The sequence below is a fragment of the Magnolia sinica genome, chromosome 3, assembly GCF_029962835.1.
Source record: "Magnolia sinica isolate HGM2019 chromosome 3, MsV1, whole genome shotgun sequence".
Lineage (NCBI taxonomy): Eukaryota > Viridiplantae > Streptophyta > Magnoliopsida > Magnoliales > Magnoliaceae > Magnolia > Magnolia sinica.
This window is the reverse complement of record NC_080575.1, coordinates 62,338,885-62,483,063: the sequence shown is the minus strand read 5'-3', so window position 1 is coordinate 62,483,063 and position 144,179 is coordinate 62,338,885. Positions and strand designations below refer to the sequence as shown.

The window sequence follows — 144,179 nt, the reverse complement described above, 5'->3', positions numbered from 1 at the left end:
CTTTCATATTTTGTACTTTTATTGTGATGTCCTAGAAGTGTTTGGAGAAAATAAAAGACCTTACATTTATTTAATTTCGTGCTTGTGTATGTTGGAGTCCCTAACTGGGTGTGCTCCATTTATTGGTTTTGTTGTATGTTCATTATATCTTGTATAATCCCCATTTGGGTGATCATCACTATTAGAATTATATTTTGACTCTTAGCCTTATATTTATGGATTTTTATTATCTCTACCTTGCTTTGGTTCCACTAAGTTGAATTGCGCAACTTTGATTATTCGTGTATGCAATAAATGTGAGTTTGAATGAAGACACATATACATTTTATTGAGTTAACACTTAGGAACTCGAGATTAGAGTTTATGTACTTGGGTGCCAATTTTCAAGGCGTTACAAGTTGGTATCAGAGTTGAGTATTGAGATAACTAGGACCTTGGGAATGCAGATTGTACAAACCACAATAGCTAGGGTTGAGACACTTAGGATTAGAGGTTTGGTCCTATAGGGGATCTTCCTGATTTTAGGAGTACCCATTAGTGTAGAAAATTTAATAAATTAGATACATCGAACCTTGGGACCAAAATCCTAAAGTAATCCCAGAAGAGTTTGAAATTTAAGAAGGGCTTGGTAGAGGGGACTCTGTACAAGTGTCTCAGGGCTGAGAGACTTCAGCCCAGGATGAGCCAATCCGATGAAACATAAGTCAGATTGTCGTGCAGGCCCTTAAGTAAGTCACCAACACCACTTGTGGCATAGAAACGAGTTCGACCGCAATTAAATGCATGCTGCAATCAACTGTAGATGTCCAAGGAGGATGTGACAGGGCTGTGTCGCGAGTCATGCCGAAGTTTACTCTCATCGGAACGTAATCAAGGTAAAATAGTGGATATGAGAGGGGTGTTGGGCTGATGTGGGAGGCTGAATGTGGGATAGAAGACCTAACAAACAAGGAAAATGGATGGGCGTGATGAGGTCGATCATCGTCTTCCTCAAGGGGATAACTACTCCGAATCTACGGAGCTTCTCTGGACTCATCACAGAGATAGCTTGAATCCACGGGAGAAAATAAGAAAATAGAAATAAATTATACATATATATATATTCAAAGTTTCATAGGTAGATAATAAAAATGAATTTACAATCCTTTAAATAGTAATACCAAACCTTATAAGAAGTTTCAGAATTAGACTCCAACTTAAGCTCCTTAAAATTCATAACTTAATATAAATAGTAAATTTGTTATTTATAGTTAGTGTCCTATTTGTCTTAACCATGTTATTCTCTTAATTTTTCTAAGCACATTTCATGTTGGACATAACTCCTAAAGCTCAAAGGATGAAGAGTTATAATTAAACTAAAACTTACTATAAATAGTAATAACAGAAATAAAATGGACTTTTGACAGTCAACTTGATGAAATCTTGCAAAATAAGTAAGTTGATTGGCTAAAGTAGCTTCTCCTACCCCAAAACCCTAAATGGCACATCGAGTAACTCATTATGGATTGCGAGATACACCGATTTCCAACAATGAGTGGTGGGGCCACAGCCAAAATGACTCGCCTCCACTGATTTCCACCAGCGGGTGGTGGGGCCACTGCCAAAATGGTGCACCCCTGCCGATTTCCACTGCCAAAATTTTTCTGCAATTTTTTTTTTTTTTTACTTCAAAAACTCACATCTCATTCAATATAACTCCAATTAGGGTGATTTAAAAGCCAGCTTGAAGCTTAATAAGTCTAGTTTTATATAAAAATTAAAATTAAATTAAATTAAATTATAGTTAATTTTAGAATGTTTTGACAACTGTCCAAAAATCATTAGTTTCAGATAGCAATTACTTCAAGAATTTTAATAATTTTTCTACAACTCCAAATAAAATGAAAATTTATGGTATAATTTTAAAAATTAATGATAAAATATCATAAAAAGTTTAAAAATAATTCATCTACTAGAAGTTTAAAAAAATTTACAAGCAATATATCCATTTGGGGATAAAAAAGAAAATAGTTGGTTTCAAATAACTTGTACTTCTGGAATTTTTATAATTTTTATGTAACTTGAAATAGAATGAAAGTTTGTGGGAGAAAGACTAACTTATTGATGAAATAACAGAATTTTTTGGTAAATGATCCAGTAATTAAACATGGTAAATACGTTATGAATAAAGGATGCATTAAAATCGAAAGTTTCTGCAACCACGAGTTGCTGATGGACCGGACATATCTTTTTCATCATAGAGTTTTAGGATTTGGAGTATGCTTAGGAATTGCTTCAAAACATCCAAGGAATCATCCTACATGATTAAATTAAATTTATATTTTTAGTATATTTTATTGTTTTGGATAATTTCTATTTTAGGCGAATAGGCGAATTAGGCTTCTTAATTAGGGTTGAATTTCATTGCTTAGGACTCTGTGAGTTCAAATTCAAAGCGGGCTTCACTAAAATATTTTAGGTTCTTATTCTTTTATAGATTCAAGGTTTATATCACGTTAAGGAGATGATGTTCTTCCTCTGTCCCTTTTCGCAGCATTCCTTGCATCACTAGCACTTCAAACCTCCTAAATATTTTAAAATTTCTGATTTTTCCTTAACTCTTGAAATCAACAAAACTGAAGTGTGATTTGCTCATAATTCACTAGCCTTAGGATAAAAATGGTGACATCAAGAGAAAAACTTAAGCCCTTGGAAACATTTCTAAGATAGTCGTTTGATCATAAGCACCGTGGGAGACTTATCACCTACTAGGTTGAACATAAATTAAACAAAAAACCTCATTAAAAAAAAAACCCGATGGACAATCTTATGAATGTAAAACTTGAACTTCCTAATAAATTTTGACATTCACTAAATGTCTAGAATAATCAGACTACGGAATTACGGAACCATACACCTGCAAAGCATTCATGGCTTAACCTATTTCTCAATCCTGGGCGACTACCAATGGATTTACTGCTTTGACCAAGCAGAAGACCAGGATCCACCAAGACTAGGAATGGATACAACAAGCCTTCTACCCTGGTCATGTAGATGATCGATGTATCGGGTTCAAGCCTAGTACAACTGTCTCTCCCTATTAGTTGAACACTAAAAATAAAAATTTTCACTCTAGATAGAGGGGAACTATCACCTTGAATCCAAATATTTTGAAAAATTATAGTAAACTATTAGGGTGAAAAAGTTTTAAGGGGGGTAGACTATCATGAGCCACAATAGTGTAGTTAGTATGCACCCTAACACACATATGAACGTTAAATCAACGAAACTCAGGCGTATGAAATTAGAATACATTTACCTATTTACATTAGACAATTTCGGGGATGAAATTATTTTTAAGGGGGGTAGATTGTAATGTCCCAGATTTTTTCCATTTTAGATTTTCAAAAAAAAAATCCATAAAGATTTTTAATATGACTAGCCTACATTGTCACTTACTAACCCTTGACATTCGAAGTGAGCCTATACGTGGGTGGTACCAATAAAAAACCACACAAATTTGATTAATCAATCATGGAAAGCCAATGAATCCACCCGATCACTTAAACATCAAGTCTAGCCTCATGATTTGTTCATCTAGGGCTTAAATCTAGTTGACCTATCACTGATTAATCAAGACGACCACAACTAAATTAAAGATCTAACCAAAGCCGAGAAAACTAGGGGTCAGATCTTAATTAACAAACCGAAGTGATCTAATTATCCATTTAGCTTACGAATTAACAGTTTAGAGTGATTATGACCGAATCGCCATTTTCGTTAATTACGAATAGGGCTCACTATAAACATAGTTAATCCAAACTCTAATCATTACATATAAGAAATCTTGATACCTAATTCATTCTAAAAATGCCTTGGTTATCAAAACGAGCTCTAGACCACTCGTTAATGGGCCACTAGTTTCGAAACTATGGAATAATGTTCATCTCACTAGGCTTGACGCCCATCACGGGTGGAGAACCAAGAAAGTACCTTTAACTACTTAGCATGGCTAGAAGCCAAATGCTTGCAACAGGCGAATCCCCTATGCCGAAATCTAAAACTTAAGTAAAATAGACCCCCCACTCTTTTGCGAAGTTATGACTTTCTAACCATTAGATCGCAACCAAACTTGAGGTACGAGTTAAAGATATTTCCCTGCTCATATCTATATAGTCGCGGCCCCAATCGAGTACCGATGATGATCAATCATAAGTGGGGTCCACACGGTTGATTAAAGTGTCCGATTGCCACCCAATTTTAACAAATCATAGATCCTATAGTGGGACACCTTTTCCCTAACATGGATGAGCCAGTGGGCCCACAAAAAGATCCTGTAAATCAAAATCAACCTTCCCCAGGGCAACTTTAATAGGAAAAGGAGAACCATTGCTATTATGCACACTTTTGACACTATAAATAGCCCCATTTATCATCCCCCTCATTCCCACAAAAATTTCATTGCAAGAAAGGGGGAGAGAGAGTGGAGATGAGAGGGGAAAGTGAGGGAGAGGTGCCAGTGTGGAAGATCCACCCCGCCACCACTAGCCGACAACGCATCTGCATCACGCTGAATTACTGGAATATCCCTGACAATGATTTAAGGGCACTGGTGAGCCAACCTGTGGGATCCTAGCACTAAGAGCAAGCCCAAACCCGATATATCGACCTAAGGTGCGGACCATTACCCCTAAGTTGTTGTTTACCGAACCTCATGTCACGATTAATGAGCTAGGCATGGTGGTATGGGACACCTTGTTCATGTCGTCGGCTTATGATGGGGTGACGAGGCTCCCCGTAGTGACCAATGAGCAACCAATAAGGCTATGAGCCTAGCACATCAAACTCTAATGATGCCGCGATCGTTCCACAATTGCGTTTGGGTGACAACCCTTACATCATTTGTGGGCGCCCTCCACCCATCAATGGGCGGCCTAACCCTGTGTGTCTGAGCTGTGTTATCTAAGTCCTAAGTGATTAGTTGGGCCAGTTGGTCGAGCAAGTGTTAGCCTCACATTAATTGGAGAGTTGTCGTCTAGGTGGTAAACCGTAATATGGATTAAGGATCGCAGGCACAGAGCCACTACGATCACCCTGGGCCTATCAATCTGGATATGGCCATTGATTATATGGAGATGTTCCAGCCTCCCCAATCTGGCTAGATGATAATTCACTTGACTAACACGAACATTCATCACATTGCATTAGTTAGGTGTGGCGACTTGGCAGTTGAGGTCGCATGATGAGGGAGTGTTTGTCATTTGTGAATGTGAAGTTAGAGTCACTATGAGGGAGTGTTGGATGGTGAAGGTATGCATCATATCATAATAGAATGTACGTGCATTAACAAAAGTATTTAGGCACTGTATGTTTAAGGTACTTTTATTAATTGTGCATGTGGATTTAATAACATAAGTAACTTAAAGTTAATAGAACCACTGAGTTGATCACTCACTCCCACACTGGGATGGTGTTTTAAAACACCAACCAAACCTTATCATAGATGTACGCACCCAAGAGTCCGACGCATAGGATAAGGCATCCATAAACTCAGCGGAGGAGCTTTCATATTTTGGACTTTCATCGTGATGTCCTAGAGTGTCAAGAGAAAATAAAAGACCTTGCATTTATTTAATTTCGTGTGTGTATATGTTGGAATCCCTGACTGGGTGTGCTCCATTTATTAATTTTGTTGTATGTTTATTGGTGCTTATATAATCCTCATTCAGGTGATCATCACTATTGGAATTGTATTTTGACTCTTAACCCTATATTTGTGGATTTTTGTGATCTTTACCTTGCTTTGGTTCCGCTAAGTTGAATTGCACAATTCTAATTATTCATATATGCAATAAATGTGAGTTTGAATGAAGACACATATATATTTTATTGAGTTGACATCTGGGAACACAGCATTAGAGTTTATGTACTCAGGTGCCGATTTTCGGGGTGTTACCGTTATGCCCAAGCTTACCGAAAGGTGGAAGCGTACCCAACAAGCGGATGCAGGTTGACGATCTCCAACCCAAGCAGATGGACGATCATCCCATCTGATGCATTCATACATCATTGCATCCATATCATTATGCATACTCTATTTCTAGTATATGTTAATTTTAATAAGCATGAACCATGATGGGTTTTCTCACTAAGCCTAGCTAGCTTACATTTTTATTGTTGGAAAAACCGTGCAGATGAGCAATTAGCTGATGAGTTGGCGCAGGAATAAGAAGTGGTGGTTGAATTGGTGCACGACACATGTGAGACATAGCCATACCTATCAGGAGAGGAACTGACTGCATTTGGACCATTCTTAATTATTTAATTAGAATTTTATTTGTTAGGATGATCTGATTAGTTGTAGAATTTTAAGCATTTGATTGATTTAATTTAATTAAATTGTTCTAGGTCTGTAGCAAGTATTCATTGGTAATCTATATTGACTGATGAATGATGCTTAATTTATGTTGATTAAATGTTTATGGATATTGAGAATAGACAAATGTTTATGCTTAAATCATTTTATGTGAATGATAATGGATGGACCTAGTTGGAATGTAAAAATGAATATTACTTTTGCCTTTGAATAATCGTATAATTGAAGGAAGTTAGTACACTTTGTATACAAGTTATAACTCGAAACTCGAATCTGAGGGTGCACACTCTGTTCTCGAATTTCAAGGCATGACAAAAGGGATCGTGTCCCTTTTGAAGTCAAGTTGGCTCAAAAAAATCAACCATGGAGAGGAGGGCGGTCATACCACCTACCAAGTGGGCGAGCTCTTCCATAACTATGGAAGGATGGTAGGAATCAGGTGTTTGTTAGCCCATGGTAGAGCAGTCAAGCTCGAACGGTGCTGAAGGGGAGGGGGGAGTTCAAGACGCCCTTACCCTCATAAATCCTTTGGTGGCTCTGGAGATGGTGGATTTAAAACCCTCTCCGGTTCGAGGGGTTGCCCCTGCCACTGAGTCCCAGCCCCCCCGTGGCTCAGGCTCAGGAGGGTAGCTCGTCTGGTTAGTAGGCGAGTGTAGCTCGGGAGTCAGCCCCTCTTCCACAAGGGTACTACGTGCAAGGCCTTGCCGCTTAGAAGGCTCAACACGTTCCTAAGGCTGACATCATGACCTTAATCAAGACTCATCCGAATGTATTTTGTTACCGACCGTCGTACGGCGGTCGGTTACCTTCATAGGCAACGTGGCTGCAACTTTTTATAAAGTAGAGTTCTTTCCTTGTATTATGTTTGTTCTTCTAGTTTGTTGTCATCTAATGCATTTCGTCATATTTTTCCTCAGTTCGTCCCTATCATTTTCTCCACCCGATGAGTAATGATACTTATGGGGGAGTAATGTAAGGAGACAAAGGTGTAACTCCAAACCAAGACTACCAAAGCCGATGGGCTTCGACTTGCCTTGGAGATATTTGGGGAGGAGCAGGCAGCTCTAAAGATCCAGCTGGAGGAAGCCTAGAAGGGGGAGGTCCAAGTGAGGGCCGAGCTTGAAGGGATGCGGTCACACCTTCACGAGGCAAAGGCTAAGGCTGCAAAGTTAGAGGGTGAACTGGCTAAGTTGAAGATTCAACTCGGCAGCGAAGTTAGCTGAGGTCGAGGCATCCATCCCGACGGCTCAAACAGCGGCTATGGAGAAGTTCAAAACCTCCAAGGAGTGAGCAGATGAAATCGAGGTGTACTATAGCTGTTGCTATGACAAATGCCTTAAAGACGTTAAGGGGAAATACCCTGAGCTTGACCTGCGTAGCCTGGAAGACAGCGTTGCTGAGGACTCAACCTCAAAAGAAGCAGAGCAGCCCCCTAAGGGAAATTAGCCTTACTAACCCCCTTCACACATGTATTCCTCATGATGTAACAAATTTTCTTTATCAATGGAAGAGGAATTTTTACGATGCATATTTTGTTATGTTGTGCTTTTTTCTAAGTCGGATCAGATGTTGATGAGAAAGTCATTCATAATTATACAAGTAGGTTGGTCACACCATCCTAGCAATCGATGGTTAAGGAGAACACCTATTTCGGAGGAGTTCGATTCTTGTAGAATCCATAATTAAAAAAATAACTATGTAGACTACTTAGTGGTGCGCCAGGTGTTTCGACCAAAAACGAATTGCATTTAATTTGGGAGAATTTCTTATTTAACATCGATGAAGATGGAACAAAGAGAATATTCATCAATTTCATTTATTTTGAGTTCATTAACATTTTCTTGATCCTTTGATTCTAGGATAGAATCTCTTAATAAAAAGAAAAATACACAAGTCAAATATAATCAAAATGTAAATTTTGGCAGCATTCTGGCGCGTTTTCATCAAATCTTCAGGGGAGACGAGTTGTGCGGGTTTCCCATGCTAGGATCCCTTGGAAATATCTGAAATAGCCTGATCGTCTGACAGATATTTCAGCATAATGACTACTCTCAAAGATTGCTTGCGCAACTCATATAGGAGTTGCGCGGCCGACAAGTTGCGCGGGCCCATGCAACTTGCTATGAGTAGCGCGGCCCTCCTTCCTTCTCTCTGTCTTCAATACCCGTCAAAGGGACTGACCCCCTGAACATCTCCTCCTTTAAATGAGGGGTTGCGGGGGTATTTATAGACATCTGCACGTGTGAGCCCTCGACTCTTGTGCCATGGGCCCCAATTCGTATCACTAAATCCTCCTTCTCTGATGAGACTTGTGTGCCTCAGTGCAACCTGGGTGAGTTGTGTGGACCCGCGCAACTTGGGTCCCACACAACTTAGGTCCTGTGCAACTTAACTGCTTTCCCTCTCCTTTTCATGCCTTTCTCCAACTCTCTCTCTCCAATCAATTTTGGTACCCCAACAAATACCCCCTTGATCCAAAATTTGATTTTTCTAAATCAATTTGAAGGATCAAACTTGCCATGGAGAACCCGAGTTGCGCGGATCCGCGCAACTCGTTAACCCGTGTAACTCTCTAGCGGCCTCTTGAGCCTATACATATCAACCCCTCACAATCATTTCTTTCTTCCAGTCTCTCTATCTTCCAGTGATTCCCTTTTTCGTGCTACACTCCCGCACAACTTGCTCGCGCAAGTCTTCCGTGCAACTCATCCGCACTTAGTGCGATAAAATCTTGCCCTGAAACTCTACCGAAATTTCTAACTTTTCTAGACTTAACCATTTTTTGAATTTCCCAACTATGGCTCGCACTAAGAGAACTTTTCATGTAATAGAACCACCCACAGATCGTCCCTCTCATGCTAGCCTTCCAAACTCTCCTCCAACTTCTAATCCTTCACCAACTCCTACAACTCAAGTGGCCCCTTCTTCTCTTTAACCCAAACATTTACCCCTTCTTCCCTAGCTCAAGTAGCTGCTCCTTTTTCCCCAGCTCATGAAAGTCCACCATGTAAGCAAGTTAAGGTGACCAAGAAACAACTAGCATACATAAAGGAGCCAATCCTACCTGTCCTTGACTTCTCCGACAAAGTCAAGTTACTATCTTGGCCAATATGTCAGGCAATCATCTCTAGAGACATAGCATCACCTCCAAAACGAGGTCGAGAAGTCGACTGGGAGACTTGGCTAGAATCAACAACCAATCTAAGCACAGACATCGTTCGATCGCCAATAAGAGAAGACACACCACCACCCACTCTTTCTCAGAAGAAGCAGAAGAAGTCAAAGCAACAGATACTCCAAGAAAAGATCCAGGAACACAAAAAGAGGAAACTTCCAAATTCCTGGGACATGGTAAAGGTTTATGATTGCTTCATAAAATTCAACAGCCCCCTCAGGAACGAACGAGTGACAATTCTCTTGAACATTCGACGACATCAGTCCATTCTTAAAAGCGAGCCAACAGATCGAACCTTGCAAAGCCGCATGATGTATCCCCCAAACTAGTTAAGTCAAGAGCCCTGAATGCTAGAGGGCATTCTTTCAGAGAGAGGATTAAAACAACAAATTGGCGAAGTATACCCGATGCGATTCCTAGTTCCATGTTACAACTCCCATGCATGCTTTTCTACAGTTTTTTATGAGACAATACACCAGCATTTCAGAGAGAGAAGATCGTTGTGGGGATCTGAAGAATTTCGCATGCGAAGCTTCCTGACGTCTTATAAATATTACACCGACTGGGCCAAGGCTATCCTTACCAAACATTCCACAACACTGATGCATGTTGGGCTCTATGGCACTATTGAAATAACTTCTGAATACTTTTACAAGGATCACATGATTTATAAGGGTTTTCTGAGCTATTGGTGTCCCATCACAAACTCTTTTCATCTTCCTTTAGGTGAAGTCAACATCACTTTGTGGGATCTTCACAAGATGGCAGGTTTACCTATGACAAGTCATTTCTGTGATGAATACGTTCCTACCAATAAAGAATTCTTGCATTTTTCTTCTTTCAAAAGTCAAGTGCTAGTATCAGATGTTGTTGTTGAACTTTTCACGGAGATGTCCAAATTTCCCTACACCAGCAAAATTTCTCATTTCCTTTGGCTAGCTCATTTCTCCCAAGAGCTACAGTATATTCTTCTTCTTTTCATTATGATCTTCATACGTTCGTTAATCATCATTTTTACTCATGATCTCTCTTCCTTAGCAGGTTTAAGAATAGTAATTCGGATAAACTGGAAAATGCGCGTCACAAAATACGAAACCCGTTAGAATTTTCATCCAAAAGTGAATTAGCAGCTTTCTTAGCATATTGGTTGAGTACGGTAATGCTTCCAAGTTCCAAATGGGCAGACGCTATCAGACCATCTGTATTTGTCGTTGCATGCGGATTGGTAGAAGGATGAAAATATTCATTAGCGCCCCCTGTACTTTGCTCATTGTATTGAGCCTTCAGAGGCGTTGCTACACACTGCCAAACTCGTCTATCGAGGCCAGTTCAGCATTCACCCTGTGGCACTACTTTTCTGGATGACTGGGTACCCATGGACATATGATGAGCTAGAAAAAGCTTATGTCCATCCCTCCCGACTCCCCTTATGCCATTATCAGAGGAGGATTCAAACGAATGTATGAATGGGTCATTAAAGTCATTGAGTCAACGAATGATATTGATTTATACCAGTTCTTATTTGCCAATATATTGTGGATCACGAAGCCGTCGATGATGACAAGCTCCCTTCGATCGAGTGAGCATTTTTCATATCAATACGGTCTAACAGCCTGCCTTTACGAGAAAGCAGTGAGTTTTGGAGAGAACCATATTACCCCAACCGATTTACGCGACAATTTGGATATGATCAAACCATTCTTGACCATTCAGAGGAAGTAACTCGCAACATGAGCTATTATGGTACAGGGCCGTTCAACTGGGGCTTAATCTGGAGACAACTTCTCGTAGCCCGCATCAACTCAAAGTTCATTATACCAGGTTTTGGTTGTTTTGTTCGCACAATTTATCCGTGGATGAGGTGGTGGGCACATCAAACATTCCTCATTTGCCGATGCTTACCAGTAAATTCACTGATATGGATCCCCGCCCCTCGACTCAGGAAACACGATAGAAGAGATAGGATAGGCTATACTATCGAACATGATCATGCCCTTGCTCCTGGCAATATTTGTATAAAGATTTCCATAGGAGAACACATTCGTGAAGCTAAACCAGCTAACACTCTTAAAGGCTAGATTGCTCATGGGTTTCCGTTGATGCATTTCAAATCTCAGAAAAAGCCTACGACTAAGGAAAATGCCCCCACAGACGTCGACGAAGAAAGTAACCTTGCCAACGTCACCGAAGCACCTCATATTTTGGCTTCTACAAATCCTATTCCCGCCCCACAAGCTGTCGGGCCTTCAGAGCCCCAAGAAGTATCCACCTGTCCTATCGCCACCTCCTTATAGAGAATCCTTATCGCCTGTGACCCGGTCAAAAACGCAAGCAAGATCTTCTATCTCCCCCATGTCTATTGTTAGAAAAAACTCAGCCTCTGCCGAAAGGAGGGAATCTCTATGGAATGAAAACAAGAGGTTACCAAAGAATCTCCTCTGAGATCGTCATCGTCTTCATCATCTTCTGAGGAAGAAGACGAAGAGTTTGTCTCTTGTAGCTCTACTTCTACTAGTCAGGCATCCTCTTCCAGTGGTTCAGGAGATGAAGGTGAATCGGATGCTGACGCAGAAGAAGTCCAAGTCATAGAAGAAGTAGAAGAAGGGGAAGTGGATATTGGCGAGGATTAGAGAGTCGGAGCAACTACTGGATTTGATGAAGAACTTCCCCAAGCAGACAACCCTCAGGTCATCACTAGAGATGCTAGTGAGGGAGAAGAACTCCTGGACTACAGGGACTATAAGGATACAGCTGGAGCTGACTTAACTATATCTTTCAGTAGCAATTATTCTCCCCTCCCACATGTAGCGCCTTCAAATCCTCTAATTGATATTATGACATCTCCAGAGATTCTCCCGGCTCCCGTGGATACAGCTCAAGTTACTCTTCCCACCTCTAGCTCCAATAAGCGTTCTACTAAAAAGAAGAGAGAACCTCCCAAACTTCCCATCAAGACTAGCAAAGCGGTTCGTGGCATAACTTTCGAAATAGAACCTACTATGTTATGACCCCAACTACTGTGGCATCCAGTACTGAACTCAGAGCTCCATCTTTTGCCAACATGGCTTCAGATTTACCCAAACCTCCCTTAGAGGAAAGGCAATTTGTAGAAACGATGACTCAGCTCCATCTCCTATGGCAGTCACTGGTATACTTTACTTTATTTCCCTACTTCATATTAACTTTCTTGTAATATATCCCTTAACTTATGCATTTTACTTGTATTTCGTAGTTTGCACTCTCTAGTGGCTCTACAAGCTCAAATTCTATCACCACTGTATCAAATATCATATCTTTAGAAAAGATTTCTCCCCCAGCATTATCTCTATTGTGAAGCTCCATATCAGCAGCCATTTACATCTTTAAGGATCCATCTTAATGGTCCGATTTAAAGATTATAATATCTTCTCTGGAAAATGCCGCGCGAATTGCTAAGCTCGATATTTCTCCTTTGCTAAGCTAAATCGGTGGATGTCCGCAATATGACTATCGCACCTGAAATTCTTGCTCAACAATAGGAATTATTGCAGCTGAATGAGAAAATTTTAAAGGCAGCAGCAACAGTTTCTATTCACGATAAGGAGTTTCATTCTTTGAAGGAGCAAGTAAAGGCTGCCAAGCATTCCTCGGTGACAATAACAAAGAAAATTGCAAACCTCAAGTAGCAAATCGTAGATTTAGAGGCTCAGCAATGCAAAATAAATTCAAAGGCGAGCCAGCTCGAGGCTGATATTGAAGTCAATAGGCGAATAGCCAATCTGGAGCGGCTGGAAGTTTCAAAAGGAGAGGAGGCGATAAATTCCTTGGAGTGGGAGCTGATCAATGTTCCAAACCAAGACAAGCTTATCATTGAGGCTGAAGTTGAAAGTACAACCACTAAAGTTCAACTAAGAGATGACCTGCGTCATTACATGTTTGCTCTAGGAATTTCAGATGACATATGAACTTTCTTTTTTGTCTATCTTTTTTTTTTAAATATTTATCATAGCTTGTTTTCGCATTTGTTATCTCTTCTTTTGACATTATAGACAAACTTTGATGAGTCATGCATGCTTATCATAAACAAATATCATGCTTGAACATAATGGCTAAATATCAGGCTTGATCAGTCAATTTTTCCCTCTCTTTTTTCATAAGTTACTTTTATGTTGCGTTTTTATTATTAATCATATAGTGTTGTGGTGTTATTTCGTGTGGGGCGGTGCTAAGTTCTGGTTTCAATTAGTAGCATACACAGTTTAAGCTCATAAGTAGTTGGAGCAACCACAGTTTAGACTCGTAAGTAGTTGGAGTTGGTCTTATGCAAATGGCCGCTGTAACTCTTTAGAGTTCATAGGGCTTATCATAGTCGGGGAGTTTACAAACCGCGATCCATCAGAGGGGCCCAATGAAGCTATCGGGGTCATAAACTCAATAAGATTTACGCACAGGGTTGGCCACAGTAACTCTCTAGAGTTCACGGGGCGTGCAAGGCTACCATAGGGTACCAAATCCAAGGTTTCCTATCTATCAATGAGGGGTCTCCTGCTTCAAAGACTTTCTCCCATGAGTTACTACTGGGATCAAACCAGGGATCTGGGGAGTTATCCTACTTCAAAAACTCACTTTTCCTTTGCCTGCAAGGTCAGACTCATTCACAAGGGGCGTTGTCTGACTGTCCTCGTGACACTGCCTGAAGCTATACAGACAGCAAGGGTCTTACGTGACTGCTTTGTCAATTGCCCGCATGGGTGTACATGAAGCTCTCTATGGGCTTTTTAGGGTCACAGACTCCACTATCGCCCGAATAATATATATGTTACTACTGATAGCAGGTCTTATGCATAGTTGGTCGTATACGGCTTAGCTAAGCTACCTTAAATGATAAGCTGTCATCACTGTCGTCAACTTTATATGTGGTTGGCTATGTAGTTTTATTCCATTGCCAAAAATAGTGAATCAATAATTGATATTTCACCTTTCCTGATAATGTTCTAGTCAATATTCATGTTATATTTAAGATAATATATCAGCTTGGCGATGATAGAAATTTTAATAAGATAAGCTTGTACGAGCGATTAATGATGACAGTGATAGTCATCGGCATAATAATCATCGACGATAATCATCAGCGTAATAATCATTGGCAATAATCATCAGCATAATAATCATTGGCATAATCATTGACGACCTGCATTCCATTCATCTACATTCTATTTATTATTTTTACAACCTATCCTGCCCCCTTTTGGGTTTGAAAGGCATGTCATCAATACCTTTTGTAACCAAAATCATTGTCACTCTACAGGTTGGCTTGTTATAGACAAATCATGCATAGGCGTTTTTGCAGAAAACACTCCACACCTTTCTCCTTGCTTTTTTTTTATTGGGGTATTCAGGCTACAACACTCTGACCTTCCATTATCAGGCATTCCGAGTATAGATGCCCCTAGGATTTTCTTCTAATCAATAAACTACCTCATTGGTTCATTGCTTTGGTCATTGATAGAAAACAGATTTCCTAAATCAGTCTCTTTAGCTGGTAACACTAACGATCTTTTTACAGTTGTTAGATTTTCTGTCGCTTTTCATTGTCCTTTCTCAGGATGATCTCTCCTCGTCTTATCATTCTTTGCAGTGTATTTTCTAGTGTGAAGCAGTCTTCTATTTGATGTCTCAAACAGTGATGATAACAACACTAATTCCACTCCTTTGTCATCGCAACTTCCTCCGGGTATCTTGGTCAGGGCAGTCTGATAGTTCCAGCGGCCAATAATTGTTCTATCATTAGCAATACATCACCTTTTTCAAATACATCTGTAGCAGAGTCGCCATTTTCTTTCGACTAGAAATGAAATGTATTTGATTTAGGAGAATTTCTTATTTAACATCGATAAAGATGGAACAAAGAGAATATTCATCAATTTCATTTATTCTAAGTTCATTAACATCCTCTTTTTCAAATGCATACTCTTCATGTGAATCGTACGACCGTGGTCATTTATCGTTCTTATAATCTCTTCGCTGATCCGATCCTTCTCTTCCTTTCATTTTCTTCTTATCGCGGAATGTATTTTTCCTTTTCTCCTGATCAATAGTATTTACCACTGCCCTATTCGGCCCTCTTCTTTCAGTTCTAGTTTGGAATGCTGGTATCTTTCTAGTCATCAGCTCTAATGCATGTGCTTTGGTGGCCAAATCTCGAAAAGTCTTTATATTGGCATTGGTAAGTCCAAATGCGATCCCTGTATCTATGGAGCTTAAGCACATTTTTACATGTTCCTTCTCTTCAGGCAACTAATGGCATGCTGCTCTTAAATTTTTCCATCTGCTAATGAATTTCTCCACTGATTCATTTTCCCTTTGCCTTATGGATGCTAACTATGATATTCTAACATCGCGATCTGATGAAAAGAAATTTGACATAAATGCATCCTGCATTTGTTCCCAAGTTTGTATGACTTCGGGGCATACTTGAATACTAGTAGAATGCTTTACCTGTCAAGGAAGACCCGAATAGGCGTAGGCAATTTTGGGGAACAACGGAGAAATTTCCCATAGATGTGATGAGATGCATCAGGTGTTCATCAGGCGATCCGTCCCTATTAAATTTTTGAAACTCGGGGTGTTTAAAATTAATAGGAAAGGGCATATCCTCTACTTCTTTTAGATATGATGTTCAATACCAGAACCTTCTCGTACTATCATGCTCTCTTACAGCTTCCGCAACCACTTGTTGCACTTCTTCCTGTGTTATAATTCTTGTCATAGGAATGGATCCATGAGACCCTACTCGAGGCAGCAGGGAGCCTTCAAGTTGTTGTTCCCGTTCATTCGTAGTAGCCATCATCGGAGGTGATAATACTTGGGCTAAATTATGTGCGATAGTAGCCAGAGCTTCCCGAAGATTCTTACATTCATCCATCAATGCCTTTTGCACTTGAGCCATTCCAACTAACCTATCCTCAGTGGTGGGCGGAGGATCTTTACTTGTCCCAGCCATACATACTGCGGCTTCTCCGTTTCCTGGTGAAATTGTTACCGGGATAGAGCAAGAATAGGACGACATGAAAGGACTTATCGAAGAGGGAGTTCTGCTCTACCCTTCGGTGCTTTCGTAATGTTCAATTGATTATGCAAAAGACTTCGAGGTGATGCTTAGATTGGCGAATCCTCCATACATGATTTACCCTTTTGTTTTTTAGTCCATCGAACTCTCGCTGCGGGTAGGGTCAGAAGCACTTGGAGCGATGATGAAAATGAAGCTTTTTTGGGATATATTGCTGGGGGCGTGAGTTCAGGGTTTTTCTTTATTGTGATCCATGTAATGGTTCCTCCAGTTCTTGGTATTGACGGGCTTATCCCAACTGTGACCTTCCGTCTCCGGCGCGTCACTACAATCTAATCATTCTCATTTGCTTGTACTATTGGGGAGACTGTTACGATCCCAACAGTGACTTTAAGTTTTTTTTTACTATTCTGCGTAGGCTGCTTTTGCTGAGTGTGATGTTGATCAGATACATACTCAACTACGAATCCTATCGGTATGAAGTAGAAGGTTGTCTTTCTTGCTAAGAGCGTCATATCTCCTAATATCCTAGAATTTGAATATGCATGTTCCTGTCAAATGTCATGTACAATATTAGCTAGTGTCTATCTATAGATAAATTCTATCTTTGAGATCAAAGGGAGAATGTTTCCATTGAGAGTCACAATTTTGGCATCTTATAAGATGCCAAACAATGATAAAATCCTCTAAGTCATTCTTAAATCAATACTAAATAGGATTCCTTAGCAGAGTCGCTATTTTGTTTTAACTAGAAACGAAATGCATTTGATTTGGGAGAATTTCTTATTCGACATTAATGAAAATGGAACAAAGAGAATATTCATTAATTTCATTTATTCTGAGTTCATTAACATCCTCTTGATCCTTTGATTCCTGGATAGAATCTCTTAATAAAGAGAAAAATACACAAGTCAAATATAATCAAAATGTAAATTTTAACAGCATTCCGGCGCGTTTTCATCAAATCTCCAGGGGAGACGAGTTGTGTGGGTTTCCCATGCTAGGATCCCTTGAAAATATCTGAAACAGCCTGATCATCTGACAGATATTTCAGCATAATGACTGCTCTCAAAGATCGCCCGAGCAACTCATATAGGAGTTACGCAGTCGACGAGTTGCGCGGGCCCACACAACTTGCTATGAGTAGCGAGGCCTTCCTTCCTTCTCTGTCTTCAATACCTATCAGAGGTACTGACCTCCTGAACATCTCCTCCTTCAAATGAGGGGGTGAGGGTATTTATAGGCATCCGCACGTGTGAGCCGTCGAATCCTGTGCCATGAGCTCCACTTTGTACCACTAAATCCTCCTTCTCTGATGAGACTTGCGCACCCCAGCACAACTTGGGTGCGTTATGCGGACCCGCGCAACTTAGGTCCCACACAACTTGGGTCCCGCGTGACTTATACTACTTTCCCTCTCCTTTTCATGCCTTTCTCCAACTCTCTCTCTCTCTAATCAATTTTGGTGCCCCAACACCAGGTAGTTTGATAAGAGGACTATCCTCCCTTACACTAAAGGAAATCCTCATAGTCGGCCATATAGCTTAGGTAGTTAAAATATTAAAAAGAATTTCAATTTCCCAACCTCGGGAAGTTCTTTTTTATTGTAGATTTTGTTAAGTAGATAGATCAATTGTTCTGACTAAGTAAATCGGTTACTTTCATGAGTAGTAGATTTTTAAGTGCTCGGCGTTCCACAGATGTGGCAGAAGTTTTCCATTCATATCATCAAGTGAAACGTCCCAAGCCGTGTTGTACCTGTTATCATGTAAGGCCCTTCTCAGTTCGGCCCCAAGGTTCTTAAACCGGGCTCCTTGGTGTTCTAAGAGGTTTCGTGAAGGACTAAGTCTCCTAGCCGAAATCTTCTCAGTTTGACTTGGGAGTTGTAGTATCGGGTGACCTGTTGTTGTTGGGTTGCAGTCTTCAATTGGGCTCTCTGTCTTTCCTCTTCTAGTAAATCTAAGCTCAATGTCATTTGCTCGGCATTTTGGTCCTCGTTGTATGAGTAAATCTGGGCGATATGAGTCATATCTCCACCGGCACGATGACTTCTGCTCCGAAGGCAAGGGAAAAAGGGGGCTCCCCAGTTGATGTCCAAGCTGTAGTTCGGTAGGCCCAAAATACATGCAGGAGCTCCTCAGCCCATGCTCCTTTGGATTTGTCGATCTTAATTCTGAGATGCTTCTTGATGATCTTGTTACCGCCTCAACTTGGCCATTAGCTTGAGGATGTCGAGGTGATGAATGGGCATTTCGAATTCCAAGCCTCTCACACATGCCTCGAAATCGCTAGTTATCGAACTGATTTTCATTGCCCGAGACTATATTATGTGGGATCTCGTACCTACAGTTGATATTTTTCTAGATGAAATCGATGATCTTCTGTTCAGTGATTTTTGCCAACAGTTCGGCCTCGACCCATCTGGTAAAGTAGTCGATAGTGATGACAATGAACTTGATCTAACCTTTTCCCATTGGCAATGGGCTGATGATATCAATTCTCCACTAAGTGAATGGCCATGGTCCAATCATGGGGGTCAGCTGTTCAGGTGGTTGGCGAGGTATTACCGTGAACTTCTGACACTTGTCGCATTTTCATGTATACTACTTGGCATCTTCTTGAATGGTCGGATAAAAGTATCCTTATCAGATGACCTTGTGGACCAGGATGCGGCCACCGGAGTGGTTGCCGCAAATTCCTTCAAGGACTTCTTTCAAAACGTACTCAGCCTCCTCAGGTCGGAGGCATCTTAAATAAGGTAAGAAAAACCCTTTCTTGTAAAGGATATCTCCTACCATAGTGTACTGGACTGACCTAGCCTGAATCCTACGTGCTTTGAGTTTTTCTTCAAGTAACTTACCCTCCCGAAGATACTCGGTGATCAGGTCCATCCAACTCGGGATTGAGATGACAAGAAGAATTGTTTCCAAGTTAGGTTCACCGATGCTGGGATTCACTAGAAACTCGATTGGGATTGACTTCGAAATGTCGTCTTCGGTTGTCTTGACTAATTTTTCCAACGCATCAGCTTTAAGGTTTTCTGACCTAAGACCAAGGTAATCCAACATTTATGGAACTTGCAGATGAGTTCTCAGGCTTTTCATAGATAGGCGATCATTTTCTCTTCTTTGGCTTGATATTCATTAGTGACCTGATTAACGACGAGTTGCGAGTTGTTGTATACCTTGAGAGTCTAAGCTCCCATTGTCGCTACCAACTTGAGTCCAGTGAGTAGTGCTTTGTGTTCTACTACATTGTTTGATGTTTGGAATCCAAACCTTAAGGCATGTTGGGGGAAGGTTTGGATGGGTGCCTGGCCCCACTGCCTATGGAGTTGGATGAGCCATCGACATACAATGTCTAGACCTTTTAGTTGGCTTCACCTTTCAGGTCCACTGGAACTTCCGGGTTCTGTTCGTCAGTGAATTCAGCAATGAAGTCGGCCACCTCTTAACCTTTGATAGCAGCCTGAAGCTGATATTTGATGTCGAATTCATTGAGTTCAATTTCCCATTTCGTGAGCCTTCTCGACACCTCAGGTTTTTGAAGTACTTGGCGAAGAGGTTGGTTAGTCAGGACTATGATCATGTGGGCCTGCAAGTAAGGGCGGCGACAAGATGACACTACTAAAGCTAGAGCAAGCTTTTTAATGTCGGGATATCTGGTCTCGGCTGGGACCGGTGCTTTGCTGACATAATACACTAGTAGCTCATTGCCCCTTTGCTCTCGTATGAGTGCCGAGCTAATCATTATAATGAAGACTGCCAGATAGAGTAGCAATGGTTCCCCTTGCTTGGGTTTGGAAAGCAGTGGAGGTGAACCCAAGTACTGCTTGAGCTGTTGAAACTCTCGCTCGCAGTCCTCGGTCCATTCTGTTTTTGTCTTACCTTTCAGTTGTTGGAAGAAAAGGAGGCACTTATCAATGGCTCTTGAAACGAACCAATTGAGGGTAGGGACCTTGCTCTTCAAGCATTGAATTTCCTTCATATTCCTAAGCGAGCTCATATTTAATAGGGCATGTATCTTGTCAGGATTTGCCTCAATTCCCCTCTAATTGACTAAAAAGCCGAGGAATTTTCCTAAGTTGACACCGAAGACACATTTTTTTTGGGTTCGACTTTATTTAGTATTTTCTCAGGATTGCGAACACCTCCTCGAGGTCAGTTGCATGGTCTGCATCTTTGATGCTCTTGATGAGCATATCATCGACGTAAACTTCCATGGAACAGCTGATCTATTCGGCAAACATTTTGTTGACGAGTCGCTAGTATGTGGCTCCAGCATTCTTCAGCCCGAAGGGCATAACTTTGTAACAGTAGAGCAGTTTATCAGTGATGAAGGTCTTCTTCTATTTGTCATAGGAGTACATGGAAACCCAAATATACGAACATGAAACTCAAGAGCTCATGTCATGTCATGTTATCTACCAGTTAGTCTATTCTCAAGAGGGGGAAGCTATCATTGGCTCATGCTTTGTTCAGGTCTGTGTAGTCAACATAGACTCACTACTTTTTGTCGGATTTCTTCACCAGAACAACGTTGGCGATCCAATCAGGATAGTAGATTTCCTCGATGAACCCGACTTCAAGGAGCTTATTGACCTCTTCCCCTATGACGACGTATCCTTCTAGTTCAAACGCTCATCGCTTTTGTCTCACTGGTCAGTGATCGAGGTCTACATTTAATTTGTGGACCATTTCTTCTGAACTGATGTCAGGCATGTCTTGATGGGACCACGCGAAGACATTAGCGTGGCATCGCAGTAGGTCGACGATCTCATCTCGTAGATTTAGGGCTAATAACGAGCCAACCAATACAATATTGAGTGGGGTCAAACTCGCTTAGGGGGATGACTACAAGGTCCTCCACATGAGATCCTCTCCCAAGTGACTCCTCCCAGGGGATCAAGGGAAGTGATGTCCATTGCACGGTGCTGCGCTCCTTCTATCAAGGTTATGGAAAGCATTGGCGGGCCTCGCGCTAGTCTCCCCTAACTTGCTTGACACTGTGCTCGATTGGAAACTTCATCATGAGATGGTAGGTCAAAACCACTGCCCGCATGGCATTAAGGGATGGTCGTCCAAGGATCACATTATAAACAGAGGGACAATCAACCACTAAAGAGTCTATCATTGTTGTGGTCTAATTTTGTCCTTCTCTCGCAATCACCGGGAGTTATATAGATCCTTCGAAACTGACATTTTCTCCTACGAACCCCACTAGGGGAGTTTTGACAGGTCGAAGTCAACACCTTCCTATCCCCATTTTCTCGAAGGTGTCAGCAAAGAGAAGTTAGTCGAGCTGCCAGTGTCCACGAGGATGCGGTATACTTTACGATTAGCCACAATTATGACCACCACCAGAGCGTCGTCGTGGGGATGATGAACTTCATGGGCGCCTTCTTTGGCGAAGGTCAGGTCGTAGGCAACCAACTTTTGCTCTTTTAGAGGTATGTATGTGAGGTTGATATAGTATTTCGAGTTGCTTAAGCTTCTAGAATGGGCTTTGCAAGCTCGGTTCGAGTCTCCCCCTTGCAAGACCACCAAATATGATGCAGATTTCTCCTGTGGCTTCGTTACCATCCCTGTTGTCATTCTACTCATTCCTCTTATCTGGACACTCCTCCCTCTTGTTGACGTACTCCCACAAACATCCATTATGGATAAGGGTTTCAATTTCCTCCTTAACGTCGAAACAATTGCTGGTATCGTGGTCCTGGTTGCGGTGGAACTGGTAGTACTTTCGCTTGTTAGCATCAATTTTCATCCTGTTCGGCCACCTTAAGATTCTTTTATCGTGTACCTCCATAAGAACCTTCTTGGGGTCTGGTGGCCAGTTTAGGCGATGACTCTTGGTCGGGTCATCATCTCTTCTTCGCTTTTTTACTTACAGTAGATAGTTGCTCATCTCTATGTCGCTTGTTTTTAGCTGAGTTCCCAGTGCTTTGAGTGGCTTTCTGCGAGCTAAAAAGTTCCTCGGCATCGGGATATTTCTGAGCTCGATTGAGAAGGTTAACCAATGTTGTCGAAGGATTCTTGCCGATCGAGAAGAGAAATCTTCCCTCCTTTAGACCGAACATCATGGAAGCTAAGGCTATCTGATCTGAATAGACTTCCACCTACATGGCTTCTTGGTTGAAGCATGTGATATAATCCTTCAGCAACTCATCTTTCTTCTAAGTAATAGTGAGGAGGTGGGTTGCTAGCTCAACCTCTCTTCCTGCTTAGTTTTCTACCTAGAGATGGACTGGTGGGGCCATGGTTAAATTGTGCCCGCTCAGATTTTGCTTCCACTTATTCCCCTGCACGGATAGACTAAGAGAAGTTGGTGTATGGATACAAGATTAGATATTCAGATATGTTTGAATTAGCCGAATGGACGATCATGGAAATTTGTTCTTCCTCATCAATGGGCTTTTTCATTTATGCAACTACGACTCTCTATCGTCCAACATAAATCGATAGAATCTCATCACTTTTTTATTTTAAGGCAGCCAAATTTGTCATTTGTGCTGCAGCGTTTAGGTTGTACACAAAGCGATCGATGAAAACTTGAAAAGATCTTCACAAGTCATGATTTTGTTATTAGATTATGGTCATATCTTGTAACTGATTATCATTATTGCTCATTCAAATTGTGATTGATGGGGAGGTTACGCCCACCAAGGAGGAGGAACAAAAAGATGTCATTAAATCTGTCATAAAGTATACAAATGAAAAGGCACCGCAGAAGGAGGAGAAGACAAAGGATTTAGTGAAAAAAGTTGCGAAGAAATACATCGCTAGGAAGAAGTTGGAGAGGGAGGAAGTGATAAAGGAAGTGAGAGAGGAGCTGAAGAAGCAACCAAGAGGAATTTGGAGAGGAAATAAGTGAGAGACGAAGTGAGGGATGAAGTGGGAAGGGAAAGAAGTAAAACTGCGAAACTAGAGGCGGATTTAAGTGCCTCGCTTGAGGAGTTGGTGACAAAAGTATTTAGTCATTACGGGAAGATTAATTTCGCTCTAAAAAGGTTTGACAATAGGATTGAGAACATAATACATGATATGAATGATATGCGAAAGGAAATGAAGCGTATAAAGGAAGAGAACATGTCATTACATGAAGAGATAAAACTCCTAAGGGAGGAGTTTCATACTAGTATGGTATGTGAATTTACTTTTACAATGATATCTAACAATACATTATGAATTTTTATGTCTAACGTGTGAATCCAATACAGGCTTCGAGCATAGTGGAGGTGGGTGGACAACTCATAGGCATGAATGAGGTGGTTGGGCAGCCCATAGTCACGAATGAGGTGGTTGGGCAGCCCGCAGACATTTATGGGGTGGGTTATCAACATGCGGATGTCATAGATGCAGGTGTGCAACCCATAGACACGGATGAAGTGGGTAGGCAACATGCATATATGGATAAGGTGGGTGGGTTGCCAGCAGATATAAATGAGGGTAGTCATCCTATGGATGTCGATGAGGCTGGTGGACAGTCTGCGAATGTCGATACAATCAAGTTATGTACTACTCTGATTGACCGTGATGGGAGGCCCAAATGCAATACACCTCCATCCAAATGGATTGTATCCCCTACATAGCTCCTCATACTAATTATATTGACATCAATGATATGGGATATATGGATCCATAGAGATTCCTATATCTTAAGGAGAATGAGTATGTGAAGATGGCACGCGATTATAATTCCCATATTAATTCTGAAGTAACTGGAGTCCATTTGCCCTTCTTTTGTTTAATTGAGTCATGCTTTCTTGTACATGCTTATTAACATTTTTTTTCTAAATATATAGGGAGTAGACAACTACTTGGATTACCTAACCAACCGTCAGTTGAAATTTTCTCGTGCCTATCTCCAAGATTGCTCATTCATATCAACCTTTTATTTGGTAATATGCAATTCTAGATTGTAAGCTAACTTTTTTGATAATTATTACTTATTGTTGTCTCTTATTAGTGTTAATTTTGCTTTTATAGTTAGTCATAGAGAATGAAATTGACAAGATCTGTAAATATTGCGTCGGGGACCACAATAATAGACATGAAATGGCTATGGTGGAACTTGATAGAAACCTTGTACCTATTATTGAAGCATTTGGTATGCGCAAGGCTTTATCGAATTATGATTGCATAAGCCCTAACTCACATATGTACTTACAGTAAATATTATTACAATTTCATAGAATGCATGTGAAGCTAATTGTTATGTTCATTATATGTGCTTTGTAGCTATATGTCCCTCTTAATGCAAGAAGGCAACATTGGTTTTTGGGTGTGGTTTACCCAAAACAAAGAGAGGTGAATATAGTGGACAACCTACACAATAATTGAAAATGTAAGAATGATGTATATGTTGCAGCATTGACGGAAGATTTGAGATGGTTGTTTCATATACTTGACATGGGAATTGGTATTGGGAGCAATAATGGAATGTCAAGATGATGAACGATATCCTGAAGCAAACAAACGGGGACAACTGTGGCATATTCATGTTAAAGTATATATACTATTTATGTAGTAATTAAACAATTGACTTTACTCCAATAGGTATAAATGTATGTAACCCTCTCAGTGAATATAATATTTTGTGACTGATTTTAATCGTGTTTAATTGTATTTTTTTAATTGTAGGAGGATATCTCTAAATTCTAGAAGACCATCTCATACGACTGTTGGCGATATTTTAGGCGGTTTGACAAGCCCGTAGAGGAGAAAGGAGTGCAAAAGAGGAGGAAGACAATGGCAAGAAAACCTCTCACTTTAAGACATGGGTTGACAAAGAAACAAAAAATAATTGTAGTGGACGAATGAATTTATATGTATTTAAGGGTGAATTTGTATGGACGTGGTTGGATATTCTCAATGAATCTATATGTCTATAAATGTGAATGGTTGAATTTGTAAGAATGTGGTTGAAGAGTTTGATAACATCAACCCTTGTAGATGATAACTTCAACCCTTAGTGGATGATAACCTCGACCCTTAGTAGATGATAAGCTCGATCCTTACTGAACATTTTGATAACATAGACCCGTAGTGGATGATAACATTGACCCTCAGTAGATGATAATCTGGATCATCAGTGAACAGTTTAATAACCTCGACCCTTAATAAACATTTTGATAACTTCGACCCTTAGTGAACATTTTGATAGCCTCGACCCTTAGTGGATGGTAATGTCAATCCTTAGTTAATAGTTTGATAACCTCAATCCTTAGTTAACAGTTTGATAATCTCAATCCTTAGTGAACAATTTAATAACCTCGACCCTTAGTGAATGATAACCTCCACCATTAATGGATGATAACCTCAACCCTTAATGAACATTTTGATAACATCGATCCTTAGTGGATGATAACTTCGACCCTTTGTGAATAGTTTGTCAACCCCGATCCTCAATGGACGATAATTTCGATCATTAGTGGATGATAACCTTGACCCCTACTAAATAATTTGTTAACATCGATCCTTAATGGATAATAATCTTAACCCTTAATGGATGATAACCTCGACTCTTTTAATTATACAATAATAATATATCTATTAAACGATGACACATCATAAGACAATATTTAATGTCATTATCAATCAATAAATAGAATTAAGAGGCCCAAAATTCTCATTACGTGTAATTACATCAAGGTAAAAAAATTTGAAAACAAATTGAAAGTGTTAAGAATTTCAATAGTCTCAGCCTATAGGGATGAAGATGCATCGACGCCAATTGTGACCTGTTCGCTTGCATATCAAGCATTTAAGTATTGGCCTATCTTCTCCTTGAGATGTAATTTTAATTATTTTTGGTCTTCCAGTAAATTTTCTCATTTGTGGGGGTTTCGTATTCTCACAAAATATTTTTACTTCGTTTAGGATGTTCTATTGAGTTTTGTCAAGTATTGGGTAAACCAACTCTTGGAATGTTCTGCGGAAAAATTATTTCGTGTAGAATAAAGAGCAGTATTTGTAAATATTAAGTTGATACTTATCGCAAGCCATTATCACATAAATATAAGGTACCAACATACAACTAAGCTAAGCTCATGTACACTTTATCTCCCTTAACTTCACTACGTCGGTAATGCCCATCGATGTCACTTGGAACTTATCCACAGAAATCACAATACATCATGTCTTTCAAACTTTTGAGCAATAAAGTTCGCTCAATTTTTTTTCTACCCAATGAGTCAAAGTTCCCTTGCATGCCAACACCTCATCTCTTCTATGGAGGAAGAACTAATGGAATTTAGTCCTTACTACTTTAAAAAGTTTGGTCACGGGGTACTCTCGTGCATCTACGAATAGTATATTCATGCTCTCGACGATGTTAGTAGTTACGATATTATATCTTTTACTGAAAAATAATACAGATGCCCATTTTTCCTTATCTATGCCATTAAGAAACTGATATGTAGTGGGATTTACTATTTGAATGCATCGCATCATATCCCAAAAAGTGGATGTCTTGCATGTCTTAACAACACCCCAAAAGCAATTCTTCACTGAATCATCCAAACACACTTTCTTCATGTTTTTCAAAATATTATGCGCACAATATTCGTGGATTGTATAAAGGAAGATGATAGTGACTTCACTGAACAACCATTTGTGATGATCTGATATAATAACAAGTCCTAGAAGAATCCAGATTGCTTTATATAAATTGTGAAGGAATCGCCTCCAACTATTATTATTCTCCGATTTTCTAATCTCATATGCTTTCTTATAGTTGATTTCAACCTCATATGTCTCATATGTTCGATGTCGAATTTCTCTTAGCATGCAAGTTAGTCCCGAACTTCTACAACTAATACCGAATTCACTATTCAAATTGGTGTCTTGGCGTGATCTCTTTGAAGTTACTGTATCATGTCCTCTCTCCTCGATAGTTGCTTCGCAGTAGCATATCGCCTTAAACAACATGCTACATGTATACTTGGAGTTGTAAGTCTTTATTTTGAACATCCCTACGCTGTCCGCTTTCGATGCGTACATCCTCCAACTACAACTTTCTATAATACACCTAATTGTATATCTCAACTTATTTGAATTCGAGACCTTATATTAGAATTTGTGGCGCATCACATATTTACTCAAAAAAATTATAATTAGCCTTTATCCTTAAACATTTGTCCAATAGATATTTCATGGGTTTCATCTACCATTTTCGAATATCCTTAATGATCTGCATTAACAAAGCTGCATCGACTATACGTATATCAAGTTGAATGATATCGAACGGAGCAAAGCAAGTATTCAATGATCTAAGAATATCTCGATATTCTTCATTACTCGGTAAGCGTAAATTTAAGTTTATAGGTTGTGGATTGAATTAAACCGAGAGATTAAGACACGTAGCATTGGCAGAAGGGATGCGGATATTGCAATCGTCAAATCTTTCTTGACATTAATCATTACTTAAATGGTCAAGTATATCGCAATTGTCGAGTCCTCAATCATTACATATATCATTACTTGAAGGGCCACGTATATTGAAATCGTCGAGTCATTGATCATGACACGAATCATTTCTTGAAGGGTCAGGTATATCGCAATCATCGAGTCATTGATCATTACTTGAAAGTTGCAAATCAAGGAACTATATATTCAAATGTAATATAGCGTATATGCTATTATCTTATACGAGTGGTGTACACCTTACTTTCTATATATACAGTGGTATCTGAGTAGGTGGACTCTGTCCGCAGAAGAGCATATATGCCTCGAGATTTTCATTGTCTTTGAGCCTATATGGAGGGAGTAATCAACATACTGTCTCATCATACATAACCTTCATCATTAAATCAAATTCATCCGGTGTTGTCTTCGTAATCTGATGTATTTTATGTAAAAGCTCCTGATACGTAATATCATCCCTCATCCCTCACAACAGCCCCTTTCGAGTCTCCACGTACAAATGAAAAAATCTTGTTTTCATATACACTATTTCCATCATAATACCATAGGATGGGTCGACGAGACATAATCTTCTAATATGGGTTAACCTGTAATAAAAATGAACGAGTACAAGTTGTCAAATGTGAAAGGTCAAGATTGTCAAAATGTTAAGGGTCAAGGGTCATGGTTGCCAAATGTGAAGGACCAAGGTCGTAGTTGTCAAATGTGAAGGGTCTAAGTTGTCATCAAGTAGGGGTCGAGGTTCGACAACATGACGGGTCGTGGTTGTCAATTGTCAAGGGTCGAGGTTTAACAACATAACGTGTCATGGTTGTCAATTGTCAAGGGTCGAGGTTTGACAATGTGAAGGGTCGTGGTTGTCAAAATGTTAAGGGTTGAGGTTGTCAAGTTTTCCAGTTGTCAACATCAACCCTTCACATTTTGACCGTCAAGCCTTACCGGATGATAACCACGACCCTTAATGGATGAAAACCATTTTCTACTTTGACCCTCCTTAACACAATGCAACAATGCAAAGATTTAATGTTTTATTTACCTTTAAAAATGACTAATATATTAGAGACACCAGAGAACTATTAGATAGATGCATGAGGACGTTGGAGAATGCTAAAATCGTAGTAGAAGAAGCTTCTGGATGAGAGAAATAATGAAGTGAAAGTGGTAGTGGGTCACATGATCTTCACTTTTTCAAAAAAGAAGAAAGAATGACATCTGTAAAAGTGAATAAAGGCAACGTTTGGCCCTTTTCTAAGGGCGTTTATACACAGTCTGTGAGGTCCATCATCGCATATGTGCGGAATCTACTCCATCTATTAACTTCAATATTTCATAAAAGGCCATAGTTAGAACAATGATTAACATCCGTTAGTCACATTGACCATATCATAAGAAAATAGTTCGTATCGAGCAGACACCGTTATACGTTATCATGTTTTTTGGGCCACAAAGAAATGGTGTTAGCAAGACGCTAGCATCTTCCCATATAAATAAAGAGCTATAAAGAAAAATGAACGAATTAGATCTAGATTCCAATGAGCCAAATAACTTCCTTCCATATCTCTTTGTTGGGATTCAATACTACCTAATTTCTTCTTTACTAAAAAATTCATTAACTTCTTTTTGACTAAAAACCATACAACTATTAATCTAAGGACAATAGCAATTTGGCCTGAAAAACTTTTCAAAACTGGTCCGATGAATACTAACAAAATATTTGAAACTTTCCCTCAAAATCTAATCATGGCACAATGATAGTACGGTCAAAATCCCTAGTCCAAAGGCACAACACCTGCGAGGTGATTGGATCCAAATTCACCAACAGCTTCCAAGATCAGCCATCAATTAATTATCAGAGGATTTTGGGTGCTATCGGTTACTGGGTCTGTTTATATGATACAGTTTTGAAAAAAAAAAAAAAAAAAGAAAAGAAAAGGTTTGCCTTTCGCTGCTGAGGTGGACGGAGGATTTTATGTTGATGAGATTCAAGTTCTTCATCAGGTGGTCCTCGTCATAGGAAACAGTTTAAAATCTGCCTACAACATCTAAATTCACATAACTGAGTGGTGCACCTGGGCTTCAAATTAGCTTGATTTTTGAAATTTTACCTTGACCTTTGTCATGTGAATGGATTGGATGGCCTACATAAACAACGGTGGGACCTACACACAACTAACAGTTAGCGCCTCATTCCAACTCTTCTTTTTTGCTATGGCTTACCTGAGTTTTATATCCACGCCACGCCACGCCACGCTGTCCATCCGTTCTTCCAGCTCATTTTAGAACATGAACCCAATGAAGTTCAAGTGGACCACACCATAGGAAAGAGTGGGGATAATGACACCCACCGTAGCAACCTTTTTAGGCCCCACCCTAATGTTTATTTGTCATCTGACCTGTTGATAAGGTCATTCAGACCTGGATTAGGGGAAAACATACATATCAGCCTTATTCAAAACTTTTGTGGCCCCAAGATGTTTTTAATGGTCGGCATTCAATCATCACTGTTTCCTGTGATGTGGTCCACTAGTGCCTCAGATCTGCTTCATTTTTGAATTCTTGCCCTAAAATGAGGGGGCAAAACAGATGGACGATATGGATATAAAACATATACATCACTTGGAGCCTGCAATGCCCGACACATCAACACACCATTGCTGGGGGTGTTGGCAACACCACCTGATCTACGTCCGCTCTTTGGGGGTCACTATGTTGTCCATGTGAAATCCATTCGGTCGAGGAGCGAACCTGATGGACGGAGTGGATTTCACATATACAACATGGTGGGCCCAAAGAGCTTGGATGTTTTACGCCCAGGTGTTGTAAAGGATTCCGGTGCATATCATGATCCTAGTCGGTACCTGGTCGCGGTGATGGTAGGAGTTTTTCCATTCTTAAAAAGAGAATAGTTGAGGTTGAGATCAATTGAATTTCTCTTCAGCATTAACTTGATTAGAATATCCCAACCATATATGCTATGGCCGAAAAAACAGACAGGCCCTAATGACGGTAGCCATGTTCAATTGGACAGTCGTAAGCACATCTATGGTTGAGAAGACTTGAAGGTACAAACTAACTGGAGTGGAGAAGATCCAATGTCAATCTGGACCATTGATCATGTGTATTCCACCTTTGCTTGCTTTTGTCGACTTCATGGATCAAAATTTTAGCAGCTTGGACAAGAAAATAGAAGTGCTTAATTCAGTTACGTGGTCCAGTCATAGAGCTAGATCATCCATCCACCTTGTGGCCCTCACTTTTTTCTTGCCTGTATCTTAATGGAATCCCAATCAGGTGTCCGGTGGCTACTAACATGAACTGTCCAGATCATTATGACTAACAAGTTACCATCATCCATATGGACCACCTGCATTCCGGGTTCCTGCTTTAAATGCTCATATCACTCAAGATACAATTTGATAGGAGAATACAAAACATCATATCATGGAAAGTGGACTAAATGGCCCTAATGCAGAACATGAAAATTAAATATGATATGCAAGATTTTAGGCTTTAGATCATACTAATTTACAAATAATCACAAAAAAAATTCATATCCCACATAAGGTCAAGCATTCAACAAGGGGAATCTATGAGGGTCTAAGCCTACACATGTTAGGGCTGGATCAATTAAAAATTATAGACCAAACAATGCCCAAAAGAGAGTAAATTCATCCACACATGCAAAGGATTATTCCCCAATCCAAGGGATTCACCATGTTTCAATTCAGGAAAGCTTAGGGTTTGCACAAGTAGAATAGAACTTGGAATTTAAGATTATCTAGGGTTAAAGTTAGGGATTTAAGGCGATAGAGGAGAGAGAACTTAAAAATAGTCCACACATGTGGACAACAATCTAGCCCTGACGCATGTGTGTGGGATCCTACCCGCACGTGTAAGGGGCCCACGAACCCAAAAAAGGATAGCTTGAGGTTGGTCGAGCAGGGATGGGCCACCCACACACCAAGTTTCAGCCCGATCGGATGTACGGTCCGTGCACGGTGCTCTGCCGAAGTTCAGTCCTTTTGGAGGGCCTAATTATGTAAATATGATGTACAGGAAGGATCGCCTGCAAAAGAGGGTGGATTTGATGATTAGATGGCTGTGGGAGATGATGAGCATTGAGTGTAGGAGGTTGGGGCGATTTGGGATGGGTGTTGCTTCGCACCACAGTAGTTAGCCCTTCGAAGAAGGTAGGGTTTTGCAGAGAATTAGATAAACAAGAAAACGCAGTATAATAAAACTCTATACCCCAAAAGCCGTGTCATGTGTGCACACTATTACTTAGAAACGAAGTAACAAAAATAACAACTAATTAATGCAATCTAAACCGTTCATGATGTTCCTAATAATGATAATAACCAAAATTCAAAGTCCTAGATTATCTAGGGTAGCGGGCCACGATCATGAGATCCAATAGTGGGATCCACATGATGATCGGGTCCACTCTAAAGAACCATAGCACAGCCCTCTAACTAGGAGGCCCTCTATGGATGTCGTCATCGATTCAAATCGATGGTGGAGCCTTCCTCCTCCTTATATATGTGCGTAAGGAGAGTGTGTGCGCACGCGTGATGTCTCCATCATGCCCAAATCCAAAACAACATCTAAGGTCCAACATGGATAATGGAACATGTGCCATTAAAAAACAAAAAAAACAAAAAACAAAAAACTATTGCCCATTCCACCTTTGAATGCTCATTTCGCTAAGACAAACTTTGATCAGATAAATCAAAGCATCCGATCATGGTCAGTGTAAGTAAATGTTCCAACATCAACCATCCAACATGAGTTGTCCATCTTTGTTTGCAACATCTCTCGCAAGAGTCATTACGGACGTACCATCCCAACGCCTGATCAATCTTGCAATTAGTTGGGAGAAGGCTTAGATGATGATCCTCCAAGAGTCACCATGGCCGAATCATCCTATTGCCTGCTCGATCAGTAAATAAAATGGATGGTCCAATCTGATTAACAATAAGAAAATGTACGAAAGCCAGATTGGACCATCCATCACCAGGGCCAGACCATGAATTAACCAAGTTCTCAACAATCAAACTATGGTACATGGAACATTCAAAGTGGAGCCCACAATGTTATTGGTTTTGGTCATGGAACAGTGGGTGTAGGCCCACTTGTACAAACCGAGAAAACCTGAATACCGTACTCTTGCTCTTGCACAGTTGCACTAATAAGATATCTTCTGTTGGGGCCTATGTCTATGCGTGTGAAGGAGCAGATGATGAAAAGTAATCATAATTTCTTGTGCTAAAATGAAATTATAAACAAATCTCGTTTAGCAGTAAGCAGCGGACCGTGGTATCGTCTGATTGCAAAAATCGCTCTTCCATGATTAAAAAGGAAAAAAAATAGTGAGGGCCTATTTAATTAGAGGTAACTTTAGGTAATCCATGGTAAAAGCATAATGATAGTTTTTGCTCCGTGTTTGGAAGAAGTGGAGAACTTCTTTCCAAGCTAAAACTTTGTGGGGCCCACCATGATGTATGTGTTTCATCCACGCCATCAATTCACACACAGCCCCACTCGAACCCTTGATCGGGTGTTGAAACTCCTGAGATCTACCACCGGAGCAAGAGTAAGGATCCCTTCACAGCGTAGTTCTAAAACTCAGTGGGTTGACAAAGATTCGAGTTTATTCTCCTGAAAACTCAGTGACTCGTGAATCAGGCGAGTCTTGACAAGACTCCTAAGTCGGCTTGAAAACTTGGCCAACTCAATACAACTCGGCATGACTCAACCGAGCCACTGGCACATTCAGGTGGCTTCTGTTTTCAAAGTAAAAACTAAAAAATTAATTATTTTAAAAAAAATAAAATAAAATAAAAAAATGCATAGATGAGATTTCAAGAACCGACGTCATCCATCCATCACTACATCAAACACTCAGTTATGCGTTATTTTGGGTATTTTGACTAATCTTATTTTTCAACAACTTTAAATACATTAAAATTATAATTTTAATTATTAAAATATCAAGTGAAACTGATTAAAAACTTAGTTGAGTCTTCAAGTTTATCCAACCCAGCTAGATGTTGAGTCAAGCTTTCAAGTTTTTGAACTATGTTTCAAACTGCTTATGTTTGATGTGCCAACCAATCTTGTTGTGAACACTAACATATTAATGCAAGCACCTATTGGAGCAATGATTTGATGAGTCACTGTTGTTGTCGTCCACCTTGCTCACTCTATGTAATGCCCAAGAACATCAAATTTCGGTTGACGAGGAATTACAAGACCATGTCCTTTAGTAATGGATTGAATCAGTGCACTTGGCTTGCTACAATGTCAACAGAGTCGCGTTGGTTGAAATCAACTAATTTACTTGGAAATTCTGGTAATATGCAGATTGATTGGACAGAGTGCAATTAAACTAAAGTAGGATGCATTGTCAAGCATTATTAGTATAACAAAATGTAGGCAACAACTAATGGGCTGTCAAGGGCACACAAGCCAATACAAGCATCAAGTTGGACCAACATATCCAATCAATTAATCCAATCAAGCATAAAGTTGGGACAAAATGAAATCATACATCATTTTGGCTCTTTATCAAGGAATGACCCCCACCTGAAAGACATGCTTATTGCAACAATTACTAAATAAATAAAATGTTTAATTAAACTCGTACTAAGCTAAATGCTAAAAGACCATTCAGCTTAGTCCCTGCTTCACTAAGTCACTGCTCGGCGTATACATGGAGCTGCTGCTACAAGACATTTCCTTCAAACAAACCAACCCCCCTAAAAAAAAAAAAAGAAAGAAAGAAAGAAAGAAAAAACTTCGCTAATAACAGCATCAAATCCATTGGTTAACATCTATAATACAACTCTCAAGGGGGATCGTTTCCCTTACATGGGAACATCCAGATGACACTGAAAAATGCATCAGAACAATGTCCGACGGTAGGGAAGAGACCGTTGCCAGTGTACAGTGGGAGTTACAAATGAAAACCGCTGCAAAGAGAAATCAATTACGAACTCAGTACATCCCTTTGAAGACAGGATTTGTACGGCAGATGCTCGCACCATATTCCTCATACTCTGCTTTTGTATGGCAAGCCTGCATACAACATAAAACATTCAGTTTCACCTTTGGAGCCCCCAGTCATATTATCTTCGTGATTAAACGACCCACATGCACAATGCCATTACCATTTTACGCAGTTGAGATAGTGCAGTATAAACACTCAAAGAGTTGTTTATTTAGTTATTTTTTCTAGTCATACCAACCCAAGTTGTAAGAAAAGACCCAATGACCTATAGTCTAACTGAAGTTATGGTGACCCTTGATAGAGTGGAATGGTGGAACAGGTTTTATGTAGTCGACCCAATTAGTTGTGATAAGGCTTATATGCTGATGATAATCACAGAAGCATGGTTTTAAGACTTGGATGGGTCTGGTACAACTTGTCTGTGAAATTTCGGATTCAGCAGTGCGCGATCCTGTTCGATACCACTGAGTCAGCCACCACCAGCCACCTAGGTCATTTGTCGCACACTTGGGGCTGTATGAGTCGATCCAAGTTGCCAAGTCTTTTAACCATGAATGGAAGTACACAAACAATAACAATAACGATAAAGAATAGCAATAATCTATAGGCAACGGAAGCAAAGAAAACAAGAAAAACAATAGCAATTAACAATGGCAATAATGAAACTATGTTCCTTTTGGGTTTTGCTTCTACTTTCAATTGCTAGTTTGTTCTGGTAGATTAAGATAAGAATTCACTAAATTTCTGTTGCAAAATGAAATGCAGGTTTAACTATGGGATTCTGAATTGTACAAAATGAAATGCAGGTTTAACTATGGGATTCTGAATTGTACAAAATGAAATGCAGGTTTAACTACAGTTCGGTTTCTGAAGGTTGGGGATCCCAAATTTGGATTTGGACCCATAACATGGAAATAGTGAGGTTGTAAGCTAGAGAGTGCGAGAACTGCACACCCATGAGTTTACTGGAACAAGCCCAATGTAATGGTAACCTGAGTACCTGACAGGGAGAAGCCAAATAAGTATTAAGAGGGTTGGATATATGCAAATTGCATTTTTAACGGACAATCTGGATAGAAGATGACTAAGACATGCTTGTTAAACTTGTACCAAAGAAAGCTTCCTACCTATCAAAATCAATAAATGTCACTCTAAAGAATATATGGTACAATTTTAACAATAAATCTCACACCTCAAAGAAAGAACAGAGGCATCAGTTACTATCAAACATAGCATCTCTAATCAAACCCATCATCTGTTGGATTTTTAGTGATTCCAAAAAGAAAAATAAAAGACAGAAAACAACAAAAGCAACCTATGAATCCAAAGAATGAAAAACGATAGTTGTGAAGCATCGATATCCCTGCCTCCCATGGTGTGGCCCACCGTACATTTTGGATGGGTTGTATGTCATACATGCTCCCTTCCTCTGTGTGCACATGTATGACAGTATGTTATATGTGTGTGACATTATGTGATAAAAAATATATATTGCAAATTGAAATGTGATTATTGACATCAAAAGATACTTTTCTTTTTCTAGAAAGTTAGATTTTCTTAGCTTTGTAAACATTTGATTAATCTTAAGACCTTATAATAAAGGTTATGTGAATGAGAGAATCGTGGTTCCAGTGGGAATCTGAACTGAAAGAGAAAATCAGTAGTTTTGAGGTTGGAGCATTAGGTAAATGGAAGAATCCTGTAATGTTAGAAAAGGGATGAACAGAACCCCTACAGAACTGTAGATTGCCCACTCATATGGTGCCCACTCTCGGTTGCCAATCCTTCTCAATCCCTTGATAAGATGACCTAACCATTCAATTGTGGTTTGGTGAATGGGTAGTCTAAGCATTGTTGTGGACTGTCCATCATGTGGGCCCCAGCTTTGATCGTTCATTGCTCTTTAAATCATTTTGATCCAACCATCCGATAAGGGTATGGGAAATGGACGGTCCATCTCGAGCATAGTAAGGTCTAAGCATTGTTGTGGAGCTTCCATCATGTGGGCCCACCTTTGATTGCCTAACACTCACAAATTGGATGATCCTGACCATCTGATTGATGGTTTTTTGAAATGGACAGTGCATATTGGGTATACTAGACAGCTGTAAGTATTGATGTGGACCGTCCATCGCATGGGTCCAGCTTTGATTGCCCATCCCTTCCAAAATCACTTTCATAGAATGATCCTAACAATCCAATTAGTGGTTTGGAAAATGGATCGTCCAAATTGACTATACTAGAAAGTTCTAGGCATGGGTGTGGATGACCCAACATGTGAGGCCCACTTTTGATTGCCCATCCTTCTAAAATCACTTTGATTGGATCAGTCACAAGCACTAGAATCATGTGCATCTAAATGAAGGGCTTAGGGGGTCATTTGCATAGGAAAATATTTCCTCGGGGGGTGTGAAAATAAAATGGGCACTTGCTTGGGAAAATTGGCCCATGTGGAGAAAATTCATAAGAAAATCGATGGAAGAAACTTAGGAAAACCAATTACATATGCAAATAGAGATTTAAATATGTAAATGGTGCAAAAAAGCATACCCTTAAGAACTCTAGTACGAGACTCGTTTTAGAGTCTGTCAACAAAAACGAGCTCATCAACATCCCACCAGCTAGTGCTTCTTTCACGTGGTTGAACGAACAAAAGAGTCCCACCATGTGCAGTAGATCAGACAAATTCCGCATCACCAAGGATTGGGAAGAATATTTTGTTGGGGCTTTCAAAGGCCCCTTCCTAACTTGGCCTTAATCACACCCAAACATGTATTCAAGAAGGGTGAATACCCATGATGTTGAGGCCGGGATGACACAAACTAATAATTCCCATGGGACCAAGCCATGGACTTGTCCAAATTATGCTTCATCCTATACACCGGTGGTTTTTGTACATAGTATCTAGAGACTTCTTAGAGTAGGCTAGGGTGTATAGAGAATTGTTGAGAATTCTAGAGTCAAGTAAGTTATGTAGAAGAATGTAGAGATCTCTAGAATGTTCTAGAGTTCTCTAGTGGAGTCTTGTAGAGAGAGTAGTGTAGTGTCTACAGAATTTCTAGAGTATTTTTGGCCCTTGGATGATCACCACTGGGCATCATATTAGCCATCCATTTAAAGATTCTAGGGGGTTCTTAGGTCCATACAAGGAGGAGTGGTCCTCATGTTTAACCATCCAAGAAGAGTTGTAAGCTTTGGAGCTCTTAAGTAATAGAGGCACACTTGTCTCTCTTGCATTCCAATAGGTTTGGTGCATGGCACTTTGTGTGCAATTGTTGGATAGGCTGACTTGTTCATGATAGACCATGAATCAAGTGCCGCGCGGCCTATGCTTGGAGGAAGGACTTGGGCCGTCTCATTAAGCTAAAATGGCTTGAATATCTAGTTCTTACAGAAATGGGGGAATGGAAAATGCTTCATATGAAGGTTGGGCTGGCTTTCAACAGGCAAAGAAACTTCAAGCCGTGTAAAGTTACTTGAGAGATTGGGATAAGTTCAGGAGAATGGAAGAGAGGAAAAACAATATCCTTAGAGAAGAAAAATAAAAAACCATCAAATAGGAAAAAAAGAGTATTACAATGTCATGTACATGGAATGCGATCAAACTGATCGTTTCCTTACAACTGTACAAACATGTAATTCTCAATTAAATCAAAACCATCAAGTATATACAAAACTATGAATTAACACCATTCATCATGCCACATTATTCATAAAGAAGAATAAACATTAAGACAGGCCACATGTGTCCGAATTAATCATGTACTCAATATACACCTGACAATACGATGAATTGAAATCAGTTGGATCTCCCTAACTGTATTGTCCATTTGCACTAAAATTTGGAACAAACGTTCTCAAGTCCCGAGTCATTTAATCTGGTCGGTTTGAGTGCCAAAGGGTCATACCCATTGGACAATTAAAAATAAAACTTGATAAATATCTATGAAGGGACCACTCTTAATACCACTTAGTGAATTTTCGAAATGCAGCGGGAACATAAAAGTTTGCAAAACTTCCAGATTTTAAAATCCCTAGTTAGAATCCCAATCTAGATATTATCAAGTCTCAAAAAGCATAAATTCAATAGACGAGATACTACCTTTGATTTATGTCATGAGATCTTAGTAATCCGATGTAGCTTGTCCAAAGTAGGAAGTCCCACCTCGATCCATGCTAGAAAAGAGGAGAGTGAGGAGTGTTGAGGGAGGATGATAGAGAGTTGATACCCGTCTCCTTAAATGTCCAAGGGGTTAGGACATCTAGGCACTCTCTTGCTCCATCCCCCTTAAGACAAGATTTATTTATAAGGAGGAATCAGGGTTTCAGAGGGTGCACCTATTATGATACTCACCCTTACAAACTTCAATAATGTCCTACACCATCAAAAGTTTGTAAACCCACCTTAGCCATGCACCCAAATTGACATAATCCTTCCATTGACTAGTAGTATCCACTCCTATCAAAATCACATGCCGGTGTAAGAGGTGAACCACAAGTTCTCAGCCATCAGTTAATCATCAAGCACAACAAAACACTTTTAACGGCTAAAAATAAATAAATCAACATGTGAAAACCTTTTAAGGTTCGAGCCCCACTAGAAGATCACTTGATGGATAATCTAATCACTTAGATCTAAGCCACAAGTAAGTTTCCTAAGGCAACCAGTAGATCCCATGTTGGAGCATGTGGGTTTCTTATTCTGCATCCCAATAAATGCACCCAATCACACATGTATGCAAGTCACTAATATAACCTAACGGACTGAGCTAAGGCACACGACATAAGGACCATGAAGTCCCAACACGACCTCAAGACCAAGGACTAGTCAAAACTGGTGCACTATTAGGTCATTTTTATTCGGGCATGATGGTCTCTTGGACTAGAGACTCAATGTGATCCTCCAATGCATGTGCTCAACCAAGCCTATGACACAAGAACATGCATTTTGTGAACACTCACACTCATATGTAGGGTAGGGCCTTCCATCCCAACCTGTCATTGGTTCCCTCACACAGGATGACTAATTTACATTTCTCGAATTGCCCAATCCTGCTAAGGACAATGCCCAAGGGTGAAATGATTTCTCAAATATTGTGGGATAAAATCACTGCAAATGCAGTCTGCATGTCTTTTAAAGGAAGCGTTGCCTAATATGAACTCGCCGTTCCAAGGTGCTTTCATAGGACCAAGATAAATCTTATGGTGTTCTTGTTATGAATGAGTGCCTTCATTCTGCAAAAGTGGGTGTTGACTTGAGCATCCTATGCAAGATTGACATGTAAAACCACATTGATTTGGATTTATCTCCTTTAATTGTCAAGGAGGATGGGGTTAAAAGAAGGTTGGAGTTTATAACGAGTGCAACTCAATTGCTTCTTTCTCAGTGTTGACTAATGCTTTTATAGCTAGATATTTTAAAAGCTCTAGAGGTATACTCCGAGGTGATCTGCTCTCACCTCTACTATTCACTTTTGTTGATTTACTCACCTCTCTTTCACCAAAGAAAAGGCTTTACTTTTCTAGAGACCCAGAAAGGAGATCTCTTTTTCTATTTATTAGATGAACGATATAGTTAGAGGGATATGGAATCATCACCATCATCATCAAAGCCCTATCCCAACTAACTCAAGTTGGCTACATGAATCCCTTTTAGCCATTCCACTCTATCAAGGGTCATAGCTTCAATTGGACCATAGGTCATCATTTCTTTTCTTACAACCGCCACTAAAGTCCTTTAGGGTTTTTGCCTTGCCCTTTTGGAGCCTTCAATTTGTAGGAACATGCTCATTGGATAACGGTTAACACCATTACCATTACGTAACAGCTGTCACACAACCGTTTTGGAATATTTTGGTCTAGGCACATGTTAGTTAAAAGCCCATCTAAACTATAGACTATATGAAGATAATCATTGGGTCTACAATACACACGTTCCAAAAAAAGGTGCCAAGGTATTGGCCTGAACTAATGCCTCCTTAAACCTAGCCACAATATAAGCAATAACACTCTGCTAAGAGTATCACGGTGTGCCGTAAAGACCGTTACAGGACTGTAAAGGCCATTATGGGATCGTAAATGCCATTATGTAAATGTAACAATGGTAATTGTTACACGTTATGGGGTCATAATGGCCGTTATGGAAAAAATGACATGTAACGGCTGTTACAGCCCCTGTAACAGTCCATTACGCCCCCTGTAAAGGCCGTAAAACCACCATTACCGTTAGGGAATACCTTGAAGAGTATGGAATACATACGTGGTCTCTCTCTCTCTCTCTCTCTCTCTCTCTCTCTCTCTCTCTCTCTCTCTCTCTCTCTCTTATATATATATATATATATATATATTCACGGGTCAATTTTTCCATAGCAGTCATTACGGCCATTATGACCCTGTAACGTGTAACGGTTACCACCGTTACCGTTACATAACAGCCGTTACCTTGGTTAAGAAATATCTCAACTAAAAATGCATCATTCGACCACATGAAAACTGTGTGATCTTAGCCCAAATCACTTAGGTAACCAGAGGTGGAAGCACCTCATGTGCATACTTCATCTTCTGTGAGATAGATCATAGAATGCGACTAAACCTCGTGCTATATCATCCTAAATACACCTCCATGTATGTCAGGAATGGTCCAACTGTGAGAGTGTGGGACCTTCCCGCTGATAAAATTGTTGTATTAGCACAAGGCTCATCCACAATGAAGAGGTCACATTAGCATAAAACCCCTCTACAAGCTTGACGTCACAGCAAAAGAACCGTCTACCACCAACATTGATGATATGAACGGCTAAAATAATTTGTGCAAACAGTTTAACGAGTAAACTTTTTCTTTCTTTTTTTCAAGTGCAGAGTTGGTAAATTATAAACAAAATGCATGCAACATGTAACTCAAATTTCAAACAAGCATCTCAAGTGCATAATGTAATCGTGGAAATAACCAAGAAATGATAAAGAAGCTCTCTCGTGAAAGAGTTTAAGGGTTTTGTAAACCTATATCCCTGAGATCAGCTACAACTTCCTAACTCACAATAGGCTTTGTTAAGAGAACCTTCAGCATCTCTACAGTAGGTACAAGACTCAAAACAATATGCTCATGACTCACCTGATTGCAGAAATTGGTACTCTCTCAATGTGTTTCAATTCAACATTGAATTTAAGAATCTAACCTGAGGTAAGAAGGAACACTAGTGTTTCACAATAACCACTCGATCTCAACCTCTATAGTGAGAGATTTAAAGTTTGCAAGGTTTTTTTTAGTTAAGACTTCAGCAAGAGGGGCCACCTGTGACCGAGTTTCCAAAGCTTTAAAATGTGACAATTAGGAAGGAAACTTGCATTAAGAGTTAGTTTCAAAAGTTTGGAGGAAAACTTTTGTGGCATGCCTTTCTTCAAAGAAATGCCAAGGATGAGGAATTTAAAACTTTACAGACCTTATGAGGATATTGAATCAGGTTATTCAATTTTTTTGAGGAGAAATATGGAGTGTGGAAGTCAAAGTCTAGCAGATATTTCTCCTCTAAGCCATTTTTTGAGAAGTAATGATATTTGGGACATCCTAATTGTGCTTATGTTTGGAATGAAAACTGAAACAATGCCTGGAACCTTAATTGTGATGATTCATTAATTGTAAGTTGGGGCCATGTAGCATTTGTAGCAGGATTACAGATTATAAAGATAAAGTTCATGTGATGTTTTTCAGTCCCAAGTTTGGGAAGGCGATTCCTTGAAAGTGGAAGAATTGGCTCTCAAACAAGACTAGAGACTCTTGCTTAAAGATTCTGGGAGGTGTTGATTGTTGAAGTAGACTACAAGATTTTCAACTTCTGAGTCCCCAAATGTGAACTGACAGTGGGTGTACTAACAAGCTAACAAATTTACTTTTTAAAATAATAATCATAATAATAAAATGGAGTTATGAATCTTGAAAGCTTTCTTTTTATCCACATTATAGAGAACCTGAAATCTAAACAATCTCATTTCTATTGGAAGAGAGGTCGATGAAATAGGGAATAGGGATGCTATCCAAGGAGTGTCCTTCTGCCTACTCTTTGTATTCAGAACTCCTTCCCTATTTCCTGATGTATCTCTTCGTTTGTTGTTATTTCTCAAAGAAATAAACAAAGATGCAAATCACTAAACAAAAAACGATTCTTTTATATGGGCAATCTCTTGCCGGACACGAGGAATAGGATATTCATCCAAAAGTGAAATTGGCACATGTCGACACAGCAGCTTTCAAAGAAGTGGAATCCTTGTTACATAGGATTCTATCTACTATAACTTCAATAATATTTATCAAAATCTTCAAGTATAGGCCACAAACTTGGAAAGTAATAGAACGATCAATGGCAGAAAATTTTGGTTCCCAGTAGCCATTCAGTGCAATGAACGGCTGCAAAGTGATTCAATGCTTTGAGCAATGTGTGGATGAGGCAGTGTTCCAAACACTGCCAATATTATCGGTAATATGGGTGATATTACCAATATCACAGGGTGGCAGATAGAGATAATGAGGTTTAAAAATTTTATAAAAAAAAATACTTTTATAAGAGACAATATCGCCCATATTGCCAAAATATCACCAATCTGCCACTACAAATATTTACCTGCATCAGCAATATCATTGCTATTATCACCGATACAGGTTATATTGTTGAATGACATAAAAATTAAGAAATATATATATATATATATATATATATATATATATTAAGAACCTATTTATTCACAACAATAATTATTTTTTTTTCATAATTATGTATGAACGTTTGTGTGGATGGATATGTGATGCATGGATAGATGTGTCATATGTGCATATGTATGTATGTCCATATGTATGTATGGATCTATCTACCTACATATGAATCAATGGATGGATGTATCATGTATTTATGTATGGATGCATTGATGTATCAGGTATGCATGTAGTCGCGACAAAGATGATGCTTCGAGCTGCCTCATAACTCTGTGGGTTTGAGGCAAAAATATGTTTTTTTTTTTCCTTTCACTCTCTTCAACTTGTGAATGTTTTCCTTGTGTTTTATTATTTGCATTGCATGCAAGGTGTTCCGTATCGGTAATGATAGTTGTAAAGGTCACCACTGTTACCTTACAGAGTATCGGCCGATAAGCCCCCGTATCGTTGATTCTTCTTCTTCCTCTTCTTTTGCTCGAAAAAATTGTAGAAAAATATCCAAAAAAAAAATCTAGAAAAATGTAAATATTCCAAATGTGCATTCAATTTTTGTTTTGAACATGTTTATGGTAGTGTAATGGCCCGGTCATTGGTAAGAATGTAGTATCGGGTTGTTTGATGAACTTATGAACCTGACAACCTGGGATTGACTGCAAACCTTCTATATTTAATTTTCTAACTATATGATATCAATAATAAATTTATTAGAATGAATGTAATACCAAAACATATCACATTTTCAAATTTTGGAGTATTACATACCTCGCGACACGTGTACATTTCATTTTAACATATAGACTCCAAAGACTCTTATGTCATATCTATCATGTAATTTTTATATCTAACAATTTGATATCATTTCACCTAACAAATTTTAAGAAACAATTGAAATTAATTTGCATATATAGTGTCGCCAATTTGAGGCCGATTTGGAGGACCACTCGACTCACTAAATTAGCCCAAAATTCATCAAATCTATTGGCACTTATCCCACTAATGGATCGGTGGACATTTATTGAACAGCGAAGAATGAAAATATCCAATGGTCCTGTTTCAAAAAATAATTGTCTGCAAATTAATGGATGAAATTGTTCAAACAATTTAATTTTTGGATTGTGACTTAGCAACAATGGTCCCATAATTAAATTCGTTAATTTAGAGTTAATACATGCTGCGTGTACAATTTTTAGGCCTCGAATTAAGTGGGACTCGGATTGCATAGTGTAGCACACACCATTGACCTTAATGGTGTGTTGATGTGGCAAAGTTTTGTGGGCCCTACCGTGATGTATTTGTTATATTCACACTGTCCATCAATTTTGCCAAATAATTTTAAGGCATGAGCCCAAAAATGAGACAGATCCAAAGCTCAAGTGGACTACACATCAAGCACTCGAGACTTATACACACTCTTGTAACCTTCCTAGGGCCCACCATGATGTTTATTTGCCATCCAACCTGTTCATAAGGTCACACGGACCTAGATGAAGGCAAACACAAATATCAGCTTGATCCAAACTTATGTGGGCCCCAAGAAGTTTTCAATGGTAGGTGTTTAATCCCCATTGTTTTCTGTGGTGTGGTCCACTTGAGCTTTGGATTTACCTCATTTTTGGAATCATGCCTGAAAATAATCTAGAAAAATGGATGGACGATGTGGATACCCATATGACTTTGCACATCAACACACCATTGAGGTCAGTGGTGTGTGCTACAATACACGGTCTTAATGGGTGAGGCCCTAAACGTGGAGCTCACCTCAATGTATGTGTTGTATATCCATGACATCCATTTGTTTTGCCAACTCATGGTGGGGCGTGGTACCAAAAATGAGGCAAATCCAAATCTCAGATGGACAACATAGTAGTGATTGAATTCCTACCATTAAATACTTATTGGGACCACAAATGTTTTGGATCAAGCTGTTATTTGTGATTTCCCTTCATCTAGGTTTGTGTGACCTTATCAACAGGTTGGATGGCAAATCAACATTACAATGGGCCCTACGGAGTTTCGAATGGTGGGCATTCAATCCCTACTTTGTGGTTCACTTGAGATTTGGATAAGCTTCATTTTAGGGACCATGCCTTAAAATGAACTGGAAAAACTTATGGACGGCGTGGATATGCAAAAAATATCAAAGTTGTGCTAAGGTATTCTGTAATGGTAACGGTGGCCATAATGGCTACCATTGTAACCTTTATGCTATGGCTAAATCCAAAAAAAAAAAAATGTGTACGGCCCCATAATGGACCGCTATGAGGCCGTTATGACCTTTACGAAGGCTGTAACCAGTGTTTTAAATATCGACGACATCAGCCGATCTATCCCACGATATATCTTGTATCCCACATGTGCGATATGAAACGCATAGGTAGTGTCGATATATCTCACATATATGATTCAGTGAGCATTTTCAATTTTTGATCCATGTTTTTGCTGTAAATCAGGTTAAACCAGTGTCAAATAGTTACAAATCTATGATTATTCATGTTTTCCATGAAAAATCATTGGAACTTCGATTTTGAGATTTGGGGGAGATGGGTTAAGTTGCGGAAAATTGAGAAAAATCTAAATTTCTCAATTTCTCGCAAATCAGTTGCAATCTTTGTATCCAAACACAAAATTAAACATGTATGTAACCTCATCTAGTGATTCTTCTTTTACTTTTGAATGTATTGCTTGGGTTTCCATACATGGCTTCTTACATTTATAAATTATATTAATAGACTTTGAATATACTTGCATAAGTTCAGTTGGAAAGCACATATATTAGGAACCCATAAAAAGAAAACCCCTATTATGTGCACTTTTTTTTTGTAATGTTTTAATTTTTAAGTGTGTATTGATGTCTTTTTCAATTATCCCTGAAGTTTCATTGAAAAATTCGACCAATTTCCCAATGTTACCATGTTTCCCAACATCAACAATAAATTATGCAATACAACCGATATATCCCATGTGATAATCAATATGTGTCCATATCCCAAGGGTGCGATACATTACACAATAATGATATTTAAAACAATGGCTGTAACAACTATTATGGGTCATTTTTCCATAACAGCTGCTACGACCCCGTAATGTGTAATGGTTGAAACCTTTACCTCTATGTAACAGCCTTTACGGCAAAGCGAAATTATTACGTAGTTGTTTGTTTGCAATATTTTGATTCCTAAATTTGAAAACAAGTGTCTTCCATCATCTCCAAAAGTTTCACTGAAAATTTCCACATTTTACCCAATTTTTCCCTTACTTGTCCCTTAGTTAATGATATTTTTCCAAATGTTGGCAGTAATATCAGCAATATTGATACATGTTTCCGTCATGCCAATCATCGATACATGTATGATAATGATAGTTTGAACACTGTGATAGGGTGATTTCATGCCCTGCATTCTGTCGGGATTGTAGGGAGGTTAAAATCCCAGAAATGGATCACCTGTTGGAGCTTTTGTAGTCTGTTTATATTCCACTGTCCAGGTTGGACAATAGGGTATGCTCACTGACCGCCAATGGGAAGCCTATGCTAAATCCTTGGTTGATTCATTGTCCAGGCTGGCTGGTCTGTCGCAGTCCAAATTTAGTAAGGTATGGTCCACTCCTGTTATCTCGAAGATCATAACTTTTGCATGGACTGCGAGCCTTGGTAAAATTCTTACTCTTGATTGCCTGGAGGCCAGGGTTGATCCTTGGCAAGCAGATGGCCCCTATGCTATAGCAGTGAAGAATCAGTTGATCATATCCTCCATTGCCATATTTGAAGGAGGTTTGATCTCGCTTGCTATTGAAGTTCAATATATCCTAGCTGTTCCCATTGTTGGCTTTAGACGTGATTGCTAGTTGGTTAGCTTTGGCCTGGGGTCTGTTGGGTAGATACCTATGGTCGAGGGTTCACATAAGCATGTGGTCATTGTGGACCAAAAGAAACAACCAAACAGCTATGGGTTAAGTCTTTGGAAGCGGAGGTGGCGAAAAAAGTGCTCTATCGCCTCGATGATCCCTAATTGGGCAAATGTCTTTGCTGCAGCACCAAGCAAAGGAACACTGTGATCGGTTACCCCTGCTGGCTGGTACAAGGTGAACTTCAATGGGTGTTTATTTGGCAAGTCTGGCCCTGCCGTCATTGGCAGCATGGTTAGGGATGCAAATGGAGCTGTGTTTAAATTTGTCTAACTTGACTACGAGATTTAAATTTTGTGGAAGCTGCAGCTTTGCATTAGGCTGTCAAGGTGGCTCCTGAACTTAACCTCTGCACCACGATCATTGAAGGTGACCCAAAAAATGTGATCTCCTGAGCGTTGGATGCTCAATACCCTTGGAGACTTGCAGACTTCATTGAGATGGTGTTAGGACTTGAAAGAGAGTCATCAGCTGTGCTTCTCATGTCCCCAGAGACAGATCAGGAGGTGGATGTACTGGCAAAAGAAGTGGCCATTAGCATTGTTTTGATGCAGGAAGATATGGGGGGATTCTGGCTATTTGTGGCCCTCTGTGGGGCTGTTTTGCTGTTGGTTTTTTTTGCTTTCTTCAGTATCTGGGGTATGTTGTGTTTTCCTCTTGGGCATGTGGGTTCCTTGTCTTGTAAGCCCAATTGTGTTGTAGTTTGTTTTGTTTTCTTGTTTCCTTATAAAATACATTTATCCATAGAAAAATAGAGAGATCAAAAAAGGAAGAACAAAAGACTACAAAAAAGAAGAACCAAGTATAAAAGTGGCCCTAGAATTGGAGTAGAAGAGAATACCGCATAGAATTCAGGTGTTGATGCAAGTACAGAGCCTCCAAACCAAACGGCAAAACTCTGAATAGGATGGCTTACTACATTGACTTCCACAGGCTGTGACTGGAGCCAAAAAAAAAAACTATTGGTCAGCCCGTTGTCTATAAATTAAAACAAAATATTTCAAGAAAGAAATGCCTACTTTTACTTCTCCACCATGCCGGGCATCAGATGCAACTATCCGTACATCTACTATCTTCTTTAGATCCCGCTGCAACCTTCTATGGAAGTCCTTGAACATCGTCGACCCTCCAGATAATACTATATTCTGAGACGGTAATTTCAGATCACAGGTTATGGAAACAAAACTAATATAGAAACTTCAGTTCTTAATGTCATCCTAATCCTTCATTTTAACCTTATAAAGAGCCCTCCTTGTGTCTATTGGTGCTGACTGAATACACTTGTCAATTACAGCAGGTAAAGGGGTGGTAAAATCGCTGCTGTAGATCTCAGGATTAAAGAAAACCTGCACGAGAATGAAAAATTATCATTATGACAAACTCATCAGCAGATGATGCCATAAGCAAATCAGGAGAAAATGGGAATAACTGAAAATGATACTCATTTATTAACCGAACAAAAAAAGTCATATGCAAAAATGCACTGATAGCTTGGAGTAACTAACAGCCTTAGTTTTGCAAGCATGAGTTAATCCCTAAAGTTTGAATCAAGCCTCATGGCCTTCCAGTTACTGACATCAAGTGTCAAGACCTTCAACCTAAGATGGCATTCCCAGTCCTGCTTCCTATACCTTTACACTTGCAAGCATTTTGAAACAGCCGTGCTTCTGCATAACCATAACCAAGTCTGCATCATTGTTCCTCACAATTGATGCAATCAAGGTTTGGATCAAACAGTCACCAACTCACTGATTTGATAGCAACTCATGCATTCAATGTAAATACCCTCTAAGGTCTCATTTCCAGCCCAATGTGACAAAGACGTGATATTGAACATACTGACATTTTCATTATATTTTCTTCTCTTTTTCTTCTCTTTTTCTTTTCTTTTTTTTTTTTTTTTTTTGACAAAAGGAAGACAAGACAAATGAGGAAGAAAGGTGATGTGTGATCATCAAAATTGAATAACCCAGCCTATAGTTTCAGGAAGTGTGACATGAGGTAGGAACAAATTCAGGTGCGGGAGGAGGGAAGCATGTGTTTCAAAATGTTGGCAAATCTAAACAGCTAGGAAAGCGGGAGGAGTCTAAAGCACGATTCAAAGCAGGAGCAGCACCTAGGTAGAAGTTTCATGCAACTAGGCCCAGCGCAAGAGCCCAAGTGATCTTTTTTACATCCCACGAAAAGATTGAGCCCCATTGCAAAAAACATGGTCCTCCCCTTAGCTGACACACAACATTGATAGAGTCAGATCTATTGTTCATGGCTTGATTGTAGTGCTTTTCCCTACGTGACCACACCCCGGCCGCCCCACAAATTCATATCAAGCAGGGCCAAAAGCTTCTGATGCAGGACAATTAACCACTTGCTCTAAAAGCTGGAACTGTTAGAGTATGGCGAATTAATCCCTTTATCTCATAACCCAGGCCCCACATCTCATGGGTTAGGACCTCAGCCGAACCCCTTTCGTGGGCCCCAAATCACATGGACCGCCCACCCCGAGTGTGTCCCCGCATCCCACGGACTACCCAACTCGAGCCCAGTGTGAAATGTGCATTAATCACCCCCAATGAGGAGTCTCAAACACAAGACCTCCCCTTTGGGCCCCAAGTCACATGGGTCACCCACCCCGAGTGTGCCCCTGCATCCCACGGGCAACCCCACTCGAGCCCGGTGTGAAAATGCCCTTGCATTAGCTTCCTCCAAATCATTGTAGAAGCCTTATACATCAGACAATTGGTCATAAGCATCACAAGTCCTGATGCACAAATGGTGGATTGTTAGGACTTTATTTGTAGCCACAAGCCGCCCAATCATAGTGACTTCTTGGGGGACCTAGGTAATGCCAAACAGTAGACGAAGGTGCAAGGACCCCAACCCCCACCTCCAAGCACACTTCTGGTAGTAGTTCTTCTTCTAAAGTAGAATCAGATGAATCAGAAGATTCAGAGCACAAGCAAGAAAAGTGACTGAGACAGGTAGGAAGAGCTACAGTGTGTCAGTGCCCCCAGCTTGCAACCATGCAACTTTGCAGTATTCTTTGGAGTTGGGGTGTATTACCAATAGGGAGGGGGTGAGAGATCCCCAGATCCATTTTAAAAACGATTCAGGCAAAAATTGAGTTCTTTCTGCGGTAAGATTATCAAATCTAACAGTACCAGACATTTAGCAATTGAGAATAAGGTTTAAAAAAAAAAAAAAAAAAAAAAACCAAAACAAAACCAAAACAAAACAAAAAACAAACTCAGCAGAAAATTACGAATTATTGTTGTTGTTCCTCTTCTTCTTCTTCTTCTTCTTATTATCATCATCATCATCATCATCATTATTATTCAATATAGACCAACTGTTAATTCTTCCTGAAAATTTCCAAATCAGCTACTAAAGAGATGTTACAACATCATGAAGCTGGTATGGACTGGTGTCCATGGGAAAAGATGAGGCAACATAAGCTTTCAGCTTTAGAATTCCTGTGGAATACCAATGTTTGTTATTTTAAATTATTAGCATGTTCCATATGAAATGCATGGAAAACTTGGCATCAGTAGAAACAGTAAAGACTTCAGCTGCTTCTGATCCAAGTAGAATTGCACTATCTGGCAAGAATGTTGAGATTCCAACCACAATCAATGAGATTTAGACGGCCATGTGCCTATGTAACTATGCTTTGTTATCATTCTATCTATACGCAGATGTTATTTCTAGTTTGGGATATCTCACTACACGAATCTAGTAATGGCAATGGGGCAGGTCAAGCTGAGCTTGAGCCCAGCCCATTTACTAGAACTGCCCAATATTCAGGCTCAAGCCCGACCAGCAACCCAAGATGAGATGACCACGCCCAACCAGTGAGCACATTTGAAGCCCAAGCCTACTCTGACCCGATCCATTTTTATTTTTATTTTAAAAAAAAGTGAATAAAAGATCAATACCTAGACCTTTTACCAGTTCCCACACGTCTCATGCATGATTCTTGTAAGTTACTGATTTATGTATAAATTTCCATGTCTGGGAAGGTCAGATCGGCCAAGGCCAATGCAAGCTGGACCTATTCAGTTAGAAACTGAGCCCAACCTGGAACCTGACAAACTCAATACGAGCCCAGCTATTAAGTAGGCCAGGTTAGTTGGCCCATGGTCTATCCAACCCATTGCCATCCCTTCTCAAATCTAGTCAGAATTTAGGGACATTAATAGTTTTTTGGGTCGGAGGCTGACAAATACCCCAAAATCATCCCACGCAAACTATCTTTGTGGGTGGGAAATCGGCATAAAAGCTTATCAACAAACAAGTGCAGACAATCAAAAGGGTTACCTCAATACCTTGAAAGTATCCTTGCATCCACAACATGTCTTGTTACCTTTTCATGTCCAAATATCTAAAAGGAAGCATGTCGCTGTGTATGATTCTAGAAACTTCCATGTCACGCTTGCCACAAATTGGTGTCTATAATTGTATCCACAACCATACTGTGAGCTATAGTTGCGATTCTCAAAATATGTATACTTAAAATAATTCTAGCTGAACTCCTTTTATTAGCTCTAATCAAGTCAAAATAAGAGCTAATTATACATTTTTTTTAAAAAAAAATCACATCATTACTAGTCCAATTTTTTAGGTGTGTAATAAATATCTCAATCTGGCTTGTCTTCAGAGACTAAGTAATCAATAATGTAGTTTCAAAGGACACCAGAATCCTCTAGATTACACAAAAACTTGTGCAAATCACCCATCCTTGTACACAATCAAGATTAGTTCATGTATGTTAAGCCTGTTAGCCTATGCAATGAACAATATTTGATCATCTAAATTTAATTTTCTTTCAAAAAAATAAAAATAAAAAGAAAAGACAAAAAAAAGAAGAAGAAGAAGATATAATAGAATCAAACCAAACCTCAGGGCCAAGAAATCGTTCATAGCCGATATCACAAGAGTATGGTGCTCCAGTCTTCGGTTTAACCCCACTCCATTGCTTGATGTACTTAGATGGTTCTCGGTCGTGCTTTCCATACTCCTGAGATAATGGAGAAAAGGATGCTCAGTAAATTTTAGCAATATTGCCAATCCATGTTAACGTATAGCTGAAAATCTTATTTTGCCTAAAAATAATAATAGACTATTTAATATGCATGCCAACATTTATGGTACATTTTCTAGAACTTATACTATAAAGAAAATATTGACCTACCTAAGAGTTTCCATGGAAGAAAATTTATGTAAGATGCTTTGAACTCAATGAAAGGCCCTCTTTGGGGATGTAGCTCCATTAGAGCGTATGGAAGAATTTTTTTCTTCTTCTTTTTTTCCCCCACTACTCTTTCAAGAGAAAACCCTATACCTAGCATGTCTTGTTAGATCACTTCTCCATTATCTTTCTTCTTTTCCTTTGTAGTGAGTCACTGAAAGTTTTGCAATAAATCCTTTTTTTTATAGTTTCGATTCGAGAATGGTCTTAGGCCTCAAGATAGAAGGATTAGGGAAACCTAGGTTTTGGCATGGCTGCACCAATTAGGTAGCGAAGCAAGTTTGCTCTTTGAAAATGAGAGTTCCTCTTCCTCTTTTCCCTTATAATTCTTCAAACATCTCCTCTCTTCCTCTCTTTTTTTTTTTGTTTTGTTCGTTCTCCACTTTCCTCCATCCCAGAACACCAGCTACCTACTTTTTCCAACCAATAGGACCTGGCAACCTCTTTTTATCTCCAACCTAAACCCTATCCGCCACCTTTCAATCCAAAATACTAGCTAACACTAACATCTTCCCAAAAACCACATATCCCTTAAAAATCTTAAACGTCCACAAAAACCTACCCATAAAAAATCCAGCCCGTTGTACTCTTTCTTGACCCTAGATCTAGAGACAAACCAAAACCAATCCCCTCAAATATCCACCTCATATTCTTTCAAACCCTAGATCTACCTTCCAGGTTCGATCCTAGCCATTGAACTTTTAGACCTAGCATAGATCGTAACCAGACAAAAACAAAATCTCTGATCTTGAATCCTAAATAGAAAATCCAGCCCCCTCAGCCACCCTCAACCATACATCGACAACACACAAGACCAAAACCATGTATGGACCTTAGATACATGCACCCCTCCCTCCCTCTGCCATGTGTTGTCATTAGGAAGGGGAGTTATATGATACCACGTTAGTGTATGATGCTTGATACAGCGGCACTCACAAAGTGTACACGTGGCACATATTTTAGCTCAAACTAAACCAATTAAGTTGTAGAACCCACTGTCACTAAGTCTGTCCCCAATCAGATTTTTTGAACAACCTAACGTTTCCTTTGTGGACACTTGTTTGTTGATACAGAACCATTGGATATTTTCATTCTTAACCATCCAATAAATGTCCACCAATTTGATTGTCAAAAGATGAAATAAGCCTATTATTTTAGGTTATGATGTATCTAAGCTACAAAAGATAATCTGGACAGTTTGATTTCATCTACTTGTATGCCACATTTGCAAATTTGAAATAGTTTCTAAATGGATGTATATCATCCATCCCACCTGTTAGAGAAACAAAGTTTTTCTTACGAGTTAGATGGTACCCAGGCTGCCTATGGCACTTGATACACAGGCTCTTAGAAATTGTACACATGGCATGTATTAACACAAATGAAACTAGATAGTGCAGCACATTGTCGCCAAAATACAGTCCAAAGATCAGATTGGTTGAACAATCCTGAACTCTTGCTTTGGGGACACTTGTTTGTGGAAAAAGGACCATTGGATTTGTTTTTCATTGTTAACCGTCCAAAAGATGTCACTAATCCAATATTCGGATAATCAAATAAGCATAATTTTGGGTTGATGAAACGTCTAAACTGGTTACTGTAATTTGGACAGTTTAATTTGACTACTTGCATGCAATGTGTGCAATCTCTAAGTTATTGCAAAAAACCCATCACGCTCTACCAGAGTACCAAAGTTTCTCTTTTCTCATTTAAAATAAACTACCATGTTAATTTAGCACCATATAAAAAATGGTGGTGACTCTTCCATCATACGCATGGCATGGTTGCATGACAATGTAGACTGTCCATATTGTTAGTCCACCATTTGATAATCAGATAAATAAATAAATCTAACTCTTAGTTCATCATACATCCAAATTGAGACCCATTATTTGGATGGATTAATCTGAATTAGTTGTATGATATTTGAATTAGATGAAGTCATTTTAGATGTACCCAGTGTTTTAAATAGTGAATAGCGTGTAACATAGCGTTCACCCCTCTAAAGCGTGAGGTGTAAGCTACATAGTGTGTAGTGTAAGCTACATGATAGTTCCAGATTTTTAATCAAGGTTGCACTTAGTTGCACCAATTTGATGATATTTTGAACCAAAATAGACTGATTAATAATAAATTTTAACAATATTTCATGATATTTGGTGCAACTAAACACAACCTAAAATAATATAGGGTAATGATTAAGTATAAATGTAAAGAAAGCAGCGAAACTGATTTAATATTGTTACTTATATTATTTTTACTAAAAGCATTGAAAAACTAATTAATTTTATTGAAAACAAAAAATGTAATGAATCATTGAAATCATTACTTGATTTTAATGTTGTAGTGAAAAAAAATAAATTGTAACGTGAGCTACATAGCGTGTAGGTGTATCGTAGTCTATGTAATGTGCAATGTATGCAAATTATCATGTAGCGTAGGCTACCTGTGACTTAAGCTATTTTCATGAGTTATGTAGCGTTAAGGCTAAGCTATGCTAGATAGCATAAGCAACAAGCTACATAGCGTGGCTATTTAAAACATTAGATGTACCTGCATCAGTTATGTCAGATAGTGTATCGTGTATAGTTTAGAATGCTATATAAAGGAATTTTATGCATACAGCTTTTCTTTTCTTTTCTTTTCTTTTCTTTTTTTGGTGTTTTGAGTGCTAGGTGTGTGCTCATGACTCAATATCACCTAAAGTTTCATTGAAAAATTCTATCATTTTCCCAATGTTTCCCTCAAACAATGATACATTCCCTAATACATGCGATATTTCCCTTGTGATACCGATATGCTTCCATATCCCAAGGGTGTGATACATGTATTGATACCAATACTGCGAACATTAGTTGTGAGTTCGAACCCGTTCACCTACACGCCCTCCATTTCGGATGTATTAATGTGCTCAGATCAGCTTGAAAATCACCCCATGCTCTAGAACAAAATTCATACGCAATCTACACGTCAGATTAGTGAACCAGAAAGAGATGACTGATCAAATCGGTTATCGATACAAATCGATGTTCATACATGCTCTACAAATCAGATTAGTGAACCAGTTTCTTACCCTTCACGGGGAATTGATGAAAATCAAAGAGAATGCAAAAGAATCAAAGAAGGATGGGGTTTTGAAGTTTTGAGAAGGAAAGTAAGGTGGCCAAGAGAAAGGGCTGCACTAAGGTATTCCGTAACGGTAATGGTGGCCATAATGGCAACCACCGTTACCTTTACAATAGGGGTCATAATGGCTATTACGGCCCCCGTAACAGCCATTACGATCTCTTGTTTTATTGAAAGAAAAACAAAATTCCAAAAAACCTGTATTTGTCCCATAACAGACCATTATGGAGCTGTTACAACCTTTATAGGGGGTGTAATGGGCCATTAACAGTGGTTACAGATCATTTTTTCCATAACAGTTGTTGCAACCATTACTATCTTGTAACGTGTAGCAGTTGCAACCATTACCTTTACATAACGACCTTTATGGCACACCATGGGCTGCACGCTTTTATAGCTAAACGAATGTTTGTCGCAATCCCAAATGAATTGGGAAGTTAAGAACACAGAGTCCTGGTAGGAAGAGAAGTCTGAAAAGTATGGAGTTCCAAGAAGACACACAAACATCTCTCTTTTTCTTCTTCTTCTTTTTTTTTTTTTTTTTTTTTTTTTTCTTTTTTGAAAGAGAGAGATACTCAACAAGAATCTGCGACAAGCATCCCACGATGCTTCTCTTGTTCCCCCACATCCCTGTCATGAAAACCGAGATTTTTAGGGTTTCCACCCGACCACCCCCAACAGTAACCAGGGGACTTCCCAGGGTCTCAAAATCATTGAAAAGAATGGATTCATGATCCTCACCACCCAAATATCACATGTTCAAGGAATGACAGCTTCAAACCAGTCCCAGCCATCCTTCCTTTTAAGGGGCATTTGCTGACATGTAAAACTATACTAATCCTTGATCCGGACCCTTTACAAAATCCAGATCATCCCAAGTCACATGCAGGTACATCCACAGCAGCAGATCAAGCCTCAATGACCATAATTGACAAGTTCCAAACTCTGAGCCGCTCAGATGGTCAATCCATCGATTCTATACCAGGGCCTGCAGCATCCCAATTTCCCAAGCACAAGCTTGATGAAGATTTGAAGCACCAAAAGTGTCCCTCATAGCCAAATTTCCATATGGGTACCAAAATAATTTGCACAATCAAGGATCAGCTCTCTAGTTCATCTTCCACATCACTAGATGTCAATCCAAATGTTCAGAAGTACACCAAGCCTGCCTGCAAAATAGGAGTCAAAGGTCCTGATAAGGCACGTTGCTGGCAATAGCCAGCCCATGACACACCCTCCACAACAAAAGCTCCATGATAGTGACACAACCTCAACGACTAGTTACTATCATTGCCTAAAAATGGGAAATGTGAAACATGATTCTTATCACTTCCAACAGCCTCTGGATCCTGTAAAAGGGGGGAAGACCACCAACTTCCACAACATTCATGTCATCCGATGACATCTAGTATATCTTCCGTGACATTACTTGCAACAACTCCCAAAGTTATTGTTTTAAACACTTTACGAGTCTAGAAGAGTTCAAGATGCACGCCCACTTTCTTTTTTTCTTTTTCTTTTTTCTTTTTGTTTTGAATGATGACTAAATTCGTGAAAACTAAAAAAGCAGAAACAACAATAACAAAAGTAAGATGCGACAGTCTTGTCACCTCCCCTAGAATATATATATAGCCACCATGGTGTTTGTATGACATCCCATCCATCCAACAAGATTGTCCCACCATAAAAATAGCATGCCCCAAAAATCAGGGATATCCAACCATGAAAATGGGATGCTCCATGTGAATGTGCAGTTTTTAAGCATTGTTTCATGGTTTTCTATGGTGTACCCCATTTAGTAGTTCGATCAACCTGATCTTTGGGGCATCCTATTTTCATGATGGGATAATCTTAATGGACAGGCAAGATGTCTTGCAAACACCATGGTGGGCCCCGCACACAAACCAGTTGGATGTACAACTAGTTGTGTGTGTGTGTGTAGCAAAGAGACGAGATCCTATCAAGCTTGATTGCGAAAATCCCCACTCCAGCCTCCAGAAAACTAAAAACCAGAGGATTTTGAATTCCGATCCGCAAGCGCCCAACTGGTGATCATAGACATGATTTTATTTCTTAAAGCTACACCAAGCATTAGACATGATCTTACTTCTTAAAGACACACCAAGCACCAGTTTGTCATTGAAAATCCTGTCATTCCCCTTCCAAATCCCTCATTGAACCCTGGAATGCAAGGGTCCAGATAGAGTTCTTCCAACCTTTGAAAGGCACTTTGAACCATTCAATGACTGTTCTAATAGACTCATTGAGTCCCTGATGCATGCCAAATTTCACAAAAAGAGAACCCGAATCTCCTTAGTCACATCACAATTAATAAAAGAAAGTGATCAATTGTTTCCTCTTCTGACATGCACACCACCCATATATTTGACAACAAAAATCTTCACTTTTAAGGAAACCCAACATTAGAATTTAGATAGCCACTGCAATGGAGAAGCTGGAGTCTTCCACACTTTTGCACACTGAGGAAAAAATATTTTCCGTATCAACCATTCTTGAGAACATCAACCTCGCCAAGAAAGACAAATTTGGAACCACTTCTAAACCTTTCTATCATCAGTGGAGCTATCCAACTGCACATCCGCCGATCTTTTAAGAAAATCAGCAAACAGAACTGATTCCTCAGCATCTAGATTGCTCCATAACCAGATAGTCCACACCACTGCACTTCCCAATAACTTGAAGCAATCATGAACCATTTCACCCTTATCCATAGCAAGAGAAAACAAACACTGACAAGAGAGCGCCAAAGGGATATCATTTTTTCATGCATCCAACCAGAAACAGAATTCATCATCCTTGCCAAGTAGTGAGTGCCATTTCCCACTTCATCCTTCTTTTAACAGGATGTCCCTATCATTTGCCCTTGCATGGTGACCCATCTTGCTAATATCTTTCCAAATCATTGACCCATTCGATCTAGATCCCTTACCCGGGAACAACCACCTTCAATTTCACCGTATTTACCTCCAATGACTTTCCTCAACATCTCCTTGCCAAATCTGCATAACCATTTACTTAGACGTGACAAATTTCTATCCCTGACATTTCCGATACCTAGCCCTCCACTAATGGACTTCTGCACATCCTTCCACCTAACAGGATGAAACTTATGATCTGTCTCATATCCCTGCCAAAGGAGTTCCCTTTGAATATGCCCAATTTTTTAAGCCACAAAAGCAGGGATCTTAAAAAGAGATAGGAAATACACCAGAAGGAATGATAGAGCTGCCATAATGAGAGCCATTCTCCCTCCTAGAGAGAAATACTTACCTTTCAAACGAGCAAGATCTTAGCAATTCTCTCCACAAAAAGGTCCCAAAACACAACCAATCTTGGGCTTTCCACCAATAGGGAGACAAGATGCATATACAGGGGGCTAACATCTTCACAATCAATACTACTAGTCAACTCCCGATCCAAAGGTTGGTCCAAGTTAATTTTGCTTGCATTCAAGAAAAAAGAAACACACCTTACAAAGGGCTGTAACAATTGTAACTCTCTATTTCAAGTTAATAAAATCTCAAAGCCCATCATTTTTGCAACTTGAAGCATGTCATCACAGGATATACCTGCATTAAGGGCTTTTAGGGTTGACATCTTAGTCAACCTTTAGGAGACTCGTTGAGTTAGTTCTGGAAGCAACTTAAGGCCTAACATGGGATTATTTAGGGGAAGATCTAGTGGATGGTTTTGACTTGTTTTGGGTTTTATGTACCCTGTTAAAGAGGGTGTTCTCCGTGTTGTTGATCGTTTTCTTGGTGGGATTTTCTGAGAACAATCTTCTCTTAAATTGTCAATTCCTAGAGGCAAACTGTTCCTCTTGTTTAAACCAGCATTTCAAATAGCGCCCGTAGCGTAGCGGTAGCGTACACTACATAGCGTAGCATGGCCGTAGCGCTACGTAGTGTCCTAAAAAGCGTAAATCCCTCGTAGCGTACGCTAACAGGGTCGTAGCGTACGCTACAGCTACGTAGCGCGTAGCGTCTGTAGCGTGAGCTACAATGTATTTTTTTTTACTATTTTAGTTTTTTTTTTTTTAAGGTTATCTTTGTTTCTAATGTTGAGAAATGTGACACTTGTATTGTACTTGATACTTTTAACCTATGGGATTTTTATTTCTTTTCATAATTGTGACTTGTGGTTTCAATTAGTCATTATTAATTAAAGTGGTTTTGCTTATAAAGTTGTTGATGTGATAATTATTTGATTTGACTTATATATGCAGATTGGCTTTTGATAAATGATAACTAATAACTTTTTTGAACATGCTTATAATTGATAAAATGAATCATCTTTTAGGCATTTTTATATTTTTTTCCTTTTTTTTCACTATTTATTATATTTGTCCTATTTTAAAATTAAAAAATAGAAGTATCGTGTAGCTTACGCTACACGCTATAGAGGGTTGAGTGCTACGTATCATGCTACCGCTATTTAAAACACTGGTTTAAACAATGGGAATTATATTAAACAAATGAAGGTTTGAAGTATGTGAGGATAACCCAAAAGAGATGACGAGTGGAGAAGAAGTGTGAGTGGAGAGAAAAGGAGGATAGGGAAAAAGCAAAAATCAAGGGAGACAGTAATGGGGGTTCGAAGGACGTTTCTTCCAGAAATGCTAGGGGACGAGATGTAGATGCAGGATATCGAACAAAGAGGAAGAACAGGTCTACTCCGGGTGTGAGGCAAGGAATAGAGAAAAGGGGAGACGAGCGACTGGAAGCAGGTTCGCCAAAAAAAGCCTATTTCATCTAGGAAAGAAGCGCTAGCTACATAACTCTTGGAGCTTCCAACACTTTTCGTGGTCGGATTTCCAGAAGGGTGGCTTCTGATCAATTTTGTCAGTGCTCAGTAGGGTCGGAAACGTCATCGAAGTTTGCATCCCTCGTGATCGAGATTCCTCTCGCTATAGTGGGTTTGCATTCATTTGCATGAACTTGGATGAAGAGGTGGAAAAGGCAATTGATATGCTCCACGGTAAGAGTTTCAGGAGGATTAAACTCAAGGTTCAAAGGGCTCATTAGAAATTAGAAGAAGAAGATCAAAGGGAGAGAAGAAGCACCATTAGAGAGAAGAGAGGAAGGAGGCAACCAAAGGGTTTGCTTTTCATTCATTAATAGTTGAAATTCGTGTTTAGGGCTTTACCCCACTTAAATAAGCAAATAAAGACATAAAATTACTAAAATACCCCTAGAATAAGCAAATAAAGATATAAGATTACTAAAAGACCCTTAATTAAGTCAAAAAATGCACAAATAACATAAGTATGGGAAATTTTGTGCGCTCGGTCTTCTTTCTCCAATCTTCCTTCACATGTGTCTTCCCTAAGTGGGGTCTTCTATATGTCCAATCACATGTGAAAGGTCTTCAGTATCCTCAATATTCGCCTATCCACAAGGACGGCACTTGTGGTTGGCGCTTTCTTCGTTGGTACACCTTGAATGCACTTGTGTCCGCATGACAGTAATGGGGGTTCGAAGGACGTTTCTTCCAGAAATGCTAGGGGACGAGATGTAGATGCAGGAAATCGAACAAAGAGGAAGAACAGGTCTACTCCGGGTGTGAGGCAAGGAATAGAGAAAAGGGGAGACAAGCGACTGGAAGCAGGTTCGCCAAAAAAAGCCTATTTCATCTAGGAAAGAAGCGCTGGCTACATAACTCTTGGAGCTTCCAACACTTTTCGTGGTCGGATTTCCAGAAGGGTGGCTTCTGATCAATTTTGTCAGTGCTCAGTAGGGTCGGAAACGTCATCGAAGTTTGCATCCCTCGTGATCGAGATTCCTCTCGCTATAGTGGGTTTGCATTCATTTGCATGAACTTGGATGAAGAGGTGGAAAAGGCAATTGATATGCTCCACGGTAAGAGTTTCAGGAGGATTAAACTCAAGGTTCAAAGGGCTCATTTCGACCCTAATGTTAAGAACTGAGAAGGGGAAACAAGAAGAAGATAAAGGGGGTAGTTGGTTCAAAGTTTGTTCTAGGTTACAGGTAAAATGCGCAGCCACTTAAACAATATGGTTCTCTTTGCCGAGGAAGGAAACTTAGTGTCCTTTCGAGATGTTGTAGTGAGGACATAGCAAACCCAGCTTTCGCAGGAAGGAAGTGAAGTCGGGCCAAAAATACAAAGGAGAAACATATTCCTGAGTCTCCTCAGGAGAAAAAAGAAAGAAACAATTTAAAATGGATTTGAACAAAGAAGTCCTTTGTTGGGTTGACAGTTCACATTAGACTGGAAGTTACTGACAAAGCTTGAGTCTATCCAGCTACACGTATTGCTTTTATTATTTCCTGCAATGGTCTCTGATCACAAAAGCCACTCCTGGCACCTCCTTATCTCAAATCCAACACTGGGTTGAAGATCGTTGCAACATATCAGAACCAAACTTTATAGTGAAGCCTATCGAATCTAATGAGTTTGGATTCATTTCAAATCTAAGGTGGATTTAAACAGAGCTTTGTTGGGAAGCTTATTGTTCAGTCAAGGACCTATCAAAGATTTTACGAGCTGGTCGAAGAAAACTCATTTCGGTAGGGAGGAAGTTTGGTGCTGAGTTTGGGGATTTCCCATGGAGTTGTGATTTGCAACTTCTTCCTTGTGACTTGTTCCTATTTGAGTGAATTGGTGGCCATCGACCTAGCGACGAAAGACAAAGAATTGTTTGGCATAGCTCGTCTACGTGTGAAGAAGCGAAGCTCCACCAACATTGCTTTTATCAAGGATATCGTTGGAGAACACGATTGGCATTGAACGTCCAAAGGGAAGCTTCTTGGGGGAGTCCTCTGCGGTGGGGGGAAGTATGGAGCAACCGAGAGACCGGTGATGTGTCGATGAAGCCCAATAGTAGTTGAGTGATGGGTGGAGTACCTTCCCAGTGCTCTGGACCCCTACCAAAAGTTTCTCCGATCTCGTGCATGTTTCTGATTGGTGGTTCAATAGTAAGCTAGCCTTCCTCTCGCTGAAGCAGCAACAAGTCAATTTAAGGAATCAAATTATGGGGATGACCATCGAGACAAACAAACAATTTCAGATAGAGAATCAATTTTCAACGATATACTAGAGAAGCTTAACAACGAGGCTCTAGCAATGGAAGTTGTGATTCCTAAGGACAATCTCTTAGAGGATGCCTTGCTAGTTACTCTGTTGTGTGCTTCGAAAGGTTTGAATAATATCAACATTGTTTCTCAGGCAAAGGCAATAAAACACCCCATTGATCAGTCCAATTCAAAGGCTCAAGTCCTTGGTCTAAGGATGTGCTCAAAAAGGTAGGAGGTATGTTTAGGCTGTCCTTTGGAGCTAACGAGGATGTTCATGATTTTATCCAATTTGTCTAAAGCAAAGGAGATCAAAGGCCTCACAAAGATCAGCTGTCTAAGGCCACGAAGCCTCCTAGGAGTTGGCGAGAACTTTTGAGCTTTAAGTGTTCAATTAGTTACGATTCTTCAAGCAAGTCTAATGGCGGCAAAAGGATTAGAGTTGGCAGAGCTGGGATCAATGTTAGTTCTTTCTTGGAATATCATAGGAGTGGGTTGCAAGCTTAAGCGGGCCCAAGTGAGGAAAATATGCAAGAAGTCAAAGCTAGACATTATAGCCTTGCAGAAGACGAAGCTTCAAAATTTTGATAAAGGTATGTTGAATTTCATTTGAGGAAATCAGAATGTTGATTGGGTTGCTTTAGATGCTTCCAGTTCTGTGGGGGGTACTTTAGTTGCTTGGAACACTGATTTGGATCTGCCTCATTTTTGGGCTCATGCCTTAAATAAGCTAGCAAAATGGTAGGACAACATGGATTTCACATAGTCATCAAGGTGGGCCATCTCTCTTTTTTTTCTTTTTTTTTTTGGATGGGGGAGGGGATGGCACACGCAGTTAGGTTTACATGTGAGTTATATGATGCTCCACCTGTTTTAAGTCATATCTCGAGTTTTGTTCGTACAGGTGGGCCCATTGGTTTCATGATAAACACTACTGTCAACATTGGCCCACTTCGGACGAACCATGCAAAATAATAATAATTATTATTATTAATAAATAAATAAATATTAGATGATCCTAACCCTCAAATCAGCATTTATCAGTTAAATATATGAGATGTTGTCGTGCTTCTTTTATTAGTTATCGAATTCAAGAACACAAATCGAAGTGTTCGGATTATTCTATTAAGAAGAATATAGTACACGGTCCACCAATTGAGAGATCATGTTTGAGAGATGTATATGACTTGGGCATAGGTGTGTGTGCCAAATTTGGTGGCATGAGAATAACAGGTTTTGTCTCGTACTCTACAAAAGATAGAAATTGAGACAATAGGGGTAAATATGATAAATTGCCAATTTTCAGACATTTATGGTTTGTGTTTACCAAATAGGTTTTTACGGGAAAAAAAAAAAAAAAAGTGCTTAATTTCAAATATCAAGACTTTTTTCTAACAAACTACCAAACAGATTTTTCAATACTTAAATAAGTAATAAAATTCGGCACTCGAATTAATTTTCAGACCTTATTTTTCAGTTTACCAAACAGCACCTAACTCTCATCAAAGCAGCCTTTTCAAACATGCCAATTTATTTTGTCTCTCTTCGAATGCCCAAAATCAGTGCTTGATAGACTCGATAAATTGAAAAGAGACTTCTTGTGGAAACGGGCCAAGGAAAAGAAGAGTTTAATTTACTCAAATGGGATGAAGTTTGCAGGCCACTTAATGAGGGAGGGGCCCGTTTGAAACAGATGGGTCTTATGAATGTAGCCCTTCTTGGAAAGTGTCATTGGAGGTTTGGTTCGGAGGCGGGCAAATTATTGAGGGAACTCTTAGTTTTCAAGTACGATACTCAATTGGATGATTGGAGCATAAGATCTTCCTCTCTCTACTGTGCTTCTCATGTTTGGAAGGTGATTGTCTCCACCGAGCAATTGTTTCGGGGAAGAATCTCCTTTTCTTTTGGAAAGGGAAATCGCATTCATTTTTTGGTGGACATTTGGTGCAGGGACAACCATTACAAGATCTATTCCCGAGTCTCGCTAATCTTGCGTTGGACCATTATATTCTTGTCAATCAATGTTATTCCATAGGTGAAGGGTTTGTTGTTTCTCCTCCTTTTTGGAGAAATTAGTTGGATGAGAATTTAAGGAGTTTCTTCGCCTTCTCAATCATCTAAAGCTTGCCATGCTTCGTGTCCTGAAGAAGACTCAATAGTTTGGAAAGCCCACAGCTCCAGTGGTTTCTCATTGCAATCATTTTATAGATTGATCTCAAAGTCGTCTTCTTCGCTGTCCTTTCCTTTCCGCCATTCGTCTTATGAAGCCCCTCCAAGGATTACGGCTTTTGTGTAGCTTGTGGGGAGGAGGAGATACTAACCATTGATCTCCAAAGGAGGTCCCTCATCATTCCCAACATATGCTTGTAGCGTATGGGCTATGTTTAAATTATCGGGAATAATATTGAATTATCGCCGATAATATCGGTTTCGTTGCACCTGTGATACTGAATACACAAGTATTCATTTCCCTTCCAGATGCCTGCAACATCTCACCAATTTTATCGTTGGAGCCAACAAAAATGAAAATATCATAGATAAAGTCGCCCTTACCACCTTCAATGACTATAGCCAACTACACGCACCTGCGTAAATCAACGGAAAATTGAAAAGAAAAAGGAGGTGAAATGAGCCATCCTCTTCTTCCTCCTCTGTGATATGTGTAACTCCACAAAAAAATATAGAAAAGAAAAACTTCTTGCATGCAACGTCTCTCTCTCTCTCTCTCTCTCTCTCTCTCTCAAATTAAACGAGCCTTCATTTCTAATATAAATTTATGTCATTTTCAATAAACGAATATTGCTATGTAATTAAAAAAAGAGTTATATGATACTCAGGTGGTGTATGATGCTTGATACACCAACACTCAAAAATTGTCCAAGTGGCATGTATGTGTGCATTAAATCATGGTCGTATGGTTGGATGGTTTGATGGACGGATGGATGTATGGATGTTTGGATGGATAGATGAGATGAATGGATGGATGTTTAAATAAATAGATGGGATGGATGGATGTTTGGATGATGGAATGGGATGGATGGTTGTATGGGTGGATGGATGTTTGGATGGATAGATGGGATGGATGGATGGAGGTTTGGATAATTGGATGCGATGGATGGATGGATGGATGTTTGGATGAATAGATGGGATGAATGGATGTTTGGATGGATAGATGGGATTGATGGATAGATGTATGGATGATTGGACGGGATAGTTAGATGGTTGGGCATATTGATGGATGGACGTGTAGATGGATGAATAGTATGGATGGTACAGTTGGATGGATGTGATGGTGGGATGGATGGATGTTTGAATGTATAGATGGGTTGGATGGATGGATGTTTGGATGATTGGATGGATTGATAGATGGGATGGATGGATGTAAGGATGATTGGATGGAATGGTTGGTTGGATAGATGGGATGGATGGATGTTTGGTGATTGGATGGGATGGTTGGATGGATGAATGGATGGATGGATGGATGGATGGATGTTTTGATGGATAGGTGGGATGGATGGATGTTTAGATGATTGGATGGGATGGATAGATGCATGGGATTGATGGATGGTTGGATGGAGAGATGGGACAAATGGATATATGTTTGGAGGGGATTGTTGGATGGATGATTGGATGGTTAAATGGATGAGATGGTTGGATGAATGAGATGGTTGGGTGGTTGGATGAATGGATGGATGGTTGGATGGATGGATGGTTAGATCATTATGTATGCGTATTTTGTTTATAAATTATATGCTTATTTATGTATGGATAGACAAAGTATGAATGCATTTTGCATGCTTGTTTGCTTGTTAATTAGTTTAATGAAATTTAAATGATTGTTGTGTTACCATTGGAGTGATTTCCTACGACAATACATACTTTTAGGCCCCCATTAAATGGAAACTTACTATGTATGCATTGTTTTTGTAATTTTTTATTCATAAATATGCAAATATGTGTGTTTTAGCATGTCCTAAAGTTTCAATGAATAATTCCACAATCTTCCCATGTTTCCCCTGCATTTCCAATTATCGGCGATATTACCGGTGATAACGATATTGTTTTTGTATCCCTGGCCAGTGAAACTTGTGGCGATACTGACAACTTGAACACTGTGTATGGGAGATGCGGAGTCAATTGACCATCTTTTCATCCAGTGCCCCATTGCTAGAAACTTTTGGGAGCACTTCATTCTTCTCTTCCATATTTCATGGGTGATGCCAAATTCAGTTTATCATCTTTTGTGGGCTCGACACGTAGGTGTGGTAGGTAAATCTCAGTAAGCTATTTGGAGGCTTGTAGCATTGGGAATCTTTTGCTTTATCTGGACAGATTGGAACAGACATTTTCAAAACAAGGGATCTTCAGTTGAAGAGGTTATTTGTCTAGTGAAAATAGTTGTTTCGGAATGGGCTTCCCATGTAAAAGTAGCAAAGTCTGCTAAGCTTTCCTCTTGGTTTTTATCCTAGCGTGGTGTTGTATTCTTTCCCCATCTTTTGACGGGTCTTTTAATAAATTTTCGGTTTTTTTTTTTTTTCAAGAAATAACAATAAATTTATTAAAGAAATGCCGAAGCGAAGGCTCAAAAAGGCAAGGAAGCCGAAACTTCCATAAAATACACCGCCCAATCCGACACGATCCTTTTAATCCTATAAATCACTACATCCTCCCTTTCTATGATATTCCGGAAACAACGGTCATTGCTGGACCCACAAAATTGCCTACAAGCAACCGCCACACTGCTTTCCTCTCCTTCCCTCCACCCTCACCATGCTAAGCCTAGAGAAGCTCCTCTACTGATTTAGGCATTACCCAAGAAATGCCTAAAGACGAAAGAAAGAACTCGCAGATTGTAACATTGAAAGGACAATGAATAAATAGGTGATCAATCGATTCTTTGTTTCCCAGTCACATACGACAGATGTTAGGCAACACGAGCACTTGTATAACAAATAAATTTATTTATTTATTAAGAAAATCCTAATAATAAATTTTCAGTTCTCTCACTCAAAAATTAAAAATTAAAAATTAAAAGAGAGAGAGAGAGAGAGAGAGAGAGAGAGAGAGAGAGAGAGAGAGTGAGTGAAAAATGTTCCTCTTGTAATAGCATTACTTCCCAATTGATTTCTTTCAACATAAATTAAGGTCTTTAGATCCTGATAATATGGATAAGAGGACTGATTTGAAAAATCAGCCCCCAATTTTGCAGCATGGTTATGCAGTTTCTAGTTGTGTATTTTGGTTGCTCTATGGAGGTTTATCTTCTCTGGGTTTCGTTTCCAAGCTGTGAGGTGGCTGCATAGGCTAAACCAAGTACCTGCACAGGTCAATCAAAACATCTGATAATGCATTTCTCAGGGAAAGAAGTCGAACAATATTCTCCCAAGTCATTCCCACAATGTTTGCTAAGATTATGAGTAGTTCATGCAATGAGTCTCAACGACTACTAAACCGCTTATATAGAACTTTGCAAACAATATCATAAGGCATGATGTCTAAATCTAAACCCATGTTAGTTATGTTCAATTTGCTTGCAAAAATAATATAAGAGTTGATGCATACATCGTCAGACCATCAATGAAGAATGCATTCCTTTGGAAAACCATCAAACAGAAACCAACTCTGAATGCTATAATCATGCCAAATATGCCACAAACAGCATGCTGAATGCCACTACTATCTGATGCTCTAAGAAGACAACAGCCATTCGGCATCGTTTGTCTGACAACAGAACCAAGAAGATTGAATAGTTAAACCCCTGATGTGCATATAATCAACAATTGAAGACCAGCCAATGTCAAAGTGCTAGAAACAAACATAGACCATATACTGGTGAGTTAAACAATTCAAATTGTAAATTATATCATATATTTCTTATCTTCACCAAACAAAGAATGCAAAGGAAATATGAAGAATGACAAACCTCAAATGGATGGCATAGCAGACAATAAACATAAAAACAACAAAACGATCCAGTGCTTCTACAAACAGGGAAGATAACTTCTGTTCAACAGTGACCAAGTGAGAGAAAATATTACCTTGACAATGTCTGAACAAGTGTAGCAATACATTTCTTTCACCTTTCGAGCAACATCAAAAGAGTCTTCTGGTGGTATATGCTCTCCTCTTTCCTATATGAAACAACATCAAAATGCAAGAAAAACCATGAAAAGCAACAAGACAGCTTACGTTGTGCAAAAGAAAAAGAAGAAAGAGATAAAAGATACTGTAGCTACCAAACTTCTACCATGCAAGGATATTTGGCACATTATTGATAAATTAATTTCACCGTACTGAAAATAAAACCTGAGCATTGAAAAATAGTTGAAAGGATAAAGGCAATGACTTGAATCACCAAGGCTTTTTTTCAAAGATAATCATCATCATCATCTAAGCCATATCCCAAGTAATTGGGGTGCACCACATGAATCATGTTCTGCCATACAACTCTATCAAAGGCCATAACTTACAGTTAGACCATAGGTCATCAAGTCTTTTCTTACTGCTTCCACCCACCTTTTGGGCCTTCCCCTTGCCCTTATAGAGCCTTCAATTTGTACCATCTCACTCCTAACTGGTGCAGTTCTTGGCATGATATTCAAAAATGGCTACCTAACACTGTAACATAATAGTAATAGTGGGACCCATAACACAATACGGGGCTGTAGCAGCCGTTCTGAAAATTAAAAAATAAAAAATGGCCTGGAATGGCCATTGCAGGTCAATACAGGGCCGTAACAGACAGATACAGGCCCATAATGGTCTGATACAAGGCCAATATAGTTTCTTCCTTCAAAACAAGATCGACTGCTACAGGGTGCTAAGTATGCATTCCCTCATCTTATTACCTATTTGTGCCACAGCCACTCCTAAGTTCTCGAACGCACTTATTTCTAATTCTATCCTTCCATGCCTTGCCACTCATCCATCTCAACATCCTCAATTCAGCCACACTCAACCTATGAACACGTTCCTTAACCGCCCAATATTCTGTCCCATAAAGCATGACCGGTCTTTATATCTATCCTATAAAATTTCTCTTTCAATTTGAGCAGTACACGACAATCACATAAAATCAAGAGTCATATCTCCATTTCTTCCACTCACCTTGAATTCCATGGGCAACATCCTTGTCACTCTCTCTGCTTCATGAATTATTGACCCAAGATATCGAAAGTGGTCATTTTGCGCAAATTCTTGCTCAGCAATCTTAACCAAGGTTTCCTGGATTGTGGGTCACTTTGGTACATAGTAAGGTAACAAGTACACAGTATGCTCCTTCCTCCAATATGTGGTACGCAAAGGGCAGGATCATGTGCATCACTCCGATACATATTATGCATATGCGACATAGTTTATAGATGAACTCACATTGCAATTTATATATGAGATGAAGAAAGTTATTATTATAGACCCTGCATGGTTAGTGCTATATTATAAGTAAATAAGGGCACAAATCTCTTACACGTCAATATAAATTTGCAATAACTTAATCAATAGCAAAAAACAAAGAGCCAATTTGGGTCGCTAAAAATAATGATTTGGATAAAAAATGACCCATAACCCGGGATGCTCATTCTGGAACGTAAAATGTGGGGGATTCACATTTTAGGTAACATCGATCTTAACTAATTCCTCATTTCCAGTCTGCTTGTTACGAAAATTGCACTCCGTATACTCTCTGTCGTAGCCCAACGATTAAAATCCTTTATAGATTCTAAACTACCCCTCCATAAATCTAGCTTTGTGTTTAAGCCATTGTCATCGTCATCAGAGACATGTCCTGGCTACTTAGAGAAGATGATATTATTAGAAGGGAGCAAAAAGCCCAAAAAACAACAGAAAGAAAAGAAGAAAAACTGATACAAGACAATTAACCACTTGCTCTAAAAGCTCAAACTGTTAGAGTATGGCGAATTAATCCCTTTATCTCATAGCCTAGGCCCCACATCTCATGGGTTAGGACCTTGGCCGAACCCCCTTCATGGGCCCCAAATCACATGGGCCGCCCACCCCGAGTGTGTTCCCGCATCTCACGGGCTACCCCACTCGAGCTCGGTGTGAAATGCGCATTGGCGAATTAATCCCTTTATCTCATAGCCCAGGCCCCACATCTCATGGGTTAGGACCTTGGCCGAGCCCCCTTCGTGGGCCCCAAATCACATGGGCCACCCACCCCGAGTGTGTTCCCGCATCTCACAGGCTACCCCACTCGATGAAATGCGCATTAGTCACCCCTGGTAAGGAGTCTCGAACACGTGACCTCTCTCATGGGCCCCAAATCGCATGGGTCACCCACCCCGAGTGTGCCCCTGCATCCAACAGGCGACCCCACTCGAGCCCAGTGTGAAAATGCCCCTGCATTAATCACCCCTGGTGAGGAGTCTTGAACACGAGACCTCCCGCTCTGATACCAATTTGATGCAGGACAATTAACCACTTGCTCTAAAAGCTCGAACTATTAGAGTAATTTCGCCATACTCTAACAGTTCGAGCATTTAGAGCAAGTGCTTAATTGTCACGCATCAAATTGGTATCAGAGTGGGAGGTCTCGTGTTTAAGACTCCTCACCGAGGGTGATTAATGTAGGAATGTGATTTGGGGCCCACGGGGGAGGTTTCATGTTCGAGACTCCTCACCAAGGGTGAGTAATGCACATTTCACACCGAGCTCGAGTGGGGTAGCCCGTGGGATGCGGGGAGACACTCGGGGTGGACGACCCATGTGATTTGGGGCCCACGAAGGAGGTTCGGCCACTCGGGGTGGACGACCCATGTGATTTGGGGCCCACGAAGGAGGTTCGGCCAAGGTCCTAACCCATGCGATATGGGGCCTAGGCTATGAGATACATAAAAGCTAGAAACAATCAGCCCAACTCTCAGGAAACTGGGGCCGAGCTAAGAATTCATTTGCTCAACTCTTGACCTGATCGACAACTAACTTAGAAACCTCAAATGGGATGCAATGCATGTTTCTGAAGCACCTACGATTCCTTTCCGACCAAATTGCACAAATACCAGCTAGCAAACATAAGTGCCAAACCTTGTTCCCTGTCTTTCCTTCACCACCACCATGCCATGAAAGTAGCATAGAAACAATAGAGGCAGGAATGACCCACTGAATATCACACTTGATGAGGAAGCACTCCCAGTTCTTTGTAGTGAAAAAATAGTAGCCAAAGAGATGATTCATTGTTTCCTCGTTTTGAAAACATAGAAGACATACATTTGGGAGAATGATTTCTCTTACGCAGATAATCAATTGTGAATACTCTGTTATTACCCACTAGCCAGGCTAAAGCTGCCACCTTAAGAGGGGCACCATATTTCCACACAAAAGCAATATGGCCCCATCTCGTTGGTATTTGCTCCTCCACTGACCTTGATGCGAAAGGATTTAACTGAAAACTTAACAGACTTGTCTGCTAGCCATCTCAGGGAGTCCCTCTTTGATAGTATTGGATGAGCTTCGTAAGTGAGCACAACAGTCTCAGGAAATCATCTATCTCGGAGTCCTCCAAATTCCTCCTACACGGAGGAGCCTGAACCACTTCTCTAATTATGGAGAAATCTCGCCACCTTTAAATTATCTTCTGCCAAAATCCCCGCTAGGCTAGGATATACCTTGCACAATCTCTAATTCCCTAACCAATTGTCATCCCACAATCCGATGTCCTCGCCATTACCTAAAGAGAAATCCACTTCTTCCCAGACCTTGTTCTTGAGACCGGCCACACCGCTTTCCAAATAGTTGATGCCCTATATAGTGAAAGAGTCTTTTCTCTACCACGAGCCTTCTTGAACCCCATTTTTCCTTTCCACTACAACCCTCCACGGACTACCCTTTTCCACTCCGAACCTCCAAACCCACTTGCCCAAAAGTTCTAGGTTTATGTCACCCAATAGATGGCGACTAGCTACCCCTAAACTTTTTGGCTTGCAAACTTCCTTCCACTTCATGAAGTGAAACTTGCGTTTACCATTCGCCCCTTCCCACAAGAAATCCCACCTTATTTTTTCTAGCTTGTCTAACATTGATTTAGGACACTTGAATAGTGACATAAAATAGACTGGAAGATCGTCTGCAAATTGAAGATGGGATATTTGAAATAGAGAGTTATCCATTCTAAAACCACTCACTAGGCCCAATTCCACATGTCTATCATCCTACGAAGCGCCTCCATAATCATGACATGAACATAAGGCAATAAAGGATCACCCAGCCGCAAACCTCTTGAAGCTTGAAAGAAGCCATTCGGAGAGCCATTCATTAGAATCGAGAATTTCACCGATTCTACACAAGCCCGAATCCAAGCTTTGCCCACAACCCAAACGCTTAAGAATTTAGTCGAGGAAGTCCCAATCAACGTGATCAAAAGCCTTTTCAATATCCAAATTTCATATCACCCCTTTCGAACCTCTTCTACTACAGTAGTCAACGCCAGTGCTTAAGTTATCGGCGAAAAGTCGATAATATCGATGTCGCCAGCGCTGCAACACCGAAAACCCCTTTTTTCGTTTCTCTACCAGTTGTCGGCGAAATATCAGCAAAATATCGGCGATTTTTTTGATATGGGCGATATTATCGGAATATTTCATTTCTTTCTAGATTATCGACGAAATATCGGGAGATATTATCGAAATACGGGCGATATTATCGGAATATCATCTATAGCCACCAACCACACAACCTATCACGAGAAAACTGTAGCTAACTAACTCTTTTCTCTGATAAATATCGGGGCTGAAATTGCGTGAATAAATCAGAAGAAATATCGAAATATCGGGGCTGAAATTGCATGAATACGTAAAAATTGGGGGAAAAAAATTCAGAGTGATTTTCGTACCTGGTTAATCAGAAGTCAGAACAAGAGCTTCTCGATCGACAGAGCCGATACGCGTATGCCAAAGGTAAGAGAAATTTCACCATCTCCCTCTTTGATTTCAATTGAAAGCTCCATGTCGCAATTTCGGTGAAAAATCAGAGATTTGAGCGAGATTTACTCTCGATTTGGGATGATTTAGGGATTTCAAATCCCCCACAAAACCCCTCTTTAGGGTTTTTTTATTTTTTTCCCTCGAGTGAGAATCCCGCACTGGCCCTTTCTCGAGTTTTTAGTGGGAAATCGGATTTCACACTAAGTTATTCAATACGCTATTATCGTATTGAGTAAACTCAGTTGGGCATGGGCCCACCTTGAATGTATGTGGTCTATCTACGCCGTCCATCTGTTTTTCCAACTAATTTAAGGGGTTGAGCCCAAAATTGAAGCATATCCAAAGATCAAGTGGATCATACCATACGAAATGGTGGGTATAATGATTTCAACCGTTGAAACCTTTCTAGGCCCCACAGTGATGTTTATTTGTCATCTAACCTGTTCATAAGATCATACAGACATGGATGAAGGGAAAATACAAATATAAGCTTGATCCAAAACTTATGTGGCCCCCAAGAATTTTTCAATAGTAGACGTTCAATTCAATTGTCTACTACGGTGTGGTCCATCTGAACATTCTATATATTTCATTTTCAAGGTCAGGCCCTAAAATTATCTAGTAAAATTGATGGAAGGAATGGATCAGATACATAAAGCAAAGTGGACCTCACAGAGTTTACTCATTACGCAATCCACTGGAGTGTAGCAGATGGGCACAGATTAGGTACGACCCGCCCTATTCGGAGCTCAGGACAAGGGGAAGATCCAAGGGCCACTGAGGGACCACTGTGATGTATGAAGTTTATCCACATCGTCCATCCATCTTTTCATATCATTCTAGAATACTGGACCAAAAATAAAGCATATCAAAGGCTCAAGTGGACCACACCATAGGAAGCAACGATGCTAAGGACGCCCACCGTTGAAACCTTCCTAGGGCCCACTGTATCGTTTATTTTACATGCAACCCCTTTATATGGTCATATACACCTGGATGGAGTGAAAAAAACAAACATAATCTTGATCTAAAACTTTGTGGTCCCTAAGAATTTTTCAACTGTAGTAATTTAATTACCACCGTGTGGCCCATTCGGGATTTAGATCTTATATATTTTTTGGATAATGTTCTAAAATAATATGAAGAAATGAACGGACGGTGTGGATAAATTTCATACATCACGGTGGCCTCTCAGTGGCCATCAGATCCTCCACCTTAATCCGCGTTGTAGGGGATAGGGTGAGATGCCAGACTCACTGAAAGCGGATTGGCTAGTGTACCACACACCAGTGTGTTGAGGTCACCAAGTTCTGTGGGTCCCATCATGAGGTATGAGTTATATCCAAACCATCCTTCCACTTGGTGAGCTCGTCATAAGTCTTGATCCGAAAAATAAGACATCCAAAAATCAAGTGGACCACACTATAAAAAGCATTGGAGGATTGAACGCCCTGCCATTGAAACCCTTTTGGGGTTCACAGAAATTTTGGATCAGTATTATATTTTTTTTCTCTTAATCAAGGTCTGTGTGACCTTATGAACAGATTGGATAGAAATTAAACGTTAAGGTGGGCCCTACGAACGTTTTAACGGTATGGATGTATGTGGTTTATCAGTAGGAATGACATTATGAACAGTATGCATGTATGTGGTTTATCCACGCCAGTATGCTACCGAGTAAACTCTGTTGGGCCCACCACCGTGAATGTATGTGGTTTATCCACGACATCAATCCATTTTAACAACTCATTTAAGGGGTTGAGACCAAAATTGAAGCGTATCCAATGCTCAAGTGGACCATATAACAGGAAACAGTGGTAATAATGATTTCCACTGTTGAAACTTTTCTAGGCCCCACGGTGATGTTTATTTGTCATCAGACCTATTCATAAGACCATACAAACATGGATGAAGATAAAACACAAAAAATTAGCTTAACCCGCGTCCCTACGGAAGCGGGTATGTACGTGTCATGTGAGGACGCGAATTGCGTGCTGAGTAAATTATGTGGGGTCCACCGTGATTTACATATTTTATCCACTTTGTCCATCCATTTTAATAGATAATTTGAGGGCTTTAGCCCAAAAACTAAGTATATCCAAATCTCAAGTGGACCTCACCATGGGAAATAGTGTGAATTGAAATTATACTGTCTAAAATTCCATGGGGGCCACGGAAGTTCTGGATCAATCTGTTATTTGTGTTTTTCTTTAATCCATGTCTTTGTGATCTTATGAATGGGTTGGATGACAAATAAACATCACTGTGGGCCCTACCAAGGTTTCAACAGTGGAAATCATTATTACCATTGTTTCCTGTGGTGTGGGCCACTTGAGCTTTGGACATGCTTCAAATTTCGGTTTAGCCATTAAAATGAGTTGAAAAACGGATGGACGGCGTGGATAACCCACACACATTCACGATAGGCCCAACTGAGTTTACTCATTACGATAGACTTAGTATGCAATCCGATTTCGTCGTCTTGCACGCTGACGCTCCTCGAGGTCCGAGTTGGGCGAACGATTCAAGGGAGATCAAAGTTACATGGCCCCCCATGATATATGTGACATATCCAAGCCATCCATCCATGTCACCAAAACATTTCGGGGAATGAGCCAAAAAATGAGGAAGTAGATTGGCCCACCCATGCGATTTTAAGGTTCCCCTTGTGCTAGATCATACTTTCCTTGAAGTGGTCTACACCAAATGAGGTAGGTACACAGTTTCCTATGGTGTGGTCCACTTGAGCTTTGGATCTGCCTCATTTTTGGGCTCGTGCCCTAAAATCAATTCGCATAGTGGATGTACGGTATGGATAGGGAACAGACATCGCACTAGCCCCACATTTATTTGACAGATGTTCTCATTTTAGTGTTATTACTTATTTACAGTGCAATTACTAGGTGATTGGAAAATCAAGCAGGCCCTTAAAAGTTTGGATATGCTTCGTTAGACCAAGCGCGAGACGGTTCGCTACGAACTTCATTGCACTCTACAACTTATACAGGCACCGTGTGGGTCTCAGAAATTTGTTCAAATCTCATAAATACTTCGAGTGGAATCAGAGGAAGACTGAGGGTGCAAAGAATGTTTCAAATATGGTGCTTTCTAATTCCTTCTAGGATGGAGTTCACAACGTCGTTTCTATCCTGCATCCGATATACAAGGTCCTACGAGTTGTAGATAATGAGATGTGGCCTTCGATGGACTCAATGTATGAGCTTATGAGAATTATGAGAGAGGGGATAATGACTGCAACCCCCAGTTCGTATCAGTGGGTGATCAATATCATCGATCATCGATGGACCGGGACTCTCGAGCATCCACTCCACCAAGCTGGTAAGTTTGTTACGTTTCCTATCTTTTTTATCACTTGCACTTGTACTTTAAACATCACTTCTGTTTGCATGTTAATACAACTGAGTAACTAATATTTAGGTTTCAACATACTACCTAAATCTCAAATTTCATTATAAACGTCCGCTCCATGAGAATAACGATTTGACGATGGTCGTCCACGAGGTGTTCGAACGATTGTTCCCAAAATCGACAGCGCAAGCAGATTTCGGTAACCAGGTAATGCAATAAATTTTCTTCCTTATAGACTCTAGAAATATGGGTGATTAAAAATAATGACCTGTGAATCCGTGTTTACAGTTGTTTCGATTTAGATATGCTAGCGGTACGTTCTCATCCGCACTAGCAAAAGCATCGACTGAAACGATAATGCCGTGTGAGTATAGTAACATAATTAGGTAATTGTATTTTTCGTTTAAACTTCAACCTAAAACAAGCTCCTCATGGATATGTAGGTGAGTGGTGGGCGATGTACGGAGTCAACACGCCCGCACTGCAGTTATTGGCAGTCCGTGTTCTCGCACAGACTATATCCTCTTCGTGTGAGAGGAATTGGAGCACATGGTCACTCATACACACCAGCAAGAGGAACAGGCTGGCATATGAGAAGTTGCAGAAGCTCGTTTACTGCCACTACAATATGAAGTTAAGAGAGAGGTAGTTACGGATAGACCGAGACATGGAGGGAAATCTGGACCCGCTGGACCTTTTATTTATAGGTACCATGGCACAAATAGGTGATGATGATGACGACCCACTTTATGAGTGGGTCAAATTAGCTAATTTAGATGATGCAGAGGGAAGCCCTGCTCCACAGGTAGCCGAGGGAGCAGCGTCTCTGGGTATCGATGTCGATTAGGTAGTAAGCCAACAGAAGGCGGATACAAACTCCTTTGATCCTTTGGTGAGGAGTTCAACACGTTCCAATGAGGGTGAGGAAGCATCTTCACGGCCCCCTCCCCATCATCAAATTGTAGTGAGTGATGATGATGATAAGACTCAACCCCTACTCGACACTGGTCCTAGGGACGACGACGACGATAACGTCGGTGATGAGGGGACGAAGGCATCGACACTGGTATAGGTGGTACTAGTGAGGGTGGGGGTGGCAGTGGTAGAGGGTACACGACGGCTCAGAGCCAATGATCCGTTGGCCAATTCACTGATGAGCAGAGCTTTAACCATGCCACTCAAGATGAGGACCATGGATCTCGTCCACTATCCAGGGTGAGAGTATCAAAGCACACATATATGTTCGAGCGCCGTTCGAAGAAGAAAGTCAGACGTGCCACGGCTGATGCTCTTACATGAAGCTTGCCATCTATGGACATAAGTTCAGATCAAGGGAGCTCCACCTCTATCCCACCTTATGCTCATGGGGGATATCACGGGTATGGCTATAACAGCTCTGACATTCAGTCACGCTCATCTACCCGTGGGTACAGGCAGCCGGAAGATAGTTCTTCGATTCATGACCCTTTGACAAGAGGATATTCAGGGTACCCGTATGACTGGCAGCAATACTATCAAGGAGTCGGGGTTGGACTTGATCTGTTACCTCAGCACCCTGCTCAGCAGATGCCGTCGATGTATGCCACACAATACCCACGTCTAGGTGTACTCAACAGTTTGGGGAGGATGACTATCAAAGGTACATAAGAGAGTTCCTCAATTGGTACGAGCAGAGGATGACCTGGGAATAGTACTACCAATATGTTGGGCAACAGTACTACTCTCAATTGCCACGGGATCCAGACAATGACTACGAGCCACCTCGTCACTCTATGTGGGGATGAAATATGGCCAAAAATGTGTATTTTTTTGAATTCATTTAATTTTGCATGTCTTAATTGTTGTAAGCTTGCATTTGATTTATATAAACTCATTTTGGTTACTATTTGAGTGATTTCTTACGACAACGCATGCCTTTTGACCCCCATTAAATGGAAACTTATTATTTAATGCATTCTTTTTGCAATTTTTTCATTCCTGAATATGTAAATATGTGTATTTAGGCATGTCCTGAAGTTGCACTGAAAAACTCCATTTTCTCCATGTTTCCCCATTTTTCCCTGCATTTCCGGTTATTGGCGATAACGATATTATATCTTTATCTCCGGCCAGCGAAACTTGTAGCAATACCGACAACTCGAACACTAGTAAATGCGTTCATTTGCTATCAAGGCACTATCCACTCTTTGCCGACCGTCAACAAAAGCACCTTGCAATTTGGACATGACTTTGTTGATAGCTTCTCGAAATCTTGATGATAATATTTTAGCGACGATCTTGTAGGGGTTGCTAAACAGGTTTATGGACCGGAAATCCCTCAAACTTTCCACCCTCTCCTTTTCGGAATTAGAGCAATAAATGTGGCCCCCATCTCAACCGAATGGGATCCCATTTCATGGAACTCATGGATGAAATTGATCACATCCGACTTTATTAGAGCCCCAAACTTTTGATAATATGCAATCGGGAAGCCATCCGGGCCTACGGCTTTGTCACTTCCTAATTCTGAGATAACTTTCTCTGTTTCTTCTTCAGTGAACCTGGATTCAAGAGATTCAACCGCCTCCCAGGAGAAAGCATCGAAATGAATATTATCAAGAGTTGCCCGAGCCCATATTTCTTCAAACAAGAGTTCCTTGCAGAATTTTACGATTGATGAGCACTCTTTATTTACCTTCCATCCTCTCGCCATCCACCATCACTCCCTTGATCTTATTAATTCGAGCTCGAGCATTATCCATTACGTGGAAAAATTTTGTATTCTTATCCCCCACCTTTAACCATTTAATTTTGTCTTCCCTCAACCTCGCATTGTATTTAGCCCGATGAATTTCCCACCACAAGATCATCGTGCTCTTCTTTGATGTCAAGTGCCTGAATGTCTTGCAATATTTTAGATTACTACTCTTTCCTAGATCGTAGCACTTCTTTCTTCCATACATTGATATTGCGTTTTAGCATTCTTAATTTTTGAAAGAGAATGAAACGACCATTCTTTCACTAACTTAGAGAAGCCCTCAACTTCTAACCATGAAAGCTTGAATATAAATGGCCTGGGTCCCCATTTTTTCTCTTCCGTTTCTAAGATAATTGGACAGTGGTCGAACATTGGTTTTGGCAAACCCCTTTAGAGACTTGTCCTACCTACTTCACATAGGCTTTATGAATCCAACTCCATAATCACTCGTATCGAAGGCAGTGTATCAGTAACATACAAATCCCAACTCTGTTCCAAGAACAATTCCCATAAGAGTGGTCAAAGGTTAACTTTTTCAGAATTTTTGGAAGGTTTTCCATAGTTGTAGAGGTTATGATCCCTCGACTTAGGCGATTGGTCGTCATTCGAGGATCTGCCTTTGTGTCATACGATTCCTCAAATGAGGCGGAGGAAGCCATTTCTGTGTTGGTCAAGAGGTGGCTTCCTAGTAGAAGAACGGTAGTCCATAAGGTGGAATACAAACCAGAGTTTTTGAAGGGGAAGGAGATGGGGGTTTTCTCACACTTCTTTGGCTACTCACAAAAACCTAAGGGGTGATCCTAGTTCCTCATCTATTAACATTGATATTGCGACCTCTAGTAGTGTTACTTAGGAGGTGGGCATAAAGTCATTCCATGAAACCCTTCAATCAATAGTAGTGTGCAATTGGTAAGAGGCCTAGAAGATCCAAGAAAAGGGAACAAATGAGGCATTTGAAGGGAGAAGATTTGCGTGGGTGAAGAAGTGTAGTTGAGAATTGTTGTAGGCTAACTAAATGAAAGAAAGGACTAAATAATGACTAGATGAGTGTGTCAGGTCTACCATCCCAGTGCAAACAATGCCTTCGGATTCCGACCTAGCGACTAGAGTTGTACACGAACCAAGTTAGCTCAGTTAGCTTGCTCGACTCAACTCGAAAAAGCTCGATTCAAAACCGAGTTCGAGACGAGTTGAGCTGATTTTTTTAGCTTGAAATTCAAGCTTGCCCGAGCTCGACTCGACTCAGATCAAACCGCAACTCGAATCGAACTCGGATCGAACTAGTTCTGTGACTCGGATATTTTGATATTGTTGTTGCTTAGCAAGTGTTTGATGAAATGACTCAACAAAGTGTCGACTATTGGCGAGGAAGGTATGGATATAAAACAAATACCCTTGTATCTTGATTTTTATGTTGCCCACTGAGTGTTTGATGAAATACCTGTAAATTGATGTTGCTGCTTTACAGTCCCTGAGAAATTGAAGGTGTACTCCATGTGTTTGAGAAAATGCCACAGCGGCTCGATCTTGGCTCGAACTCGACTCGAACTGGCCCAAGCTGCTGACCGAACCAAGCCGAGCTGGCCAATCAGGCTCGAGGACCAAGCCAAGTTGAGTCGAGTTCGAGCTGGGGCTAACTAGTGGTCGAGCCAAGTCAAGCTGGGCCAAGCTCGACTCGTTTCGACTTGTGTACACCTCTAGCAGTGACTGAAAACTAGGTACCTTATCGATCCGAAGTTGCAAGGGTGGGTGTGGCCTTATCCATAGCCTCGATCTTTATCCTGAGGCAGAGCCTCATGGCTGGCTTGAAGAACCGCCGAACATAGTCCACCTAGCCTCTTTTGTGCTTCTACGCACGATTACACGTTTTCCTAAGGACGGGTCCTGATCTCTGAGGTCCCTTGAGATTTTGCTAAAATCTTACCATACACTTTATCCAAGTGTGGTGGCATCTATGATAGTAGGTTCTACAGTTAAAAGGGTGGTGGATTGGTTGTCCTTAAGATGCAAGATGCTTGAAGGGGACATCAAGATCAAAGTGCTAGGTAGTTTTGAGCTTGGGATTGTGTTGCGATCACATGCTAACATCGACGGTCTGTTCTACATAGGTCATTACTTCTGTGACGATTTGAGTACATCCACAAGGGGTCTAACTGGTCATTGCTTGGAATGGAGAAAGCTTGGTTCTAGCTTTAAGAGTTCCACTTTTGATTTGGGCGGTACAGGTTCTTCAAACAATTGGCTCATGAGTTGGTGAGGTCTAAACCATAGATCCCAAATCTTTGAGTCAAACTATGGCTTCATTTGCCCACTAGAACATCAAAAGAGACATGTTGTCAATGCTGGAAAGCATTGTGGGGAGGGTTGATGACATCGAGATATCAGCCAAATTCATCGGAAGGAAGGCGAGTTGAAAAGATTTGTCGAGGGATCAAGTCAAAGTTGATTCGAGCCCTTCATCAGGTGGTGAAAACATCCTTGGATAAATATGAAATAAAAGAGGATGGAGCATTGGCTTCAATAGACTATCATCAACCAATTGATAATTGCTTGCACTATCGCATACCTATTAGTCGACAGGTAGATGATAGTGACTTGTTAATGACTTCCACTTTTTGTGGATCTTTAAGATGAGGTGGAAAATAATCCCCAGTGTGTGGATCATGTGGAGATACTTAATGAGTTGGAAAGTGAGGGCCAGCAACTAACACCTATTGCACATATACCATCTTGCCATTCTATGCTACTAACAAGAATCCCTTGTCATCTGTTGGAAAAGAAGATAGTGTTGGATTTTTATGAAATGCATTATTTTTTATTTTTTTTAAAGACATAGGGTGTCCCACCTCTTTTTTGAAGTGAGACTAATCCCTGCGGATACAAGCAATCACCCACAACCACGTGTATCAAGTAAAGCCCAAGGAGGGGAATCGAACCCTCACTTATAGGGAGCAAACCTATGGTGAAGACCATTCGCCCAAACCTCATTGGGTTAATTGGAATTAAATGTTTTAAAAACTCTAGATTTGTTTATTAACCCTAAAGATCCCCATCTTTGATAACATCAAATTTCTAAAACCCAAAATCTAAAGATGTAAGGTTTAGATTTTAATTGAGCAGAATGCGCACACTACAGGACTCAAACAATGTCAATGTAGATCTTCTAAACTTGGAAGGCTCTCCTCGATCTATCCCAGTTAGGAGAGTTTAGAGATCCCACGTCAGCCACGATGTAGTACCAAGGAGATGCACGTCCACATGCATGCACATGTTCTCTCTCTCTCTCTCTCTCTCTCTCTCTCTCTCTCTAAAGATGTTCCATAGTGGTAACGGTGGGCGTAATGGTCCCGCTATTAAGGATACTTTGAATTGGTGTAACGGGCTCTCTATCAAGTTCCAACAATTGAATGATCTGATCATTGGTGTCTTCTTAAACTGACGCCGTCCATAGTTGGTTAGAACCTTGCTAGGGACCTCCCCCTACGTGTCCGCGTGCTCAAACTTTGGTCTCTGGATTCCATCCATGCTGGAGCTCCCCCACATGATTCGTAAGGTTGCCTAACGCATGCATCAGTTGATCTACTCACTCTGTGAGTGTGCGGATCAACTGGGTTACTTGTAGAAACTCTTCCTGTGTCACCCCCTTCAAAGCCATTAAAGGATGATGTAGGGTTGAAAAATCCCCAAAGACGAACTGCTCTGATACCAAAATGGTGGCAACCCAGTTACTGAGTCAATGAGATCTTGATACCCAAATTGCAACGAAATTTTAAAAAACTATTCGCTCCCAAGAACAATGGATTAGAGAGGAAGAGAAACTTATATTGATATCAACATTTCCTCTTACAAAAGTTAAAGAAAAACCACACTTAAAAACTATTTGAATCTACCAACTCCTACACCACTATCCACCTTTTATAAATCCTACAAGAATCCTTGATTGAAATCTCTACAACTAAGAGAATCACACAATTTATTATAAACTAAGCTAATGTTTCTTCATATGGCAAAAGTTCAATAAAAACAAACTTGAAAAGTAATCAAATCTCTAAATCTAGCCCATATCTTTAATCATATCAATTACTCCCTGATCGCATCTTTATATCAGCCCCTTATATCTCCCAAAAATAGTAAATTATAATCTCAAAATCTGTATAAAAAAATTTATTCAGCACATGTTGGACCTACATGGGCTATGGGCCTACGTTATTGGTGGGCCCTACAGTGGCCTAAATGGGCCATGGGCCTGCATCACTCATCCCTTAAACAGGATGAAATTGCAACATCAACACAGTGTACTTATGCAGCTCCGGACACATGGTACTGAGCCACAACCAACTTACGTGCATGCCCTATAGTATATTTACAACAATGCCATGCTAGCAGAATTATCCCTTAACAGGATGTAGTTATAACATCAACACAAAGTACTTTTACAAACCTGGACACACAGTAATGAGCAGCAACCAACTCAAGATTGTAAACCACTATGCAAACTGCAGCAACAATCGAAAAATCAAGATGATCCATGGCCTTTGAGTTTTGACATGTAGCAACAAGTTGCAGCTTGTTGCGGTTGTGTAGAACCATGGTGGACTATGTAAACTGCGTTCATGTTTCATCGAGGGGAACCAAAGTCTTTCCCACTGTACGACACTGACTAACTAGAATATAAAAACACTGCAAGAAAGGAGAAAAGAACAGAAAGGAAATTCCATCATCATCATGATCTAAGCCTTATCCCAATTAATTGGGATGAGCTACATGAATCCTGCTGCACCATTCCACTCTAGCAAGGGCCATACCGTCGGTTAGACCATAGCTTATCAAGTCCTTTCTTACTACCTCCATCCACGACCTTTTGGACCTTCCCCTTGCCCTTTTAGAGCCACCAACTTGTACCAATTCACACTTTCTAACCAGTGTGGTTCTTGATCTCCATTGCACATGACCAAACCATCTAAATCTGCTTTCCTTCATCTTATTACCTATTGGTGCTACTCCTAAGTTCCACAAATGCATTCATATCTAATTCTTTCCTTCCTCATCTTGCCATTGATCCATCTCAACATCCTCATTTCAGCTACACTCATCCTATGAACATGTTGTTCCTTAACTGCCCAACATTCTGCTCCACTAAGCATGGCTGGTCAACTATCCTATAAAATTCCATTCAGTTTGAGTGGTACATGACGATCATATAAAACTCCGGAGGCACATTCCCATTTCTTCCACCCAGCTTGAATTCTATGGGCAACATTGATGCAGGACATGAAATTCAAATATGATGCGTGAGATTTCAGGCTTAAGATCACGTTAGTTCAAAAACAATTACACAAATTCCATATCCCACATGAAAGTCCAAACCATTCAATTAATGGGAATCTATGCGGATCCAATTCTACACATGTTAGGGCTAGATCTGTTAAAATTATAAACCAAACGATGCTCAAAGATAAGCAGTAATCATCCACACATGCACAACAATCGGTCCCTAATCCAAGGGATTCACCAATTTCAATTCAAGAAACCCTAGGGTGAGAAAATGGGCAAATAAATTAAAGATAATGCAATCTAAGATTATGGTTTATAAAAAACTGGTATGAGAGGGTAAAATAAGAAGAAAACATGAATCGGAAGACAGTTCCCACGCACGGATAGCAATAATGGCCCAAACGCACATGCGTGTGATCACGGCCGCACGTACGGCCGCACGTGTGTGGGGACACTATTCAGAAAAAGGTCACATTGGCCCTGGTCAACTAGGATGGATTCCAAAACCCCCAAATCTCAGCTTGATCCAATGCACAGTTTGTGTGTGGTGCTCCGCCAAAGTTTCAGCCCTCCTGTAGGGCCAGATTCTGGAAATCTGCTATAGATAGAAAAACGATTGTAACTATTGATGGAATGCTTGTAGGAGAAGAGAAATATGGATGGAAGAAAGTTGGGGCGAATCAGGATAGATGTGGCTTCGCACCACTGTAGTTAGCCCTTCGAAGAAGAGAGGGTTTCGCACCCAATTAGGTTTTCGTAACTCGGAAAGGAGCAGGAAAACACAGCAATTTTTATTAATCTCCATTGAATTAAAAGAACTAAAAGGGGTGCCTATTTATAAGAAAACCATATACCCCAAAACATGCGCCATGTGTGCAACCTATTACTTGGCGATGAAGTAAACTAAAATTAAAACCAATCAAAGAAATCTAAAGCGTTCGTGATGTTCTAAATAATATATATAAGCAAAACCTAAAGTATAGACTTAATCCGACTAGTGGGCCCTGATCATGAGATCCCATGATGGGCTTTACTTGATTATCGGGCCCACTCTAATGAACCAAAACTCCATCTTCTAACTAGAAGGCCCTCCCTGGACGTCATCATTAAGCCGATCGACGGTGGGGCCCTCCCTATCCTTCCGTACGTGTGTAGGGGGCGGTGTGCGTGCACGTGTGCGCGTGATGTCCCCATTATAGTCCAGGCCCTTATCAGAAGGCTCCCGACCTAAATGGTTGATGATTTAGGCAGTGAGAAGACTCCCGACCTAGATGGATTTCTAATTGCCTTGTTTCAGAAGTTTTAGGACGCCATCCGACGTTAAAACTATCTGATGGTCCATGATATCCCCTATTTCCTCTCTGGGTGTAAGAAGGTTAGGTATGGGAGGTAGAGGTTAGGAAGAAAGGTCAGGAAGAGTAGGTATGAGAGGTAGAGGCTGGGAAAATGGGTCAGGAGAGGTTGGTATGGGACGTAGAGGCTAGGAAAATGGGTCGGGAAAGGTAGGTATGGGAGGTAGAGGCCGGGAAAATGGGTCGGGAGGGGGCCATGGATCAAGGAAAAGTTATGGAAAATCAGGATAGTTAGGTGAAAGGCTGGACAAGACATTAATGGCCCCTTGAAATACAACTAGATCCTCCACATTGAATGTGGAAGTAATTCGTATGGAAGGTGGAAGATTTGCCACATACGCATTGAGACCGTTACGTTTTATAATTTTGAAGGGTCCAGCGCTACGCGCGTGTAACTTACGAACGGCCCCTGGAGGATACCGCTCGAGCCTGATGCAGACCATCACAGAGTCCCTTACATTGAATTCCTTAAAACATTTATGCTAGTCTGCAGAAAATTTGTAATGTTCATTACTAGTGGTGATGTTTTGCCTGATTTCTTAATACTATGAATGAATGTGATGCACAAAAGACTCTGCAGGCTCTAACGGCCTATGGGACAATGACATAGGGACAAGATCAATAGGTTTCTCTCAGGTTTATAACAAGTAACGACTTTATAAGGACTGAGACCTGTGGACCTATAGACAGAACTATTAAACGCAAACTCGGCTGTAGATATTATGGTGTCCCATGTTCTTGTGTGCTCTATATCCCTCCTAGGAGGAGACTCATCCGATAGATCATCAAGACAAACATTAACATCACGAAACTCATCCACCACCGGAATGGCCTCAGTGGGTGACTCTACACTAGCCTCTGGTGCAATCTCTCTAGCCACAAGGCCACATATGCTGTACCCCTCAAAATAGTGGTCTTGATGTCTCTCATGGGGTGGGTGCACGCCCATAATTGATTCCTTGACCAACTCCATTCATTGGTCTATCCTCCAGGCCACCTGCCTGAGATTGGACATCTACTCGTGGGGTTTGTCCTAGCGATGGTCTTTAGTCGAGTAATGCGCACATCAAGCTGTTCAAAGCATTAGTCCATTTCCAAGCGCTTATCCAAAGACTCAGATCTGCTGGGACAGCTTGTTTAGTGACTCTAGCAGTTGTTCCATGTTTAGTGTAGGGTGCAAACCAAAATTCAGCAATATAGTTGTTAAAATATAAGATTTTTTTTTTTTTTTTAAGAAACAACCTAGTTTCTTAAAACAAAAAAGGGAAGTTTTTGAAAACAAATTAGGAAAGATTCTAAAAAAGCAACATATTTTCTAAAAACGAAAAAAGGAAAGTTTCTAAAAACAAATTAGGGAAGTTTCTAAAAAAGCAACCTAGTTTCTAAAAACGAAAAAAAGGAAAGTTTCTAAAAAAAAACAAATTAGGAAAGTTTCTATATAAAATAAAATAAAATAAATAAAAAATAAAAAACAAATTAGGAAAGTTTCTAAAAAAAGCAACCTAGTTTCTAAAAAAAGAAAACGGAAAGTTACTAAGAATAGAAGTAAGTTTCTAAAAAGAAAGAGTAAAGTAGTTTCTAAAAAAAGAAAAATGAAAGGAAATTAGTTTCTAAAAACAAATTAAGAAAGTTTCTAAAACAGAAAAGGAAAGTTTCTAAACTTGGAAATAGAAAGCTAAGTTAATTTCTAAAATAATTCAAATAAGGGGATAACAGAAAATTTCAGCAACTTATGTCAGGGTTTATGGACCTCTAAACAGCCATATATGATGAGAATTGATGTGTAATGGACATAAACAACTAAACCCTAAACATGTAATGCATTCCCCTATAAGAACCCCAGGCTCTGATACCAAATTTGATGCAGGACATGCAATTCAAATATGATGTGCGAGATTTCAGGCTTAAGATCACGTTAGTTCAGAAACAATTACACAAATTTAATATCCCACATGAAAGTCCAAACCATTCAATTAAGGGGAATCTATGCAGGTCCAGGCCTACACATGTTAGGGCTAGATCTGTTAAAATTATAAACCAAACGATGCTCAAAGATAAGCAGTAATCATCCACACATGCACAACAATCAGTCCCTAATCCAAGGGATTTAGCAATTTCAATTCAAGGAACCCTAGGGTGAGAAAAGGGGTAAATAAATTAAGGATCTTGCAATCTAGGGTTAAGGTTTATGAAAAACTGGTATGAGAGGGTAAAATAATAAGAAAACCTGAACCGGAAGATAGTTCCCGCGCGCGGACAACAACAATGGCCCAGACGCACGTGCATGTGATCACGGCAGCACGTGTGTGGAGCCCACTATTCAGAAAAAGGCCACCTTGGCCCTGGTCGGCCAGGGATAGACTCCAAAACCCCCAAATATCAACTCGATCCGATGCACGGTTTGTGCATGGTGCTCTGCCGAAGTTTTAGCCCTCCGGCAGGGCCAGATTCTGAAAATCTACTATAGAGAGAAAAACGACTGCAACTATTGATGGAATGCTTGTAGGAGAAGATAAATATAGATGGAAGAAAGTGGGGGCTAATCAAGATAGATGTGGCTTCGCAGCACTGTAGTTAGCCCTCCGAAGAAGGGAGGGCTTCGCACCCAATTAGGTTTTCGTAACTCGAAAAGGAGCAGGAAAACGCAGCAATTTTTATAAATCTTCATTAAATTAAAAGAACTAAAAGGGGTGCCTATTTATAAGAAAACCCTATACCCCAAAACTCACGCCATGTGCACAACCTATTACTTGGCGATGAAGTAGACTAAAATAAAAATCAATCAAAGAAATCTAACGCGTTCATGAGGTTCTAAATAATATAAATAAGCAAAACCTAAAGTATGAACTTAATCCAACTAGTGGGCCCCGATCATGAAATCCCATGATGGGCTTTACTTGATTATCGGGCCGACTCTAATGAACCAAAACTCCGTCTTCTAACTAAGAGGCCCTCCCTGAATGTCGTCATTGAGCCAGATCGACGGTGGGGGCCTCCCTCTCTTTCCATACGTGCGTAGGGGGCGGCGTGCATGTGCGTGTGATGTCCCCATCAAACATCCTTCTCAATCTCTTTACGTCATTAACTGAAGGTTTCGTAAGTGGTCATTTTGGGAAACTTCTTGGTCAGCAATTTCAACTAATTCATCGTAAGTGGTCGTTTTGGGAAACTTCTTGGTCAGCAATTTTAACTAATTCATTATTTTCACTTCTACTGTCACTAAAATTGCACTCCCTATACACTATGTTAGTCCAAATAACTTAAGATTGTAAAGCACCCCTCCATAAATCTAGCTTTGTGTCATGCCCTCGCTCATCTTGTCAATAAAAACCATGTCATCTGCAGATAACAAGCACCATGGGATCTCTTCCTACAAATGCCTAGTTCACTTGTCCATAACAAATGCAAAGAGGTACCGGCTCAAGCCTAAAGTGAGGAAATTTAACTAAGAATGTGTTCCGGCAAAATACAACTATCTAAACAGTTCCTGCTTACAGATGGAAAGCATAACTCAACTTAAATTTTGCAAACAAATCATTGACTAAGAAAATCAGCACAAGAAGAGATTTAAGACTGAGCTTAATATGGATACCATATCATTTGTATGTTCATGAGTAGAGGGACAATCTTGATGACATTAGAAAATGTACAAAGATAAAAGTATAGGGCCTTGTACCCGCAAGAGTTGTTGAATAAAGAGAGTAACATCCTTCCCAGCAATAGGAATGGACTTGATGCTGCTCCCAATAACATAACCATCTGCAACAGGTACAACATGAGTAGCCCCGTCTCCAACATCAACTACAACCCCTGTCATTTCACACTGAGAAAAAGTATTGATCAATCTAAGATGCAAGAACCCATGAACAATTAACAATCAACATAACACATCCAACAAAGCAAACTAAGAATGATTTGTAAGTTAAGATACACTTATATATCAATCTGAAAATACACTCATAGACTGATTTGTAAGTTAAGATACACTTATATATCGATCTGAAAATAAACTCATGTGGGAAGACTTCTTGTGGTTACTTGGTTATGTTCATAATCAATCAAGCAGTTTTCAATCATTCTAAAATTTTATAAAATACAAAAGATCACCAATAAATTATAGATACAAAAGAGTAAGATTCTTTTACTCTCACCATCTATCACATCTCCACCTACCTCAGTGTAAGTGCTAATGTTTTAAGCACACTAGTATGTTGGCAAATTTCGTAGACAAAATGTATAGTGTATGGAACTTCGGCACCCTACAACTCTCTTTAACATTTCAACATAAGAGCGCGACTCAACATTAGAAGGCTCGGAAGGATTTCCTAAAGAAGACCTTAGGAAAGATCGTAAGTTAAAGTACATATTAATGGTTTTCTAAGATTTATCTTATGGCATTTTTACATGAAAATTCAAGGGTGTTCGGCCAGCCGAACCATCTCGGGTCAGTCCGAGATCAACCTAGGTCAAGTTTCCAGCAACAAATAATTTTGATTCTTATGAAACTTCGGCCAGCCCGACTCGTCTTCGATCAGCCACACCAGCTCGGGTCAGCCCGAGAGTGACCCAGGTCAAGTTTACAACAATGCATATTTTTTATTTCCCAGAATCTTAGGCCAGTTGAACCTCGTCTCTAGCCAGCCGAAGTTTGGCTCGAGCCAGCCTAAGTTTGGATTAAATCAAATCCCACGAAATCTGATAGCCATTGGAACAGAATTGAGGAACTCTGGCCAACCGAAGGGATTCTGAGGCTGACCGAAGATCCATATCTTTGGCTACAAATAGAGATTGTTTCTCATTGTTTCAAAGTACGAAAAAAGAGAGAACTTCTAGAAACAAAAGAGAGAAATCATATTCTTTTTCAAGTTATTTACATTGTCATTCTTATATTATTTTTGTAGCTTATTCAATTCTCCACTAGTAGTGATTAATTCAATTAGAGAGTACCCAAAACTCAACTTGAGACTAGATAATTGAATCTGCAGCTTTTAGGGTTTTATTCTTTGAAAAATCATATATCCGTAGATCCTTCTTGGTTGTGCATACATTGGTTCATCTTCATCTAAGAAAAATGATCATTACATCTACTGAAGCTTCAACTTCAATGGCTCCATCGATATCTTCGCTTCAACTCACGTCTTCAAGAAGACAAGTTTTTAATTTCAGTAAACTACTTTCGGTTTGGGTTTATTGAGATTGCTCGGAAATCTCATCAGGTTTAGTGATAAGCTCATGAAAATCACTTGAGGTTTTGTTGTGATAAGCCTGTGAAAATCACAAAAACTGTAAGTGGTTATTGAGGTTACCCTGTGAAAACCTTGAAAATAATGGAAAGTCAAAATTACGTGGAGTAGAAATTTTGTGAGTGGAGTAGGTGTTTGTTGAACACCGAACCACTATAACTCTGTGTGTATTGTGGTGATTGATAATCTTATTTTTGTTTTTATCATATTGAAATATTGATATCAAGGACATCGTGAAATAAGGTTGTCCTACCTAAGATTTTAGGTGAAGGTTGTCCTATGACTCAATTGAAATCAACTTTTCAATATTAATTACTTTTGTGAATTTGCTTTCTACAATTGATTATCATAAATTTGGTTAAGTCATATTCCCCACCCCCACCCCCCACCCCCCCCCCCCCCCCAAAAAAAAAGGGACATCTATAGCTCAACTTACGCTCAGAAATTGATGTAATAATTCCATAAAACTTTCATTACTTCATTCTTTACAAGACTAGCAACACGAAGCATAAATTAGAATTTCATTTGAGCAATCCATTCTCTTTAATCTTTAATCTACAGTTAAGCAGGCTTCAACCCAATTGTCACATTGTTTCAAGAATGATTTAAATCATCTAGGATTAAAACGTACTTTCAGTAACAGTTTAGAATAAAGACCCTCAAGGTTTTCATTTGAGATGTGGAGTTGTCTGATGCTCCTCTTTTTTCCTTTTTACCCGTGCCACCACAACAGGACCCTGATGTGCCTTCGGCCAGAGTGATAAATCTTGATTTCAACAATTTCCCGGTAGATTTTCAAATTTTGAAGATTTTCTCACGATATTATGACAAAATCTCAGCGAAAACAAAATATTTTAAAACATTCATTACAATTAGTAAATAATTTTCAAATTTGAAATATATATATATAACTTGTTTTAACTTCTAATCAATTTTCTGTTAAAATCACGATCGACACTTCTGAGAGTTATATCTGACCACAGGCCCATTTTATTGGAAGTGGCTAATAATAACTGGGGCCCAAAACCGTTCAGGTTCGAGCTGGCATGGTTGGAGATTGAAGGCTTTAAGGAGCTGATTACAGAATAGTGGTCTTTCTTTCAGGTGGAGGGCTATGCTGGTTTTGTATTAGGCTACAAGCTCAAACTGTTAAAAGAAAATATCAAAATCTGGAAAAAGGAAATTCTGGTTGCTAGAGAAGCAAAATTTGAGTCCATTTTAAGCAAGATTAATGAGATTGATGTCAAGGAAGAAGCAAGAGTGTTATTGGAGGGAGATAGGGTGGAAAGGGCGGATTTAAATGCTAAATACACATCTTTCTCCAAAGATGAGGAAATCAAATGGCACCAACAATCCAGAGCCCTTTGGTTAAAGGAAGAGGATGAGAACACATGTTTCTTCCACAATATGGCTAGAGCTCAGGCTAGGTTCAACAAATATTCGAAATACCGGTATCGCGTTACGTATCACCCCCTTAGAATACGGATACATATCGGTGATTGCATGGGATAAATCAATTGTATCTCGTAATGTATCACTGTTGTTGGATACATGGGGGAACATTGGGAAATTGGTCAAAGTTTCAACGAAACTTCAGTGATTGTTAAAAAAGACATCAATACACTTATAAATCAAAATATTACAAAAAACAAGTGCACATAATAGGTTTTCTTTGTAAGGGGTCCTAATTTATGCATTGTCTAACTGAATTGATGCGAGTATATTCAAAGTCTATTAACATAATTTACAAATGTAAGAAGACGTGTGGAAACACAAGCAATACATTCAAAAGCAAAAGAAGAATCACTAAATCAGGTTACATACACGTTTGATTTTATTTTTAGACAGATTGCAACCAATTTGTGAGAAATTCAGAATTTTGATTTTTTTTAATTTTCGGCAACACAGCCCGTCTCCTCCAAATCTCAAAATCGAAGCTCACAATCCATGAATTTTCATGCAAAACATGAAAAATCATGGATTTGTAACAATTTGACACTGATTTAACATGATTTACCAGGGGGGGAGGATCGAAAATAAAAAATGCTCACTGAATCAAACATGTGGGATATATCCCACTACTTGTGCATTTGGTATCGCGCAGGTGGGATACAAGATATATCGTAGGCTATATTGGCCGATATCATCGATACTTAAAACATCAGGTTCAACGAGATTAGTTCCTTGGTGATTGATGGTGTTAAAACCTCATAAAGAAAGAAAATAAGCAATGTTATGGTCCAATTTTACAAAATGTTGTTTACTTCTAACCAATGGAATAGACCTAAGCTAGACAATTTGGAGTTTTCCTGTGTCGCTATTGAAGATGCATATGCCCTTGAGAAGACTATCTTGGGTCAAGAAGTTAACTCTGCGATTGATTCCATGTGGGGCGACAAAGCCCCCGGTCCGGACGGGTTCCTAATGATTTTTTTCCAACATTTTTGGTCAATGGTTGGTGGAGATGTGATGAAATTTATTTTAGAATTCTTCAATAAAGGCCGCCTCTTAGACAACCTTGGAGTGACGTTTATAGCTCTTATTCCCAAAATAGAAGGTGCGGAACTATTAAAAGGTTTTCATCCTATCAGCATTATAGGAAGCCCATATAGAATTTTAGCTAAAGTGTTGGCTCTCAAGTTTAAAAGCATCCTCTCCAGCGTCATCTCAAAAAATCAAGGAGCCTTTGTCTTGGGAAGACAGATACTTGCTACCACCCTCATCGCAAATGAATGCATCGCCTTCGGACAAAAAGAAGGGAAGCAAGGTTTAGTTTACAAGCTCAATATAGAAGAAGCCTACAACCATGTTGATTGGAAATTCTTAGATTATATGCCTGAGAGAATTGGTTGCAGAGAGGTTGGTTCCAAGCATGTACTCAATCTCAATCTTTTTCCATTCGGATCAACGGGTCCCCCTTCGATTATTTCAAGGCTTCTCATGGTATTAGACAAGGTGATCCCCTCTCCCCCTGTATGTTTGTAGTGGTTGAGGAAGCATTTAGCAAGATGCTCCACAAAGCCGAGGTTAATGATGCAATCCAGTGATCAAGTCTATGAGATCTCAACACCCAAATTGCAAAGAAATTATATATATAGACACACACACACACTCATAAGAACAATGGAGTAGGGAGGGAGAGAGCTTTTATCGATATCAAAAAATTTTCTTATAAAACTTAAAGGACCACACCTAGAAAATTATTTGAATGACTAACTCCAACACAACCACCCCCCTTTTCTAGATCCTAAAAGAATCCTTACTTGAAACCTTTACGACTTAGAGAATCAATCACAATTTATTACAAACTAATCTAATCTTTCTTCGTATGGCAAAAGCATAATGAAAAGCAGACATGGAAAGCAATTAAATCTTTAAATCCAGCCCATATCTTCAACCATGTCAATTACAACCTTATCAATTCCTTAAATCAGTCCCCCCATATCTCCGAAAAATAGTAAATTATTATTCTCAAATCTGTAACTTTGATTTGATGGCTTTGATCCTATGTCTTGTCGGGCCCTATAGTAGGTAGGCCTAGATAGGCTTAAGTAGGTTAGGCCCTATGGTGGGCCTAGATGATCCTATGTAGGCCGTGAGCCTGCATCTTTCCCCCCAAGTTGGAAAGAACTCGACTCCGACAAGTTAGAAGCTTCATACAAGTAGTACAAGTCCGGATCCAATCTTTTTAATTCATCGCTCGTGATCCATACGCATTCAAAATAGGGCTTGTTCTTCCATTTCAACAAGAATTGCCTGTATTAGCCCCATCGAGTGTTAGCAGTCTTCATTTGCAATACTTGTTCAACTTCTTCCTTCTTTTTCTTTAGGAGTTGTTTATTAATATTGATACTGGCTTCATTTTGCACATCAAATGGCTCGCCATGGTACTCGAATAGGTCCCCACATTGAAAGTCGGTTAGATATCTAAGTCATCTGGCAACTCGATTTCATAAGCATTATTATCCAACTTCCTCTTGGCTCGGCATGAACCGATCTTCTTAGACTAAAGCTTAAGGTAAGCTCCCCTCGGAAACCTTTTCTTTGCGGAGATAGACCATAACTAAGTCATATTCGTTTTATATCTTCTCACACCGATGTTCATTCACAGCTTGTTGGTACCTGGTACAGTTGTCTTTAATCCTATTCTTTATTTGAACTTGCGCATCTTGGACATGCATGGCAAAAGCATCAACATCTTCGCTCACTTGATCTTCTACCGATAATGGTACTAAGTCAAGTACATGATGTGGGCTTCTCCCATTTACCATCTCAAATGAAGATTTTCAGTAGTATGATTCACTTAGTTGTTATAAGCAAACCCGACTTGGGATAAAACCTAGTCCCAATGGGATATGTTGTCGGCTACGATGCTGGAGAGGTTACCAAGACTCCTATTGACCATCTCAGTTTGGTTGTCTGTTTGAGAATGATATGCGCTAGAGAATTGAAGCTTAGTCCCCAATCGCTTCTATAAAGTTCACCAGAAGTTACCCACAAACTTCAAATCACAGTCAGAAGTTAGTCTCTAGTACCCCGTGAAGTCGCACAATTTCTTTGAAAAATATGTCAGCGATATGCATAGCATCCATGGTCGTTTTGCATGGAATGAAGTGGGCCATCTTAAAAAACGGTCCACACAATGAAAATTGAACATATTCCCCCCTTTGAGTCTTGAGAAGACCAAGAATGAAGTCAATAGAAATATCCACCCGAGGCGTGACTAGAATGGGAAGTGGCGTATAAAGACCGGTATTTTACACATGACCTTCAAAAACTTGGCGTTGGCAACATCATGCTACAAACTGTTCAATGTCATGCCACATACGAGGCCAATAGTATTTTTTTCTCCTCCATGACCAATGTTTATCCCTTCGAGAGTGTCCACCCAATCCTCCTCCGTATAGCTCAAATGGGATCTTTTCTCGAATTGATCCCCCGGGAATGCATAAGCGAGAACCCTTGAATAGATATCCATAGTGTGAGATGAATTCACACTTTAGATCTCGGCCATCCAATCACCTGTCAAGTACATAGCCAAAAATCGGGTCCCCTTTGTATTGTTCTTTTAATGCCTGAAGGTGAAAGCCAGAAATCGGGTCCCCTTTGTATTGTTCTTTTAATGCCTCGAATTCGATGACCTTCACGACAAGAATTCATAGTAGAACCACTCTCCTATTCAAAGCATCTGCTGCTTTGTTGTGGCTTTCACCTTTATGACGTAAAAGGAAGGTATTTTCTTGTAGGAAAGTTGTCCACTTCGTATGATTAGCACTCGACTTCTTTTGGGAGTTGAGATATCTCAACCCTCATAGTCCAAATATAAAATGAGCTCCAAATGAATCAAGTAATGTCTCCAATGTCAAGGTGCCTAGACCATTGTATAGAACTTGAGATCATACGTGTAGTAGTTCTTCCGTGCATCATTAATCTTCTCACTAAAGAAAAGTAATGGCTTTCTTTCCCAACTCAACACCACACCAATGCCAACATTTGAAGTGCCGCTTTCCACTTCAAGGACTTTATTAAAGTCCAAAAGTGCAAGAACTAGAGCTTCTATCATCTTTTTTTATGGTGTTGAAGCTTCAATCCGTTGCTTTAGTCCATTCGAACTTGCCTCCCTACATGCAATTAGTGACAAGTGCGACGATGGTGCTGCAATTCCGGATAAAGCTTCGATAAAATGTCGCCAAGCAATGGAAAGAACGAACCTCTGAAAGGGTTCGTGGGGTGAGTCACTACGCAATGGCCTTGATTTTCTCTTGATCAACATTGATCCCTTCTGCAGACACAAAATACCCCAAAAACACAACACTATCGACAAGGAATGAGTGCTTTTTCAAGTTAAAAAATAGTGACTCCCTCCGTAATACATCAAATATTTGTCGGAAATGATCAAAAGATAAACAAATGCATTAGGGCTAAAAACAAGAATATCATCAAAATATACAACTAAGAACTTCCCATAAAAGGGCAAGAGTACCTCTGTCATCATCCTCATGAAAGTCTTAGCGCATTTGAAAGGCCGAAAGGCATGATGAGCCATTCGTACAATCCATCTCGAGTCTTAAATGCAATCTCCCACTCGTCCCCAGGCCGAATATGTATCTAATAATATCCAATCCGCATGTCAATCTTTGAAAAGACCTTTGCTCCATACAACATGTCTAGCGTATCGTCCAAGCAAAGAATAGGAAATTGGCACTTGATAGTAATCTGGTTGATCGCACAACTATCCACGCACTTCCTCCAAGATCCATCTTTCTTAGGGGTTAATAATGCAGAAACAGTACACAATAGCATGCTTTCCCGAATTAAACCATTCTGTAGTAACTTGGTAACCTGTCAGTGGAGCTAAGCATATTTAGCTAGACTCATTCGGTAGTGCGTAAGATTCGGTAGACTTGAACCCGGCTGGGGCTTGGCTTATTATTGGATGTTGGCCCATTTAGCTACATCAATGTGATGCTCCCCCAGGTTGGGGCTTGGCTTATTATTGGACATTGGCCCATTGTCCCTCGACCTATGGGAAGCCCTGTAGTTGCCTTACGTGGGAAGTTAACATGTTGCCCCATCAATGACGGCCCTCATAGGGCACCAAATCGTCTCACAAGTCCTCAATTAATTATCTCATCGGCCTTCAACGCAAGTGTATGTGCATCGGACATTTCAAGAACATCTTTGAAAGCCAATTCATTTCTAATATCTGGGCTAAGACCATTAAGATATCTAAAAATCTTTGGTCTTCATACTGACAAAACCATGCCCCTAATGTCAAGATATGGAACTCCTCGGTGTATTCATTTACTGACTTGTTATCTTGATGTAAATTGTGACATCTTTGATAGAGGTCACAGGCTCAAGTTGCAAGTAAGAACTTCCCTTTTAACTTCTTTTTCATCATTTCTCAAGAATTTATTTTCTCCTTACCTTGATGGATTTGTTCAGTTTGGAGATCATCCCACCATGCTAACGCGCAACCGGAAGACTTCACAACTACTAACTTCACCTTCCGATCATTTACGACTTCCTTGTGCTCGAACACTTTTTTCACCTTGCTTAGCCAATCAATCAAGTCGTCAGCATGCAACCGGCCATGGAATTCTAGACTTTCTACCTTAACTTCAGGCTCTCTATCACATTCCAACAATCGAAAGATTCGATCATTGGCGTCTTCATAAACCAAGACCACCCATAGTTGGTTAGGACTTTAGTAGGGACCTCCTCCTACGTGTTCAAATGCTCCAACTTCGATCTATGGATTTCCTCCATGCTGGAGGTCCCCCACTTGATTAATGAGGATTTCTACCACATGCGTGAGTTGATCTACTCGCTCCATGAGTGTGCAAATCAATTGGGTTGCACAAACTCTTCCTGTGTCAACCCCTTCAAAGCCATTAGAAGATAGTGTAAAGTCAAAAAATCCCAAAGACAACCCTGCTCTAATACTAAAATGGTGCAAACTGGTTATCGAGTTAATGAAATCTCAATACCCAAATTGCAAAGAAATTAATATATATATATATATGGAGTAAAGAAGGAGAGATCTTTCATTGATATCAACCTTTTTCTCTTACAAAAATAACAACCATACTTAGAAAATTATTCGAGTGCTCCTACACCACCACCACCCTTTTATAGATCCTAAAGGAATCCAATGCAGGGGCATTTTCACACTAGGCTCGAGTGGGGTGGCCTGTGGGATGCAGGGGCACACTCGGGGTGGGCGTCCCGTGTGAGGCAAGTGGCTCGTGTGAAGCGAAATCCATTTGAAGTGGGGCCCACGAGGGGGGTTCAGCTGAGGTCTCAACCCATGGGATGTGGGGCTTGGGCTATGAGATTAGGGGATTGATTCATCATGCTCTATCAATTCGAGCTTTTAAAGCAAGTGGTTAATTGTCCTGTATCAAAGTGGTATCAGAGCGGGAGGTCTATGGGATGCAGGGGCAGACTGGGGGTGGGCGACCCGTGTAAGGCAGGTGGCTCATGTGAAGTGGAACCCATGTGAAGTTGGGCCCACGAGGGGAGTGCAGCCAAGGTCCTAACCCATGGGATGTGGGGCCTGGGCTATGAGATAAAGGGATTGATTTGCCCTGCTCTATCAGTTCAAGCTTTTAGAGCAAGTGGTAAATTGTCCTGCATCAAGATCCTTAATTGCAATATCTACAACTAAGAGAATCAATCACAACTTATTGTAAACTAAGCTAATCTTTCTTCATAGGGCAAAAGCCTAATGAAAAGCGAACATGGAAAGCAATTAAATCTCTAAATCCAACTCATATCTTCAATCATATCAATTACACACTCATCACATCTTTAAATCAACCCCTCGTATTTTCCAAAAACAGAAAATTATAATCCCCAAATCTATAAATAATCAACCCAAAAATCAGCACATGTTGGGCTATACAGTGGGCTATGATCCCATATCTTGTCGGGCCCTACAATGGACCTAGATGGGCTTAAGTGGGTTGGGCCTACAATGGGCCTAAGTAGGTCTTGTGCCTACACTGTTAATGGTCTAATTGGTGAATTCAAGGTGGTGGGGGGGAGAGGGGTGTAAGTTAGCGATCTCCAATATGTGGATGACACGATCCTCTTTTACAATGTAGATTTTATGGCAGTTGATAACCTTCGGAAGATTGTTATTTGCTTTGAAGTGGTATCGGGTTTAAATGTTAATGCGGCCAAGTATGAAGTGTTGGGGATCCATCTTGAGAGAGAGGAGTCATCTCCTTTTACGGATTATTTTGGGTGTAGATGCGGAGTTTTCCCCTCTACCTATCTTGGGTTGCCTCTGTGCATAGAGAAGTCAACAGAGTACCTTTGGGACAAGGTCATAGAAAGAATTGAAAGGAGTTTCTCTTCTTGGAACCATCTCTCATTGGACGGGCATTTGACTCCTATTAAAACAACCTTCTCTAACATGTCTATCTATTTCATGTCCCTTTTTAAGTGCCCTAAATCAGTGTTAGATAGGCTAGACAATGAGAGATTTCTTTTAAAAGGTGCCCGACGAAAAAAGAAAGTTTAATTTGCTCAAATGGGTAAAAGTCTGCAAAACTTTAAGTGAGGGAGCGGCTAGCTTGAAAGATCTAGGTCTTATAAATGATGCCCTTCTTGGAAAGTGGCATTGGAGGTCCGTTTAGTTTGGAGACCGGAAAACTTTGGAGAGAGATTCTTGTATCCAAATACAGAACTCAAATGGGTGGTTGGAGCATAAAGTCTTCCTAACTTTACCACCTTTCCCATCTTTGCAAGACTATTGTTGCCACCGAGCATAAGTTTTGCCAAGGCATTTCCTTTGCCCTTGAAAAAGGGAATGCACACTTCTGGTTAGACATGTGGTGTGGTGAAAGGCCGTTGCAAGATCTTTTGCCAAGCATTGCTAGTATTGTCGCAGACCGTTCCAACGTAGTTGATCGTTGCTACTCCATAGAGGAAGCGTCCATTGTTTGGTCTCCACCTCACTGGAGAAATTTCACGGATGATGAGTTCGAGGAGCTCATTAGTACCTTGATCACCTGAAGTTAGTTGCGCCTTCACCTCAGGAAGAAGATTTGATGATTTGGGAAGAGCATAATTCCAGCGTATTCTTGGTGCGATCCTTTTATAATTGATTTCTAAGCTGGCTTCTCCGTCTTTCTTTGCGTCACACTTTTAGTCGTATGGCACCCCTCCGAGGATTGAGGCTTTTGTTTGGCTTATGGGAAGGAAAAGAGTGTCAACCATCGATAACCTTCAAAGGCAATCCCTGATCCTCCCCAACATCTACGTGATGTGTATGGGCGATGCGGAATCGATCGACCATCTCTTTATTCATTGTCCCTTAACATGCAAACTTTGGTATCACTTCATCTCCCTTTTCCATGTGTCTTGGGTGATGTATGTTGACCATCTACTATCGGGCTTGCTACAAAGCCGTAGTGGTTAATTCACGAAAAGCCATTTGGAGGGATGTTGCCATGGGTATTTTCGGGTTTATTAGGAAAGGCCGAAACAGTCGATGTTTTCAAGACAGGGATCCATCTGTTGAAGAGATCATTTTCTTAGTGAAAAGTGTTGTTTCGGAATGGGCTCCTTACAGCAGTTGCGCCCACTAATCTTTCAACTTGGTTTTTGGCCTAGCTATGGGTTGTGTTCTTTACCATCTTTTGGCAGTTTCTTTTAATAAATTTGCAATTATCTCTCAAAGAAATTGCAAAAAGTTAAAAAGCAGCTAAGATTTTGAAAATATCATGATATCATCATGATAGTATCATTTAATCAAATTGCCACAAAAATATTGGCAATATTTGTCACACTGCCTTCAGCCATAGGGTCAAGAATTTGATTGGAAATCTTTGGCCCTACAAAAGTGAGCTTATATTCACCAGAGATCTTTGGTGAGAGTTGTTGAATGGAAATCTTTGGCCCTATCAAAATAGAGTTTTGCAATGTGGTGGACGGGACTTAAGGCTAAAGAAGGGGAAGGATAGGAATTCATCTCTTAGTTCTTTTCGGTCGTTCTATTGTCTAATTCTGCCTCTTTAATGTGCCTCTAAAATTCTAATATGAGGAGGCTCTAGTGGCTATCAGTTCCAATGTTGGGGATGCCATCACCATTGACAATGTCACCTTAAGGTCGAGGAGCTCCGATGGGCCCACATACGTATTAGGTTAAAACATGCAATTGCAACTCCCCCTTCTGTCCCTATTTCTGTTGGTGAGGTGAAGTTGAAGGTCAGGGTGATCCATGAGGATGTTTCAGGGCAGTTATTTGGGTTTCCTCCAGTCAGAGTCCATGATAGTAGGCACAAAAAGGTGTCTAAGGTCGCGGGCTACAACCCCTTCGGTGGTCCTGCTCCTTACTATTCCCATGAACCACCTAGTCTCTCGAGGTATTCGTGTGAGATGGGAATGGCCCCTCCTTCCCATGCGAAACCGACTGTTGAGAGGATGTGGACACATGGACCATCCATTTCATCAAATTCCCCAAATGAGGGACACCTGGCAAATCCGGTCCATCCATTTTGTTGTCTTGTATTCTTCGCTTCTCTCCATGTGTAGACAGGTGTCTATGAGAGACGTCCCATGTGGAGGAACAAGATAGAATCTCTCGAAGCTTCTGTAGATGAGCAGTTCGATCTACAACATGTGTTCATGCTAATGTCGATATGCGCATGCCGCATGTATTGTGTGGTATACGTGGCTTGTACCTGGCCGCTTTTGTCCTTGTTGATAGACAGTTGGCCTCTAGTAAATCTCTGCTGAATCTAAATGCAATAATCAGGGGCAGTCGTCCTGTTATATCTATGCCAGCCTCATGTGGAGTAATGGACACATGTCAAAGGGAGAGGGAACCTTCGCCACCTTTGTTTTCCAAGGCATTGGAAGGTTCAACACGCGGCGATCATGATGGGAGCCTTCTATCACTTGCCAACCTTTGCATGTATGATTCAGATATCAACAATCTCTCTTCCTCCCTACTGACAATGAGGCAACGACATGTGGCTCCCCCAGGTCAAGAAGAGATGGAGACAAATTTATTATGGGTGGCGAATCTCTCTTCGAGGTCAACACGTATAGCGCTGCTACTTCTACTTTTTCGCCAGATTGCATGGGCTATTGGGAGTTGGAGCCAGAAAGTCATTCTTATCAGGTCAATCATGTATCTTCCCCAAACCGTGCAAGTTCCTTTTTCCAATTCTTAAATGTGGAGCAAGCGGTTAACCATCCCACGTCTGATACCATACCCCCCCCCCCCCCCCCCCCGGCTCGATATAGCTTCTATTAGTTAGGGGCCCTTAAGACTTATGCTCTTGTCCATTTCTCTCCCGATGCTCAACTCTTAATCTCTTTCATGGGAACGGGCCTGGCATGATATGTGTTAGTCTATCGGCCTTCACAAGTGTAGCAACGCGATGGGCCCCCCCCCCCCCCCAAAGTAACCTTCTCTCTCTAATCCTTTCTCCAGGAACTATGGAAAGTCTATGGGCTGCTATTAGGGGGAAAAATTGTTAAGGGATCCTATTTATCATGCGGGGAGGCTTCTTGGGTGGTTTTCGATGATCATGACAAAAATGATGTTGTTCTGTTTCAACTTATGGAATAAAGGGGCATTCAGCTCTCAACCGGGATGGTGCAAAAGAGATCCATAAGTTTAGCTAAGGGCAGCAAGGAACTCATCAACCTAGGGGTTAACCTAGATGGGGATTTCATAAGGTTCTCCCAAGGTGAGAGAAGTAGAGGGATCAGAATGGTTGTCCAATGAATATCATAGCTTGAAATGTCTGAGGGTTACTTGGGATGCCCCCAAAAAAATGCATTCACGTTAAGTCAATTTGTAGGTCTAAAGCTAGTATTGTTGTTGTGCAAGAGTCTAAGCGCCAGTCTATTAACACGAGTGTTGTCGGGTCCATTTGGATAAGTCAGCTGATCGGGTGTCTCTGTGTTCTGATGGGGCGTTAGGGGGAATTATAGTCATGCGGAATCCCTCGTTAGGGCATAAGGAAGACACATGGGTGAGTTCTTTTTCAGTTAATTTGGTCTTTTTGGAAATTTTTTCAAGCTTATAGTGGGTCTTCTTTGGAATCCATGGCCCATATCGTGTCTTGATGACATGTTGGACATGATGGCCAATGCTACTATCTTCTTAAAAATGGACCTCAAAAGTGGCTATCACCAATTCCGTATAAACCCTGGTGACAAGTGGAAGACGGCCTTCAAGACGAAGGATAGGCTATACGAGTGGCTTGTTATGCCTTTTGGGCTGACTAATGCCTCGAGTACCTTCATGCGTGTGATGACCCAAGCAGTGTTTTAAATAACGGTAGCGTGATGCGTAGCGCTTAGCCCTCTATAGCGTGTAGCGTAAATATGTAGCGTGTAGCATAAGCTACACGATATTTCTATTTTTTAATTTAAAAATAGAACAAATATAATAAATAGTGAAAAAAAGGGAAAAAAATATAAAAATGCCTAAAAGATGATTCATTTTATCAATTATAAGCATGTTTAAAAAATTTATTAGTTATCATTTACCAAAAGCCAATCCACATACATAAGCCAAATCAAATAATTATCACATCAACAACTTCCTAAGCAAACCACTTTAATTAAGAATGTCTAATTGAAACCACAAGTCACAATTATGAAAAGAAATAAAAATCCCATAAGTTAAAAGTATCAAGTACAATACAAGTGTCTCATTCCTCAACATTAGAAACAAAGAAAACGTGAAAAAATAATATAAAAAACTAAAATAGTAAAAAAATACATTGTAGCTTACGCTACGGATGCTACGGGCTACGTAGTTGTAGTGTTCGCTACGACCCCTGTAGCGTGCACTACAGGGGATTTACGCTATTTGGGACGCTACGTAGCGCTACGGCCACGGTACGCTATGTAGCATACGCTACGGGCGCTATTTGAAACACTGGACCCAAGTGTTGAGACCCTTCATGGGGAAGTTCCTGGTCGTCTACTTTGATGATATCCTGATTTATAGCATGACCAAGGAATAACACCTCAACCATTTGAGGCAAGTTTGTGGGATCCTTAGAGCTGAAAAGTTGTATGCCAGCCTAAAGAAGTGTACGTTTATGTCTAGCAGTGTTGTCTTATTAGGTTTTGTTGTGTCATCTGAGAGAGAGTCAACGGATCCTGAGAAGGTCGAGGCCATCATCAATTAGCCTGAACCGCGCAGTATTCACGAGGTGCACAGCTTTCACGGCTTATCCACCTTCTATAGACGATTCATTCAAGACTTCAGTTCCGTTATGGCTCCCATCACGGATTGCATAAAAAAATGAGAGTTTCAATGGACGAAGGTGGCCTCGAAGGCCTTCGAGGAGATAAAAGTCAAGATAACTGAAGAACCAATCACGCGACTTCCGAATTTTTCGAAAGCTTTTGAAGTCGCATGCGACGCGTCAGGAGTCAGCATGGAAGTACTTAGACAAGAAGGGCACCCTATCGCCTTTTTTAGTGAGAAACTGAATGAGGCGAAACAAAAATACTCCACCTGTGACAGAATTCTATGCGGTGTGCAATCATTGCGCCACTGGCGTCATTATCTATTGCCGCAAGAATTCGTCTTGTCCTCAGATCACGAGGCTTTGAGATATCTGAACTCTCAGGAGAAATTAAACCCTAGACACGCCAAGTGGGTCCAGTTCCTTCAAGGGTACACTTTTGTGCTTAAGCACAAGGCCGGTGTAGAGAATAAGCCTGCCGACGCATTGATTCGTCAAGTTGCGTTACTCAATTCCATAAGTGTCAAAGTCACAGGGCTCAAGCGTATCAGAGAGGATTATTCTGAGTGCCCAGATTTTGGAGTTGTGTACGCATTGTTGTTAGGGAATCCGTCAAGAGCTAGTAGTGAGTACTTGATATTGGATGGATATTTGTTTAGGAGTGACCGTTTATGCATACCTCACACCTCCATCTGCGATTTTCTTGTCTGAGAGTTACATTCAGGAGGGGTTGCGAGTCATTTTGGTCGAGACAAGACCATTGCCCTTGTAGAGGATAGATTCTATTGGCCAAGCCTCAAGTGAGACGTGGCCGAAATTATAGGGCAGCGTCGTACTTATCAACTGGCAAAGCAGAAAAAGCAAAATATGGGGCTATACACCTTTGCCAGTTCCATTTGCCACTTGGCAGGACATCAGTATGGACTTCGTGCTTCGGCTCCCCAAGACTATTCGGAAACACGATTCCATATTTAATGTCCTGAACCGTTTTTCTAAGATGGCCTACTTCATCCCTTGTTCGAAGACCTCTAACGCATCTCATGTTGTCAAGTTATTCTTTAGTGAGGTTGTCAAGCTTCATGGGTTACCCAAAACTATAGTGTCTGACCGTGACGTACGATTCATGAGTTATTTTTGGAAGACACTATAGCATATGAAGAGTATTAGGCTCCAATTTTCTTCTACCTACCACCCTCAGACCAATGGTCAGACTGAGATGGTCAATAGGAGCCTAGGAAATTTGCTCCTATATTTAATGGGGGAGCACACCAGGATGTGGGACATTGTACTACCTATCGCCGAGTTTGCATTTAATAGTTCTGTCAATAGATCCACAGGTTTAAGTCCTTTTGAAGTCGTTACTGGTTATAAACCTAGGAAGCCTATTAATCTTGTCCCTATGTCCATGTCCCATAGGCCATCAGAGTCTACAGTGTCCTTTGCACATCATATTCATTCATTTGCATCAAGAAATCAGGCAAAAGGTCAATACTAGTAATGAACATTACAAAATTTCTGCAGACCAACATAAACGATTCAAGGAATTCAATGTAGGCGACTCTGTGATGGTCTGCATCCGACCAGAGCGGTACCATCAAGGAGCCGTTCGGAAATTACACGCGCATAGTGTTAAACTATTCAAAATTATAAAATGAAACGGTCCCAATGCGTATGTGGTAGATCTTCCACCTTCCATGGGAATTAGTTCCACATTCAATGTTGAGGATCTAGTTGTATTTCAGGGGACCACTGATACATTGTCCAGCCTTTTTACCTAACCATCCTGATTCCCCAGACCTTTCCCTTGATCCATGGCCCCTTCTCAACCCACCCAACCTCTACCCCTCATACCTACCCTTCCCACATCCAGAGAGGAGTTAGAGGATATTCTAGACCATCAGATAGTATCGACGTTGGACAGCGGCTTTCAAAAGTTCCTTGTCAAGTGGAAGTCATGCTCAGCTTCAGACAGTAAGTGGCTCACTGAAGAGCTTCAGAGACTTAATCCAAACATCTTGGAACAGTTCAAAAGCTTTATTTGGCTGATGGCGAAATCTTCGCAACAGGAGAGAGTTGATGAGGACATCATGCGCACGCCCCCCACCCTACGCACGTATTTGAGGAGGCTGGCCCCAATTTCGATTTGGATCGACGACGACATCTTTGGAGGGCCTTACAATTAGGGGCTACGCTATGGAACATTAGAGTGGACCCAATCATCATATAGATTCTACCATTGGATCTCATAATCGTGGCCCACTACCTTAGATGATCTAGGATTTTGAGTTTTGACTATTCTCATTATTAGAAACATCATGAACAATTTTGATTGCTTAAATTAGTTATTATTTTATTTACTTCAGCTTTAAATATTAGTGTGCGCACATGGCGTAAGGGTAAAATTGTCTTTTGGGGTTTAGGGTTTTCTTATAAATAAGCAACCCCATATAGGTATTCTCAATGAAGTTTATGAATAAAAAATTCTGCGTTTTCTTCTTCTTTTGACTATTCTCATTATTAGAAACATCATGAACAATTTTGATTGCTTAGATTAGTTATTATTTTATTTACTTCAGCTTTAAATATTAGTGTGTGCACATGGCGTAAGGGTAAAATTGTCTTTTGGGGTTTAGGGTTTTCTTATAAATAAGCAACCCCATATAGGTATTCTCAATGAAGTTTATGAATAAAAAATTCTACGTTTTCTTCTCAATCTCTTTGGGTTGAAGAATCGAATTGGGTGCGAAACCCTCCCTTCCTCGAAGGGCTAACTACCGTGGTGCGAAGCCACAACCAACCCGAATCATCCCCACTTCATTATGCCCCACATCCATCATCCTCTACATCCCTTCCACCTTTAGATTCACCCTCTTTCGTATCCAAGTTCTATCTTATAACAGTACACAAACAGAATTTCTGATTCTGGCCCATTTGAGGGGCTGAAACTTCGGCGGAGCACCACACACAAACCGTGCATCGGATCGACACGAAATTTGGCATGAAGGTAGTCCTACCCTGGCCGATCCTAGCCTAGGAGTCGATTTCCGACTTTGTGAGCCCCACACACGTGCAGACGAGTGGTCACGCACGTGCACCCAGGGCCAGCTGCTGTCCACGCACGTGGCTCATCTCAGGTTCTATCTTTCCTCTATTTTCCTCCTCTTTAGACTTAAATCCAAATCTTTAACCCTAAAGAATCCCAAATCCCAATTATCCCCAAATTTGCAAACCCTGGATTCTCCCGAATTGAAACATGGTGAATCTCTTGAATTGGGGAAACAATCCTTTGCAAGAATGGATGAATCTTACACTCCTTTGGGCTTGTTTGGTTTATAATTTTATTTGATCCAGCCCTAAACTTGTGTAGGCTTGGACCCCCATAGATTCCCCTTTTTGAATGTTTGATAGTATGTAGGATGTGGAATTTTTTGACTGTTTAAATTGGTATAATCATGAGCTTGATTTCTTGCATTCCACATTTAATTTCACGTCCTGCATCAGATATCCCCATGGGGGGTGTGAAGTTCACCTGGTCTAATGGTCAAGCACCTCCCTCCATGTCCTTATTAGATAGGTTTCTTGTTTCCCCTAAGTGGGTTCAGCATTTCTCGCTTTCTAGTCAATCCAATCTCCCTAATCCATGTTGGATCATTGTCCGGTCCTTCTAGAGGTTGAGGAGCTAAACTGACCCAAGCCCTTTAGATTTGAGGTAGGATGGCACGTAGTTGAGGGTTTCCTGTCCTTAGTGACCGGTGGTCTCCTTTTGAGGTTAAAGTCTGGGCGGATTTCAAGCTATTATAAGAATTAAATATGCTGAAGGCTAAGCTCATGTCTTGGAAGCGAGAAAGTGTTTGGGCTCAGGGAACTTGAGATGGGACTCATGGTTGTTCATCATCCAGACATTGGACATAAAAGAAGAAGGTGGTCTGTTGTCTGATTTGGAGCGAGCTGATAGAGATAAGTTCTCTTCTGACTATAAAGCTAGGGTTCGAGATGAGGAGATCAAGTGGAGCTAGCGCTTAAGGGCAGTCTGACTAAACGAAGGTGATAAAAACACCAAATACTTTCATAGAATAACCCGGGCCAAGTGCATCTCTTCCTTGTTAGTTGATGGGTTTAAATTGGCTGACAAAGGCCGCATTTGTGAGGCTATTGTTGATTATTCTCAATCCTTGCTCACGGATGAGGGAATCCAGAGACCACTACTTGATAATTTAGTCTTTGATTCTCTCTTCGAAAGAGGCTCCGCTCTAGAGGTCCTCATCCGTATTAAAGAAGTTAAGGAAACTATTTGAGCCCTAGGGAAGAATAAAGCCATAGGCCCTAATGGCTTTCCTTAAGCCTTCTTCCAAACTTTTGGGGACCTTGTTAACTTTGACTTGATGGCTTTTGCAAATAAATTTTTGAAGGGGATCCCCTCTCCCCCCTCCTATGATGGTGGCCAAGGCCCTAAGCAAGATGTTAAGTAGAGGACAAATCGAGAGTTTATTTGGGAGCTTTCAAGTTTCAAATTTTCCTAAGGTAATTAACCATATTCAATTTGAAGATGATACCACCTGTTTTGTGAGGCTTTTGAGTCTAAGGTGGCTAATCTCTGGTTTGTTATCAGATGGTTTAAGGTGGTTTATGGCCTTAATATCAATTTAGCCAAAAGCAAGCTTTTATGTATTAATATTTCCCAGGAAGTTACCTAATTAGCTGAGGTTTTGCGCTACTAGGGTGGCTCCTTACCTTCGTCTTTTTTGGCCCTCCCGCTATGTTTAAGAAAGCTCGTGCTTCGTCTTTGGGACAACTGACATGGTGGTGGAGAGATGGAGAGAAAGCTATCTCCTTGGAAAATCAAATTTTGCTCCATCAGCAATAGAATTACTCTTCTAAAAGCTTTTCTCTCCAATCTCCCCTTGTACTTTGTCCCATTTAAGTGTCATAAGTCAATGTTGGCTTGGATAGATAAGCTGAGAAGGGATTTATTGTGCCAAGGTGGTGCGGCTAATAGGAAATTTCACCTGTTAAATTGCGAAAATGTTTGTGGACCTATGAGGGAGGGGCGTGGATTAAGAGCCTTGTAATTGTTAAGAAGGCTATGTTGGGTAAGTGGATGTGGAGGTTCGACATAGAGTCAAGTCTATGGAGAAGGATTATTGTTGCCAAGTATGGTTCCTCCCCTTCAAGTTGGTGGATTAGTGAGCCTTCCATCTATATGGCTTCCTCGTGGAAATTGGTGCCTAGGTTTGCCTCTCTTCTAGCTGAGGGCTTTTTGCCATCGGAGAGGGGTCCAGGGTTAGTTTTGGGGACAATGTGTGGTGTGGGGACATTCCTCTTCGCAGTTTTTTAATCAGGGCTGCTAATCTCGGCTGCTAACCATTGTCCAATGGCAAAAATCTTCGCTGCTAATTGTTTTTTTAATCAGGGCTCTGGGGGAGTGTGGTTACCTCCCTGTCGTGAGTTGAATGATTTAGAATTTGGTGATTTGGTTGCTCTTTTGGCTCAATTGAAAGGGATTGTGCCGACTCCAGGAGTTAAGGATTCGCTTTTATGGTGCTTTAGCAAGGCCGGGGTTTTCTCAATTAGGTCATTGTTCGTGTTGTTGTCCCAACCTGTTCTTGTTGCTGCTCCTTGCCATTCGACGTATGTGTGGGTCTTATAGTGCTCCTCTCAAGGTTGCAGCTTTTGCTTGGTTAGTTGGGATGAATAGGATCCTGACCATCAACAAACTGCGTAAAAGATTCTTCGTCTTGCCTAATGCTTGCCCTCTTTGTCTAAGCGTTGAAGAGTCAGTCGATCACTTGTTCATCCATTATTCCCTCTCCCGCATTCTGTGGTTTGGCATCCTTAGATCCATGAATATTAGTTGGGTAATATTATTCTCTATTGAAGGCTTGTTCTGGTCTTGGCACCATGGTGAACGAGGTTTTCTCAGAGTTGTTGGGTGGAGGATTGCCCTCTTAGCTGCCCTCTAGTCCATCTGGTTGGAAAGAAACGATCAGTGTTTTAAAGGTTCTGCGAGTGGGGTCTATAGCCGAGTCTCTATGTTTGTAGGGGAGTGAGCTCCCCAAGGGATTTTCTAGGTTGGGTTGGCTTGTATAGGTTTGCTTTGTTTTTTGGTTTTCTATTTTTGTTTCTTGCTTGTTTTTCTTTATAGCGCTTGGCTTTACTAAATTGCATCATCTTTCCGGAAAAAAAGTTGTAAATAGAAAATACATCAAGAAGCATGTAGAAAGACTCTTTAACAAACTTATGGGGCCAGATCTAACAGCAGATGTAGATTGCATTGAAATAATGGTATATCATAGATGTAAAATCCTTATTTTGGAACCAAAAATTCAAAAACGTTTAGTCTAAGCATTGAAGAGGATTTCTAAAATGATACTTGCAATCAAAAGGCAAGGACAGGTTGACCTTGCACCCTCTTACACAAACTGTGACTTCAATACTCAATACAGCTGCAAGTATAGGACCACATATTTTGAAAAAGAGATGAAAAACAGGCCAGAGTCAAATGCTATACATAATACATTACCAACCTTGGAAGTTGTGTACCCAGCAGCAAGGGCAAGGACAGGTTGTACTGCTATATAGAGTCCTGGAACATTAAATGTCTCAAACATAATTTCTCCTGTGTATTCCCGATTTTCAGGAGCAGTGAGAGGACTCTCAGTCAGAAGGAAGTAGTGGTCCTCAGGGTCACAACGCAAGTAATTGAATATGCACTGCTGCCAGAATCTCTCCATTGTATCCCAATTCTCCACCTGCATAAGGGCACTCATAAGTGTGATACAGTTTCTGACAGGAGGACATACCAATCCTCTCTGGCATAAACATATTACCTGACCATGATGAATAGGGTAGCTGAGATTATATGTACTGCTTGAGCGAGACCGTGACAGAGCCTCGTCTCCTATGAAGAAATCGAGATCAGCCATGACACCCGCACTATGCTGTGCTAGCCAATTTCCCTTTGCAGAACCCCTTGACTGATTCAAAAAGGACTCATTGACGGCCACAACAGTTGGTATAATGAAGCATGGCTCAACATTGCCAGCAAATCCCATCTTGGTATACCTACGAGTAGCAACCTCTAGCAGTGTCAGAAAAGAAAAACACTATAAAGCAGTATAGCATGGTTCTGATCAATTCCAATGGAAGTAATACGAAAACATATGAGAATGATGATGAGAAATGGTAATGAAAATTTTATTATAAAACAACCAAAATTTTATTACAAAATGGTAATGAAAATTTTATTATAAAACAATCAAAAAGAGCAGTGATAACAAGAGAAGGATGATGAGAAATCTCCAAACCCAAAACACAGCCTCCCCATCACATTGACCAGTTAAGTCATCATTACCTCATCCCACAAATCTGAACTATGGCCCACACAATCACCTTTCCTCTTGCTCTAAGACAACCAGCATTTGCTGATTCCAACTGGTTTGAAAATGTCAAGTTGTTTCTATCCATCCATATCAACCAAAGACCCAGTAGGAGCAAAAGATTCCATAATAGTCAGGTCCTTTTTTTCCACCCCTTCCCCAGCTCCATGATTCAAAAAGGTCTTCAATCATTCCCGGCATCACCAAGCCATCCCTAAGAGCTCAAACAGCCCCTCCATATTTCCAAAGCAAATGTTCAATGGATTAAAGAGTGGTATCCAAACATCCCCTTAATTGTTCTTGATCAAAGAGCCCCTCAAACTACCAAAGCAAATGCTCAATTAGCCACCTCTTTAATGGTTGGCTGTTGGGCCAATCTTCATCTCTTAGGACTTTTATCTTTCAGCAAAATAACAGATATTTTGGATACATTTATGTTAGGGCCAATTCCCTTTATTTTGATTGACATGTTTTCATGGTTTAGATTTTCTTTGAGGCAACTCATAACCTTCTTTGCGGCAACAGAAAGTTAAAGAGTTATAGATCGAGCCCTTCTGGGTGCATGGACTTGGCGCTTCATATTTGAACGAGGTCCAAATTGCTCTTACATCCAAAAAATCCCCTTTAAGAAAGACCAAAACACAAAATTCTCGTCAATTTTTGTAATGTGCAAGATTTATGTTTGGTGAAAGCATTTTTTTTAAGAGACAACAGCAATTTTATTAGAAAGCTCGTAAAAAGCCAAAAAAAATACAGCCCGAACAGAAACAAAAGGACTCAAAAAAGACGGCCAACCGAGGCAGGAAGGACGAGAGGATTGGGAAGGGCACGCCTCTAGTGTACCAATATGCCCTAGTACAAGAGAACTGGGAAGAACACCTCTAGTGTACCTGTTTTAGTGCCCACGGTAAATGCTGGGCAAAACACAATCTGTTAATCTAGAACAATTTGAATTTTGTCTGGTAAGCAATTTGATATGGGCCAGTCAAGGCCGGAAGGACAAGAGGAGCGGGAAGGACGCACCTTTGGTGTACCAATACGTCCTTGCATGAGAGGACAGGGAAGGATGCACCTCTAGTGTACCAGTTTTAGTGCCCACAATAAAATAAATGCTGGTAAAACAGAATCTGTTAATCTAGAACAAATTGACTTTTGTCTAGTGAGCAATTTGTTATTCTAGAATCGAAATTAAAACCCAAAAACACCATCCATCAAGTCTCCACAGATCTACCATTTTAAGATGCAATCTCACTTTGTTTGTTGGCTGAAGATCACCAACATCATCATCTAAGCCTTATCCCAACTAATTGGGGTTAGCTACACAGATCTTCTTTCATCATTCCACTTTATCAAGGACTGTATCCTTAGTGAAACCATAGGTCATCTAATATTTTCTTACGACCTGCACTGATGCAAGACAATTAACCACTTGCTCAAAAAGCTCATACTAATAGAGCACGGCGAATTAATCCCTTTACCTCATAGCCCAGGCCCCAAATCCATGTGTTAGGTCCTCGACTAAATCCTCTTTGTGGGCCCCAAATCCATGGGTTCCGCCTCACACGAGCCCCCGCCTCACACAGGGCCCAAATCCATGAGTTCCGCGAGCCGCCCACCCCGAGTGTGTCCCTGCATCCTACAAGCCACCCCACTTGAGCCCGGTGTGAAAATGCCCCCGCATTAATCACCCCCGATAAGGAGTCTCGAACACGAGACCTCCCGCTCTGATACCAATTTGATGCAAGACAATTAACCACTTACTCTAAAAGCTCGAACTGATAAAGCATGGCAAATTAATCCCTTTATCTCATAACCCAAGCCCCAAATCCATGGGTTAGGTCCTCGGCTGAACCCTCCTCATGAACCCCAAATCCATGAGTTCCACCCCCTCGTGGGCCCCAAATCAATGGGTTCCGCAAGCCACCCACCCCGAGTATGACCCTGCATCCCACAGACCATCCCACTCGAGCCCAGTGTGAAAATGCCCCTGCATTATCCACAACATCCTTTTGGGCCTTCCCCTTGCCTTTTTAGAGCCTTCAACTTAAACCCACTAACTCCTTATAATTAGTGCAATTCTTGGTCTCCATTGCACATGGCTGAACCTTCTAAGTCTACTTTCCCTCATCTTATTACCTATTCAATTTAGTGCTACTCCTCAGTCCTCAAATGCATTCATTTCTAATTTGATCCTTCCTTGTCTTGCCACTCATCCATGTCAACATCCTCATTTCAACTATGCTCATCCTATGAACATATTGTTATTTGACTGCCTAACATTCTGTCTCATAAAGCATGGCTAGTCGTACGTTATCTAGAGCTAGGCAAAACAGATCCAATCCGGTGGATCTAACCCGATCTGACCCGATCCTAACCGAACCGACGGCCTAGATCGGGGCGAATTGAGTTAGGTATTTCAGATCCGAATGATTTTCGGATCGGGATCAATTCGGACCGATCCGACCCGAAACCCGATCCGAATGGACCCGATCCAATCAGATCCGACCCGATCCAGAGCCTTAGGAGGATTTTAATGGAAGATATCCAATCATTATTGTTTTCCTATGGTGTGGTCCACCCGAGATTTTTATCCCTCTAATATTTTGTATCAAGCCTTAAAATGATCTGTAAAAATGAATGAACGGCATCAATGAAATACATACATAATGGTGGGGCCCACAGATCACCGAACATAGAACCTAGGGAGTAGCCAACTGTCAGCGTCAGTACCACACGCCGGCTACAGTAGTAGCCTAGGAAATAGGGAAGGATTGCATACTGAGTTATTCATTACACGTCTATCGTACAGAGTAAACTCAGTTGGGCCTACCATGAATGTATTGGGTTATCCACGCCGTCCATCCGTTTTTCGAGATCATTTTAGTGGTTGAGTCTAAAATAGAAGTATTCCCAAAGCTCAAGTGGACCACACTATAAGAAACAATGCGAATAATGACTTCCACTGTTGAAACCTTGCTAGGGTCCACAGTGATTTTTATTTGTCATCCAACCTGTTCATAAGATTACGCAGACATGGACGAAGGTAAAAAGCAAGTATCAGCTTGATCCAAAACTTCTGTGGGCCCCAAGAAATTTTCAACAGTAGAATTTCAATTCACATTATTTCCCATGGTGAGGTCCACTTGAGATTTGGATATATCTCATTTTTGGGATGAAACTATAAAATTATCTGTTAAAATGGATGGACGGAGTAGATAAAATATGCAAATCACGGTGAACCCCACAGAGTTTACTCAGTACACTTAGCATACTGAGTTACATAGTACACAGTCCGCTTCCTTAGCTATGCTAGCTGGCTAGGTAGTGGCGTGCGAAGATGCAACTGACGCTCCTCGAGCTCCGAGTTGTACGAACGGATCAAAGGAGATTAAAGTTATATGGGCCCTACAATGATGTATTTATTATATCTACATCGTTCATATATTTTTAGAGATCATTGTAGAGCATTATCCAAAAAATGAATAATATCCAAAGATCATCTGGACCACACCACAAATAGCAGCAGAGAATGATTTTCATCGTTAAAAATTTCATGTGGTCCACTTGATAGTTAGATCCGTCTTATTTTTCGTCTCAAGCCTTATGACGAGCTCGCCAAATGGATGGATGGTTTGGATATAACACATACCCCACTATCAGACCCACAGAACTTGCTAACGTCGTTGCAGTAAGTTACTTGCGTGAAAAGCAATCACTGCAATTCCGTGCAGTGCACGTAACACACCTCGGGTAAAAGCATGCATACGATATAGAGAGTTCTTTCAGAGCCATGTGGGGCCCACCTTGATGTATATGTTTTATCTAAGCCGTTCATCCATTTTGACATATCATTTTAGGCCTTAAGCACAAAAAGACGGTATATTAAAGGTTGAAGTGGACCACACCACACGAAACAGTTAGATTAAATTCATACGATCCGAATCCTACCGAACCCGATCCGACTCGGTTTCCCTGACCGAGTCGGACTCGGTTCGAGTCAGGCCAACCATGTATCGGATCGGTCTGAGTCAGGTGAACCGGACTCGGTCCCGGATCGAATCGAGTTCGGATCAGGCCACTGAGACTTCGGATCGAGTTGAGTTGGACCCGATCCACTCCGATCCAAACTGATGCCTAGCTTTGACGTTATCTTATCAAATTTCCCTTCGGTGTCATTGGCACGCAGTGATCACTAGAACTCCAAAGGCACATCTCCACTTCATCCACCTAACAATAATTCTATGAGCAACATCCTTCTTAGTCTCTTCTCTCTCATGAACAACTGACCCGAGATACTGAAAATGGTCATTTTGTGGAACTTCATGGTCAGCAATCATAATGAACTCCTTGATTTCACTCATAGTGTTACTAAAAATTGCATTCCATGTACTTTGTTTTAGACTTTAATTCAACTAATCTTAAAAACTTACAGTCTAAAACTTCTCTCCATAGTTCTAGCTTGGCGTTTACACCCTCCATCATCTCGTTAATCAGAACTACGTCATCTACAAACAACATAAAAAATTGGGAGGAAATGCTTTACTGTAATTAAGAAGGGTTTATGCTCTGTTCCTGGGGTTTGGGTTTGTATCCCTTGTACGATTAGCTGGTTATTGTAGCAGCGCTCTTACAGTCAGTGCTTCCTTGGCCATCTGTAGTGTGGTATTTGTAGCTTTTCGTTTTTGAATAAAGATCTTTTACCCATCGAAAAAATGGAAAGGCACTTGTCTCTTCACTAGCTGTCCTCACATTTGCCACTGTCCCTCGTGCATATCCTTAATCATGCCAATATATCCTCTTGACACTCATTTCTTTCCAAACACCGACCAGATTAACTCTCTAGAACCCTATCATATGTGCCCTCTCTAAATCAATAAATACCATGCGGAGATCCTTCTTCCTTTCCCTATATTTCTCCATCAAATGTCTAAGCAGGAAAATAGCTCCAATAGTCGACCTTCCTGGCATGAATCCGATTCCAAACTGATTTTCTGAAACATTTGCTTCATGCCATAATCTTTCCTCTATCACTCTCTCTCAAATTCTCATAGTACGACTCACAAATTCAATCCTTCATCTGAGCAAATGCATTGATAACATAGTTGCACAAATATAATCCTTCATCTATTGGATTGACACAATGACTCTGTTTGCATTATCGTGTTTGTAAAATGGCTGAGCAATATATTAATTTGGGAATTCTTCAAATATGTGTGTGTGTATTTGGGATATTAAAATTATTTAATCCAGTAGCCCCTCCCCTAGTCGTTGCTCTCATATAATCATTAGTTTGTATAGGTCACATAATGATCTCGTTTGTGCTAGCATGTCAGTAAATTGGTTCTGCAAAAATTAAGTTACAACAGTAAAACTATTTACACAATAGTCCCTTTTCTCTGCAATGGTGTAGTGAGTTGCAATATGTAGCATCTTTTTCTTTTTTGGTACTTTAGAATATAAAAATGTCAGCTCCCTCTGTCCTTGATGAACAAAAGTACCTCCAAAGTTAATTGTCCTTACAAATTATAACTGCCATAACTTGATTGAATGTGAAATGCTCTTTTTGGGCCACCCAGTGAATACTGAATAGATCCATCACAAGTTTTCATATATGACCTAAGAGAACAAAGAAAACATTGAGGAAAATCATAGCAGTGGTAGAAGCTTTAGCTACAACCAGTGTTCGTAATATCGATACTATCGGCCGATATTATCAGTATCGATGGCGAGCGATACGAAACCCCTCGAAAGGCCCTTCAAAATACAAAAAATTTGAAAAATCTTGTGTATCGGGCTATACGTTGCAAAATATCATGAGATATCGCAAAATATCGTGCGATATCAACATATATTATCACTTCTACCGTTTTTTTTGTGGGGATTTTAACATTTTCTTCGCAATTAAAGGGCCGGGAATGCCAGAAAATCAGTAAAACAAAAAAAAGGGACAGCCCCAAAAAATCGAAAAATATATATATAAAAGGGGGGGGGGGGGCTACCTGTAGCAGAGATTGCATAGGAAGTTGCATTTGGTTGGCCAATCGATCGAAGCGGTGCGCCTTTCGTAGGTAAGTGCGAAAAAATCTTCAATTCCCTTCAATTTCGGAGTGTATTTGAGAGAGATTTTCGGGTTTGGGGTTCTGGGGAGGAAGAACCGAAACTCTCTTTGGTTTCAAAAAAAAATGCTCCGGATGCCTTTTTTTACGGACTCAGATTAGCTACTGAGGACGTGGATTTCCTGCGAAAGCCTTTCACAGGAGGTTCCTGCGCTGTGATGCAAGGTGGGGCCTACAGTGATGCTTGTGAGAAATCGAAACCGTCCATCCCTTGTGGGAGCTCATTTTACAACATGCGACCAAAAACAAGTTGGATCCAAGACTCAAGGGGGCCAGACAAGAGGGAAAACCGGGGAAAGAGTTTCCTACCGTTGAAAACTTTCTGGGATCTTCCTTGATATTTATATGCCATCAAAACCGTTTATCAGTCATTCCCACTCGGATGAATTGAAAACACCAAAAATATCACCGGATATGAACCTTTGTGGCCACACGAATGTTTCAAACGGTGGTCACTGAATCTAAATTGTTTCCTCTTGTACGAACCACTTGAGTTTTGGATATATCTCATTTTTTTGTATCATGCCCTAAAATGACCTCCCAAAACGAATTAACAGTGTGGATTTATAACAAACATCATGGTGGGCCCCACCTAGCATCCCAGTGCAGGAACTTCTTGACAAAGGCTTCCGCAGGAAATCCGTGTCTAGCTACTGACAGGTTCGAGTAGTGAGACTCGCTACTGAAGTGATGTCGCCAAGTTAAGTGGGCCCCACCATGATGTATGTGTTGTATCCACACCGTCCATACATTTAGAGAGAGCATTTTAAGGCATGATACAAAGAATGATTCAGATCCAAAGCTCCAGTGGACCCCACCACAAAAAACAGTGGGGAGAGTGACGCCCACCATTAAAGACTTCTAATGGCTACAAAAGTTTTAGATCAAGCTGATATTTGTTTTTTCCCTTATTTTGTGCCTGTGTTAACTTCTAAAAGGGTTGGATCTCAAAGAAACATCATGGTGGACCTTAGGAAGGTTTCAACGGTGGGCATCACTCTCCCCACTATTTTCTATGGGGGGGTCCACTACTGCTCTAGATCTGCATCATTCTTTGTCTCGTGCCCTAAAATGATCTCTCCAAATGGATATGATGTGACAAGCTCTCATTTAATGTAGAGAGAGTTGATCTTGAGCAAGGTGTCCCGTATCGGTATCGGTTGGTGTAACGGTGACCTCCAAAACCGATACGGATACGGGGGCGTAACGGCCCGTAATGGCGCAAAATTTTTTTTTTTGCCAAAAAAATATGAAAAAATATGGATTAAATCTGGAATATTCTAAGCATTCCAAATATGCATTCATTTATAAATTGGAACATGTTTATGGTGGTGTAACTGTCCACTCTTTGGTGAGAAGTTGTATCGGACTGTCTGATGAATTTATGAACCAGATAACCTGAATTTGACTACAAAATTCATACATTTAATTTTCTAACTATCTACTATCAATGATAGATATATTAGAATGAATGTAATATGAAAATATCTTACATTTAGGTGTTTGCAATTATTTTTGAGGGCCAAAATTCATGCGTAAATAAAAAAATATATATAAAATGGTACCCCAAATATGTAAAATGCACATTAACATATTCTACTATGATTAACACACCATATGGCATCATTAAAACAACAAAAGAATCATTAAAAAATGATTTTTTGAATTTTCAAAAAAAGGGCCGAAATAAATGCGTAAATAGAAAAATATATAAAAAATAAAATAAAATGGCACCCCAAATATGTAAAATGCACATTAACATGTTCTACCATGATTAACACATCATGTGGCATCATTAAAACAACAAAAGAATCATTAAAAAATGATTTTTCGAATTTTCAAAAAAAAGGCCGAAATAAATGCGTAAATACAAAAAAATATAAAAAAAATATAAAATGGCAACCCAAATCTGTAAAATGCATATTAAACTGTTCTAATATGACTAACACATCATATGGCATCATTAAAACAGCAAAAGAATCATTAAAAAATGATTTTTCGAATTTTCAAAAAAAGGGCCAAAATAAATGCGTAAATAGAAAAAAATATAAAAAATATATAAAATGGAACCCCAAATCTGTAAAATGCACATTAACATGTTCTACTATGATTAACACATCATATGACATCATTAAAACAGAAAAAGAATAATTAAAAAATGGTTGTTCGAATTTTCAAAAAAGGGCCAAAATAAATGCGTAAATAGAAAAAATATTAAAAAAATATAAAATGGCACCCCAAATCTGTAAAATGCACATTAACATGTTCTACTATGATTAATACATCAAATGGCATGATTAAAACAGCAAAACAACCATTAAAAACTGATTTTTCGAATTTTAAAAAAAGGGGCCAAAATTCATGCGTAAATAGAAAAAAATATTAAAAAATTATTAAATGGCACCCAAATCTGTAAAATGCACATTATCATGTTCTACTATGATTAACACATCATATGACATGATTAAAACAGCAAAATATATTAAAAAAAGTATAAATACCTATTTTTGACGAATTTCTGAAAAATGGCCCACCGAGCTTTGATTCAAAAAAATCTATAATATAATGTGTTTTTCTATCAAATACCTAGCTAAGGTTGGTCGAAATTAGTAGTAGAAGGAGTTAGAAACAGTTTGGAAGCAAGAGGTTTCAAAAAAACAGCAAAAACAGAGCTAAAAAAAAAAAAAAAAAAAAAGTTACCGTTTCGGGCCCGTTAGGGGTCCACTACTGCTCTAGATCTGCATCATTCTTTGTCTCGTGCCCTAAAGTGATCTCTCCAAATGGATGGACGGTGTGGATACAGCACATACATCATGGTGGGGCTGACAAAACTTCATAACGTCACTTCAGTATAGAGTATCATCACTCAACCTGTCAGTAGCTAATTTGCATCCTTTTTACGGGCACTAGTAGACTGGGTAGCCGGATATTCGGGGGCTCTGTAGGGCCCAACATGATGTATGTGTTTTATCCACACTGTTCATCCATTTTGATAGGTTATTTTAGGGCATGAGCCCAAAAAGAAGGTAGATCTAAGGCTCAAGTGGACCACGCCACAGGAAACCATAGTAACAATGATGCCCATTGTTGAAACTTTCCTAGGGCCCACCGTGATGTTTATTTGCCATCCAATATGTTCATAAGGTCTGATAGACCTGGATGAGGCGAAAACATAAATATTAGCTTGATCCAAAAATTATGTGGCCCCAAGACATTTTCAACTGTAGGTAGCCATTCAATCCTCACTACTTCCTATGGTGTGGTCCACTTGAGCCTTAGATCTCCCTACTTTTTTAGCTCATGCTCTAAAATTATATGTTAAAATGAATGGATGGCGTGGATAAAACACATACATCATAGTGGGCCCTACAAACACATACATGATAAAATGTATATATTATGGTGGGGTCCTCATATTTGAATCTAGTAGCTACTGGCTATTGACACCGTCAGTAGGCAATCCGCATCCCGCCAGGACCTAGTTAGAGACGGATGGTCCTACGAGGCTCATGGTGGGGCCCACAATGATGTTTGTGAGAAATCCACTCTGTCCATCCATTCCAGAGCATATTAGGGCATGAGACCAAAAATCAGGCAGATCCTAAGATCAAGTGGGCCGCACGACATGAAACAGTGAGGATTAAACGTCTATCATGCCCCAAAAATCAGCCAGTCACATCATTGATGGGTATGTTTGCAATTTCTTTTTCTTTTTCTTTTTTACTTTTGAATGAATTAATTGCGTTTTCGTATATGTTTTAATATATCTATTAATGTTATGCATTCAATTTGAATATAGGTGCATTAGTTTAGCCAACCAACGCATAGCTTAGGACCCTTTACAAAGGAAACATATTATGTGCACATATTTTTTGAGATTTTATGATTTAAAAGTGTGCATTAAGGTCTTTTTTAATAATCCCTAAAGTTTCATTGAAAAATTCAACAATTTTCCCCATGTTTCCCAAAAAGTGCGATAAATTATGCGATACAAACGATATATCTCGTGCGATAACCGATACGTATCTGTATCCCAAGGGTGCGATACATGGTGCGATACCGATATTTCGAACACTGGCTACAACAACTATTGTAATGGTTGCAGCAACATATTTTCTTACAAATGTGCAGAGTTCCAGGGCAGAATGGGACCATTGACAAAATGCACTTTATTAACAGGATCATCCACTCAACCAATGCCGAATGCATGAATCAGTTAAGGATGGGATGGCCGGCTTTTTCAATTGTGCACATTATTATGAGAGAAGAATTTGTTGCATGACAGGAGAAGAATTTCTTTGGAGGAACAAATGATAATGTTCCTTCATGCTCTTGGTGACAATGTATGCAATCAGACCATTGGATAATTGTTTCACTCGTTCTTGCAGGACCGTCAATCGATACTTCAACATAGTATTGGACACTTTTAATGGCTTATACCTAGATCTCATCAAAAGGCCTGACACTGAAACACCTGTAGAAATTCAATGCAATTCACAATAATGATTTGTAACTTTCGCACGCACACGAATACACATCTTCTTAGGCTAAAATTGATCCTTCCAATAGGATAATATTCGAGCAAGCAAAATAGAAAGGGTAATATTTCTCAAAACGCAATGATCATCTGCTCATTCAATTTAAGTTTCTAATGCTTTGTTGCCAGGTGGGAAAGATATGCTTCATATGCCCCGTTTTACAGATTGTCATAACACGATTTGGCAATCGCTTGGGGACTCATGTTCCCACAGTAATCCCTTTTGTCAAGCAAGCAAAATAGAAAGGGTAATATTTCTCAAAACACAATGATCATCTGCTCATTCAATTTAAGTTTCTAATGCTTTGTTGCCAGGTGGGAAAGATATTCTTCAAATACCCCATTTTACAGATTGTCATAACACGATTTGGCAATCGCCTTAGTATCCAAACTAGTAAGACTTTCATTGTGTTTCTTTGATAACATGTAACTTGAGAAGTAGTGAAGAAGAGAAGGGAAGAGAAGAAGTAGAGAACATGGGAGAGAAGGAAGAGGATTTGATGATCAGCTACCTCTACCACTTCTTTATTCATAACCATCTTTGTACCAAAAGATAGCTTGAAATTAAATACAATGAAATATAAGAGATACACTCTTATCTCCAAGGATAAGCTGCATCACAGGAGAACTGAATATATGTACTCTCTCACTCAAATATAATGCAACATTCGTAAACCAAAGCTATATACTCTAACAATTGTAAACTTTCCATCCTTCTATTTCACATGACAAGTGCGACATCCTTCTCTTTCTAACAACAAATTTAACGTTCTAACATTGAATCACATATCATTCTTCATAAGAAAATACTACGTAGTTGACACCGGCTATGCCCACGCCCCTGGTTCTATGGCTCCTACCAATGCTTCAGTTACCAGCTAAATGAGCATAGGGCACACCAACAACATCGCATCAAGGATCAATTAAATGCAAGTGAATAATGTTTGGGAGTATTGAAGGCCCAGTTTCCAATTTTGAGGATAGCTCGACCCAGCAAATTCTCAAAGCAGTTAAGATTGTCCCTGCAAGTTGTGTCTTCCATAATTTCATTAAAGCAGTAAGACAAGATGATCGCTCATCTTTCAAGAATGAAGAGAATGTGACAGAAGTTGGAACTCGGAAACAGTGGATAAAGACTAGAATGTTGACCCGCAAATATTTGGAATAAGATCTCGGAGAAATGAATGAGTGGGTTAGGCTGAGGGAAACATATTTCAGCGAATATGAGATTTATCAAATCCCATCATTTGACCATGAGAACTACATTTTTTAACCTTGATTTGTTATGTATTTTATTTTATGGATTTTGAATCCAATTCCAATAGCTGAACTGATTTGAACTTTTCGAACATGAATGTTCTTTGGTGCATTTATAGACACAACATACATGCTAGATCTAAAATGTATCTATTTATCGATCCCTGGAACTAAAATATGTAATCTAGGCAAAATAGAAACTTAAATCTAGCACCAATAGGTTAGGGAGCATGGAATACGTCTCTATCTTCAAGCCTATACATGGAAGATAGGAGAAGGAATGCAAGAGAAGGAAGATGAAGATCGCTACCAATAGGTAATCCAGGCGATTACTACAATGATGTCTCCCTTGTCCCAATAAAGATCTCCAGGCAAGGAGAGAAAAGAGAAGAAAAAAGAATCTGACAACGAGAAGAACCGATTGGGGATGGTCCTTCATCACAACCAAGAAGTCTCCATGCAGAAGAGCCTATCGTTCTTCAAGGTCCCCATGTAGTGGGATTGGTTATTGCGAATCATTTGAAAGATTCCAGAAGGGGATGGGTCATGGAGTCATGCAAGACCCTGTCTCCCCTCTCAAAACTCATCAACGACAAAAGAGAGAGAAGTTTCGGAAGCCATTGTGGGATTTTGGGAAAAGCCCCAGCCACACCAAATTATCGAGGAAGGGTGCATCAAAGTCTCAAGGAAGAAGATGACAGTTATGAGGAAAAAGTTCCCAGTCTCCTCCCACCCTACTCTTTTCGTTTCGAACTTTTCAGAAGAGTGGGATAAATACATGCTTTCACGTATATTTTCTAAAGCCAGCTCTATCAAAGAGATTATCATTCCTAGGAAAAATGGGTCATCAAAGAAAAGGGGCTTTGCTTTTGTCAAGGTAGAATCCATGGACATTACCACTGCAGCCATTTCGCTCCTCCACAGATCTAGGAACAGTGGTCAATGCATATCCATTCCAATGGTAAGGTTTGGCCCATGACCGGCCCCATCACTCTCGAAATCTCAGCCTACATATACCATTCTCTCTCCATCCATAACTACAGAGATCGAGAAGGTCGTGTCGGCGGTCCCCGACACCATGTGTAACAAAGGGCGATCTTTTGCGAAGGTTGTCAAGGATGTGCCACTAACGGAGCCCCCGGCTTCCATGGTGGCCTACCACAAGTCCCTTCCAAACCCAAAGTCTCAAGCTTGCAATCTGGCGGCCACTGATGTCCGGATCCAAGTTTATATCTCCTCGGTTGGGCCTCAAATCCAAGTGGATCCCTCACTGGTCATGGAAGCTGCTTCGGCCTACAACAAAAGTTTCGTTCTCTCTAGCCGGAAAGAGGTTTCCAAAAAGTCAATTGCCTTTTGGCTGGAATCCGTTACAAGATCCCTTAGGGCAATTTCAATCTAAAGCCCCTTAGGTAAGAAGAGATACTCCTAAACATCATGACTAATTCCAATATAACTTTCATTCCAATGATAGGCCCTTGACTAAAATTCCCCGGTGACACTCATTCAAAAATGAGAAGACTTCTCTCCCTTTGGTCTGTTTGAAGCTTTATTTCATTTTTCCAGCATTCCCCTGTTTTCATTATTACGATGGCCTCTTATGTGGGAGAAGTCCTTCAGTTCGACCCCTCATCAAAATCGGGTTGGGATCTCTACTTTGCCAGAGTCTGAATTTGTAAGAACAGACTCACCCCTCTTGTTCAAAGTATACTGGTTTTGGTAGAGGGTGTGAAGTTCTTTATTTCCGTCATGAGGGAGGAAGATAGTCCTCAAATTACCAGAATTCATGGCACTCTTTCATCATCCGCTTCTATCGGAGAAGAAGACCCCTTCAATCGACACGTTTGCATGTGAGTACTCTCACGCTCAATTCGTCACTCCCAACATGTGCCTATGGGAGACAAGTAGACAGCTTAGATCGGATGCCTCTAACCCCAACCGTTGTGGCTGATCTAACCGTCCTTTACGTGAATTGCCCAGATCATCCATCCATGGGCCTAAATCTCTCACGTGTTGATCTCAACTTCTATGCAAACTCGACGCGCATCCGCCCATGATCGCCATTCTAGAGGACATCAGGCAGAGAGAGATCATGCAAGAAGAGTACATCTATCCTCCTCTAAGATATGAGACGCCACATGGCGACACCAGAGATCTAGAGTCTAATCATAGAATCATCTCTTGTTAGGAGATCTCCCCTCCGATGCCAGCTTCTGAGCTCCTCAATCCCTACACATTTAATAAGGCCAAAATCCTCTTGTCTAATACTATGACATGTGGTTTCTTCAAGCGATGGCATTTTCTCATCCCACGTACTCATCCCCTATGTCCAAAGGTTGGGATTTTGAATCGGGATCAAATTTCAACCCTTCTCCCCCTGCTACTACCCTTTAATTAGCCCTTCCATCACCTTTTCCTCCAGCAGTCCTGGACCATTCGCCGGCCTTTACACGTGTCTCATTTTCTCACCATCCTTCTTCGACGACGGTCGAGATGATAGGCCCACTTGACATTAGCTCCACTTTTCTTTCAACGAGTTCAGGTCTTGAGACTTGGGGATCTTTCATCAATCATTCCCCTTTCACTCCTCTCATCAGCTTTCTCCTCCCCCTTTGCCTGCAAACATATCCATAGCCAGTCCCAATTTCTTTTGACTCAACGCCTCCTGGCCACCCTTTCACCGTTAACACCCTCTTCTCACTCCTCTCAATGGGCCTTGGTTTCAGCAAGGGACGATGATGCAGGACAATTAACCACTTACTCTAAAAGCTCAAACTAATAGAGCATGACGAATTAATCCTTTTATCTCATAGCCTAGGCCCCACATTTCATGGGTTAGAAACTCGGCCGAACCCCCCTAGTGGGCCCCAAATCACATGCGTACCGCCTCACACGAGCCACCAGCCTCACATAGGCTGCCCACCCCGAGTGTGCCCCTGCATGCCACAGGCAACCCCACTCGAGTCCGGTGTGAAAATGCCCCTGCATTAATCACCCCCGGTGAGGAGTCTCGAACACGAGACCTCCTGCTCTGATACCACTTTGATGCAAGACAATTAACCACTTGCTCTAAAAGCTCGAAATGATAAAGCACGGCGAATTAATCCCTTCATCTCATAGCCCAGGCCCCACATCTCAGGGGTTAAGAACTCATCTAAACCCCCCTCATGAATGTATCGATTATTGATTTAGAGAGGGTTTGGGGGTCTTGTTTGTAAATTAGATGTTGAAAAGGCTTTTAATCGTGGTAATTGGGATTTATCTAGACTATGTCATGTCTCATTTGGGATTTAGTTCTACATGGAGATCATGGATTCAACCATGCATTTCCTCGGCCCATTTCTTTGTTCTTGTGAATGGATCTCGCAAAGGTTTCTTCCGATCCTCTAGGGGGGTTCGTCAAGGAGATCCCCTCCCCCCCTTCATTTTCCTGATTGCAACGTAAGGGCTCAATCAAATGTTGAAAAAGAAGGAATCCATTGGTTTGATAAGACGCTACAAGGTAGCCCCCAATAGTCCCTAAGTCACTCACATGTAGTTTACAGATGACACTTTGTTGTTCTGTAATACCTTGACTAATGAAGTAGTCAATCAGAGAAAAATAATTTTTTGTTATGAAGCTATCCATGGGCTTAAAATCAATCTTTTTAAGAGTGAAATGCTATCTATCAATATCCATGAAGCCTCTCTTCTTGTCTTTGAAAAACTTTTTGGATGTAAAGCTGGATCATTTCCTTCAACTTATCTAGGCCTTCCCCTATGTATAGGGACGGCTTGCATTCGTCTTTAGGATACAATCATATAAAGAATTGAAAGAAAATTGGCTCCATGGAAATGTAAATGCCTTTCCTTGGGGGCCTAACCTAAATTAAAATGGCTCTCTTGAATCTTCCTTCTTATTTCCTCTCCCTTTTCAAATGTCCCAAATCCATTATCTCCATGATCAATAGGCTCAGGAGAGATTTCTAGTGGAATGGTACTCTAACCAGGCTAAATTCCACCTCCTTGGCTAGTAGGAGTTCTATAAACCTTATATTGAAGGTGGGGCTTCCATTAGAGAGTTATATGCTATCAATAAAATATATGTTATCGTGTTTTGATTCGGAACCCTCCTCCTAGTGGAGATCTATTCTTGCTGCTAATTGTGGCTTTCACGGAGGTCGGTTCTCCAAATCCCCCTCCCTGTACAGAGCTTCTTCGATTTGGAAAAACATTATGTCCATTAAACAGCTTTTCCTCTAGGGGTTTCTTTTGGTTTAGGTAATGGCACCATTATTCGATTATGGTATGATAGATGGATTTTGCACTGACATCTTCTTTCTACCTTTCCCAACCTTGCAAGAGTCTACTCTGACTTAAATTCATCTGTGGCCAACTCTTACTCTCTCAGGCTCAGGATGTTGGTGCCCTCCATGCAGGAGGCCACTGATAAACCTTGAATTCAATGAGTTCCCGGAGCTTCTCAAGCTACTTCAAGGAATTACTCCTAACTCCATGTCTTGGTCAGTGGCTTCTGCTGGAGCTTTCTCTTGCAAATCCTTCTTTCCTATCATCAGAGGAAATCTGGCTCCTTTGGCAGGATATCCTCCTTTCTTTGGGCCCTACATCAGCCCCCCAAAAGTTGTAGCCTTTACCTAGCTTCTTGCTAGGGGAAGAACTCTGACGATTAACGATCTTCACAGGAGGGGTCTCACTCTCCCAAATATCTTTATCCTTTCAATGGAGGTAGAGGAAACTATCAGCATCTCTTCCTTCACTACACTTTTGTTCACGAAGTGTCGTCCAAGATTCTCTTCAAATTCAATGTGTTAGACAATTCCAAATTCAATCCCTTCTTTCCTTTTCGCTTGGCATGGCTCTTACCCAATTACTTACCTTTTCAAAGCTTGAAGGTCGGTTGTGCTTTCTACTTTGTGGGAGATTTTTGGGAGAGGAACAATCGTTGCTTTCACAACTCCACCTCCTCTGCCAATAGAGTTTTAAGGCTGGCCTTTCACAATATTAAGGAATGGCTGACTATGCTTTCTCCAAATGACTTGTCGTTGACCTCTCATCAACTCGATTAGCTTCTAGGGTTCTCCTTTGTGACGCACTAGTTCTTTTGGTTTTGCAGCCCTATTCTGAGCCCAATCTCAAGTTGTATAGCTTCCTTAGGTTTTCTTTTTAGTTCCTGTGTGTTGCTTTTGTTTCAGTTGTTTTGCCTTTCATTCAGCCTTTGGGTTTTTTAATAATATTTCAGTAATCTTCAAAAAAAAAAATATACATGCTATAAGTGTAATGGAATACATATAGTATGTTCCATATACGTTACTTGGACCACTAATCATGTATTTTCCAGCTGGTCGCTATTCATCAAATAATGGCGCATCAGACCATTGAAAATTTTTCAATAGAAACCCCGGTCTTATAATAACAAAACAAACAGCGGATATGGAAATCGACCATGCTAAACAAACATCACAAATTGGATTCTTTTCCATGTTCACAGGTGTTTTCCATAACCAAGTTTTGGATTCTCTGTCCAAAAAGGCCCTAATCTAAAGTTTCAAAATCCCCAATTCATCTTCAATCCCTTTTATGACACATATGTAAGCTCAAACTTCTTTCAATGACTCCAACGTAGCGCTTAAAACTAATAGAAAAGAGAAATCAAGAAATAGATCACATGAGTTTATTAAATTTTATGGAATTTGGGAGGAGGTATTTTTCATAGATCAAAACTTTAATCAAAACGAAATGGAAAAACAGGGGTCCAAATAGGGTTTATACGCCCCTTAAATATTTTCACCTTTAATGGGTGTCAAGATACCCTTATTTTGAGGCACGCATACCTCACATAATTTTTTGGGTGGCACACGCAGACGCACGTCCATGGATAGTGCCTTGCCTAGGGCCCAAGCAAGGTGCAGGTAGCCCAAACTCCCTAGGTGTGTTGCTTTAGCTTTAAGAGAGAGCCTACACATCCTTTTTAGGTTGTCACTAGAATCGACGATTGTTGAAAGTCATGAGGAAAGCATCCTTTGTTGGGTCACTGTCGGGAATGAGCCATGGACTATCTATTAAATGATATTAGGAACCTTGCTTCTAGATTAAATATTTCGTTTAATCTTGTAAATAAGTACTAATAGGTCGGTTGACTAGCAGCTGAAGGAGTCGGTCGATCGACTTCGTGTATTGGGACTTCCATCCCCTTCTTGATTTCTATTAATACAATTCCTAGTTACTGGTTCATGAAAAAATGCCTAGTATGCACCTATGGTTGTGCCTGGTATGCCTTTAACTACACTACTTCAAGGATATGATTAGGGTGTACACTAGGAAATCAATGCTAGGTCTTCTATTCTCGAGATCTAATGAGATTCTTCTTGATGGATGAATGCAAGTAAGAGATATATGTATATCTTATCTTTTGCTTTTACCGTTAGTTGAATCATCCTTGGGAGAAATTAACTTGCCATTGTTCATCAAAGTGAAGAAAGGAAAAGGCACTCCCCCTATAACTCGGTTTATCAGCTAAAAGTGGAAAACATGTACTTCTACTTCTCTCGTCCTCTCAATCACTTGTTCAACCCATTTTCAATGGGAGCAAAAGAGAAAAGTTCACTTTACTCTTATTGCTTTCGTAGATCGAGCTCTACCTCAGTCATTTCTTTTACTTGTTTATATCCGGAATTTATATATATATATATATATATATATATAAACACATTATGTTGGTAGACTTCTTCTAGTTCTCTAGGGCATGTTTACCTTCTTCAAAGTACATATTGAACAACTGTAGGGGAATAGCCATTTTGGAAGGCACATTTGGGTGGAAATTTTCAGTGCCTGATTGAATTTCCAGTGTGGAATTGGAAAGATGTCCAGTTACATCTATCAATGGAAAGATAGGTAAGAGAAGGAATTGAGGGGAAGACTATGGAGATTGGCATACCCGGTTCCGTTGTCGATGACTACGGCAGGGCGAGAAGCAGCTGCATCCATTCCAAGTCGGGAGAAAGGAGTTCGTTGTTGTTGTTGTTGTTGGTGGTGGTGGTGGTGTTCGTGTTGTTGGTGGTGTTGTTGTTGCTGCTGCTGCTGTTGAGGCTGTTGTTGTTGTTGCTGCTGCTGCTGCTGTTGTTGTTGGGGATTTGGATCTGCTGTTGAGATCCGAGAGGGTTTGAAGGGGTCGGATCATGTTCTCCTCGAACGTGTTGATGTGGATGTCGAGGATGACGTCAATCCCAAGCAACAGCAGCGGCTCACCGCACCAACTCCTTGCTGTGATAGGATACCTCCCATTTCAATCTCTCTCTCTCTCTCTCATTCCATGGCTTCTTTTCTCTGCAATCAAGGCACCTCTCTCTCTCTCTCCGCCGCTCCCAGGTTACTAAAAAGTATAGGGAAAAGATCGATTCTTGGCCCGTGCGGCCACTGCTAGTCGGACCATCCACCGTACATGAGATGGGACAGGGAGCCGCGTAGCTTTACGGACCCGACGCGGATGGGTACCGAGCAACTCATCACGCTATACGTAAATTCTGTGGGGGCCACTGTGATGTATGCATCTTACCCACTCTGTCCGTCTTTTTCCAGATCTTTATAGGTTATGAGCCCGAACTTGAAGCGTATATAAAGATCAAGTGGACCAAACCACAGGCAACAGTGGGGATAATAACATCCACCGTTGAAACCATCCTAAGACCTAGGATGATGTTTATTTGTCATCCAACCTGTTCACAAGGTCACACAAACATGGATGAAGTGAAAACACAAATATCAGCCTGATCCAAAACTTCTGTGGCCCTGAGAAGTTTTCAACGGTGGGCGTTCAATTTCCACTGTTTAATGTGGTGTGGTCCACTTGAGCTTTGGATATGCTTCAATTTAAGCATGCACTATAAAATAAGCTGAAAATGGATGGACGGTGTAGATAAAACTCATATATCACGGTGGACCCACAGTGTTTACTCAGCACGCTGTACCGTACTATAGTGTACTGAGTACGCATCCCGTAAGACGAACCTGATCGACTTTGCATAAAACACACCCCCAGCTCTATGACCCCACATTGTATCTGTGAATCTACTCCGCCCATCGGGTTTCTCCTTTATTCTATAACTAGAGCTAGGGGTGGGCAAAATGGACCCCATCCGCCCTGATTCGAATAAAACCGATGGCCTGGATCAGTTAGGTTCGGGTACTAGCGGTCAGATTCAAACGACAATTGGATCGGATTTGGATACGTAGTAAATCCGACCGAACCAAACTGAAATCCGATCCGTTTGGATCCGATCTGATTCGATCCGGACCGCATCGGGTGTAGCAACTAGTAAATTACAAGTTTACCCCTCCCTATATCTCATATTAGTAGGTGGATCCTACAAATTTTTTAACAGTGAAAATCATTATCTCCGCTTCTATTTATAGTGTGGTCCAGATGATCTTTGGATATGATTCATTTTTTGGATGATGCTCTAAAATGATATCTGAAAACAGATGAACGGTGTAGATATAATAAATACATCACTGTAAGGCTCATGTAACTTTGATCTTCTTTGAACCGTTCGTACAACTCAGAGCTCGAGGAGCGTCAGTGCTCGTCTTCGAGCAACACGTACCTAAAGCAGATGCTTGTATAGGTGGTGTGTGTTAGCTAGTAGCTACAGAGGTCAAAGAGTGGGAAGCGGATTGCGTACTGAGTAACTCAGTATGCCAAGCGTACTGACTAAACTCTGTGGGATCCACCGTGATTTATCTATTTGATCCACACAGTCCATCCAATTTAAAAGTTAATTTCATTTACATATGCCAAAAATAAAGTATATCCAAGGATCAAATAGACCACACCATAGGAAATAGTGTGAAATGAGTGTCTACCATTGAAAATTTCTAGGGGCCATCGAAGTTTTGGATCAAGCTGATATTTTATCTTTCCCTTCATCCAAGTATTTTTTATCTTATGAACATGTTGGATGACAAATAAATATCACTGTGGGCATTAGAAAGATTTCAATGGTCGAAATCATTATTCCCACTATTTCCAGTGGTTTGGTTCACTTGAGCTTTGTATATGCTTCAATTTTAGGCTCAATGTATAAAATTAGCTGAAACAACGTATGGACAGATTGGATAAACCACATACATTCAAGGTGGGCCCAAATGAGTGTACTCAGTACAATACGCAATCCTATTTCCAGAGAGTGCTCGTCTTCGAGCACGTGACTTGAAGCTTCTTCAGGAAGTCATGTAGCAGGTATAAGCTTCTTCAAGAAGCTATGTAGCTGGCGTGTGCTTTACAGTTTTATCCTACTAAGTAAACTATGTGGGGCCCGTCTTGAATTTTTTAGTTTATCCACACTGTCCATCAATTTTTCTATATATAATTTAGGGGTTGATACTAAATTTTAAATATATCCAGTAATCAAGTAGATCACGCCATAGGAAACAATGAGAATAATAATTTCCACACCGTTGGAAAAAATGAATGATCCAAACCTTGTCCAATCCGATCCGACTAAATTTTCCTGACCGCGTCGAACTCAGGTCGGTTCAGGGCAGCAGAAGATCGGATCGGATCGAGTAAGATGGCCTGGACTCGGTACCGGATCGGATCGAGTTCGGGTTTGACCCTGCAAATTTCGAACTGAATCAGGTTGGGCCCAATCCGATCCGACTCGATCTGATGCCCAGCTCTACTTGGAGCCAAATTTCAACCAGATCCACAACGGAGGTGGCTTATGCCATAGGAAACAATGGACATGAGACAGGAACCATAGGTTTTTGTGTGGAGCCGCCAAGGCATGTGTATCTTTCATACTTTCCTATACGACATGGTGGGCCCCACAAAGCTTGGGTGTTTCAAGCCATGGAGCCATCGTCTCAGCGATTGGGATGACTGAGGCTAGATCCAATAGAAAGATTTGAAGGTTAAGCTTAACATATGTGGGCCTACTGTAATGTGTCAATGACATCGTATCCGTCCATCATGTACCCCCTCAAGTTATCCTTGGAGCTAGGGCGTGGGATGTGCTGGACACCTGGCCCATAGTGCCACAACTTGATCCCTAAACTAGCCTCGAAGGCCAAGCCAAGGCTTGAAATCGGACCCTGGTGTCTGAGCTGGGCTAGCATGAGCCAATCATGGATGGGCCGACTCCTCCGGCATCCTGGTCCAATCATTAAGTGGGCGACTTTTATATAAAAATGCACAGTTGAAAGACACTTGTAAATAGTTTCCATTCAACTTAGATGGTGGGCCCCACAAAACTTGGGTGTTACACACTATACTCTACAGAGAACGTGTGATGTAGATAGAGGTGTACACGAGTCGAGCCGAGCCGAGCTTTGCCCATCTCGTGCTCAACTCGGTCTACTTGAGGCCCAGCACGTACTCAGCTCGGCTCAAGCTTTGAGCTCGGAGCAATAGCTCGTGCTCGCCTCAGCCAAGTTTGAGCCAATTTCAAGCGCCGAGTTTAAGCCAACTTCGAGCAACAGAAGCTCTTCTTTATAAAATTACAATAGTTCTAGCATTTGTTCTTCATGTTCGGCAGTAGCTTCCACTATAGGAAGATGTCTTCGGCAGCGGACATCTTGTCGCCAAGTTCATTAAAGAAATCTTGATTTGGGGGTCTCCCATTTTCTTCTCTGGCGATGATTCTACCTCCGTTTACGTCTTTAGTGATCGGGAGATCGCAGAAGGAGAGTGATTCTTCTCTTTCGTCGGCTTCTATTTGGAAGATCATCTTCTTTGGTGGGAGATAGGCTATGGAATTTGGGTGCTGGAAATATTAAAGAAATGCATTATATTTAGGAAAGAGAGAGATGGTATTATGATGTTTGAGAAGGATTGCAACTGGAGAAGATTGTGTTTGATTTATTTTTCTTTGATTTCTCTGCTTCTTCTGTCTTCTCTTCTTCTAGAATGGTTTTTGTTTTTTTGGGGAAGGGGAACGAGTGCCTGGGCTGGAAATGGGAGCTGGGGTTTTAATTTTTAAATGGTATATATACCCTGTACCGAGTCGAGCCGAGTTCGAGCAATATTCGAGTCAAGTCGAGTCGAACAGGGGCAAGCTCGAACTCATTTCGAGCTCCAAAAATCAGCTCGAACTCGGCTCGAGTCGAGCTAGTTCCAAGTCGAGTCAAGCTTTTTCGAGCCAAGTCGAGCGAGTTATCGAGCTCTTGCTGCTCGTGTACAGCTCTAGCTTTAGATGATTCCATTCCATGTGTACTCATATGGCACGTGGTACAAAGGCCCAGGTGACTCAGAAAAACGAAGCTGATCCAATTGAAAGCTTTCTAGGTAACATATGATGTGTTGGACAATGTGGGGCCTACTGTGATATGTTCATGACATCCAATCCGTTCATCATGCGCCCTTCATGTTATTCTGAGCTTTAGGGTGGGAATGGGCTAGGAGGCCCTGCCGGTCTACAGCACCCCAACTTGTGACTAGGGCTTGGTTCTCTTAACTCGAGGGCTAGGCCCAGGGCCACTAATGAGTGGCCCAAAGAGCTCAGTCAAATCACTAAGTGGGCCACTATTATGATTGTTGAAAAACATTAATAGTTCCAGTTATGGGAAGATCAGAGACGTGTGAACTCCGAGGACCGAGGCTATTCAGAGTCGACTTGAGGCGTAGGACTAAGCTCGGAGTTACATGAATAGGTAGAGGGCGGATTTCCAACTCGACATTCGTTATACCTTCGCTTCGAGGCCCTAGGCCTGGATGACTAGCTCGGCGCTTGGAACGATCCGAGGCAGAGGCAGTCAGCTCGGAGTTCTAAGCAAATTTTACTAATAAGGGGGACTGTGAGGTGTCCTACTGCCGCACGATTAGCGACGGTTACTCAACCACCCACATCCGCATGACTACTGAATGACCGGGTGGCCGAATCACCAGCGGGATGTAGCAAATGCCCCAAGATGCGCCGACTTATGTGGACATGCCCATTCTAAGCAAGGGGATATAAGTAGCATCTTTCGGGGAGGAGACAGGTACGCAATATCTCGCACTCTCCCTCTACAACTCGACTTAGACCCAGATTCCTTTGACCTAACTTAGGCATCGGAGGGTCCCCTGTTTAAGCCAGGGTCTCCTTTGCTCACTGTTTCTGTGTATTTCCAAGGCTCGGTAGGAGTTTGGAGCTCCGAGTGGAGGGAAGTCTAGATTTTGACAACAACAGTTCCCATTCGGTGGACAGCGCGGTTTAAAGACACTCATATTCATGGTTCATTGATCCAGGTCATTAAATGTAGGATTATTTTTGAATGGAGGATATTCAAAAGAAAAGAAAAATTAAATTAAATCGAACTTATTCAAGCTTGTGATCACGCAACTATTTTCCTTACAGGATTGGCCTAGCATGGGCGACCAACCCTGTGTGGCCAAGGACAGGGTTGTTTTAGGCTAGTGAAGGACATGGTGGGTTAGTTCTAGGGTTTAAGCCCTGGGGCCCATTAGGGGCTACCCTCCACCTGGCCGTAACCCAACCCTTCTCCACCTGTGGTTCCACCTCTGCTTGGTGTATAAAAACTAGATTTATCCAAAACTCAGGTAGGCCAAACCATGTAATTTTCAAGGTCCTAGGCATGATTTTATATAGTGTGGTCCACTTAAGTTTTCAATCCGCCTAAATTTTGGGCACCCAAAATAATACAAGGGGGCAGACATGAAGGATGGATTGGATGTCATGCAAAAATCAAAATGAGTTCCACACCACATTATAAGTTAAGCTTAAACTACGACACTTTGTATTCGGTTTAGCCATAATGGAAATATTGGGCCACAAGTAGAGCCGTACACGAGTTGAATCAAGTCAAGCTTATCGTAGCTTGGCTCGGCTCGTTTAGCAGCTAATCCTAACTCAAAATTAGCTCAGCTAGATCCTTGAGCTTGACTAACCAATTTGGCTTGATTTAGTCAACAACTTGCGTTAGATCAAGTCAAGTTTTGAGCCTGTGTGATATTTTCTCAAATACATGGAATGCATCCTCAATCTCCCGTACTTTGAATCCAAAACAGGAACAACACTTTGCAGGTATTTCATCAAATATTCCGTGACCAGCATCAAGATTAAAATATGAGGGTAATCCCATAATATATTTTTTTTTTTGGTGGTGATTTATTTCTTCAATCTTCCCTCAAATGCTCATTTCGAGAATACCTTGATATGAGGGCAGTCCAAGAAACAATACTTCGTTGAGTCATTTTGTCAAACACTCGGTGAGCAGCATCAAGATAAAATAACCAAGTCACCGACTGATTCTATCTGAGTCGATCGAGTTAGGGTTCGAGCCGAGTTAAGTCGAGCTCGGGCAAGCTCGAACTTGGCTCAAAAATTTTTCAAGCTGCAAAAACCAACTCGACTTGATATGAATCCAATTTTAAACCAAGGCGAGCTGAGCTTTTCCGAGTCGAGTCAACCAGGCTAACCGAGCTAACTTGACTCATGTATAGCTCTAGCCACAGGTCACAACATTACCACCAAGTGAATGGACAATACTAAAGAGGTACAACATTGTTCAATGTTCTAATTGTCAAATACAATATCTCAGAGGCCATTTACGTGTAAGTTGTGTCAACAAGTTATTCTAGGGCATGGGGTTCTAACCCATGGCTCTATAGTAGAGAACGTGTGCTTCAACACTAAGGTCATGGGTTCGAGTGCCCGAGCGTGAAGTATGTGTCTTAAAAAAATCTAGGGCATACATCTTAGATGAGATACTTAGGTCATGCTTTCTCAAATGGGTTATTCATTTATCACAAACATTCACATGTAGCATTTATAATGTAATAGCACACCAAAACGTGGCTTATGTTGGGAGCTTAAAGATCGGCAAAGGAAAATTCACAAATGTGGAGGGTTTGAACTTGAACAGTCGTGCATGTGACACATGTGATACATGTGTGTCGAGCACTGTATTTATGCATGCACCAAAATAGGAATAAGTTATCCAAATTATTATTTCACCCCTTTCATATTATGTGCACCAATTTTACCTTTGACAGTTAAATAATATATTTTAAAATTTCAATCTATTTCTAAAAGTAGAAGGTAATTAAAAGTATGGACAGAAGATGCTATAAATATCATTTCCATTTGAACATTGCCACTATCTTTTTTCCAGTGTGGTATGGATCAAATTTTTTGTATCAACATATTTGAGCTGCAATTTGAGTTGTAGGTGTATTGAGATTGGCAGTCAATCAATTATCATTCAAGCAAGATTTTGATGGACAATCAAATTTTAATACATGTGCCATCATTGAAAGGATTATATCAATGTGTTTTAGATTGTGAGAACTCCATGATGATGGGTTGAGAGTTTGAGATGGTGTAAATCTAAAGATGGAACATAATCGAATAAGCGTAAAAGCCTATCTATGCATGTCTGAGTATGAAAGGGTGTATGTGTGGAATATAATTGAATTCTTTTATTAACTTAATACAATAATTTATGGGAGATATGAGCAATGAAACGTTCAACCGGAAACTATCATTTGTAATTAGATACATGTGTAGATTGGTTGGGAAAATACATGTTTTTGCAATCCTCTAATTATACAACAAAGACCACAACCATTGGTAACAAAATAGATCCCATATTAGTTTCGGATGGGTGATCTCAGGTAGACATAGTACACAATAGAACGTAGTTTTAACATTGTGTTGTAAGAGTCAAACTCTTATTTCAACTATTTGTTAATGTTTTTTCTCAATGTTGAGCCATGGATCCATTAGGTTTTTATACTTGCAAGAAATCTTTCATCTCCCTCCACTCCAAACCCATTCCGCGTCCTTCTCACGAAACCTTCCATTTCCCTCCACTCCAAACCCATTTCGCATCTCTCTCTCTCTCTCTCTCTCTCTCTCTCTCTCTCTCTCTCTCTCTCTCTCTCTCTCTCTCCCCCTCTCTTCTTCCTTGATTGCATGGCCCACCTTAATGTATCACCCGCACCGTCCGATCTCTCTCCCTCTCCCGACCCCTCTCCCTCTCTCTCTCTCTCTCTCTCTCTCTCTTCCTCACTTGCATCATCTCCAGATCTGGTGCGACCAGCAGCCCCTGCCCTTCATCTCTTCCCCAGCCAGGTACTCATTTCTCTCAAATAGATATTTAGATTTTTTATTTTTAGATCTGTAAATCCGTAAATTATCGAGGATACAATATTAAAATTAGGGATTTCCTAAACTCTGTAATGGGAAAAGGATTGGGGCTTTCCTAAAAAATCACTTGTATGGTTTATTGGTTTGTTTTTCTTGTGTACTTCTCATTATCCATATGTCCATGGCTCAAATCACTAATAGATGATGTTAATCATTTGTTAGTTGTTCAAATTCCGATCAGTGGTTTGATTTTCATAAATCTGTTAGTGGTTCAAATTCATCGATATTTTTATGATTAGGATCTTCCGATCAGTGGGGGTTCATTGGCCATGTCTGGTAAACAATGGGACCAATGATCTAGATGGCCTGGGTTACTACAGATGTAATGGGAAAAGGATTAGGGCTTTCATAAAAAATCCCTTTTATGGTTTATTTCTGTGAATGTTTAAGATGTGCACAACATGTGTTTGATGAAATGTCTCTGTTCTAACAGTTTTCAATTTATATGTATGCTATGTTTTCGTTGTTTTGGAACATGATTTCAATGAAGGCTCTAAGGTCAGCGGCCATGATGGACAGTGTGAGCAGTGTTAATATATCATTTTGGACAATTTCTAAAGGCATAAGAAATTGGGTTGCAGCATAGGATAGGTTGTGGGTGGTCCTCTTTCTGAATGATGTAAACCAGTAATATTTCATTTTGGACATCATCTGCATAACTTGGACACGAACACAGACTGCGACCCTGGAAAACAGACCACAACCTTGAAAAATGTTAAGTATTATGTAAGTTTTACTTGTATGTCTGCAAAAGATATGGAAAATTATATCTCTGTAGCTATAAATAAACCAAGAGTAAGAACTGTATAAAGACTACAAAGTACTACTAAAACACAAGAAGAGAAGATACATTGACTTTCTTCCCTATAGAAGAGTCTTTCTTCCCAATAGAATAGTCGAAATGTCTCTGAGAGGTTTGTTAGACATGGGTGTTAAACACAAAAATCTTTTAGAAATTGCTATTTCAAACACAGCAAATAGAATTTTATTTATTTATTAATTAATTTTTTTTTTCACACAAAAGAGTAATTAGATTATGAGTCTTAGCTTGAGTAGTTGAGCTCATGCCAATTAAGATATTGGCTTTCGTGGGGGCCTAGTAAGCTTCTTTTTTCTTTTCTTTTTTTTGGCAAGTTTGCAAAAACTGTTGAATAAATTTGTAGTGTAGGTTTTGGTTACCAACCCATGAAACCAGGATATGCTCTCCGGGAGGCCTTTTGTTATCGACAGGTACTCATCCTATTAGAAGCTCTAGAAGAACCACCCCATAACTATAAACATCTTACTTTGTGGTCAGCTTCCTCGTTTGTGCATACCTACATGAACAAATTCATCATCCTTAGGCTTTCTTATCCCAAAATATATCAAATAACAATAATTAACATGCTTTGGATTTCTAGAAATGAACGCATCACCATTCTTCTTTAAAACAACCACAGAATGGCTTTTCCTTAATTGAATTTAACAAATGCATTGAAGGGGAAAATGGGAGACAATTGCTTCTAAAGCCACGTAGTTATTAACTGATCATATTGTTTTGTCGAATTCTCCCTTTGGGTTTTTTTTTTTTTTGTCCTAGTGTCCTGATTTTTATTATCTACGTGTTTCTTTAAAAGAAAAAGAATTTTAAAAATAAAAATAAAAACTTTTTTTTTAGGATTTGAGAGATTTATTTGGTGAAGCTTCTTTGTAATTTTGATTATTTATCATGAATGTGAAGAGAGTGTGTAATATGTAAATGGGTAGGAATCAACCCTTCTGAAATAATCATGAAAGATCATTCATTTGGTGCAATATACAATCCTACCAAGGTAGATTAGGATGTCTCAATATTTTCCATGGGAATTCATGTCTTCTTGTTGGAAGACGGAGTGTTGCAGTTGGATGCAAATTTCAGTTACAGTAGAATATGGTGAATAGTGATGAATTTGGCTCTCTCAATTGTTAGGTTTTGGGAATTTCCTGCCTCTTCTATTTCCCTTACGCATGCTAAAGATTCACACATTTAAATTTGAATCTTCTAGCTACAGAAATCACCACCCTCTGAATTATTACATTGCCCTATCTCCACAGCTCCCTTCTCAGATAAGCCCCTGCATATTTTCATAGTATGATTGACAAGACGCCCAAAGCATGCTTCAGAGTCCTATATCGCTGGTGGACAGTGAAACATTAGTTCCGATCTGAACACCTGTATCACATGTGATGTGAAACTATATTGAATTTTATTTTATTACCTTGAAGTAAAGAAAGGAGACAGGTGATGAGAAAAACATGTGAATCTTTTTGATAGATCAAACATTTGAATTATAGATGGCTCAACATCCACCATCCCAAGTCCAGAAGAAGAAAATGTACTTGTACAATCTCTTTAATGCATTTTCTTTTTCTTCTTGTCGATATTTTATACATTCGTGATACAATAATTCATCTTTGATGGTACTTATATATGCTCAACATGCCAGTATTAACATGATAACCAAATCATGTTGCATTTGGTTAATTTTTTTCAAGATCCTAACAATTTTCTTACCTTTTCTTTTCTTTTTTTCTTTTCCGAATTTGTCCATATCATTCCTCAAGAATACTGATTTCATGAAAATTAAGAATCTCTGAAAGTGCTTTTTACGGAGTAAAATGTCCTCTCATGTTTCATTATTATTATTATTATTATTATTATTATTATTATTTTGTCCTTCTAAAAAAGCGGTGAAGCCGAGTTTTGTGGGGCCCACATCATGTGTATTACATTCAGCCTGTCCAACAATTGCAACAGGCCGATCCAATCATCAGGTGGGTGACACATGAATTTGGAGGATTTTGGGTGGGGCTCACCTGATAATTGGCTTAGCCTTTTTTGGTTCATTTGATCATCATTCTGCATTGCAACTATTGGAGGGGTTGGAAATCATACACACATGATCATATGTGCGCCACAATGCTTGATTTCACCACTTTCTTAGAAAAAAGAAAAAAAGAAAAGAGATAAAGTAGGGCATTTTGGCCATTTTCACCCACAAAAAATCACTTTGTGGGATTTTCAATTACAGCAGGCATTGTTTGGTTAAAAAAATCAAACTTGTCGAGGAATCTTTTGCTGTAAAAATCCCTAACTATGAGAAGTCAGGGAAATGTTGACAGTTTATCTAGATTTACTGAGTTAAAAAAACTTAAAAAATGGTACAAGTTTTAGTAAAACCGAAAAATAGTAGCATAGATGGAATGTTTCCAGTAAAAATCATAAAAATAAATCCATATAGCATGTGATAATCGGGTTACAGTGATTCTAGGAAATTGGGATTCTTATACCCATTTGGCTCTCTGTATCTGTATCTGGGTGTCATAGGTTACTTACAAAAACACACTTTCATGAAAAACGATCATCTCTTCTCTCATGTTCTTATGCCAGTGGTTTTGATATATGGTTCTAGGGTTTCTACCTATGCTTGGAAGAATCAGATGATCTGGTGTTAGACCAATTTGAAATTGTGGTTGTTCTACAGCCATGCAGGATCAATGGTGGGATGCCTCCGCTGACATTTTTAGAGTCATGAATGATTTATGATTTTAAAAAATAACAACATTAGTCATCACCGGTTTGTTTTTATTTGGTAGTCTTAATTTATGCTTATACCTACGAAGGCACTTAATTTTATGGATTTGATATTGAATTTGGTATGCTTATAGGAGTTGAGGCTAGGGGCTTTATATTCGGCCCTCCAATTGTGTTAGTGATTGGTGTAAAGTTTGTTCTCTTAAGAATATCAAGAAAATTGCCAGGTATTATTCATCAATCTCTCCCATAAATAATTGATCTTGCTTAATTTATATTTTTGTCGCTTCATTTATTTGCTTTCCTAGAGGCCCAACTTGTAACTCCTCAGAACCCGCTCTGCCGTAAGATATTACAATGTATGACGGTTCCCAGCAAGTTATTATATGGAGTTGGTTGGATATCTTCTATTTTTGTAAACGGTGTTAATAGTTAGTTGGATGATGAATGATACTTGTGATTATAAATGACAATAAACAACTTATTATTATATATATATATATATG

General features: G+C 40.3%; 1 protein-coding gene and 1 long non-coding RNA gene across 4 annotated transcripts; both read right to left on the bottom strand.

The window, feature by feature from the left end:
- Positions 1 to 34,618: 34,618 nt before the first annotated feature.
- LOC131239966 (actin-related protein 3) lies at positions 34,619 to 132,417 on the bottom strand. Of its 3 annotated transcripts, XR_009168538.1 has the most exons (12): positions 131,909 to 132,415; positions 112,519 to 112,753; positions 112,216 to 112,440; positions 90,389 to 90,535; positions 69,082 to 69,174; positions 52,515 to 52,634; positions 48,856 to 48,966; positions 48,640 to 48,765; positions 48,462 to 48,560; positions 39,418 to 39,472; positions 39,116 to 39,189; positions 34,619 to 35,081 (listed from the first exon to the last, which is right to left on the bottom strand). XR_009168538.1 is itself a non-coding variant. In XM_058237942.1 (10 exons), the coding sequence occupies exons 1-10, from the start codon at positions 131,956 to 131,958 to the stop codon at positions 35,001 to 35,003; spliced, it is 1,287 nt and encodes a 428-aa protein (XP_058093925.1). In that variant the 5' UTR covers positions 131,959 to 132,411; the 3' UTR covers positions 34,619 to 35,000. The 3 variants fall into 3 exon arrangements, 2 of the variants coding, with proteins under 2 accessions (XP_058093925.1, XP_058093924.1); XM_058237942.1 differs by lacking the exons at positions 39,116 to 39,189; positions 39,418 to 39,472 and having other exon boundaries at positions 131,909 to 132,411; XM_058237941.1 differs by lacking the exons at positions 34,619 to 35,081; positions 39,116 to 39,189; positions 39,418 to 39,472 and adding an exon at positions 35,862 to 36,013 and having other exon boundaries at positions 131,909 to 132,417.
- Positions 120,560 to 121,567, bottom strand: LOC131239967 (uncharacterized). The gene is made up of 2 exons (XR_009168539.1): positions 121,087 to 121,567; positions 120,560 to 120,616 (listed from the first exon to the last, which is right to left on the bottom strand). It is a non-coding gene; the product is annotated as an uncharacterized LOC131239967 (long non-coding RNA).
- Positions 132,418 to 144,179: the final 11,762 nt, after the last annotated feature.

Bases quoted from the DNA above. Each gene is read 5' to 3' on its own strand.
- LOC131239966 (XM_058237941.1), bottom strand. From the start codon at position 131,958: ATGGATGCAGCTGCTTCTCGCCCTGCCGTAGTCATCGACAACGGAACC. The intron at 90,536-112,215 runs GTTGGTAATGTA...ACTTTTTCTCAG, and splicing joins CTGGGTACACAACTTCCAAG to TGTGAAATGACAGGGGTTGT. The intron at 69,175-90,388 runs GTACAAGGCCCT...TGTTTCATATAG, and splicing joins TTATTCAACAACTCTTGCGG to GAAAGAGGAGAGCATATACC.